A 128108-nucleotide genomic window follows, 5' to 3' on the forward strand; every position below is an offset into this window, starting at 1 on the left:
TCCACACTTGCCATTGGCTCCCTTTTTCGTACAGGTGTGTAATCGTCGCATTCCATGTCGGCACTTTGCCACCGTCTTGATCGACTTGGTATGCGGGAAAACAGGGGCAGCGGGAGACAGATAGAGGGAGAGGACGGCCGAGGACACCCGTTTGTAATGTGCGCTGGATACGGACAGGCAACGGAAAGGATGCTGAACAGCTTTATCGCTCAAGCGCTGGGTGATTAATGTGAGCAAAGTGCCCACGGGGCACATGGGGAGCCGGTTGTACGGTGGTCATTGCTAGATAGATCGTGTTAGTTGGCGTTAATGTACACAATAACGAGGAGAAGCCCGTGTGAGCGTGAGCTGCTCGTGTGGCTTAAGATTAGATATCGAATGGGCTTTGCTGCAGCAGCCAGTGCAGCAGAACCATTATCCGAATTGCTGCGCGGCGCGATGAGATTCCTCTTATGTCTTAATCAACCCGGCCATGCGCAATGTGCTGGACGGTTATGGCCACTTACCAGCACACATCAAACAAAAAACATCGTGTTCGGAGTGAACGTTGAGCAGCGTGTTTTTGGTTGTTCGGCGCTGAGATATAATTACTGTTTTCCTGCCCCTCGGTAGCCCCCCCCCCCCGGTGTTTGGTCGGAAAGAAGCTGTCAATGTGCAAACATTGCAGCTGGACATTTACTGGCTTGACACAGTGTGGTACACTGTTGCGCGGTAAGCTTCAGTGTCAGTGTTGCCAACGGAAATTCACTATTGGTAGTGTTGGTAGCGCCTCGAGCCATGGGAAATGTCGTCGTGCAGTTTCTCATCCACTTGGTAGCGATGGTAACAAAAATGAATCAATGCTATGTGACGCTATTAATCGACTAAGCAAGGGGCAGTGTTTTGCTCTGCATACAGGTTTACTACTGCGCTTAGTAAGCTAATACATCCGCTTTAAAGCAACTCTAATGCTAATAAAATGGTCCGCGCGGTACCGCTGGTAAATCAGTTAATCCTGTTTAATTTTCAGCTTCTTTTTTTCAAACTCTCAGCTCCTTACCTTCACAGTGCAGCATAATCCAAAGCGTCAAGAGCACGACTATCATCAAAAACTAGAGTACAGCTCAGCTTAATGATCAGCTTAATAATACTCTGCCAGTTTGCGATGGCTTAGAAATTAAAGTCAATAAACCTGCCTGCATCGTTTTGCGAGATAAACTCACTGCGCACGGCAGAACACTGATCGGCACACACGCCTAATTAAGGGAGCAGTGAGTGGGTAATTAACCGGGCTTACTGGTTGACCATGCGCACGGTGTGATCGGTACTCAATCATTCGGTGTTTCAGTTCATTTTCTGCTACTCGTATGGATTATGATAAATGGGTAAAAAGATGGATAATTTCAAAGACACAAAATTGTATCTATGTCGTCATCATCATGATCGTTATGATCAACATAACCACAAATATCTAGCACAGTAGATCATTCCTTCCCAAAACGATGCGGTTACTAACTTATTATGGAGTGAAGAAAAGGGATAAATCTTCCTTAAATTCGTTTATTTATTAAATAATTCCCAGAAGAAAGAGAATTGTGGAAGTACAAAATACCAAAGCACATTAAAACTAGAGGACCACATTTCGTTTTCACAACGACCCAGCCCATTCCATGATGGTGCAAAGCACACGGAACCGCTTAGAAAGCAGCAGCAGCAGTGGTAGTTTCGCCGTCGGCCGTCGACATGGACGCCATACCATCGTTTCCATCGGCCATTGTCGTGTTGACCGGAACGGTTGTACCTGCAGGAGTAGCAGCAGTAGTAGCAGTAGTAACAGTGGTAGTCGCTTCCGTTGCTGCCGTTGTTACTGCGGCCGCAGTAGTGGATGGTGCAGCCGGTGCCGGTGCAGCAGTTGGCGAGCTAGCACCATTCGGTTGCGCAGAACCGGAAGGCATCGGTGCCATCGCCATGCTGCTACAGTTGGGACAGTTGATTGTCAGTGTGCAGTTGTCGCACATTACGTTGATCGTGGCATGCTTCCCATTCACCTGGATCGGTTCTTCCGATTCACTTTCGCTGTCCGAGTCGAAGAAAATGGAGAAGATGTCGTCCTAACGAAGGAAAGGCGGGATACAGTGGGTCAGTTGTATGGGGATGGGAGCGACCGGATGGATAGTAAAACTTACCAGAAAATCTTCGAAAGCAGCAACCGGTGTCGATTGGTGGGCCACAAGCGAAAGCAGCAGTGCAAGCAACAGCAATCTCTCCGGGTGCGCCATTCCAACACGAAAGACTTCAACAGAAGCGACGAACCTTTCCGGCCAGCCAAGTCACCGAACGCTCTCTGCAGCAGCACGATAAGGTACCGTTTGCTTATATCTGCTCGCACGATTGTGCCTTACTGGAACCGTATGTTACGCAAGGCTTTTCTTATCATTATGTCGACGCATGTGTCGCCCATCCATTCGCGCAAAACGTCCTTGGCCACCTTGTCTAAAAACGACGGGTTCCCGTCTGCTTTGCATGGTGCAATGCTGGATCGGGGACGCTCATTCTAACCGACGACTAATGTAACCGATTTGAACCGATCGTTTAGACACGTTTGCCAAACCAATTGCGAAAGACTGAAGAATAACACCGGAACCTATAACCTGCACCCGATGGTGACACTGATAAGATGGTACTCGGCCACTGCACATGGTTGTTTAGAATGGCAGGTCGTAAAAAGGGAGGATGATGGCAACCGTACCGAGTGTGCAGCGTGCACCCATCTTGGATGCAGTGGGGCGTGCAGCTGCATAAACAGCCCGGAACACTGCAGCGAATGAAGCAAGGTAGCGCATTATGCAAAGTGCGCGCCCTGCGTCCGGGGAGTAGCCGGACCTGTTCAAGGTCTATCGGGTGGCAAGCGCCATCGAAAGGCTGGCCGAAGTGAACCCCCTTTGACGTAACCGGATTTACTGCCTAGTGTGATAGGATGGTAGCATGGCCTGCTTAGCCCCTCAGCATACCTTCCGTGCGTTTGTGCTATCAAAGTAAACACTTGCATTGCACAGTACTTCGGCAAGGTGTTTAGTGCAGATGATGGTACAAACAGTACAGTGCGTACCAACATTGTACCAACACTTCAATAGGTGAGTGTAGGTAAAAACATCATTTTATAAACGATAAGTAAAAATAGTTTTATTTTATCGCTACAAAACCATTGCATTAAATTCATTTATTTATTCCTTCTCGCATAGAAACTAAATACAGTTCGATCAAGCACTGTTTGATCGCTCAAAAAGGAGCCTTACAAGATGTCTTGCACATTGATCTCTCTTCTTATCAGATCGGTCGGACAAGCGGGTCGGTGCGATCGTATCGTATCTGCCGATCGGCAAACAGTGGGTGTGTCTCTGTGTATGTGTGTGAGCAGTGGACCGTGTTGAGAAGGTTGTTTTAATTTAATTACCGTACAAATTATGGTACTTAAGATGCTCGACTCGATTTATCAAATCATGCAAACCATTATCATTTGGCACCGCGTGCTAATGGCGCTGTTAGATAATGGCCGAGAGTGTAACCGAGCCGAGAGGGTTGACGACGCGGCAAGCAGTATTATTATCCGCATGTACCTTAATGCCCAACCGACACACATAATGTCGATTATGTGGAGCTGTTGTTAGGGGACGGGGCCCCCTTTCGGAGCGAGTGCAACGGCTTCCACTCGATGACGAGGCCGGTAAATAGCTATCGTTTGATTGATATGAACCATAAGTTCTTAACAAGCGCTCGTTTCCGAGCTGATGCGTTGCTGCTGCTTGCACGGCTAACTGTTTGCCTTCCGGCGAGGAATGTACTGAAATTAGGTTTTAGGAGTGTTGCAAACCTGTGTAGAGAATGGTCCGTAGGCTCAAGCGAAGAAACAAGGCCTAGTGCATGAGGCAACAGTTTGGGTTACTCAATTGGGTAAATGAAGCAATCATATCAACGTATAATATTTCAACTAAAACATAATAGCGCTATAAATATTGCGAAAGTAAAGGGCAATACCTCGCAAAACACTACACCCAATATTATTTATGTCCTTTTAAATTAAAAAAAAGGACTATCAGGCTTCATTACTCTCGTTTTCTTCGCAAACCATTCATCGACCTCTTTTATGTTTCCACACTTGCTTCGTCGCTGGAAATAGTGAGCGATCGTTTGCGAATGGCAGTCGAGTGACTACTCTTTTATGGCCGCTCCCGGTAGTCTGGTGAGGATTTATTGAGCGGACAAGAATGTGCGGAATTTCCGGCAAAAACAAAGTCGTTCAAAACAAATCGCAGCAGTTTCGCGGTGGGAGAGATGGGGCAATGGTATTACAGAAATACGAAGAGCAAAACAAGCCAGTGTTTCTTAGACCAATGAGCGTTGCTGAAGGGTATTTGTTGATAATAAAGGCTTTTTTTGTGTTTGACTGCGAATGAATTGTCCATCCGACAGCGAAAATACGTATGGTGAGTGTGCGAAAATACAATTGATCTTAAATTTGGGCATTTTGCAGAATGTTGATGAAGAACCGCTGCCTTCATAAATTGATCCATTTTGTGAGTTAATTTTCTTTTTTGGTCCTCAGGGGGCCCTTGCCCTTACACGCAGTTAACTTTGTTTTAACACTTTCAAATCCATTACCGGTGCTGATCGAGATCTGGCAGCACGAAACGATCGCTGCACACTGCTTCCGTACTGGCAGTGGTCCGTACTTGTGTTTTGGTTGGTTCTCGTTCGCCGCTTTCCACTTCCATATTCGATGTGGACAACACAGACGCACACACACACACACGTCCCGCAGGCCGGCCGCAGGATTCAAAATTGGGCGTACCGTGTCAGGTGATTTCGGACAGCAAGTTGGTGGGAAAGTTGGCACACGGTTCATCGAACTGTCTCCATCCCGCGGGGCCGCATTCTTTGGCGGGCTGATACACATTCCGCCGCAATGCAAGTGATGCACCCAACATCGAGATTTTCCCTTGTTTGCTGCTACTGCTGCTGATTGCGGTTTTCGTTCTGTTGTCTCGGGAATGTGGTTTTGAGGTCGATAATTTTTTCTTGCTTTGCTGGAACATACTTCCAGCAAGTTGCAACATATTGCGCGAGATCGTTCGTCATCAAAACCCAGTTTAATCGATCACAAATATTGGTGGTTTTGGGCTTATGATACCCGTTATAAGAACAAACAAAAATACACTCAATCAAGTACGGTCTGCTAGAATTAGGTAATTTGTTTCCTTTATTATCTTCGCGTTATCGAGCATCTCATCTACACACACACACACATATACACACATAACCGCAACACAGTAAGGGCTAATCTGCTTCAGTACAACATCCTTAGCATTTGTATGCGTTTGGTGGTGATGGTGTGCCGAGAACGATTTCGTGGTTCGCTTTCTTCTCCTTTAATGTATCTAACAACGGTGTTTTCGGTGTTCGAGAATTCAAATTACAGTCCAGTCTCACAATTGGGGCGGGGGAGGGCGCTTTCTGGCTCTCATCATGCAAAGCCCTGCACAGTCTCACATCAGTGTGTGTGTGTGTGTGTGTGGGTCTGGATCGGTGTGGATCGCACCGGTTATTGGCTGCGTAAATGCCATACAGTCGCCATAAATGGGTGTCGTTCTGTGTAGTTTCGCTTATTTCATAATATACATATCTAGCGCAATGATTACTCAAACTCCTTTCCTCACAAATCGCCCCCGAGCCTTCGAAGCGCCTCCCGTCCCGTTCGCCCATCGCTTCTTTGTATTTTACACGTTTTCGTGTTCGATTTTACTTTGGCGTATGAAAATATAGATATTTATTACGACGTACCGAGCGGTTATCCGACGAGGCATCAGTTTTAGTAGCTGCAGTTTCCGTGGTTTCGTGTGCAAACAGTAATAGTAGTGGGGGGTGTGGGGTGTATGTTTTTATCTCTTCCTATCCTATCTAACGACTGCTCAAGACACTTCACACGTCGCACGCTCCCACCAGATTGTGTGGTGTGGTTCATAAGGAAGTTTTTTTTTTGTAGCGCATTTTCAATCATGCAACTAAAACCACCAATTGCATCATTGGAACACTACTGAAAGGAGAATTGGAAAAAGGCAAAAAAAAAGGACGTATGGCCGTATACGACTGTTTGTCAGGGAAGGGCAATAACCGTCTGCAATCACATTTCAACCGAATAGCCGAACAGAAAAAAGAGCAAAGTTCGATTTGTGACGGGGGGAAACAATAACAAACAAAACACAAACCAAACTGGAAGCCAACAGTAGTAACAAGTGATAACATTGCTGCGGGCACATACGGCGAGCATAACACATACACACACACGCAAACACCCAAAGGCTCGACTCTCGTAAGCGGCATCGAAATACATCCTTCACTTCGCTTTGCACCATCAGTCAACGCGGTGGTGACGATAGACCATTGCTCACAGCAATGCTGTTATGGATCGGGCAACGTTCCACCGCCTTGGCCCTGCTGATACAGACCGGCCGTGGTCGGCGTGGGAAGATTGGAATCGAGCTCGATGGTACCGCTGGTGCTGCTGTTTCCCATACCGGGCAAGGTACTGCTGTGTCCACCACCGCCCAGCTGTGTCCCCAGACCGGCCGAATTCTGTGCAACAAGGGCGGATAGGTTGCGAATTTCCGGAATACCCTCGCTGGACGCCAGCGAGATCGACAGCGGTGATGTGTGATCGAGCGATCCGACCGCATCTGGAAAGGAAGGAGCGGTTGGTATGATCATATTCAAGGGAATTTAAGGGATTGTTTGTTTATAGCAGTGTGATAAAGCGAGACACTCTTACCAGTCCGATCAGAATCGGGAGATTTCGCAACGCAACTCTGGACGCGCAGCTCTTCGATTTGGTCCTCCATGCGGATTATGATTGCCTTTTGTGCTTCGTATTTGTTTTCCAGGGCCTAGATAAAGAGCGATAAGAACACACAATTCTCTCTACACTCTGCCAGCTCCTTGCCCGTTGAACGGTAATAGCTCTTACCTTAAACTTTTCCTGATTTTCTTCCTTCACCGTTTTCAGCGTCCGTTTCTGGTGCGTAATAGTTTCCTCCCGTTTGATCAGCTGCTGTTCCAGTTCGGCCTGCCGTTCCTTGGCCGTATCGAGCTGGGCCGATTTTTGCTGCAGTGCAAATTTAAGCTCTGTTTGAAAGGGGGCGAGAGAAGAGTTAATTCACTGAACGGATGCACACCCCGGTTCCGGTTTGGTCGCACCTTTCCATTCCTCGTGATAGTTCGCTTTCATGAGTGCAATTTCTGCTTCCCGCGCGCGCAACCGCTCCAACTCCGCCAGCTTTTCCTTAAAGCGCAACTGCACCTCGCCCATCATCAGCAGCTCCGACTGCAAACGGGTCAGCTCTTCGCGGTACTGCTGCCCCAAGTCCGCCTTGCCGACCGCTTTCCGCAGCTCGTTCCGCAAATCGAACAGCTCGCCCTGTGCGTTCTCCAGCTGCAGATTCACCTCCCGGCGCTGGGCCGTCTCGTCCTTGATCACCACCTGCAGTGCCTCGATCTTCAGCTGCCGCTCTTTGCAGAGTTCCTGCTCCTGGTGGAGCGTTTCCTTCCAGCGTACACACTCTCGCGACACCTCCGTAAGCTCGGCGTTCGTTTTACGGCGCACCGTACTGAGCTCCGCATTCAGGGAGGCGATCTCCCGCGTCAACCGGGCCACCTGATCCTTCAGCGCTTCGTTGTTCTGTTCCAGAGCGCGAATTTTGCGGCTCTTGCCCAGCAGCCGCCGGTTGCGCTCGGCGTGTATCTCCCGCCGATGACGTTCGTACTGCAGCTGCAGATGCAACAGCCGGATGTGGTCCTGATAGTACGATTCGGGCAGGTTCGCCCGGTTGCCATTCTCCGCCTGCGTAGCGCGCGTTTTCGCACACGTTTCTATGTACTGGTCGAGCAGCGCGTACGGATCGAGTCGGCCACTTTTCTGCACCTGCTGTTCGTGCTGCATCTGGGAAATGCTGTTCTTGAAGCGCAGCTCTTCCTGCAGGATGCCGTAAAATATCTGCTCGTAAGGCTGCGGCCAGCTAATGATTGTTTGCGTCGCGGTCGAGATGGTCGCATGTGACGGAACCGGCACGATCGCCGTTCCTGCACTGCTGGCCTGGTGATCGAGTCGCGATCGGGTAACACTGAACGATTCCCCCTGGAGCCGCAGCTGCTGTTGCTGCTGGTGGTGAGGGTGGTGATGTCCACGGTGGTGCTGCAGATGACTGATAGGTGTGACGACGGTCGTTAGATTGTTGCGCAGCTGGCGGAAAAGTTCCTGGTTGCGTGCGAGCTGCTCACTGGAGCGTTGTTCCTGCTTGCTGTGAAAGTGCGTCGCCGCCGAGATGGCTTCCTCCTCCGATGGGCTACTGTCTGCGTTGCTGCCGACACCTTCCGAGGACGATGCACTGTTGTTGCCAGCGCCGTTGGCCGTCTCACCCGCCCGATTCGGCTGCTGGCCCAGCTGGCGCTGTTTCACGATCGAAACCGAGTCAAGCAGCAGCTTCGGATTCACCTTCAGCGCAAAGTGCTTCAGATCTGGCAACGAATGGCGGCGCTGCTGCTGGTGCCCTGCAAACAACGACCCCGCGCCCGCACCTCCAACAACGTGATGATGATGGTGTTGATGATGCTGTTGGTGCAGATGGATGTGATGGTGACACTGATGGTGGTAATGGTGGTGTTGCTCCTGCTCGGCCACCTGTTGACGGCCGTAAATGGCCAACGGTTCTGGGATTTGCAGCTGCTGGCCAGGACCGATAACACCGCCGCCGCCTCCACCACCACCACCGCGCGACCCAAGCGAGACGAGCTGCGTCGCCATGGTAGCCCCATTGCGGAGGTAGTTCCCGCTCGTGTCCGCCGGTGACGTGCCGGTGCTGTAGTACGGATCAGACGAATCCACCAAACAGTGGCTGTGCAGCCGTCGGCGCGTATAGTTGATGACGGACTGTGAGTTTTTAAAGTGCAGCCCACCGGCGGAACAGGGTGACCCCTCGCCCTGGTCCTGATCCTCGTCCGCACACAGATCACGAATCGGAACGGCCGTACCGACCGGCAGTGACTGCGAATGGTGCATATGGGGACTGTTGATGTCGTTCACCTCCTGGTCCTCCTGACTCAAATCGCCGGGGCGTGATTGGGCCGGCTGGATCTGCACCATGGGCGACTCGTTGCGCGTGCCGGGAGCGGTCGGACCCATCATCGTCTGCTGATCGATCGGCAGTGGACTGGACGGTACGCTGTTGCTCGTGGTCGACGTGGCAGAAGCGACCGTTGTCATCGTGGTCGTGGTCGTGGTTGTGCCCGTGTCGGAAAGATGCAGCAGCGACTGGTTGCGATCGCTCACGACCTGCAGCAGCTTCTTGGAGGTGACCACCGCGAGCGGATACTCGTAGTTGAAGTGGGACTGACCCATGTCCTTCTTGATCGGCGATGCCGGTTGCGACGGCGTCCAGATGGCACGGGCCGTCTGGGGTTTCACCGACGTGGGGTAGGGCCTACTGCTGGCCGCCGGTTTCGTATCCTTCATCGGTGTTGTCTCGGGTGTTGCTTCGACCGCTGCTTCCGGTGGCGAAGCTCCATCCGCTGCCGGTGGTTGTGGAACCGGCACGGTAGGGATCGTATAGCTGGGCGTAGGAATCGGGGTGTGCGGAACGGTGCCAGTGGTGGGCGGAGGCGTTGGCTGCATAAGCGTGCTGTTGGGCGACCAGATCGAGTTCTGCGCCGCGATCGTGCACAGCTGCTGGTCGAGCGAGAGCGTGTTGAAAAAATTTACGTTGGCTTTCCACGGGAATTCGAACGCATCGGTACCACCGCCGGCCGTGTATTCGTACGGTTTTATCGGTGTCATGTAGCAGGGACACTCGTTGCCCCCGGGCCCGTTCACTGCCAGCAGCTGCGCCTGGGTGCTTTCCAGCGGCTGCGGCTCCGGATACTCGAGCGACATTCGGGCACACTCGTTCACCACGTCGTGCGGTTCCATGTTTTTCCAGCGCTGCTGACTCGTCTCGCTGTCCCGGTCGCACAGCACCAGCCGCGGGTGTATCTTCACCGTGTCCAGAAGCGGTTTGATCGTGTGCTGAAACACGGCCTGCCGCCCGGTCGACGAGTACTCCTGCTTGAGGAAGGCCACAAAATTGCACGGATACATGCCGTACAGCCGGGTGAACAGCTCGTACAGCCCGAACTGCAGATGGATCAGCTGGTACTCGGGCAGGTGCGACTCGTTCTGGTTCCACGTGGCAAGGTAGTTGAATACGTCGAACAGATCCTGCACGAAGCTCCCCATCGCCAGCGGGATCACGGGCAGCAGATCGATAATGCACAGGACCGCATTGATCAGCGAGGTAATGTCTTTCTCCACCTTGGATAGCTTCAGCACCTCCTTTACCAGCTGGTGGTTGCCCACCTTATACAGCCAGAGTGGCCGTTTCTGGATGATATGCCCGAACAGGGTGAGTGCTAGCGTTTTGGACGTACCGCTCCGAATCCACTCGGACAGTCGGTCGAATATGTGCTTATCGTGGGGCTGTTGTACCTTGACCAGTATTTCCACGATCCTTATCGAGGAGGTGTGGGCGAAGTACTCCATCATGTTGCACGCAAGCCAGGATTCTTTTGCTAAAATGAAACAATACAAATGTAAGATAGATGTACAACGGAGGAACAACATATTTGACTAGACCAGGGGCAACCTGGAGATTGAAGCTTTGTTTTAATTGTACATTGTGAAGATTACCTTAAAACCACATGCTACCAATTGGCATACTTACTGGATGAAAATATTTCCTGAAACTTGCGCTTCACTTCGTCTACCCGGTCCAGATTGTTGGACTCGAGATCGTCAAACAGCTTGGCCACATCCATCGCTGCTCGCTGCGTTACGATGCCACTGTCAAAATAGGTATGGTTCACTATTTTTTCACAGCCCACAGATTTACCGCGTAGGACAAAGAACGGTTTGCCAGCAGGAAGAAGGTTCGGTTCCGGAAAGGGAGAACGTTCCACTGTAGCTCTCGGTCCGCGGTTTGACCGTGACGGCGAATGTATGTTTCGATGTTTACAGCGCAGTAAGAGCCAATCGTTGCCCTGCTATCACATCCCAGTTCGGCCAACGTCACCGCTACGATAGGGTCGAGGAGGGGGGAAAACGCTAACCTGTCTACGCACAGCTCAAACGACACTTCGACATACACACGGCGAACAGTCGAATAATCATCCGAAGCTTTACGCCAGTTCCGACATCCGACCGGAAGATGCAAGTGGCGAACGGTGCCGCCACGGGCCTCCTAGTCCTCTTCTAATCAAACAACAACACCATCCAACTGAGGAGATAGAACAACACGCAGGAGCACCGGAACCGGTGTAAAGGTATGCAGTTAGGTATCGGGCAAGAAGGGATTGCACAAACTACGGTGAAATTTGTTACCATTCGCAACGTTCTACAACTTTTCCATGCTACAAATGTTTTTACGTTCCCCGACTACACACTATCGCGGTCCACCTTCTGTTCTTGACATGAAGCCGTGGCCACACGAAGCTAACCTTTTGACAGCGGTAAATAAATACTGGGTGGAAGCGAAAAGACGATTCAACTTGATAGCCTATTGTACGGCTTTGTTCGTTTTACTTATGCATAGCTTAACTGCTCAAAACAGTTTCGCCATTTAAGCAGACGATTAAACACTTAAGAATAATAATTCCGATGAGTTTTTTTTATGCGCCGTGGTTTCGTACAGTGTGTTCGCGGCTGCATACCGATTGAGTTGACAGCTGATAGCTTAAGGTATAATTACACGTAGCAGAGAAAACGTAAACAATAGCACGAGCTGTTGTCCCATTTCCAAATTGTGCGTTATTTTTGTGCTAAATTTCGCTTTAAATTCACCACACTCTTCAGTTGTGGTAAGCTTACCTCCTAAGTATTATAACCCCAAAAACCTGTTTGTTAAGCGAACTATCCTACTCAAACTACCCGCTAAATGTTGATTCCATCCGATGTTTACTGTTAAATTTGATGCACATCCCCATTTCCATTGCAGGCGCCAACAAAAAATAAGTTCATCGTCTCTTTGTGTTACTTTTATTGCTTTATATGCTAATAATATCCAACGCAAACACACGTAAGTCGACATAGTTTTAGCTTAATTGATTCGAACCTAACCAAGCAGAGGTATGTAATGTTACTCGATAATGATTACTGCAAGTCTTTATTTAAATGCCGCGTTGTAATGTGTACGTAGCAAAAATCGTCCCTTTTACCTTCTCGAAATCATACAATTGCATTGCGCAAAGTCAAACTGTTTGATAAAAAAAGAAAGATGAACACTACATTCAAATGTAAATCTACACAGTTGTGATGCATTGTGGGGCCTTTCGTCACATAGCACTTTACGAAAACATTTGCGACAGCTAGGGAATAAATTAACTCAATCAATCATCATATTACTGCTTGGTGACGGGGGATCGGGATCCGGCTCCGATTTGATCGGCAGGTCAGCTGCATTAAACACCGGGTCCTCTTGCACGTCGGGCTCGGGAAACATCTCCGGCCCAAACCCGAATGTCATCAAACCATCACCCTCATTTTCCTGCTGCTCGTCCGGTTCTTCATCCTCCTCCGGTTCGTTAGTAGCTTCCGCGTCGCCAGCCGGTATCACTTGATCCGCATGCACCTGCTCCTGGTGATACTTGACATCCCGCTGCCGGGTGAACACACGCGGACAAAAGTTGCACTTTGGCAGCGGCTCACGCGCAACCGAATCGTCCTGATTCTCCGGATGGTAGCGGCTCTGGTGCGTCAGCAGATCGCGATACCGGTCGTACATTACGCCGCACTCGCTGCACGGGAACCGCAGCTGCTGCTTGTGTATGCGCAGATGCGACGCCAGGTTCGGCTTGTGCTCGAACGCTTTCGGGCAGTAGGAGCAGCGGTGCACCTGCTTCCGGCTGGACGCTTTCCTGCGCCTCCGGATGCACTGCTCGCAGTGGTGCGGCCGCACGCTCGGATGGTCGTTCAGATGCTCGTGCCAGTCGTCGCGCTTCTTGTAGATGCCGCTGCAGATGCTGCAGTGGCATAGCTTGATCGGTCGACACTCCGGTTCACCATCCGAGCCCGCGTGGATGAGTGTGATGTGCCGGACGCACCGCCGATACTTCTCGAACTCCGCATCGCACACGCGGCACACGTAATCTTTGCGTTTCGTTTTCTTCGCGATTGTGAGCGCCGGCGATTTATCGATCGCATTCGCCTGATCGCGCGCGTGCACCATCAGCTGGTGCGTGGTGCGGTCCTGCTTGCGCAGGAAAATGCGCGGACAGTAGTCGCAGCTGTACCGGGCTGCCATCGTAGCGCTGTTCGCCCCATGGTACCGGTTCGTGTGATACACGAGCTGGTTGTAGCGCATAAACTGTACGCCACACTCGTCACACCGGTGCGGCAGATCGCCACTGTGGTAAAGCGCGTGCAGCCGGAGCGCTGTGCGGGTTTTGAACAGTTTCGAGCAGTGCGGACAGGGATGAAGCGTGATGCCAAACTTGGTACGCTTTCGCTTCAGTAGCTGCTTTCCCGAATCGTTCGTTTCGTCTGGCTGAAACGAATCCTCCGCGTCATTGCTAGCAGCATCTTCCTCTTCCACCTGCTCATCGTCGTAATTATTACCATCATAAACAGCGTTGTCATTGAAGCCCTCGCCCTCGCCCTCGATATCGCCGTACTGGGGATCCAACAGTTCCCGCTTGATTTCGATGACGGGTGGCATACTTGCGTAGTGCTCCAGCTGCCATCGGTACTGTTCCAGCTCCTGTGCCGGCAACCGTTCCAGCACAACGGCGAGCCGTGAGGATGCTTCCAGATCGGCGTAGTTATGCACGGAAGCGACACTGGGCGCGTCGTTGGACGCTTGATCGAAACTGTCCGACGCACGGGAAGGTAGCTCCGGTGCCAGGCTGTTGCTACTTTCGTCCAGCTGCTTCTCAACCTGCAAACTGTTGATTGCCGCCACCTCACTGCTCTCCGTGTCGTCCCCTTCCGGCAGGATGTCTCCCTTCTTGATGTGTGCGATCCGTTCGTGCACCTTTTTGTATCGCACCATGTTGAACATGCGCGGACAGTAGCTGCATTTGTGCGCGCCCGTCTCTGGCAGATTCGGATGTTTGCGCTTCCGGTGCGTGCGCAAGTACTCGTTGCGCGTAAAGATCGCAGGACAGTATTCGCACTGGTATCCTTTCTTCGCGATGTGCGTCGGCAAGTGCTGCGTCAAACTCCATTTGCGCGTGAACGTTTTCGGACAGTACGGACATTTGAACACGTTCGCATCCTGGTCCTGCTGTTCCTGCTGCTGTTGCTCCCCGAACGGGGAAGCCGACTGTAGCTGATCCATCAGCTGTTCGCCCCCGAACGGATGCTGATCGTCCAGATGCTCCGAGAACATGTCCTCCGTGTCGAACGGCATGGCACAGGAGTAGCAGTAGAACTGCAGCGTGTCCGGATTGTTCGCTACCGAATTGGAAGCCGCCGCTTCGTGCCCGTCCGGTTCCTCCTCCTTGATCACCATCATCGGCTCGTGCACGTTTGGCGGCAACATTTCCGGATCGGTCAGTCCCTCACTGTCTGCCGGGGGGCAGTCTTCGAGCAGTTGGTTAAACCCGGCCGCTGACTCTTTGCTCGCGTGCATGTCCGCGTGCATCTGCTTGATGTGGCTCGACCGGTCGCACTCGCGCAGAAACCAGCGCGAACAGTAATGGCACGGAATGGAGGTACCGTTCGTCATGGACCGGGCCGCGTTCGGGCCATGGTAGCGCTTCTTGTGCAGGGCCAGATAGCTGACGCTGTAAAAGCGACAGTTGCAGATGTCGCACCCGTACGGCAGCTGTCCGTCGTGGTTCAGCATATGCATCCGCAACGACGACCGGTGCTTAAACACGCGCGAACACTTCGGACAGGAGAAGGTGTCCTTTTGCTCCGACTTTGGGTTGCTCAGCTGGCCGTGTATCTTTCGCTCGTGCCCGGTACGTCGCAGCTGTGACGTGAAGCTGCGCGGGCAATGCCGGCAGCGGAACAGCCGCTCGTCCGGTTTGTGCCGGCGAAGATGCTGCATGTAGTACATCCGGCGGGTAAACTTGCGGGGACAGTATTCACAGCTAATTGGCCGATCGGTAGCACCGCCACCAGCGGGATGAGCAGCAGCAGGAGGAGCTTTCTGCTCAGCGGATTTCTGTTGCGCAGCTTGTTCCGATTTAATCTTTACCGCTGAGCTGCCGTTTCCATTTACGTGAGGAATTTTTTTAGTGCCCGCGCCGGCGGCGGAGGCTGCATCCGCCGCGATCCGGTCCCGATGCTTCCAGAGATGCTGATCCAAATACATTCGGTGCTTGAAGCTGCGCGGACAAAACTGGCATTTGAACTTCAACGCAGTCGACGGCCCACCATTGTTTTTCTCCGAATCGGCCACATTTGCCGCCGGCTGTTGCTTGCTGGTAATTTTTTTCTCCTTCTGCCCCGCAGTCGTCGGTGTGGCAGTGCGATGGCTCGGTTCCGATTTCACCGTCGGCAGCAAGCGCCGCACCAGTGTGTCGAATTTCAAGCAACGTTTGCGAAAGCATTGGAACTCCTCCAGCGTGAGCGTACACGACCAGCAAATGGCGCTGGGGCAGTATTCCTTCCGTGTCAGCTTGATGCCGATGCACTCTTGGATGCGTTGCAGCAGTTCGGCACTGGCCTGCGTGCCATTCGCGGCAAACAGTGGTTCTACTTCGTTCTCCGAGAAGCAAAACCGGCAGTATGTTTCGGGATTCGAGTTCGGACTGAAACGAGGTGAAATGTATTAAAATAAGATACAGAAAGTGTTCTGTTGGGTCACTTACACATCCACTGGATCATCTTCTCCGATCGGTTCGGGCTCTTGCTCTGGCTCCATGCTCGTTTGTTTTTTTACCGTCGGCGATGTGACGTTGAAGCAAAACAAACGACAGGACAGATACTATTGTTTACGGCTAAAGGAACCAAACGGGAATGATTATGTGTACGCTGAAATCAATCGATCATCGTCGGTGCAAGACGCCACTGGCGGCGATTGATGCGGACTATGCGCCTCCTTTCGCTACCTGAACAAGGCCAGGCCGGCAATCAATAACTGTCCGCAGGGCTCGGGTCGAGAAAGCACGTTGATGCAAAGCAGGGATTACCTGATCCGCCGAACCGTAGCAACACGAAACAGGAGGACGAATAACAAGCACAGAGAGCACACACACGCACAGACGACAGGCTTACTCTCAAATTACGAAAGCTAACACAAATAATGATCCTTCGTCCATCGTCCTTGAACGGTTCAATCTTGAGCTACACTTTTGGTCTGCATTTTTCGCGACGCTGCCGCTGTGTTGGTTCACGCAGCATCTTTTCTTTCACCTGTGACAGAAGACGTCGTCTCAATCCGTCCGTCTAAGCCTGTGTGTACGTGTGCGTGACGATTTGCTGCAAAAAGCGCACGCACACCTTCGCCTGTTGCCAAAATGTCAAAACGGAAGTGAGCTGGAAAATGACAGAAAACGCGCAACAAATCACAGTAAACTTGTTTTTTAAACGACTTTTTTTTTCTTTTTGGTTTGCAAATATTGTTGTTTATTTTTGGTAGCATTGACTGTGTGCCTTTAGCGCACATTGCGTCCGAGTGTTTTGCGCTGAAACTCTGCCCCATCACCTGCCGTTGCCTGCCGGTTGATCTCCTTGTGCCGGTCGCGACTCACACACTCCTCGATGATTTCCCCGTCGCCCTTGATCAGTCGCGTTCGGCCTGTTTCTGGATCGACCACCCGTCGCAGAATCGATTGCCGTGCCTCATACTCTTCGCGCGTTTCCGGTGCCATCGCTTTCCGATTCATTAGATCGAGGGGAATACCACAGTCTAGCGACGGATCCGAGGCCAACACTGATGGGCCGCTTCCCTGGTCTTTCCCTGCCGATGGTGGTGCCGTCCTACTACTACTGCTATTCGGGATGTCCCCATCTTTCGAGTGTTTTTCCTGCTTTCTCCGGCTTTTCCGCTCTTCTTTTAGTTTTCGTTTCGCGAGCTTGCTCTCCAACTTTTCCTGCTTCCTTCTGGCTTTCTTTTCCTTGCGCAGTGCCTTCTTTTTGGCTTTCGCTTCCTTCTTCTGTTGCTTGGCTAGCTTTTTCTTCAGCTCCTTTTTCCGGCGCTTTCGCTCGACGCTACTGCTCCGGCTGGAGCTGCTGGTGCTGGAGGAGTCACTATCGCTGGTGCCGCTGGTGGAACTGGCGCTACTATCTCGGCTTGAGGATGAGGATGAAGACGTACTATCGCGTCTTGATTTCCGACGCTTCCGGCTGTCCTTCATTGCGCTAGAGTTACCAAGAAAGTAATGTGGATGTTTGTTTACGTTCTGCAACTGTGAGCCGGAGAGAGCGGAAGTTTGACAGCCGTTTGTTTGCAGTCGCTCTGAGGCATTGTATGGGTGTAGTGGTGAAATCGCCACAGCACGAAGTACGCGGTGTAAGGGTAGGGGTAGCAGAAAATAAATCTTGTACCATAAAATAGATAGGTAGGTAGAAAGCATACATGCTATCGTAATAGGTAGCCGAGGAATAATATTACAAAATGGTAATAAGACCGAAAAAATTATTTCTCACTCATCCGTGACAGTGTGCGATGTGCGACACTGCCGTGACCAGGATTCGAACCTGGGTTACTACGGCCACAACGTAGGGTCCTAACCACTAGACGATCACGGCTATTGAGTGTTGATAGGAGAGGCGAGATTAGATACCCATTAGAACTCAACACCTTTTCTCAAAGCACATCTGGAACGGTTATTTGCTATTCTGCGATTTAACATTGAAACGGTTACCATTGATTAAAAGAAGTACTTTATTTCATGTTGATTTTCATATGCACGACAATCGGTCGGTCAAAAATGATTAGCTAATGGGGGTTATTTTTGTCCTAAACGGAGCCAAAACTTACACGCTAGAGGAACAATTCTGTTGATTGTTAAAAATTGTGATTTAAAGCGATGATGCTGATGTGTGTTCTTTTTCAATTACTCTCCTCGCAAATGCTCCTTAACAGCTGAATATTATATGATAATGAGATCTTCATAACGATATCCGTTACAACCCTTAGTTCATTGCAGTTTGTGGCTGTACTTATTCTAAATATGTATTCTTTTGCGTACGATTTGATGATTCTTATTTTCCCGCGCTGTGTTGGGTACTGTAATCTCTGCGAACTGTTAAAAGCATTGTTTGCATCTAAATGATTGCTCGAAATTGATTATTATTTTTTATGTTAATGGGTCCATCTTGCCTAACGTTTCAAGTTTGGATAACTAGTTCTCGGAGATCAAACGTTTCTACTTAAAGCGACATGGTGTTAAAGGTGACACGCAGCTTGTAATCTAAGTTAGATGATGGACGGATAGGTTAGACGTTAAAATGGCGTTTCGATTGGGCCACTTTCGTTTGGTTTGGTCGAAAACGACGCTCTTGCAAACGACTTTGTGTAGTCGTCGTTTGGCCATTTGCCACTAAAACGTGTGGGGGGCAGTGTATATATGTGTAATATGGGAAGTATTTCTGGTCAAGTGCTACTAACGAAACGTAGGACTAAGACTGCGATCGTACTCTCCTCTTCCTCTACCAGTAGCGGACGTAGTTGGCGGCAAGCTCATCGATACAGCGCTGTCCAGTCTGAAGGATAATACAAAAAAAAAGATAATATGCCACTTTATTGCACCATACGCACTAAACAACGGTGTAGAGAAAGCAAAGACTTCTTACCGACGTGCCTCACTTTCCAGCAAGCTCGTGTCGAGTGGATCCTGCGCCACATTGCGCAGCGAATCTCCGATGGTCTGTCGCAGTTGCTGCATCTCTCTACCAGCGCGCGAACTACGTAATATGTACTGCTGGCGTCGTTTCGCTTCTTGTGCCAGCTGTTCCCTCAACATAGCGATCTGGTTCTCTAGCCGGGTGACCTGCTGCCGGTGCGATTGTTCCCGCGCGTCTAACAATCGTTCGGCCTGTACCTGAGCGCTTCGATACCGCTCGACGTCCGCACCGACACTACCACCACCCAGACTGCTTGCCTTGCTGGGTGATTCGAGCAGTTTTGCCCGCGATCTTGCCAACTCTGCCTCCTTCTCGGCAAGCAGTGTTTCTAAGCGGCGTACCTTCATGCGTAACTCGCGACCCTCCTGCTCGAGCTGCGCATGATCCAAACCGCAGCTGTACGTCGTCGACTCGATCCGGTTTGAGTCGTACTCACCCGACTTTTTCTCCGACCGATCGTACTTGCCGACGGGACGCTGCTGATCGCGCTCCAGTGTGCGGATCTTCTCGTTCAGTGCTTCCACCTTGTTGCGCAGTTCGTTACGTTCGCGCTGTGAACTTATTAGCTGGCGAGTAAGCTCCTGATCACCGGATGTGTTGCCACCAGCACCACCAGTGCCACCGCCGAGGTTGCCTCCCGTGGCTGCTAATTGTTCGCTTGTTTCCTGATTCCATTTCGCAAGTCGCAGCTGACTCTCGAGCGTCGACTTCTGCAACTCACACTCGGCGAGCTGCTCCTGCAGCCGTGTTGTACTGTCCTGGGAGGCCTGCTGGTTACGGCGCAGCTCGTTAATTGTATGCTGGGCAGCGTCCAAACGTTCGGCCAGCACACGTCGCTCGTTCTCACTGCCGCTAAGCGTCTTCTGCAGCTGCTTCAGCTTGTCCTGGCCGAGCGCAAACGTGTGGCTCTGGTCGGCATTGTGCCGCTGCAGGCCGCTGATTTCACCGCGCAGTTCCGTTTCGGTGATGGCCGCTGCCTGTAGCCGCTCCTTCAGCTGATCGACCGTACTCTTGAGCGCTACGCAGCGATCCTCCAGCTGGGTCAGTGAGCGCTGCTGATTTTCCAACCGTTCCTGCTGATTGCGCACCGTACAATCCTTCTCCTGCATTGCCATCTGCAGCCGCTGTATGTCACCCTCCAGAGCGACTCGTTGCAGATCCAGCTTGGTGGCACGGGCTTCCGTGCGAGCCAGTTCGTCCTGCAGGTGGCGCTTGTCCGACTCGAGCCGCGCACCGGACTGACGACATTTGTCCAACCGTTCCTCCAGGTGCGTTCGCTCCTCGCTTGTGCTCGTCAGCGACTGCTCGAGCTGGGTAGCCTTTTCACGCAAAGCCGTCAGTTCGTCCGACTTTTGGCGAAGTGTCTCTTCGGTCGATTGTAAAGCGCTCGTTTTCTGCGCCAATCGAGCCTCCAGATTGGTTTTGTCCTCGTGCACTGCCCGCACGTGTTGCTGCAGTTTGTTGATCTTCGTCTCGAGACGCAGTTGTGCATCGCTACCTTCCTGAAGCTGCTTGCGGGCAGTACACAGCTGCACCTTAAAATCATCCCGCTCGCGCTCAATGTGCGCAATCTGCTGCATGAGCGAGCGGACGCCCTTGCGTACCATTTCCGGATCGACATCGATCAGCACATTCTCACCGGACAGACTGCGTGTCTCATGCCCGTGGTGATGATGATGGTGCCCGTGATGGTGACGGTCATGATGATGATGTTCACCACCTTCCGAACGACCACCGGTACCACCTCGCGCTGGACTGTAGCGACGTGACGGACTCATCAGACGGTACGGCAAACTGACGGAACCGTCCATCTGGATGCCCGCAATACGGCGCAACGTGTGCCCGATTGAGCTGAGCTTGTTTTCAACCTCCTTCTTTTGACACTCCAGCTGTACCAGCTGTTCGTCGAGTGCACGGACGCGTCCCTCGGCACCTCCGAGGCGTGCCTTCAGCTCCTGGATTTGCTGTGTCGCATCGGCCAGACACACCTCCAGGTTGTGTTTCTGGTCCTCGAGGCGTTTCTCACGCCCACGGCCCTCCTCGTTGCGAGCGCACAGTTCCTGCTCGCGCTGATGGAACCGATGCTCGTCCTGGTTCGCTTTGCAACGCGCTCGGCCAAGTTCCTGGCGTGTGGCGCACAGCGTACCCTCAAGGTCGGCCATCTGCTTCTTGATCTGGTGTAGCTCCGCCAGCACACGTTCTTTCTCCTCGCCTTCGTTTGCCAGACGGGCCTGCAGCTCTTTCTCCGAGGCATCCTTTTGGCTCGTGTCCGTCTGGAACTTTTGTATGTCCGTTTGAGCATTGGACAGCTCCTGGTTCAGTTTTGTGACATTCGTTTCGGTTTCTTTGAGTATTGTCTGCAGGCGCACCTTGTCCTGCTCCAGTCCGTTGCGCGTTTCTTCAAGAGCTACGGAAAAGGATAACAGAAAGGGTATATTTTACCATCTCCACCTGAACTACTATTACCGGGGGTATTACTTACAAGAAATTTTGGCCAGAGCATCCTCAATGGTGCGTGCCTGTTGACGACGCTGTTCCTCAACACGTTTCACGTGATCGCGCAGTTCTTTGTTGCTGTTGGCGTACTTGTCCCTTTCAATGTTGCTGTCTGCCAGTGTCCGTCTCGTGTCCGTTAGATCCTTCCTAGTAGCATCTGTGCTATTTTCAGCTGAAAACGAAAACACAGGTCCGCTTTATTGATATGGAAACCAAAAATACATCCTTAAACGTAACCCAACTAACCTTCCTTTAGTTTGCGATGTGTATCTTGCAGCTGATGGTTTAATGCATCACAACGGTCCTCGGACAGGCGCAGTTGAACCTTCAATTCCTCTGCATCCTTGAGCAGCGTTTCCTTCTCTTCGCGCAGTGATCCTGCCACCACCTCGAGTCGATTCATTTCCTCTTCCGCTCGAATGCGCGCCTCTTCGGCCTTGGTGCGCATCTTGGTGACTTCGTCCCGCAGGCACCCGATCGTTGTACGGTCCTTCTCCTGCCGCGCGGCCATCTCCCGTTTCAAGCGGTCACCGTTCTCCAACTCATTCTTGAGTTCACGCGCCGTGACTTCCAGCTTTTCGATTACTGCCTGCTTATCCCGGTGAGCAATCAGCAGTGCTTGCTGTTTTTCGTTCTCGGCCCGTAAAATCACTTCCTCGTGCTGCTGGTTCAGCGCATCCAAGTGTAGCTGCAATGTTTCAAACTGCTCTCGTAGCTGCCGAATCTCGGCATCCTTGGCGCTCTCTAGCGCTTGGAGCGACTGCTGCATACGTTTTTCCAGCGATTGACGAATCTGCTCCTTCTCATCGTTGAGCTTTTTAATGTTTTCCTCGCTAAAGGTGCGCAGATTCGAGAGCTTCTGCAGGAATTCGGCCTCCTGATTGGCGGCTGCGTTTGTCAGCTGTATCTTAATGTCCTGTGCGCGGCGTTCCGCGTTCTCGAGGTCTTTGTTGAGCCGAGCGATTAGCGCTTTGTGCGATTCCTGTTTGATGAGCAGATCTTGATTTTCGCGCTCCAGAGCATCCTTCTTGGCTTCAGCTTCTTCGAGCGATGTGTTCGTGTCGAAAAGCACGGCTTCCAAGGATTCCTTTTCGCTGCGCAGCGACGCAAGTTGTTCCTGGACGAGAGTTGCAAAGGGAGAAAAAGGAAGAAAAAGAAGGCATAGTTAACAAAAAGGGTATGGTGGCCCTCCCTTCTCAAGCGCGTCGGTGGTGTAATGGTCAGCATAGTTGCCTTCCAAGCAGTTGATCCGGGTTCGATTCCCGGCCGACGCACGAAAACTTTTTTTCTTTTGTACCGACATCTCAGACGGAGCAGCATATTTACCTGCAGTCGTTGCAGCTCCTTCTCGTGTCCTTCGATTGTGACCGTCTTTTCTTCGCTCTCCTTCACCAATTCCTCCAGGGAGCGGTTCAGCCGGCCGTTCATCTCGTTCGACTGTTCCAGCCGCTGCCGAAGACGCATCACTTCCTCGCCGATTGTTTCCTTTTTGCGTGAAATAGTTGCAAGCTGATTGCTGAGATCATTGCGCTCGCGAGCCACACAGCTTAGTTCCGCTTCAATTTTGTCCTTTTCCATCTCGAGGCACTTCAACCGTTCGCTGATGGCTAACTTTTCTGAGTCGAGATCAAGCCGTGCCTGTTCAGCACTGATGAGTTCCTTCTTGAGTGAGGCCAAATCCGCACTTTGGTCACTTGACTGGGCACGCAATTTGCCCCGCTCTTCGTCTAGTTGCGCCACGGTCGTTTTGAGCTGACGAATTTCTTGCTCCTGGTGTTCGTTAGAGTTGGTACGCTTTTCCAGGGTGCTGTGTAGCTCATTACGTTCGCCAGTTACGCGATCTAGTTCGAATTCTAACTCAAGTTTCTGCTTCTCGAGCATGTTCAACAACCCGTCCGATTCAATGCGCTGCTGTTCGAGCAAATCGCGAGAAAGGTACAGTTTGTTCAACTCTTCGCGAAGGGTTATGGTTTCCTCGCGCAGTCGGCTGCATCGTTCCTCTTCCGCTCTAGAAAGGGTAAAAGAAATGAGTAGGGAAGACAGACAAAGAGTTCAAAAGGGTGTAGGGCGAGCCCTCAGCCATCTCGTTCTCGTAGCCGTGATCGTCTAGTGGTTAGGACCCTACGTTGTGGCCGTAGTAACCCAGGTTCGAATCCTGGTCACGGCAGTGTCGCACATCGCACACTGTCACGGAGGGAAACAGAGGCAATGATATTTTTTTGCACCAAAGAAGAAAGCTAGGTCATTATTCTTGCAAGAAGCTGCTTTTTTTTAATATAACGCTTCATATAAACGGAGATTGCAAACTATTTGCAACTAGATCGAGTAAACTTGGGTAAGAAAAAGCAAATTGACCAATAAAGAGCATTGTTAAGGTGATAAATATAACCTTAATATCTAAATTTCTAAATATATCAACCATAATTTAACTAAAATAAAACTACTTAGAAAGTCCGCTTTTGTGCATATGGACACGCAAATATTATTTTACATTTAATTGAAGTTGGAAGATCTTCTGCATCTTCAATACGATGTTGAGTAAACGTAAATGTGTAGCTTGTAGTAAATGAATGAACAAAATAGGAATTAATAAATCGTCCAAAAAGTACAGTGAGAACTGTTGATTCAGTTTCATGTAGGGTATGTTCGCAAAGAAAATTACATGACACTCCAAAGAGAAAGAGGTCGCTAGAGTTTGTGTATGCGTTTAAGACGCCCTCTCCCAAGCGACCGTGTGGCCTAATGGAGAAGGCGTCGGACTTCGGATCCGAAGATTGCAGGTTCGAGTCCTGTCACGGTCGAACACCCAGGAACTTTTTGCTGCTAATATGTACAGTTCTTTTGTTTTTGGTAGCCATGATTGCATACCATCTCATTAACTTTTTTTTAATTAATTTTTGTGCATATTACTTACCTCAAATTCAGTTCCTGAATATCTTTATCTTTATGCACACGTTGCAGCTCCAGCTCAATCATCTTTTTCTCCTCCTCTAACGCATCGTACATCTTCTGCAGTTTACTATTGACGTTCTGTAGCTTCTCATAATCGGTGTTTAAACTATCGACCTGTTTTGTAAAAAATAGTGTCGTAATTTTAAAGCCCTGTATTGACCATTTACATATTCTGTTACCATAAACACAACTTACGATGGAGTTCAGTTCCGCCTTGCCCCGTTCAACCGTGTGCTTATCCGAGCGCAAACCATCCAGCGTCTTCTGCAGACTGTCCCGCTCCTTGTACAGTTCCGAGAGCTGATGGTTGGCCGAGTCGAGCTTTTCCGTTAGCTCCGAAACCTTCCCAGACAGCGTGTCCCGTGCATGCTCGCAACTGTCGTACTGCTTCCGGGTGGCCTTCAGTGCGTCGTTGTTCGTCTGCAGCTTAACCTGCAGATCGTGTATGGCTAGCTGGTACTTGTGTAGCGCTGCCTGGACCGCCGAAATCGTCCCTTCGGCAAATGCCTGCGACGCTCGCAGACTGCCGCCAGTACCGGCCATCCCGCCAGACGCACGTTTGGGCGATCGAGGAGCCACTCCGGGCGAAACGATTGGTTGCGAGAGGTGAAGATGGTGTTGCCCCCCTTCGCCGGCACTACCACCACCACAACCACCCATGTCAGCGGAAGCACTCGTTTCCGCATCCTGCACCACGGCATGGGCTATGTCGCGCAGTGCAGCCTGCAGCCGTTCCAGCTCATCGTTCATTCGATGGGCCTGGGCTGCCTGGCTATCGGCTTGGGTGTAGCGATCGTCCAGCAGCTTCAGCTCCTGTGCCATCTGCTGCAGCCGCTGATCTCGTTGGCCAATCTCTTGCTTAGCCGCCTCGAACTGCAGCCGCAGCTCGGACAGTTGCGACTTGAGTTCAATGTTTTCACGCTCAATGTGCATTTGTTGGGCCTCCTGAGTAGTAGTGTAGTGCAGGAGAGCATTAGATCAGGATGAAGGCAACAACAAACAAAACAACACAAAAACGCCGAGCTTACCTCAAATTTGGACGATTGCTTGAGATTGACGGAAACGCCACTGCAAGCGCCAGACACTTCTCGCACCGTACCGGAAAGCTCGAGATGCATCCGTCCCAGCTCCATCTTGGTGGTGGACGTCATCTCGTTGAACATCCGTCGTACCTGAACCACCTCGCGCCACATCTTGAGCAGTCGCGTGTGCTCGTTGTTGTAGTAATCGTTGAAAGCCTTGTAGTGATTGAAATGATGGAGGTTAGATATATTTCCAGCATCACAGACGATGTGAGACACATAAGTAAGTTAACGATGTGAGACACATAAGTAAGTTAATAGTTTGTTAAGAGGCACGTCAACATATTTCTATTGAAAGTGAAGGATCAGATTGTACCCATGCCGACACCTTGTCGTAACATAATTAGGTTGGTCTGCCGGTGTCAAGCATCGTTCGCTTGCGCAACACGACCATCATCATTTCCTTGCCCATACGCACCCTTTCACAACCATCTGAACTATCTACCACATGCCGTGCTAGCGATGCATAGCCCTAACGCATGTTTCTCATTGCTCATAAAAGCATGGCACACTATGTGTTCTATAAATAAAAAACGGGGTAGTTTCGCGGAATCTTGCCCTGCTCGCTCAACGTAACTGCTATCTCTTTCTGATAGAGATTGTGAGAGAGTGAGCACACTGACATGAGGGTAAAACTGTTGTACGGTTTCGCGCCTATTGAATCTCTAACGGACGAGGCCAGTAATAGAAAAAAAACAGCCACAAAACAACCTACCTGTTCTTCCTCCTTCCATTCGTCCTCCTTGCTCAACAGTTCATCACGTAAGCTTTCCCAGTCGTTGGTAAGCTTTTGGAGATCGTTCGTTAATGCTTCGTTGGTACGATGAGACTCCTCCAACTGCTGTCGCAGGCAGGAGTTCTCGACCAGTAGTTTTTCGCAACTGTACACAAAATAGACGAGTTAGCTTTTCATTGAAGGGCCAGTTGGCCACAACACATCAACACCTGACTTACCGTCGTCGTTCCTCGTCAAGCTGATGGCGGATTTCGTCGTGTGATCCCTCGGAATACTTCCGGCACGGTGACTGCGACCGGGATCGTGATCGAGCGCGTTCACGCGCTACCGGACATGCCGAGGGTAAGCTGAGCGGCCCCCCAGTCACATCGGTACAGATGGGACCGCCACCACCACCACCCCCTGCCGATGGAGGCGGTGACGGAGCATGGTGTGCATGATGCAGATGTCTTGATCCGGGCGAAGGTTCGCGACTTCCAGACCCTCCAGCATAGCGTCCACCTCCACCACCACCACCACCACCCGAACAGCTACCAGCACTCGGTGGCAATTGTTCCAGATCCGAGCAGCGCTGTTTGTACTGCAATACCTTCGCCTGTAGCCGGCTCACCAGAGCCGCCTGGTTGTTTTGCGCCTGCTTGTACGTTTCTAGCCGGCGCCGATAGTTGTTGGCCTCCTCCTGGAGCCGGTGGCGCAGCTCGTTGTTTTGACGAATGAGTGCGCTCGTGTCAGCCGCACTCGGTGGCCCACTACTGCTTCCCGTGCTGGACGGCATCCTAGCGGTTGTTGCTGGCGGGCCGCCTGTTCCACTTACACCTCCACCAGTAGTTGTTGACGACGGTTCGTGCTGCAGCCGGCTCTTGTTAAACGGTCTTGAAAACGGTTTCTTGGAGCGATCGGCTAGAGCACTACCTCCACCACCACCACCGCCTCCTTCCGAGTGCCGCAATCCTAGGCTCGGAGCACAATCTTTACCATTTAACTATAATGAAACATGACGAGAGAAGAGGAGAACATTGGATGATTTCGTTCAAACCCATGCAACACTATTTTAAATATATATAAAAAATAATAACCTGAAATGAAACTACTTTTTTCATTGCAAAAAACACAATGAACAAGATTAAAAGTAAGGCACACGCAGCACTTGCCCAGGAGACTTCATCCGCACTGACCACCATCCACGACAAGACTGCCGGTGTAAAGCTGCCCCACAAGTTGCCTGGACATTGTCCGTAATGGTTTCGTGTGTGTGTTTGGCAACTGCGGCCAACCAAAAATGTGGTTGTCTCTGTGAGAAGGGTGGTCATGTTTTGGTCAACGGGGGAAAAAATCGATATCAAAACACTCGGAATCGGAAGGACCTCTGCAAAAGGCAGGCGGCAAGAACGGCAAACAACACTACGCAGCACAGTAGCGGGGCGGTCTGTGGCATGTGGTCAGGTGAATAATTACGACGTCACGAAATACGCTTCACAAGAGGGTGGCAAATGACCACACGTTGTAAATCAGGTGTATAGGGGGCTAGAAAGACCCCTCTGCTGCATCGTGGGAGAGCAGCGCACCCGTAGTGTTAGTGCTGGTCATGGTTGGCTGCACACTTTCACTCGAGGACACGTGTCTATCCAGGGAGAGAGAAACATTTGTGTTTTTGATTTCGATCTGAACCGGCATTGTGAAGCGCAATCTATTAGAGAGTGTGTGTGTAGGATAGAGAATATACTTAAACTTCACTGTAATCAGGAGATCTATGTAATAACCCGCAGAGGATATAGTTCCATACCCTATATATGTGGGCAATATTACAAAGATAAAGTGAAGCTTAAATAATGTATTTCTAAAAACAGCAAAACTAAACGTTGGTTTGTTGTAAAATAAAAGGAATATTCAAGCATTTAGAATCATATCATATGATGTCGTCAAAGGAAGCAGAGGAATGGGAAAAGTGTCAAAAAATGTGGAACGCTTCACGATTTTGCGTGTCATCCTTGCGCAGGGGCCATGCTAATCTTCTCTGTATCGTTCCAATTTTAGTATATGTCCAGCCGAAGCTAGGACAAGCAGAGAGCAACTCCATTTCATATATATACCTACGCACGCTCGTTTCACTTCTAGCGATGGATAACGTTAGAAGCCACACGCAGCCGTATAGCTACAACTGTTGTAAGGTTCCGATAAACCCTTCAAGCGCACGCATACAAAAGGGCTAAAAGGTAGCACAGTCGTGTGTACCTGCACGATGAAAAACACAAAAGGTCGGTGGCATCGGTGGCAGGACTAACGTCCATATATCCTTCGCTATATGTGGGGTGGCATTTGCGGTGAGTAAACATTCTCAATCAGCAAATTACCACGGTTGTCATTTTAATTTCATACGATTATTATTGCTTCAATAGCGCAAAGCAAAACGAAATGGATGGAAAACTGACTAATGGATTTCTATCTCCCATTACTACACATTAATAAGCCAGCCAATTGGTTTGTTTGTTTTTTGTTAATAGTTTTGCCGAACTTTGGAACCGTCGTCGTTCGCTGTTGATGACGAGTGGGATTTTTGGCCTTGTCCATCATTGCCGGAAAGTTCTGCGGTTGTGGAGCAAGATAATGCGTGTACAAAATAGAATTGAAGGACATACATAAAGTTCTATTTGCTATTTCATACACTCTATCAGGATACGCAAAACAAAAACCCCCAAAACACAGAAATGACAGCGAAAACAAAAACAGAAAAAATAAAAAGGCGTCTTGGGGTGATTGTTTGCCACGTTGTTTTGAAAACGAATCAGTCACGGATCGTTGCGTGGTTCTGTCCGTGCGCACCGCGCACGCCAGCCAGGTACTGGTGGAGTAGTGTTCCGTTGCGCGCCGATCACATGCACAATTACGCAACCGATTGCTAATCATTATACTCTATGCTGATGAGAGAGTAACTTATTTACTGTACAAGCGCGAGCATGGGGTACAGCAGCGAAGGGGATGTTTGATTTGTGTTTGCAGTGATGGATTCTAAATGTAGAAGAGCAAATGGGGATAAATCGAGAACCCATCCATTCCCCGTGGAATTTCTTTTTACATCCATAAGATTTAAAATACAATTAATACAATTGTATTTAGTTAGAATCTTATTGTTCCCCTTGTACCCCCGAATGGTATAGTTTACCAGAAAACGTCCACAATTCATCACCACAAACGCATACTAAAGGTACACAAACATTTTTTTACCCCTTTTACCATAGGGTGGTAGTGTGTACACAGTCAATAAAATACCTTCCCTTCTACCCCTCCCCCTCACATTGCGGCTTGCTGTAAGTCCAATCAAACAAACCTTTTCGTTTTTCAATATCAATATACCGTTGATACCACCCAGCCATACTAATGTGTGGAAGGTGATGGAAAAACAAAGACTCTTTAGAACGCAAGGCCTACTAGGCGCGTCGTCAAGGGGTGCGCGTGTGTACATTGGGGGTAATAAATGGTCAACAGTATTGGGTGGTCGGTCTCATCACGGTGTACTAAATAACATATTCCGGGCACTCTAGGCGGAACAGTACGAATCGACGAATTTTGTCATCCAGATGTTGGCGGCTGCTTTTAAAAATTCAGAATATTTTGTACACAACAAGGAACGCAAGTTTGCACTCCACAGAGAGACAGACAGTCAGCAGCGCCAGTGAGTCGTTCACGTAGAGGTGGTGGAGCCAGCAGCTCCTTCCTCCCTTTTCGCACAATTTTCCACTTATTTATTTACTTGTTTACGGGCTTTATTAAAACGGGGGCTTGCCGGAGGGGGTATGCCAGATTGTTTATGATTATTTATGATAGGTCTACCCTATCTGAACAGCGGAGGCTAAATGGATCGGCTCCTCGTTGTTTTGCACGCGAAGGAACGGATCTTCATCGCTTCAGCCGGGCAAGGCAAGGCATGTATTGCAGGAAGTAATACGATTTTATTTACGTACTACGGCTGCGAACTCTAGTGCCACCACATTCGGATTGGTTTCGATGATGACTGCTGAGCAGGGGGGGGGGGGGGGGTGTTGTGCTTGTGGCTCAAAACCATTTTTTTCTCTATTTCAATATATTTTTTTTTCACCTACGAGTAAATTCGGGAAATTGTCAAAACGATATCACACACACACACACAAATCATGCGTCGCGTGTTCCATTTGGTGGGTTAATATCTATCGATGAGCAAGTTGGTTCGTGATTTTTTTGTTCACCACTATCCGGCACTACGGTGTTCAAACACGGAACCGAATCCGTTTCCCACCATGGCATAGAGACACATCTCCCTCCGCCATCCTCCCTGTGCCGTGGTTTTGATTTATGGCCAAACTACTAACCTCTCCTCATCCATCTTTAACGCGCAACTCTCTACTATTTGTTCACCCCAAACACACTTACACGCCCAATGAATGTGGTACCGGGTTTAATCCCCCCTCTCTCCCATCGTATCCCCTCTTAGCGAAGTAGTAAAAGTTTTGTGAGATCGAAATTTTTGGAGTAACCAAAACGGTCCCAGTATGTAGGACAGAAGGCTAGTGCGCGCGGTGAGAACGCAAACGAAGAAGCCGGGGAGCGGATCAGGGGGGGGGGGGGGGGGAGAGGATGCGGCCCTTTGGGGAATTAGATCGGGACAGCGGGTGCGCAAAATTTGATCGATAACGCGCCTAGGAAATGCGAAGGATCGGAAACGCAAACGTGAGCTGTATGTTTGGCAATGATTCTCGGCTGTAGGTTGGTGGTGAAGCCACCGGTGTGCTTGATAAAAGTTAAGTAAATTTCGTTGAAAACCTTACTTCCGTTAGGCAAGGTGAGCAGAGTAAATCGTTTTGTGAAGCAATTATGTTCGTCTTTAGTTTGAATAGTACTCGCTCGGAAACTCGGTTTAATTGGTTTGAGAAAGGCTATCTTTGTGATACACCGTGAATCATTCAAATTGATCATAAAAAAGCCAATCACTTTAACGTTTCTTGCTGGTGCGGTAAAAGGCTCAATGTGAAATTGCATTTGGAGATACATTCTTATTGAAATATTTTAGGATCATTAGATTCCGTAAAACACCCATTTTCCTCACTAATTTCAATACAGATTTATGATTTTTTATTAATTTACTTACATCCGATATTCGGTGGAGTGTACTAGAAATTAAACATTTTCAATTCACTCGAATTCAAACAGTTAATTTAACTGATTTAACTAATGAAATTTATATAAAATTGAGTTTACTCTATTCCTCTGGGTTCTCTTATATCCTTGAATGAATGAAGGTGCTTAAGAAGCCGCCTTATGTCCGAATGTAAATACAGTTACCTAAACGTCAACAATATTTATATTTGCACCTTTAGAACGGTTGTGCCGAATTGCTAAAATATTAACAGTTCCAACATATGAGTATCTTACAACGATTCAATTCTAACCTTTTTACCTTCAGCCCGCCTAACAAAATGCTCAAAATACTCTTCCAGTTTGTTTTCCATTGCGGAAGAGAGATTGCAAACTACTCCCGCGTTTGGCAGTGCAATAACCTGCCGCTTTACATTGCACTGCCACTGTTACTGTTACATCATCATGTCGAACTTTGCCTTGCATCGATTAGAGCCTTGGGGCGTCTGCAAAGTTTTGTACCATTGCCTTTGCCTCTGCACTTTACCGTACTATCGTAGTGCGGAAATGGGCTAATTCGGTAAATAGATTTACCCTGAAATTCACTGACACACACACATAGGCGGAGTTGCAGTGGAAGCCGTTTGTCTCAAATTTAAACCGTATCAACACTCTATCGCCTACAACGAACAGTAGTGTGTTCTGCTGGCATTAATGTCCTGAATCGTTTTTGCACCCTTTGGGACAGGACGTACGGGACAGGGGGAGGACGTGAGGATTCACAAACACACACACACACACACACACACACACACACACACACACACACACACACACACACACACACACACACACACACACACACACACACACACACGAATGATGAGCATGATGAAATAATGATTGGTTTTGCACCACTGCCCGCTAATTAGTGCACGATACACACAACATCGCGTGCCACCGTACGCGGAACGGAAAAAGCAATCATCGCGATTCTCCCTCCCCCCCGAAGCCCAAACACCGCCCACCCAACTGGGGGGGCTGAGGGGCTAACAGGAACAAAACGTGTAGAAGTAGTACAAATAGCAATGGAATTTGCGACCCCAGGTACAGGAACATTGGGTGTCCCCCATCGCACACCAAGAATGGGCCAATTCCGATTGAACGTCAGTAGCACCAAGGGAGTAGCAGGCCCGCCGGAGAGCTCCCCGTTTTCCGGACGTTCGGGGAAGGCAAGCGGATTACATTTCTGACAGTTTGCTGACAGGGGCCCTCACTTTGCATTAAGCGTGTTGAAAAATTGACGTTTTAACCCGTCCATCCGCAACAGGTGGAGTCAGCCCCGCTTTTGGTGGATCATTTTTAAACTTTGTCTTGCCCCACAATAGAGAAGAGCGGCTTTCTCGCCGGGTAGAGGATCAGGGGGGATGATTTTGTTTGTCTAATCACGCGCCTACCAACGGTAAGCGTCTACTGCTTAGGAGTATTATTGGACGTGTGTGTGTGTGTTTGTTGGTACGCGTTATCAGCAAATTGCTGGAACCACTTCGAACCGGTTCGGAAGATGCCTGAGGCTGTGGCTGATGAAACCGCCAGTCACGCACAAAATAACATCAACAAACTAAAACTCTTGGCAAAGCGCACACATCATCTCAAACGCAAGCCAAGGGACGAGCTGGACTTTGAACGTTGATGCTTGACTTTGCGAGAAACGCCACTGTTACCAATCGTAGACGGTTCGGTTCTAACAAAAGTTGTACTCCCACACGCTCTAGAGCACGTGATACACCCTCGTTGTGCTCGGCTCATCTGTCCCATCTGCACGTGCATTTGTGAAACGTGTGCTGCAGTTTCGTTGCAGAGGCTTCCTTGAGACGGGTATGGAGAGTGCTACGCAATCAGCATCAGCAGCTCAAAAGCGCCCCAGATGAATGTTCTATTTCTGGTCCTCCTACATCATCATGCCTCTAATCACCCGTGCATGGGGCCGAAAAGACGAAAATATTTGTTATAAAATATTATTCTTTTACCGGTGTCCGGAAGATGAAAGCGCGGCTTTACGTTACCATCACCTTTGGGTGACTCTGTCGGCTCGTTGTCCTGTTGCCGGCCGATGATAATAATTTCTTGCTTCTTGGTGCTTTCTTTTAGCGTACACCGTGGGCAGCTAAATCTAATTAAAAAAAAACGAGCTGCTTGTTTCAAAAGCGTGATAGATGGATGAATATTGAAAGTATAGTTCCTGTTTGGTGTTTGGACACGTCGATGTGATAATAAGTTGCCCGTACTGGTAGCCGCAAATATATGTGGTAATGTAAGGGTAGTAATTCGTTATGAAATGTGATGAAATTCGGCAACTGTTCTATTGCCCAGTACTTTAATCAATCATTACGTACTGAGAAACGCGCTCAAAACAACTCTTATGAACATTTTGAAAAATACAGTTACTGAGAGTGATTGATAAGCAACAGATTACATGGATTTGAACAACAGATCCAGGAAAACCAGCACGCAAAAGAAAAATTTAGTTGTAGAATCTATCACAAACTTCGCCTCCCAATTCTTAACCGAAAGATTTTTTATAATTATCATGGTTACAGCTTCAATCGTTCAAATCAAGTGACTTTTCAAGCAGTCTTTTATTAAGTATCTTCAAATGTACTAACTGTGCTAACTACATACTGATCAGGCGACGCTATACAGGGGGTTTCAGGGGTTCCCATAATTTTGCAACACTTTTTTGACCCCTTCTTAAGGGCAGTGAACCTTTTTGCGACGGAAATTGGACTCTACAGCAGCTTTTTTGGACTGGCACATATGAAATTCCCATTGGATTTCAAATGGGCCTGCCCAAAAAGGATGCCATAGCATTCGATTCACATGAAGTTCATTTCTCGCAAGAAAGAGTTGCCAGAAAGTTACACTAATTTATTTAAGACCCCTTATAAACCCTGTAAATTAATATGTTATACTCAAGAATGAGCCAAGGAAAGACAAATATATCAAACAATTAAGTTCATATCCCGGATCGAACGCCATGAGATATCTTCCTGTTCGTTCAATTCAGCATTTATAACATCATTAAATCTCCATATAAACGCAGGAGTATCCCATCAAGACTTGGTTCTGATCTAAGTAATATGAATCGTTGATAATCTGCCATATTGAGTTTGAGCTCATACAGAATTATCTCCTATCCGGATTTCACTGTATTCGAAATACCATTCCTTTAGAACATATGGAACTTATGGAGCAGCCACTACAAATCGATAAGTCAATGAACAACGTAATTGCACCATTTCACACGACTGCAATCTACAACCCGAAGACAGTTGACTACTGAATTGTACTTTGTTCAGCAGCAGCGGGCAGCAGCACCGCCACCACCTCCTACTCCACCAATTGCGAACCACAGAGAGAGCGCCCATTGCCCCATCGAAACGCACCAACCGATGATGCAACCGGCCGCCCATCTAAACTCATCGACAAATTATGCTGCCGCCATGTGTGCTTATCATCTGCCTTGGCCGGGCGGGCCGCAATATCAATTGGATCCACCCGGGGGCACTTCGGAGTCCGGAGATCAAAGTGTACGGAAAGGCGTACACACTGAGGACGTGCCACCCAATCGCCAACCGGACCGGACGAGCCACAAGCGAGTCCGCAAGAATCGATCGCGAAGGACGGCGACCGACTTTACAACATCGCCAAAGTACAATAAACACACATATACACACACATATACACAAACGCGCGCGCGCACCGGTTACGAAGATGTGCAAACTGGCGCGCATAGCAACCGGTTGGCGCCGGCGTTGGCTGGTTCGGCTACACGCGAGATGGGCGCGGCCTCGGCTAACCGGAAGCAACACAGAATCATCACAGCGCCGCAGTTTCTGCTGCTTATCATAGCCGCACTTCGCACCGGTGACCGGACGCCCACCGCTGTCGCCACCACCACCGCACCTAACGTTAACCCGTAGCGTGGCGTGGCGATCACGTGTGCACTGACCGGTGTCGATTAGTCGGTGCCGGTTCGTCGCTTGCAGATCGATTTTGATCGCAACGCGCACAGGGTTGTTTTGGGTAGGGTGGAAGCGGAGAACAATCGTAGAATGCTGCGTTAAGCCACTGTGTGTCGATCGATCGATCGGATGTGGGTGGTTGGTGGCGCCTGGGCTTATCTCCTGTAATCCCGGGCAAAGTGCATGATGTGTGCATATTTTTCAACAGTCTTGAATACGTCCAGCTCGATGCTTTTCAATCATTGTTTGCAAGGGAACAGGAACAACAAGGCCACGAACATAAATCATGAAATGTCTTTCACCAGTCGTGCAGGGACTGTGTGTCGTGAGGGATTATTTTCCCCGCAAGAGGTTTGATAGTAAAAATCGTGCGGTTTGCAACCATAGGACCCATTCCTCACTGAACGTTAAACAGAAGACCCGATAAAGTATGTTACAGCACGAGATATGATGCCTCTTTCACCAACAGGAACAGTTGATAAATGTACTACTCTCCCTTCCAAACTCACAGTCCCAGGGGTCCCCAAAAATAAAACTATGCACCACCACCACCACCACCACCGCCACTAACAATCAAATCAGATCGTATTCCTGCAAGACCCTTCTCACCGTTCACACACCAAACTGAGCCGTGCTGCGTCGGGTTGGCGGGAATGGTAGAATACACGGACAGGATTTATGTCTGTGACCTGTTTACCGAGGAGCTGCACACCATCGGTTATCTGCTGTGTGAACCCCTTTGCGGTCGGAGTTTCCGACAGGAAGTCTTCGAGTTGTTGGAGGTTGATAATCGATACCACAATACATGCACACACATAACACACACACATACACACATACGCAGTCACGGACGGTACAGGGGCATGTTCGCAGTTTGTCCGTAAGGCTTTCAATAAACGGCGCAAAATCTAGCCTACCGTTGGCCGATGTGGCTGGGCTGAGTATCATGTCTGCGGGTCGTTTAGTGGCACATTCGTGCTAGGATACATCGCAAGTGTATAACAGGTTCGGGTTGTAAGAGCGAACTACTGACGAATTCCGTACATAATTGCACATCAGAAAGATCGATCAATTCTAGCCAAATCCATCATCACAAAACATGGCCCAATAGTGTGTGCGTTCTGCACCTTTTTACTTACTACACCAAAAAAACTCATCACCCACAATGTGCTAAAGAACTTGCTTTTTTTGCGTTGTAAAACTTACGCGTGACATCACGCCGTCGTTGCTGCGAAACTTTGCGAAATGCTCGAACAGATACACACGGCACTTGACACAAAACTGTTCAAACTGCTGATGAGCCCCTCGACCAGCTTTCGTCGTCCGTCGGTTGATGGTACCACCGTCGTCGAAGATGAGTCTAACCGCCGGACCCGGATCGTCGTTCCGGTCGAGATTGCCGGCCCTGCTGCTCCACTGGGCGGCCACCGTTGCCGCACTATCGTCGACACTACCCGCTTCGTCGGACGCCCGTAGCCAATGTATGCCGTCCGCTAGGAACCAACTATCCACTAGCTCACCGGACCGGTTAACACTAACAGCTACTACCGCCGCACTGCAACTACTACCACCGCTACTACCACTACCACTGCTGCACGACGCTACGACTTCTGCTCGAGGCTGCCGATCCGCTCCGGCTGACAACTGACGAGGAACTGAACCGCCCGTAACCGAGCCAGGCCCTTTTCTAACATCCTGGTGGCCACTGTTCACCCCCGTTTCGGTGCACGGCCGCCGTTGCCTGGTGCAGAAGATAATTTGTTTATCGTTCACCTTGGTAGCGAAGCATAGATCGCCGATTTCAACCAACGATACGTTCACGGGGCCGTCTCCGGTCGTGCTGCCACTGGTGCCGTGTGACATGCGCCGTGTCTCGAGTGCCACGAGCTGGCCGACGAGTTCCAGGCAACGGGCACCGACGGCCGACACTGGGGTAGCGGAGTGTGTTGACAACCTGTGCACTGCTGCTGTTGCTTGGGAGGCGGATTCCACCGCGACGGTTGGGTGCGTGCTGGCAACACTGCCACTTCCGTGGTCGTGATTTTTCGCTTCCCGTGAGTGGAATTCCATTTTTCACATGTGAAAAATGGGAAGGCCAGATTATCACGTGACCCCCAAACAAATTGTTTCTTCTTCCGTGTGGATGGGTTGCTATACGGAAGCACACACAAGTGGAAGCAGAAGTTAGCACACAGGCAACGTGTTTGCAAAGTAATTTAGAAACTTTTAACCGTCACTACTGCAGCCTGAAGTGGAGGACGCAAGGACCACGTGGTTGAGGGATGTCAACTTTGGCCCGACAACTGTTACAGCCACAAATGCATTTTAAAAAGGTTTTGATATTGAAAATAAACAGAAACTGATGAGATGGCTTGAATTTGCTGAAAACTCGCTGGCTATCACTCCCTAAGGTCCGAAGATGACTGAGAAAAGACTGGTGTATCGGAATTGAACCCCCCAGGTGAACTGGGTCAAACGAGTAACACCTAGTCCTCAGCAACCGGGACTCTTTTGTCGAGCAAAGCTCCAAGGTGATGATGATGAATCAGCAGATAACAACACGGCTGGCATTCCCTACTAGATCGATGACGCTGTCGTCTGGTGGTGCCTGGTTGGTTTCACATCCGTCACGGGTGCGAGAATGTGGTCTTGTCTCTATCGCACTCTCGCCACACACAATTCCAGCGAAATGGTGTTTCTGCTCCAAAACGCGCTGTTGTGTGTTATCAACGAGCCAAACCTGCCTCCAGAATGACAAACCCCCCAAACTGTACGCAGCAGCATGATCTGTGCCAACGACTTGAGCCTACTTTCTACCGAGTCTGCGATCGACGAGGAAAAGATGGGAAAACATCCGGTGCACGGTCTCGAGATGATCGTAGGACCCCCCCTGGTCGCCGGTACCTGTAATCGTTCGGGCGTGTGTGTGTGGTTGTTCGGTACTTAACATTGTAGCGGTTGTAGCGTGATGCTGATAAGCCAAAGATCCGAGACGACGGTGTGTTTCATGCGCAAAACACAAACAGCCTAGACTCGCAAAAGCAGCAAAACAAAACGAAAAAACATAGTCCAACTCCATTGGCAAGCATAATAAAAACAAGCTGCTACGGCGGGACGTTAAAGTTTTCGGCGAGTTCGACGACTTGTCCGGTGACTTGACGGTGTAGATGTCGGTTGGTTGAACTCAATTCGGCCACAGGTCAGACGCCCCGGCAGCATTGCCCTCTTGGTGGCCGTGTCAAGAGAGAGTTCCAGACGATTAAGTACAGCTGTACATTTGAAGTGTTGTTTGCGTTACTTTGGGGAGATTGATTGTAATGTTCCATTTTTTTTTGTAATAAAAAGCACCGGTAAAAGCTTATCGGACAAGATATTGAACACTTGGTTGGAAATTTAATCGATAGGTTCGAATTTATACGATAACTTCAATCAAAGCAACACATGAGCTTGATTTAAAATGGCAGTTTGATTCGCCTCTTCCTCACATAGCTTTACAGTTCACCAACGATCGGTTCCGCCCATTTTTGGTCCATTAGGGAGACGATCGTCGTAAAATGTTTATTATTATACTAGCACATCGTTTGCAATCGGTTACCCACTGGCAGCAGCAATTGGCTTTCGCTTACGGTAACAAAGGGAGTTCGTCCTTTCGTACACGGATGGGAAGCCAACCGACTGTTTTGCGTTTACTCGATGCACGCAATAAAACCATAAAAAATCGCATAAACGTGTCAGCAGAGGAGAACACATACTCGCGCGGTACACACTTGCTACTACGCTTCCTTATGGTTGGCTTCGATGGGGACGCCTGGTGGGGCTGACGGTGGACGATACGCGCGTACCCGCGATACGGTATATGCCAGAGCTTTGTTTTGTATAGGTACGACCCACAAACATTGATATGCTGAATCGGATTTCCTTTTTTCGATTCGCTTTTTTTGTTTTTGTGTTGGAGCAAGAATGTTCTCCAACGATCGTGCTGAGGAGAGAAAGACGTCATTCTTCAATCTTCCTGTTGGTGGATGGAAGAAAATGGGACGAGACGCACGGCCATAAACGGGCTTGCGGGAGGTGGTGCAGCTTTGCAGCTATAAGAGGCACACTTGATAAGCTGGCAAGGCCGAACCCTCAGCAAAAAGTTCGAACAAGCGTATCCTGCGTGCAGGGGGATGTTTGGAATAAAGGCATGATAATAATATCGCTACTTGATGAACCCGAATGCATGATCGATCAGCCACCATAAGGTTGCGTAGTGTATGGTGATATTTCGTGCATACATTAGGTTAAAGAGTGTGGAGCAGCGAAATGTGTGATGGAAAAGCGTAAATTTTGGTTGAATAATGGTTCTGAGGAGCTGAAAGAACTGTAGTTTTTTACTTTTCGCATCACTTTAATCCCACCACAAAGTACCACAAAGTAAACGTTCATCTGACAATATATACAGTGATGTACTAAATTGATAGTACGGCGCTGCATTGGATTTGTTCATTAAGATAGTTTGTTCTATCCGTGAAATTACATTTATTCTTTATTCTTTATGTAAGTAAAAGTGTCACAGACTAAGAGAAAAAACTGTAAAACTGTAATAGAAAAGATGGATGGGTGACAGACAACGCAGCAAGATGAGCACGAAAGGTAGAAAGAGAGATATTATCATCGAAGTGAGGAAAGTACGAATTAAAGTGATGCATACATTTTTCCGAACGCAGAGAAAGCATATTTGCCACACAACAATGGGATAACGAATGCTATAGTTGCTGTAAAGAGTTATAAGTGTTTAAGATTGTCTGTGTAAATGATCTAAAGATAAATATAGATAAATGATAAAGATGATTGTCTGCAGGTAAAATCAAACTAACATCATTAAGATACAATAGGAAAAAAGAGGAATAAACACTCTACCATGATGTACTCCTGAAGATCCTAAGAATTAACCCGACGCACAGTCATTATTTTTTTCCCTATAAGTACGATTGCAAAGGTAAGACCCAAGCACGTTGACAATCACAGATGAGAACTCCAAATTTGAAAATTTAGCCAAAAACAAGGGATGTGGCAACAATCAAATGCTGCCTTAAAGCCCCAATACACGACACTACCCTTAGATCAGCTTCCATACAAGGAACCGTGGAGGACTCTAGACAGAACAGGTTAATCGTGGTAGAACGGTCAGGCATAAATCCATGTTGTTGAGGGCTTAAATACGAATGCGGAAATTGTAGCACAATTGATTCAAAAGCTTTACTGCATGCACACCGAATCGAAACCCCACGGTAATTCGAAAACAACATTCTCGGTGCTTTTTTATAGATTGGTATTAACCAAGCAGTCTTCCGAACAGTCGGAAACTGAGAAGAAGATAAAGATAATTGAAACAATTGGCACAACGGGATCGCCAAAGCCTTTCAACACTCCGAATTAACACTGAGGCCGGTAGTACATCCGGGCCAGGTGAGAAGGAAGGTTTAAGATCGCCAAGCGTACGTTCATCAAGATCAACATCAAAATTTATCGAATCGACGCTACATGGTTTTCCAGGAGTTCTCATAGCTTTGGGACACTTTATTGACTCTTTCTTACGTGAAATGAACTTAATGTAATACGAATTGGACTCTATAGCACCCTTGTTGAACAATTCTACCAGGAATTTCTAAGGATCCTGTCAGAAAAGGGTGCCATAAAGTCCAATTTCCATCATAAGATATGCACTTCCCAAAATTATGAGAATCCCTGGAAAACCCTGTAAAGACAATACTAGGAACATTAGAATTGTCAGTCTATATCGCCTCCGAATTCATTAAAGGACTAAGAAACACATCGGAAAAGTGCTTTGCAAAGAGGTTGCAAATCGCTTCCCGAGAGTCAACAACCATGTCCTGTTTGGCAAAACTATGTTGTGATTGCTTATGGTTATAAAGAATTTGTCAATATATAAATCAGGGGTCTCCAAACTTTTCAGTTCGCGGGCCGCATTGCTTCCCAATCAACCTTGTTGAGAGCCATTTTGACGCTACCTTTAGAATGAATGGAAGTTCAAATCTCGTTTTAATAAGAAAATACTATGAAATATATACGGTACGGTTTTGGATAGTCTTTCATGTTTTCCTTTAACTGTTATGTTTTATGAAATCATTATCCGTCAAAGCATCTTTAATTTTAATACATCCAGAAAAGCCCAGTGGCCCTTGTAGCACATCGAAACTAAGTTATGATCTCAATGATGATATATTCGACCATCAATTGAGTATGATTTAGATTCAAGGAGTTTTTGACCATTTTGCCTTAAATATAACCCACAAAGAACGATTATCTCCCACACCTAAGCGATGTTCAGAGAGTTTATCTATACATTAACATCAAATTCTGAAGTGTTAATAGAGAATTGGTCAAGATGTTTGCAAATTAATGCGAATTAGTGGACTGTACTACCATTTTAGTTAGCCACTGAATTCAAAGCAACGCAGTTGAAATTGTGCGATAAAGTTAATGTTACATAAATTGAATGCGAATCAATTATCTGTTTTAATTAAATCCGCAAACAGCACTCGCTCTAATCTATTGTTTTAACTGCGTGATTCAGTCCATACCACTGCGTGCAAGTGCCTTGTTGCTGCGAAATCTACGAAATGTTTTTGGTATTTTCCAATTCCGTTCACTGCATCTACTCCGTATCACTTGTGCCGTGTGCAATAAGTAGCAAAAAGTACAAAAAAATCGCGCTCAACCTGCCGGTCCCCGGCAGATTCACCAATAGCGGTTCCTGTGATTAATTCTTCCCGTCTCACCTCGATCGTTCGGCGTACATTGTGTGTTCCAGATGTTGCCGGTAAGCGGCGCCCTAGTACGTGAGCGATTGCTTTCTTGTCCGGTGGCTTTACGGTCACTGCCAAGGACACCTGGGAACGGGGGTGCAGCGGATGTGTGTTCCGGGGGAAACGGTGACGCCCAGTATCAACATAGAACGGGGTGGTGCTGCCAACCGTTTTGGCAGGAAAGAGCCCAAGTTTACCCAACTGTCCGATTAATGGTTGCAAAGGTCCCAGGGAGCAGGCTGGCATACAAATTCAACACGCCGGATCGACATGGACATGCTCGGAGAGCGTGATCCTGCCCCGTTCGCAGTGGCGGCCTATTATGTCACGCGCATTCGCGAATCGCGATCCCGAAACTGCTGCATTCGTCGTTGAAGGAAAAAAAAGGGAAAAGATCTTCGCTCGAGTGGAGGCGTAATGGCGGTGTGTGGTGATAGAAGCATCGTGAAGATAAGTACTGACGGGGTAGCGAAAGATGTAGGAGTGTTAGTCGCGATCGTGTACGAACAAGAACGTAGACAGAGAGACAGAGAGAGAGAGAGAGAGAGAGAGAGAGAGAGAGAGAGAGAGAGAGAGAGAGAGAGAGAGAGAGAGAGGGAGTATGTGTGTGTTGAGCCATCCCTACCGGTACCTGTTGCTGCTGCTGCTGCTGCTACTCGATGCCACACACTGCACCACACAGACCACCGCTGTCAAACCTGACTAATGGACATCGATCCTTATTGGGTTGGGCGCAGAACAACTGATAACAGCGCCAGGCCCGGGGCGGCCTTCGATCGGGGTTTTGCTTTGGAATGTTTTTACTTCGCCCTACACGTCCGTACGTGCGATTGCCGCTGGGGTACCAGGGGGAATCGTGCACACACACACACACATACATCCACCCGGCATGTACTATCGGGTGTCCGGGTGGCTTGTCAGGGGCACTGTTCCGCGGGGATCAGTTTTTAAATAGGCATCGCTCGCCCGGCTGCTCAGTCAGTATACGGTGGAACGTTGCGCGGTCAAAAGCTTGCTGAACACGCGCGTGTGTGGGCGTGTGCGTAACAACGATCGCGATAGGCAGATCTTGGAGTGTCCGCTCCGGCCACTGGAGCTACCACGTCCGTAACCGAAACCTGCGCCATGTGCGAATTACTCTCTCGCGTTGCGCTCTAGTTTTCTTCCCCGATTCTCTCGTTGCTTTGGTGTGTGACTCCAAAGTGACTTCTGCAGAACATTAACTGTGTGTGTGTGTGTGTGTGTGAGAGTGATCCGCGTTAAAAAGAAAAGAGTGATAGAATGCCCTCCGCAAGCAAGGACAAAATCTTCGGCCCGTGGAACCGCAGCGAAAGTACGGGCAACGTCGTGTACCTCTCGAACAACAACACGGCCGACAATTTGGCGAAAATGTTTTCCCGCACGGCTCCATCGAGTCCGCGATGGACACCGTACGGCTCGCGGCACAATTCGCCCCCGATGCCGAGCTCGCCGCTGTCCTCCTCGCCGCCGTCGACGCTGCGTCGCAACTACTCCAGCACCTTCACGCTCATCCCCGAGGATCGCGAGCTGGAGACTGTGGCGCCGTCCGCACCGCCATCAACGGCTGCATCCACGGCAAAAGCCCCGGCATCCCAGCAGCGCGTGTCGAGCGGGCGCATCTTGCTGCGGCTGGTGCTCTGGTGGCCGCTGCTGCTGATTGCCGTCGCCCAGCGGCTGCTCGGCTGCTGCATGGCGCTGGCCTGGAAGCCGTTCCTGCTGTCGGCACCGGCCTTCTGGCTGTCCGCCTGCCTGTGGATGTTCTGGAAGCTGATAGCGCTGCCGCTGGCCGGCCTGAAGTGGGCCCTGGTAGCGCTGCACACGCCCGCCCACGAGCGCAACCGCCGCAAGCGAACGATCCTGATCAGCTGCGGCAGCACGATCCAGACGCTGCATCTCGCGCGCAACTTCTACAAGTCCGGTGCGCGCGTCGTCGTGTTCGAGTTCGAGGGTCTGTTCGCGCTCGCCCGCTTCTCGACCGCCGTCAGCAAGTTCTACGCGATCCAGCGGCCCACGCCCGAGACGGTCGGCGAGTACATAGCGGCCCTGTGCGAGATCGTGGAGAAGGAGCAGCCGACCCACTACATACCGGTGTGCGCCACGAGCCCGGCGCACTACGATGCCCTCGCCAAGCCGCACCTGGAGCTGCGCGGTTGCTCCAGCTTCATCCCGGGCGCGCAGGAAACGTCCGTGCTGGACGACATCCTGCAGGTGATGCGCAAATGCGAAGCGAACGAGATACAGCTCCCGCCGCACCAGATCGTGTCGTCGAAGGAGGAACTGGCCCGCCTGTACGACGGCGGCTGGCTGGCCGGGTTCCGCAACGTGATGGTCGCTTCCGGGGCGCTAGGGCTGCTCGAGCGCAGCAAGTACGTCCTGCCGGCCAATCGGCGCGATTTGCGCCTCAACTACGAGGTGAGCGAGGCGCAAAAGTGGGTCGTCATACGGGACGTGATCGGGTCGCACTACGTCACCTGCACCACGGTGAAGGATTCGGCCGTGATCGCGAACGTGACGTGCGCGATCCAGGCGGACACGCGCAGCCTGGTGCCGGAGGAGAACGCCGCGATCGACCGGTGGCTGCAAGAGTTTTTCCGCCGCATACGGCTCCAGCGCCCGATCAACGGGCACATCAGCTTCCGGCTGGTCAAGTGCCAGTGCAGCGGGCAGATACTGCCCCTCGGCATACGGGTCGGCGTGTCGCTGCCGTACATCTGCTACACCGGCGTGCACTCGCGCGTGCTCTGCAAGCCCTGCCCGCACTTTAGCCGGCAAAACTCGGGCCCGCTGGTGCAGGAGGGCGGCCGCTACTGGATCCACGAGACGGTGCTGAACGCACTGCGAAGGCCGAGCGTGGACGCGGTCCAGCATCTGATCGGCACGGTGATCGACCAGCGGGAGGCCCTGTTCGTCTACTGGGATCCGCTGCCGTACTGTGCGTACTATCACTTCCAGCTGCCGTTCAACTCCGTCAAGCGCTTTCTGCACAAACGGCAAGCCTCACGCACCTCCGTACCTGCGATGGCCGCACCGGTCCAGTGAGTCGCCAGGTGGCGGGAGCAGCAGCAGTGTTGCTGGTGATGGTGGCTCCTCCCGGGGACTCCTTGAGATGACATCGACGAGTGATAGAGTTTAAAGCAAAAACCGCAGCGCTCTGATTGTGTTCGAAGATGTAGGCGCGCGCGGGCGCACACACGCACCAGCACGCTGATCACGATGATTAACACGTGTAAGCTGTGCTGCTGCCTGCTACCGCTGTTGCTCCTTTGCCGCAAGAGGGAGCCGGGCGAGGGAGCAACAGGTCGAACGAAATCAAAAACATCCTTGCGGCCAATCTTGCCCAATGTGCCGATGTGGCGGGCGAGGGCAAAACCAATCGAACCGGAACCACCACCTACCACTACCACGACAACGATGGCAGGGCGCAGACCAGAGCAAAAGTGATTACAAACATACATAAGCATGGAGAGAGAATCAATAGACTTTGATCGCGGTTACGGGCGGGCACGCGGTGACACGCGGGCCCGCGTGATGGGCCGGCTTTGCGGGATATATGTAACATTTGGCTCGGCGAGTCATGTGTGTGTGTGTGTGTGTGTGTGTGTGTGAGGGGGAAGTTGATAGGCTAGCGAGACAAAAGGCAACCGCCATGATCAGAATAAGTTTTTAACAGGCAAACGTTGGGCGCTAAAGTAGATTCAACACTCTCTCACACACACATGCTAGTTTCATAGCAAAAACTAATACCCCGTCTTAGCTTTGTGCATAATACTTACTGCTCAGTTGGGCCGAGCGGCAAATTAGATGCATCGTTCTAAAACCGATGAATAAGCCGCACATTCAAGCTTAAGAGGGAAAGAAGAGGGTGGCGATTGTGCAGTCCCGTCCCGTTCCTGTTGCTGGGCAACAGGCAGTGCGACGTGTGGGACGTGCCGGATGCCGCGTACTCCAAAGTACGAGAGACAACAGACAGGGTACTGGGCTGCAGTTAAAAATAACCAACCGTGCGCTGGTGCGCTTATCGCTTGGGCGCAGGTCATAGGTTAGAGCAACATGTACTGTTTCGTTTGAAACTCACCGTTTTTTGGGAGCTTTTTGTTGATTGTTGTTTGTTGTTGATCAATCTATGCGAACGCTCTTCCAGAGGTTTCAATTATCCTATCTTAATTTCGCTTCCCGCTTAGCAAAAGCGAGCGTGGGTAGCAATGTGTAGGCCGTTATCGGCCCCATGGTAGGTTAGACACATCGTGGCGCACAGCATGCAACAGAGTGCGCAAACGTTAGGGAAACGTGCATATAGAATTAAAGTGTACATATAGAAATAAAATGTAAAAATAAAATTAAAAAAAACATGTGGAATCCTACAAAACTGGTGATAAGAGCAGTGTGAATGTGCATTCTTATGAATGCTTGAGAGAGTGCGATATTGGGCCTTAAAGGTTATACGTTGTACAGCTGTCATGGCGAATCTACTCGGCTGTCCATCATTTCATCAAACAATTATCAATCGATCCACATACGGCGAACCCACCGCACGGGAGGGTCAATGATCGTTGTGTGCGAAGCATAAGCTGCGCAGAAATGAGCAACGATGGAGAATCGCGATCCTGACTGGTGGTGATATATCACATTCCTCACACCTACAGTGCCGACCAACTCACTCTTTAACGCTCTTTTGTACATCAAAAAGGAACTTCCGTTTGACATGTTTCACATCGTTTCATATTTGGCTATTTACAACAGCTAGGCGCGATCGCACGCATAAGGTGGCCAATGTGTTGTTGGTATTGTTTTTGTTTTTCGATTTTTAGCTAAAAAAATGGTACAAATACAGATTAATACATTTACACTCAACATAAAAGTTTGCACAAAGTAAGCACATATATACTTTCACTCTCTCCTCCTGCAGTTAGAAGTTTCACCCCGTGCGCTCAATAGGATCAATCCGTTAATCCCCCAAAGGATACGCCTCCTGCCTTCTATAATCGGTCGGCCATCTCCTGGCCGACAATCTTCTCGCAGTAGCTCGTCTGGTGGCGTTTCAGATCGAGAATCCGATCAAACACCTTCCCACAGTAGTTGCACCGCCGATCCTTTTTGCGCATCTCCCGGTGCACCCGGTACATGTGGTTGCGGTGCACGCTGCCGGAGGAGAACGTTATCTTACAAATGCAGCACACGAACGGCCGCTCGCCCGTGTGATAGCGCATGTGATCCTCGAGCGTGCGCTTGCTCTTGAACATGCGGCTCGGCTCGGTACAGATCGGGCACCGGTAGCTGCGCACGTTTTCGTGCACCGTCCGGATGTGGTTCTGCTGTACGTATTTGGTTTTGAACTGCGCCAAACAGATGTGGCACTGAAACGGCCGCTCGACCGTGTGCACCGCCAGATGGGCGACCCAGACGTCGCGCGACTGAAACTTTTCCCCGCACACCATGCACCGATTGTCCTCGAGGGCCGGGGCCATCGAGCCGGACTGCCGCTTCGATTGGCTGCGCGTTTGGGTGCGTATCGGTGTGACGGCGGCGGCGGCGGCAGCGACCGCTGCCAGCGCGTTCGCTTGTGCGCTGAAGATGGCACTCATGCTAAACTTTGGTTCCTGCTGCTCCTCGGTTGGTTCGTGCTGCAACGGTTGGTGATGAAGCTGTTGCAACTGGTGCTGCTGCAGAAATAGCTGCTGCTGCTGTTGCTGTTGCTGCTGCTGATGCAACTGGTGCTGCTGGTGTAGCTGCTGCAGCTGTTCAAGCACATCGATGGAGGCGTCCCGAGATTCGTCAGCTGTCAGTGTACTGCTGCTGCTGCTTTCCTTGTCTGCCTGTTCGTGATCGTCGTACGCATTTTCCAGTTCGGACGCTTCCTGCTTCACTATGATGACTTCCGGCTCTATGCGCGGCAAAATCTTTGAGCGTATGATTTTGTCGTACTCCCGGGCACGCCTTCGAAAGTGGTGAAACTCCTGCATCAGCTGCAGGCAGCCCTGACAGGCGGCGGAGGGGAAATCCATTTCGGGCTTCAGCAACACACCGATACAGTCCACGATTACCGTTATCAACTCCATGTTCAACGGTTCGCTGGTGGTAGGATGAAAGATCGGCACCAGGCTGGTTTCGCGAAAGCAGAATCGGCAATATGTGCCAGGCGTATCACTCGGACTATGCGTGGGAACGAGAACAGCGATTAGGAAATATTTTTTTAAAAAAATATTTTCACCCTCCAGATAAAACGGCCTTTTCTGTGCGTCCAAAACACTTACACATCGTTGTAGATTGTTAAATCCATTCACTGGAAGGGTTTGCGCTCGCCTTTTTACCCTAAAACTGTTTCCCACAAGCACAACGAACTGAAAACTACACAATTTTTCTGGAGTAACTGGATATCTTGCAGCAGGAACCAACAGCGGGGCAACGGTTTGTTTACATTATACACTGACAACCATTTTTTCCTCCTTTGCTGTTCTTTTCTTTCTCTACAAAAGCACGCACGCAGCCGAAAGCATGCAGCCATGCGCGGTGCTCCCCACGGAACAATTCCAGCTGATACGCAGAGAAGGCGGTCTCGTTGGAAAGGAAATCATTACAAGCTGTAGATAGCATTGTTTTAGCGTAATTTACTGATAATTTATTCTCTTTCGTCGAAAAAAAAAAATAATGTGATGCACTGTGTGTGCTTTTTTGCCCGAGAGAGACGGAAAATTGTCAGAGGTACCCAAAGTATACGCGAAGCAAAGGTTGTTTTGCTCAATCGGCGTCATTTTGTGCCACAGTTGTGTTTAATTTTTTTTTTTGTAAATAATTAGTTAATTTCTCGGCAATTGTTTATTATTTGAAAAATCTTTTATTAAATTTCACTTTCGTGATTATTATACATATCATCATCCCTTTCCTTTAGTGTAACCGTTGGCAACCGAAACCAAAACAAAACATTTACGAGCGCCGGCTGTTTGTGGAATATGGTGCTGGTAATGTGTTTCAACAAACTAATATGTTTTTCATTTTAATTAACTTCGATTAATTGAGTTAAAACCCCTTTTAGACTCTTTAAAAACATTCAAAAAAAAAATAATAGCATTTAATGACCACACATATTATTTGATTCACTTGTTTGCTATCAACACCGTTAACAACAAACTCTTGTTGTGTTTATACCCATTTTGTTAATTAGCAATACATACATATGGATATGACAATTAGAACAATATTTTGGGAAATAGTAATACTACAGAAATAAAGATATGAATCGTAAATAATGAAAAATTGACTTACACATCAGTCGAAATCCATCGGTGAAATTTAATGCTCTAACTGCCACTGCACGTCTCTAACACTGCGCACTATTCGTACATCTTTTCACAATTAATCAATACATTTCATTCCAATAGCCACTGTTGCACTTTTATACACATTTTACAGCTTATTATATTTACTAATTGTACGAGCTCTGCCACACACGTGCCATGTGCCGACCAATTCAACGAAAAGCAAAACGAACAAAACCTCTTGGCCAGAGAACAACAAATCTGCTGTCAAACCGGCACTGAAGAATGTAAACAAACAGCTGACGTTTGCTTGAGAAACCATGGCGTTATCCAACCGGCTGCTGTTCCGATATTTCTCTGCCGCAAAACATCCAAAAAACAATGCAAGGTACGATTGATATTTAGCACAAAGCTAAATTAAAATAACAGTAATTCGTTTGTTACTAACATGCACAACACATCCCCTTTTACTGATAGGACAAAATGGAAAAGCGTCGTCGGACTGGAGGTACACGCACAGCTGGAGACCAAATCGAAACTGTTTTCCGGGGCTCGGGCTACCTTTGGAGCTGCCCCGAATTCGTGTGTTGCTTTGTTCGACGCGTCAATTCCCGGAACATTACCCGTGCTAAACAAAGGTGCCGTAGAGCTCGGTGTAAAAACAGCACTCGCACTAGGATGCAACGTGAGCGCAGTATCGATGTTTGACCGCAAACACTACTTTTATGCTGATTTGCCAAACGGATATCAGATCACGCAGCAGCGAGCTCCATTGGCACGGGGCGGAAACCTATCGTTTCCGGTGTTTGTTCCCGGAGTGACAAAGACGCCTTACTACAAAACGGCAAGGCTTCATCAGCTGCAGCTCGAGCAAGACAGTGGAAAATCGCTGCACGATCCGTACGAGCGCAAAAGCTTGGTGGATTTGAATCGTGCTGGTGTGCCATTGATGGAGTTGGTGTTTGAACCGGACCTGGAAACTGGCGAGGAAGCGGCGGCGCTGGTGAAGGAATTGATCCTGATTTTGACGAGGTTGCAGAGCTGCTCTTGCAAGATGGAAGGTACGTGTGAAGGGGTGGCGATGGATGAGTGTGAGTGAAGAGACAGTATGGCATTAAGCGGCGGGAGAAGAGAGTGCGTCGGTGGTGTAATGGTCAGCATAGTTGCCTTCCAAGCAGTTGATCCGGGTTCGATTCCCGGCCGACGCACAGAAGTATTTTGTTTGTTATGAAATTTCTCGCTAGTTGATTTGTTTTATTAATCTAATCATGTTTGTGTTTTAGTAAAAGTTAGATTTAATCAGTTTTGAATGAGAATGAATCGTTGCGGCATATTATTTGGTAAATTTTGGAAATTACTATACTGCTTCGAGCAAAGCTGAAATAGTGCATAAAATGTAAAGATTTTTCTATATTATTGATATTTTTGTTGATTATCAATTGATTGAATCGTTTTTGTTTGTACAGAAAAACAGCGATAATACTCATAGTTTTGTAGGAAGTGTTAAAGTAACTAGAGTAAAAAAGTATAAACTATATTCGTTTGATATTGATTCATTATGAAACATGGCTTAAAATTCAAAATTCGATAACAAATATTTGTGAGTTGTTGTTAGTATGGTTTAGAGAGGCTTTGGCTCCTGCGGAGTTCTTTCGCCTCTTATTAAAAATATTTGTGAGCACATCATGACACACTTCGATATAGTGTAACTGTGATATTTGTAGTGCGTGAGCAAGACAGTAGAGTATGTCTCGACAGCCGTGATCGTCTAGTGGTTAGGACCCTACGTTGTGGCCGTAGTAACCCAGGTTCGAATCCTGGTCACGGCAGTGTCGCTCGTCGAACACTGTCACGGATGAGATGAAACTTTTTTTTTCTGTCCAAGCGATAGATAGTTCAAAATATTGTTCTGCTACCTCATTTTATTATTGCTTGTCTGATTTTATTGTCGTTCCATTTGCAGAGGGTGCATTACGAGTGGACGCTAACATATCGGTACATTTGGAGGGTACACCGCTTGGCACGCGAACGGAGGTGAAAAACATTGGCTCGGTGCGAGCCGTCGCTCAGGCCGTCGATTACGAAATACAGCGTCAAATCGCCGTTCTGGACGAGGGTGGAACGATACACAACGAAACTCGTGCCTGGGACTCGACGGCTAGGAAAACGGTCGCCATGCGAGACAAGGAAGTGGTGCAGGATTATCGTTTTATGCCGGAACCGAACCTTCCGCCGTTGCATTTAAAACTAAGTGAAGATTCGGCGGAATCGCCTGACGCAGACGCCGTTGGTTTGATAGACGTGCCGAAACTACACCAGACACTGCCGGAGCTGCCGGAGCAAACACGCCAAACGATTATACAGCGCCACCAGCTGACCAGTACGATCGCAATAACGCTGGTGGTAAGTGGGTTGAAAGTAGATGCAAGGTTTGGGATTTACTAAAAAATGTCGCTTCCCTTCATTTTAGAACGACGTTACACTATACGAACACTTCCGTTCCATCATCGACGAGTCGGCGACTCGATCCCCAAAGCTGGTGGCAAACTTTCTCATCAATGAGCTGCTTACGATGCTAAACCGTAACAAGCTAGAGCCGGCCGATGCGCACCTAACTACTAGCCAGCTCGCCACCATTGTGGATATGTTGCAGGAAAACCAGCTCAACATTCACTATGCTCGGCGTGTGCTGCAGGAGCTGCTGGATCAACGGGATAGGGCTGAAGGAAGTGCACCATCATCATCGTGCCCACGGGAAATCGTTACCGCTAACAATTGGTTCCTTATTACGGATGAATCGGACATCAGACGGTACTGTGAAGGCGTTATTGAGCGCAGTCCCAAGCTGGTGGATAAGTATCGCAAAGGCAAGGAGAAAATGCTGTACGCGTTGGCGGGTGAGGTGGCAAAGGCTAGTGAGGAGAAGGTTGACATGGCGAGAGCGGTGGAGATGTTGAAGGAGATGTTAAAGTAAGAGACACACCGAATAGGACGCTTTGCCAATTTTACTTAAGGTGAATAAAGTCAAAAACCAAACTAGAGAAATTGAAATGAAGCATAAAAGCAACTCTCCTATATGTTTTTTTTGTCTGTTTCGAAATTAGATGGTCGCCACAAACAGTGGTCCATAAACGTATCGACTCAGCAGTCAAAAGCGAATAACAGTAGGTGTCATCAACATTTTAGGAGAATAATAGCTGAGTTGTGTATAAGCTCAAATAAGATAAGATAATAGGTCCTTTATATTGCGTTTGTGTGTGTGTTCTGCATGTTCATTAAAAGGAATTTGCTAAACTTGTCACTTTTCCAGCATACAGCCCCGCACCGTCCAGACGCGGGATGAAGATAGAATAATAATATATACATCTTTCGTTTGACGCATTTGACTGCTTAAAAGAGTAACGGATCACCGTAGCTGTATCAGGAATCGCTCAGTATGTCCTTCAGTATCGAGCTGGAACTGCGTGGCGGCGCAAACCCGGGCTGCTGCATCATCATCATCGCCGCTTCCGGCACCAGGATCGGCTGTACGGAAGATGCTGCGGGTGGTGCAGTGATCAGATTGCTACCGACCGATGTGACCGTGGTGGTTGATGTTGCCATCGACTGCTGCTGTTGCTGCTGCTGTTGCTGTTCGCCAACGCTGGATGTCGTTCCGGTTGCGGCTGCAGGTGACGTGACTATGTTCAGTAGACTAGAGCTTGCGGTGGCACGTGGCGCAGACTCTTTCTCGAGGAACTTCACGAATGCCTCGGTGAGGGATTCTTTGTTGTAGTTAGCTGATTGGGAGACGAAGAAGAAGAGGCAGTGTTAAATTTGCAATTACAAGGATTACAGCTTTGTAGCTCAGTTTGTTGCTCGCTTTTAGTACATCGCTTGAGACATAGATGGCGCTTTTTTGAGCTATTGCATCTTAACAGCAACACGTGGGGCTCTTGTGAAGCAATGAAAATAGTTCGAAACTCTATGTTTTAGGTACGAAAAACAGCATCTTACCTCCTGCTTCTCCACTTCCACCTCCACCGAGTATACTGTTCAGCCATCCGCCCGTACCGCCCACCGTACCCCTGTGATGCAGGCCCACCTTCGTACATTCGTTCTGGTCCATCGTCAGCACGGACGAGATCAGCTTCATGATTTGCTGCCGATCGGATGCATTCGGTGCCACCGCGTACCCAATGACCAGATTTTTCACCAGCGTCTTTTCCACCTTATCCGCCTGGCTTGCTTCCGTTTCCTGGAGTCGCTGCTCGAGTGCCGCATACCGCTCGTCGCGCTTGGTCACTGTAAGGGAAGAAAGCCGGGCGGCAGAAACAAAGGGAATAGATGTTCGCAAGAAGCGAAGGTCAGAATGGTGCAGAATAGAAGGGCAATTGAAGTATTGTTTTTTTAAAGGAATTAAATATAAGCATTTGAAATGAGTGAGTTATGCTAACACCGCTCGTTTTGTTGTATGGATGGAATCTTACATCTTGTATGCTTCAACTCGATGAATGGCACATAGTAATACTAGAACTGCGCGCTCAATCACTAAATTCGCTTGCTAACACACTACTTCAGTTCACACAGTGCAGTCGAGGCGAGTCCGTTTTGTAGAATGCACATGCACAGCTGGACGGGGCACACGCTGGATTAGATCGTTGCGAGACGTATGCCGACGAGGAGAGTATAACACAAGTACTGATAGCTTGACCGGGGACAGAAGAGGAGTTGGGCAGCCCCCATGTCCGATGGTCGTTTAAATTACACACCAGTACCTGATGTAATACTCACCCCGGCGGGACGGGTGTAAGTTCTCCTCTGCACGCTATCGTTGCACGCATTCATACGATGAGATTACGTAGATCACACACTGGTATCTCTTTATCCTTTTAGTTTGAACATATTGAAATGCGATTTTTTTTTAAATTTTGCATAATGATGATTAAGTGTAAATATGAGTGTATGATTTCGCCGGGGTACATTATAAGCGAACATGACAAACGCATAAGATAACTATAGAACGATAACAATAATTATTACATGAACTGCATTCAAACACAATCAAAGGACATTCACAATTGCATTTTTAACAAAAAGTAAAAAAAAAATCACAGAAAGAACATCAAACACTTTTGCAAATTTTAACAAAAAGTAAAAACATAAAAATCACAAAAAGAAAATCAAAAACATTTGCAAATTTTACAATAAATTAAAAAAGACACAGAAATAACATCAAACACATTTGCAAATTGAAAAGAAAACGGCAAGTTAAACATATCATCAAACAAGCTAAATAAAACAAACTGAAAAAAAATAGCACAACAAATAAATCACATTGAACTTCACAACATCGAACACGAGTACACACACAAAAACACAAATGGCAGCAGGTATACACAGCGGGAGCGCGATGGGGTTGTATGTGGTGAGCGGAGCATGGACGGGGTAATCCCAATCTGTAATGTGTGTTTTTGTCGGTGGATCACGATGGCAGCACAATGGTCCAGCCGTTAACGGTGACACACTATTACAATTTGAGATTGCCGCCCATCCACGCCACAATGTGTGTGTGTGTATGTCGCAGTGGTGTTGGCAGAAGCGAGCTGTTTGGACGCGCGCCCCTGCAAGGGCAGTTTTGCTTCTCTTTGCCTACCTTTAGGCGTGTACGCCCGTTGCCTAGAAAAGAAAACAGCGCACCCAAAAACCCACTTTAACCTAGGTCGTCATGGTTTATATTCCATCACTTGTACACCGTTCGTGTAACCGCAGTGCATCCTAGATCATAAGCTTGTACTGCATGCACTTAAAGCAAAAACGTCTATCTTCAATCAAAGCAAGCGGCCTCCAACGTTAGACAGATATGTAGTTGACAAACAAAGGCATCAAGGGGATGAGGCCGATCTGTTCAGCGCGAGGCACGAAACAGTCAAAGGTACACACACATTTCATAATAAAAACAATGGCACAACAGATAAGAGGCTTTACTACTAATCCACTAATCAAATAACAGTGTGCAACAAAAGGTGGAATGGATTACGCTAAACGACACTGAATCATCAACCGTCGAGAACCTGAAGGATGGGTTTTTGGCCATTTCGTCACTAGCATTGTTGCGGTTGGAGGGGTTGATGGGACACATTTGGAAACAATGGTACCAGCTGCCCGCCGTTGTTGCCACAATCCAGTCCAGGTGAGTGTGTACTTACGTCGGTGTATTTGAACACATATACTAACACAAAGTGCCAACGCGTTTGGCAAATCTCGGGAAGCTCTGGAACTCGCGCTGGACGAGCTTTTAGTGCATGGTGCGATTCAAACACAACGACAACAGCAATGGGTGCATATAAAGCAAGCGCGTGCAGTTTAGTAGTGCAATCATCTTAGTCTCTAACCAACAACCACCAGCACAATCCACGAAAAGCTGAGCGGCACGATTGCATACCACCACTAACCACCGCGTACGGTAATTGGTTCACTTAACAACAATGGATTAGTTTTCGTCACTTAAATAAACAAGGTGTAATGAGATGTGTTTAATGAAACGACGGGGGAAGATTGAAAAACGGATTTCCGCAATTGAATTTCGACGCATTATTGTTTTGATCCATTTCTCGTACACACACACCGTTATGTTCCGTGATGTTGCTTCTGGCCAAAAAAGGGTTTCCTCGACGGAAAAGTGGATATCAGCTGAAATCCCGGGATGCACGATGGATTGATAGCCTAGAATTACCAGCTGATATTTACCTTTCGGTCGAACTAAATGTGGTCGAATGTGACGTGTGTCTGTGTGTATGGAGGTGCGAGCGTCCTTTCCGCGTTGTGCCTTCTTGTGCCGCAGGAGGAGAGCAAGGGGCACCACGTACTAGCTCTGGTTGGAAGTTTGTGTCTGATATGGCTTGCAGGAGCGTGTGCATGTGTGTGAGGGGAGGTATGTTTCCTTTTGGTATTTTTTGATCCCCAATTGGGTTTCATTTCCATTCCAATGCAGATCACACAAACACACGCGAACGCGCAAATTTTTGCAGATGCAGATGCACAGTTAGTTTTGATGGCCCTTTATCTCCCCCTGCCTTTCCCGGAGGTAGCGATGTGAATAATCCGCAACTGTTTGATGGTGCACGCATCGGTGGGGAGGGGATGAAGGAAATTTTGATTGACACTAACATATCAGTTCGCCAGGACATACTTAAAGAGAGTCTAGCAGTTGCGCGTTCCGACGAAGGACACCGACCAGAAACCGTTGGGAATGAAGGTTTTAGGCTTTTAAATTATTTGTTTTTCTAAGGTAGTACATTAGATGAGCAGTGCAGTTAGAAGTGAGCGTTAGTATTATTCCATTCTACCGAAACGAATTTAAATGGTTGCAAATTTGTAAATCATTCAATGACTTTTTACTACGCAGCAAGCAAGGGCAACAGTCCTTCTCTACTTTACGGTTTAGCAAGCAAGCCTCCAACAGTACAAAACCACCTCTTTGTAGCTTCCGCACGCGCTAGCACGCTTCTTATCGTGTTAGTGTGCAACGTTTTATCGCACGATTCCATTACCCGATTATTGGATTAGCCGTTAATTAATTGATGTAGCTGATAGTGGGACTAGCGCCGCGACGCGCCTTCCGCTGTGCGATACTTACATTCCGCTTTCAGTGACGCGACCGTCACTTGCGAGATCTCCAGCTGGTCGGAAATGCGTGCCGCTGCCAGCAGGCCCGTCTTAGCATCGGCCAGCTGCTGCTGCACCTGCTTGAGCGTGTCTTTAAGCGCCTCCTCGCGGGTTCGCGCTTGCTCCAGCTCGCTGCGAATACTGCCCGTCGCCAGCTCGATGTCACGTTCGCGATCTAAAATAAGAACAAAGGCAAAGGCAGAGGTTAGCAGACTGCGGACCAACAAAAGAGATATAAAACGCGCGTCCCCCACTCACTCATCTGGAACTGTTCCAGCGCGCACTGCAGGTTGGTGAGGGCGGCCTGATTCTTCTGGTCGCGATCGTCCGCCGCGCTCAGCCGGGCGCCCAGCTCGTCCCGCTGCTGCAGCAGCAGCTGGTACTGGGCCTGCAGCGTTTCCGCCTGCTGGTTCGCCCGGATGCTGGCGGACGTGAGCGCGTTGGTCGACTGCTTCACCTCCCGCTCGAGCGACGCCAGCTGCTGGCGGGTGTCGTCGTACCGGCGCTGCAGCTCGACCGTTTCCTGCGTGTGCGCTTCCTCTATCTCGAGCAGATGCTGCCGCAACCGCTCGAGGTCGCGCTGCAGCCCGTCCCGCTGCTCGATCAGCAACTGCTTCTCCTGCAGCGCCTGCCGCTGGTTGCTCTGCTCGGTCATCAGGTTGGCGGTAAGGATGTCGGACTTTTCGCGCAAAAACTGTATCTGATCGGTGAGCCGCTCGTGCTCGTGCAGCTTTTCGCGCAGCGCTGGACAGTCGGGGCAGGCGGGCGCTGCCCGCTCGGTTTCCGCCTGCAGCAGCTGGTTGAGCCGCTGAATTTCCGCATGATACTGCACGCTTTCGTTGTGCTTGGTGGTGACGAGCTGGACGAGGTTTTCCTTCTGCTGCGTAAGGCTTTCCAGCGCTTCCCGCTGCTGCTCCAGCTCGGCCCGATAGCGCTCGCTTTCTGCCGCTAGCTGTTGCTGCTGCTCGGCGGCTGCCGTCGATTCGCGTGCCTGCTCCAGCTCGGACTCCCTCGCCTCGAGCAGCTGGCGCATCTCGTTCAGCTTGCCCTCCCAGGTGCGAACGTTCTCGGACGAGGTGTGCTGCAGTTGCTGCAGTTTGCGCACCAGGCTGGCGTGATCCTCGTTGATCGTCGTTAGCTGGCCCTGCATGCTGGTTAGCTCGGTGCGCAGCTGTTCCGCTTCCTGTCCCCCGGCGTCCCGCAGCTGCTGCAGCCGCTCCGCCAGCTCGTCGCGTTCCTTGCGCACCTCCGCCAGGGAGCGTTCCAGGACGAGCGTTCGCGCCTTGCTCTCGCTTTCGCTGCTCTCCAGCGTCGACACGCTCGTCAGCAGCTCCTCCTTCTCTTCCAGCACTTCCTCCAGCTTGCGATGCGCCTCGCGGTACTCCTCCTCGAGCGTGCGGTTCAGCCGGTGCGCATCGTCCAGCTGCTTCTCCAGCACCACGATGCTGTCCTCCGCGTTCTCGTTGATCGTTTCCAGCTTGTTGCACTTGACGTTTTCCAGCTCCTCCAGCAGCCGGTCGTTGTTCTTCATCAGGCTGGCGCACTCCTTCTCGTACTGCATCAGGTCCGCCGTGAGCGTGTCCTTGTCGTGCTGGATGCGCGAATTTTCCGCCTTCAGGAAGTTGATCTCCTTGCCCGCGTCGATCAGTTTCCTTTCCAGCGCGGCCAGCTTCGCGTCTAGATCGCGCGTCGCCTGCAGCCGTTCGGCCAGCCGGTCCGGTTCGGTCAGGTCCAGGTCGAAGAACTGGCGTATGATTTCGCCCACCCGCCCATCCGGCCCGGGCTCACTCTGTTTGGCCGTTTGCTCGTTCGCTAACGACTCGCGCAGTGTTTGATTTTCCTGCCGCAAGGTGGCCAGCTTTTCGTCGTACTCCTTCGCCTTCCCTTCCAGCTGCACCGAGTTGTCGATGATCACGCTGCGCAGCTCGTTCTGCAGCTCGCCGATTTCGCGCTCCAGCTGGCCGATGTGCTCCGACCGATCGAGCTCCGCGGTCAGCTTCTGCAAATTGTCCCGCTCGGTGCGCACGCCCTCCAGCGCTTGGCGCAGCTGCTCCAGCTCGGCCACCAGCTCGGCGCTCGGTGCCGGTTGCTCCGGCGTCGGTACGGCCACAACGAACTCGGCCGCCTCGTCGGCGGTCCGCTGGCGCAGCTCTTCAATTTCCGCCCGCAGCGTCTGGCACAGCTCGTCCGCTGTCGCCCGTTCGTCTCGCTGCTCCTGCAGCTGCCTTTCGAGCGCTGCCACGGCTTCCACATTTTCGCACACGATTCGCTCGAGCTCCGCCGTCAGCTTGGCCGTTTCGGTGCGCAGCTTCTCGTTGTCCTGGCAGGTTTGGGCGTGCGTTTGTTCCAGCCGTTCGAAGCGTGCCTGCAACTGCTGCAGTGCGGTCTCCGATTCGGTCGCCTTTGCTTTCAGCTCCGCCTCGAGCCGGCCGCACTGGGCCTGCAGGTCGCGCTTGCTGGCGACCAGATTTTCCAGCACCACCTCGTGCTGGCGGTCGAGCTCTTCGATGTTTTCGTTCAGCTCGCGGTTTTCGCCGCTCACCTGGCCCAGCTTCTCGTTCAGCAGGGCGTTCTCGAGCTGCTGCTTCTTGAGCTGCTGTAGCTTCTCGTTCAGCTGGCGCTGCAGCCGCTCGATGATGTCGCTTTCGCTGGCGGGCGCTTCGAGCGGAATCGTCGTCAGGTCGGTCGGCCCGGAGGAGGGCGATTCGTTGTCGTCCTTCTTCGAGGAGGACGATGTGGACGAGATGTTGTTGTCCGGGTCCCAGAACCAGCTGTCCTCCAGCGTGCTGGTGACGGTCGTGGTGGTGATGCTGCTTCCCACATGCTGTTCCGGTCCGACACTCTGCAAGAGACGGTCGAGAGAAATACTGTCCATTAGTGCCACTATATTATTTTGGGCTAACGAGGGGAACAGTTTTGAACCCGCGCGCACAGGGGGACGTTAAGAATGTCAACTAGAGCTGCATGTTGTCTTGTTTTGTAACATTAAAAAGTAATGGGATATTTATTGCTACTATGTGCGTACACTACAGAAGGAGGTATTTTTTAAACAGAAGTTGAACATTTCGATGGCACCATTTGATCGAATTAAGAATTAATTAATCAATTAACAAATTAGTAAATGACAAATTAATAAAATATTATCGTAAGACACTTCCGTCTCGCTCTAACCTGTTTTTGGGGTATGCGATGAAACTCATCACCATCATCATCATTAGAGATGTTGAAATGAGTCGGAACGCGAATGTTAAATAGAGAGTCTTATCTAGAATATCTTGAGGGCAGTCCTTCCCTTCCCGAAAGCCGCATTTAAATTTAGAAATGATGCAAGCGCAACCCGTTTCGTCGTAGGTCCGCGTTTCAGCAGACGAACGATGCCGATGACACAGCGACACAGTGCACTACGTGGCAGAAGCATTCCTCAAATAAGCAAGATACCCCTCCACAACGCCATCATTCACCAGTGCACACTATGCGTGACGTGCGGTTTGGTTCCCGAAGGTGGCCAGCTCATCGCAAAACTGGGCGACACGCCTGCCAACACCCAACAGAGCACACTGCTTATCAGCTCGAATTGCCTAATGAAGGTTCCGGTTCGTGTCTCGTTGCCGGCCTCCGTCGACTGGGCTTGGGCTTTCGTAATAGCGCAACTATTTCCTGATAGATGTCACCATCATCATCGATCGGGAACAGCGCGTAGAGCACAGGCTTTGCCTAGCACAACCACGTACCCTCGTATACCCCGTAGTTAGTGGGCACCGTCTGGCGGAACACGCGCCACAAAACACAACGACGACGACGAGAAAGAAGACATGCGTGCAGAAAATTGCATGTTGCGCAGTGCGCAATGGATGACAATGATGCGCAGCACACAAACAATTGTGCAGTGCAGGACGGAGAACGTGTGGGAGGGGTGGAGGATCGGATGTCAGGCATGCGAATTAATGATAGGCATTCTTTTAATATGCGAAATTAAATAAACGTCGACGAGCCTCACACACACACACATATAGGGCGATAGGGCTCTAGTGGTTCGGCCTTCGGGTTGGTTTGGTTGGCGTGTCTAATAAAGGGTCTCTCTCTCACACTCCCTCGTGTCTGAAGGCTGTATCGCAACTGTTTTTCCGATTTAAATCATATGCTCCTCCACCGCGTCCCAACGTTGTGCGGGAAACTAACGCGACCGCATACATAAATCACTAACTGCAGCTGGGGGTAGGGGCGCGGAGAGCGTGCGGGACGACACAATGTGCAATGTGCAGCTGGGAGGTTTGCGATCATCATCAGCGATATAGCAATAATTGACGGATGGGGGATGGAGCCGATGGAGCCATTCCTTTCACAACCACACACGAAAAGGGGACATCTCCATCCCCATCAATAGTGTTTTGATCATCCGTCCTGTGCTCGATCGTCTTCAGATTCGGGAAATCGACAGTAATAAAAAATGACAAAAATGCAATGCACTTGTGTAATAATGCAATGCCGATCGGGCACAAGTATGTGGCACTTTGTCAGCGTGAGCTTTGAAACCCTTTTGTGATCGCATCATACAATGAGCAAATACAATGAGCCTGGAGAGAGGACTCAAGCGCGGATGACTTCGCATGCGCAGCGGGGAGGGCTGCAGCGACTATCAAAGCCGATGACAAAATTGATGAAAAATTATTATGCAACACGTGTGTGTGTGTGTGACGCAGGCTGCCGGCGGCTTCTGGATGGAGGTCGTGTGGACGAACAACACCGTGTACGTGAGTGTATGTGTGGGTGTACCGAGCTGATTATGCTATTCAAACGCTACCACCAGTCATTACTACCAAACAGTAAAAAACACATCCTATGCACATACAACAGCACGGCGCAACAATTCGTTCCATGCCGCGAAGACCTTGACGAGAAACGTGACACACAAGCGCGAACAGAGACTGTGCAGGGAGAGGGGGGCTGACGGTGTACTTAACGCCTCGGCGTCTTTCGACTTCGGCTTCTGGAGTTGATGAGCAGCACACACCTGGTGCGGCACAGGTTGCTACCGCAGCAGCAGCAGCAGCAGCAGCAGGCCCCATATTAAGCTACAATGAGATAGCTTTGCTTTGCTGGCAAGGAAGCAATTGAAGGCGGTGTGGAGGTCAACGTGTAATTTCGTTTAGAAGCCTTTTACTCAATTGTTTGACTGTTGGGGGCTGTTTTGTGTATGTGTGTATGTGTGTATGTCACCATTCGCCATAACCGCCGGTGTACTTATGCGTTTTGTCCTTCGTTTTCATCAACGAGGGGAACCCCCCTGGTTGGTGGGTTAAGCGTGAAAGCGTCGACTACATAAACAAACCTGTGCGTGTGCGTAGCAAGGTTTTTTTTGGTATTTTAGTACCGTTAGCAGGATGATGATGGAATGGTAATGATGTCGGCAAAAAGTGGAAAATTAATCGTTCCGAGCAAAACCATTCCGCCGTCTCCTGAACCTTGGAAGTTATGCACAAATGCAACCGTGCACCGTCGGGCAACACAGGTTTCGTGGAAAATAGGATAAACCGTACTCGCAAGAAAAAAAAATCACTCACAAATACTTGGAACCCGTGGGAAGTGTTTATTGATTCGTTGCATATTGATGCACTTGAAGCCGGCAATTAGTATTTGCAAAGATGAGTGTGGGGAAAAGCCCACCCAACTAGAAGCTAACCGGGCGATGACTGATGCATTACAGACATTGCCGTTGCTGTACACACAGTTCGTGTGTGTGTACATCAAAGCTTAAGCCCGGATTACAGTTCCAGTGAAATAGATTATAAAACATATTGAAATAACAAGTTAAATGCATTTCCTTGTCATTCCCCGCTTTTTTCACGGTTAAGATTTAATGGTCAGCGGCGAATCATAAGGAAATGGATTTAATTCATTACTTCAATAAGATTTATAGTTTAAATAGATGGGGAATTTAATATACTTTCTTTTGGTGTACGATGAGCCATATTCTGATTAAGGGCCCTTTTACCTTTTAAGGTCGCAGGCAAGGTGCCTAGATAGACTACAGGTGGGTCCTTAGCTCTGATTTTTGGTAGCCATGATAGATTGAGATTTCTATGGAGATTGGCAGATAGGCAGATAGGGTTGCTAAGGACTTTGTGTGAGTTGATAAGTAACTTTGGACTCCATAGCTGTCAAATGAAAATTTGTCAAAGTACACTGGTCGGTCGGATGTCAAACTACACTGGACATATATAATGTCAAACTACACTGGACATATATAATGTAAAGTCGGTCTCTTGGTACAGTCGTCAACTCGCACGACTTATAACAACAGGCCCGTCATGAGTTCAAGCCCCGAATGGACCATGCTGCCATACGGTAGGACTTGACTATCCTGCTATGGGGGGAAATCAATAAGTCACTGAAAGCCAAGCCCACAGGTGGTACAGATAGGCCTTGACCGACAACGGTTGTTGAGACAAAGAAGAACCACCTGGTCTACTTATACTTTGGTTCTAGATTTCATCACCTGATTAGTGCTCCTTGGGATAAATTAAAACACGGTTGTTGAAACTTGTTTGAATTTTTTTTTCAGCTGCCAACTGTCAAACTCCATATAAAAAAGCTGGGTAGCATCGTGAAAGTCCCCAGTATATTTAATAAAATACAGCAAAAAAGGGACCTTTAGGAGTTATAGCTAAAGTTCCGTTTCGACCCAGCAATATCGCACACAAACGTTCGCCAGCTGATTATGATATGGCATGCAAACCGATCCATTGCTTCACACCCATCAATTGTAGAATTTAAACAAACAACTTCCTTTCTCTCTCTCTCTCTCTCTCTCTCTATACGAATGGCAATCGCGAGATCGTACCCTCTTCATGCCAGGGATTTTGCAGTTGATTAATCGTTCGTTGTGGCGGGAAGTGAGGAACCTCTTCCGATTCGCGGGCACGTGCACGTCATTGCCAGGCCATGAATCAACGATCGTGTACGGTCGTGCCGTCCGCTAGAACGGTACGGGGGCACTTGCCTTTTTCTCTTTATTTTTAGCGCACCTGGACAGACTGCAGCAGTAGAACAGTTCTCCTCGCGCAGTACCGCAGCGCTAAACCTTGAGCCGGTCATCAGAACCGCGACCGCATTCGTGCAAAAACACACACACATACACGCACACGGAGCGTTTAGTGGTTGTGATGGTCTATCGGCCGTTTGCGCCACCAGCAACGATTAGTGACACCTTTTGAAGGGCAAACCGTTCGAAATCTGCTGGTTCGAGCAGCTTAGCGAAAAACGGTACATGACAAACCCATTGTGGAGCGGGGCACGAGCGGGAAGCAGGAATAAGGGACAGCCAGCTGTTGATTGCGTGTTGTAGTGCGATTTTAATCAGAAAGTTCCATTCACACGACCAGCAAGTGGTAGATGCAGTTGCATCGTGAGACTGATCGTGAGTAAACGTTGGATGCAACTAGATCCTAAATATTCCAATAAATGTGTAGTCTTTTTTTCCATTAAACCAATGGTTTTCTCTCTTTCTTTTACATCATTGAGCTTTAAAGCGATTTGTTTTTGTGTGCTTTTAAGGATATGGCAAAATTGAACGCGTCCCGCCAATCGCAAACGGGTTGACCAGTCAAACGCTATTTACGTCAGCGCTGTTAGATTCTTGACCTTGCCAATGCACACACACACACCGACCCAAACAGATCCACATAAGCCCATCAATGTCGTCCCGGTTATATAAGGTACGCTCACGCGTCCACCTCGACCGAAGGTACGGGGAGAAGATTTGACCGGGTTGCACGCGTTCGTCTCGGCGCGAGCGTTGAAATCTTTCGTTTTCACTGCACACACAACCGGTGCAGAAAACAAATGCGTGAATAGCGCAAAAAAAGACCAAACCAACAAGATGATACCAAGTGTGTTTGTTCTCATCAATATTGCAGTTTTTCTGCTTCTCTCTTTGTACTTCCCTCTCTCTCTCTATATCTCTTTTTTAGCCCATTAAACAGCGTTGTGAAGAACAAAGTATGTGTTTTGTAGTTAAGTGTGGAATGAAATATTAATAGCAAAAAAAGTAAAATAAAACCCTGCACTGTGGTGATGGTGGTGGTGTTCAGTCACCTATCAATGTCAACGAAGCTTACGCCAGCGTGTAGTGTGGGCAGGATGGGGAAGCATACTACTCTATGTCTCCACGTTCTTCACCGGGCCAGAGAGGAGGACGTTAGAAGCTCAAGGTTTAGAGGGTGCTGAAGCTTTGATATTTTTTTTACTAGCCAATCAATCATAATAAAAATCATTACAGTGCGCCGTTGTGTATACGGTTTGTTCGCGGTCGGTACATGCTGGCTGCTCGCGCCCATCAGCTACTAAAACTTGCCCAGCGAAAGAGAGGCGATCGGCCAAGCGCACAGACAAAATGTCAATCATTATGCAATCGCAAATGGTTGAGAAATTTTACGTGCATCGGAAGGCCCTTTTATTCGAGCACGTGCACAGATGCAAATGTGCCATCCTCCCCTACCGTCCCCACCCGTCCGTGGAGTATCCCCAGTGAGGAGGAGCATGCAATGAAACATGCAATAAAAGTATAAAATTGTTTAAACGTCGTTGTTTCTGAGAAAAAGCAAGCAAAAAAAAAAGCGACCCGAGGCCTTCTAAACACTGTTGAGCAGAGTGTGTGGTTTTGTGACTCGTGCTCACAGATCAAAGTTCTTTTCGGTCAGTCTGAGCTTCAGCATTCGTCCCCCCTCCCTCCCCCACCCCGTGCCGAGGTCATCTGTTTACGATAAGCGGTGTGTCATGCGATGGTGCGGATCATTGCGTCGCTGTGTGGCCGCACGAACGCATAAATGGGGCCCATCGTGGCGACAACGATGTCATGTGTGCAAGTGCACATTTGTCACCACCACCACTGCCACGCTGCAGCGCGGGCCCAATAATCTGCGGCTAAAGTGCAGCTCGCTGCAAGGAACACAAACGAACGAGCAGAAACGCAAAGACATGTGGGCAACAGGGCAACGGTGGGCCATTATTTAATCACTGCACTTTTTGTCCCGTCCTGCTGTACGGTCGCGTTTTGGTTTGGAGCTGGCAAGGACCGGGCGGCAGGTGGCAGATGATGTTTACGTTTTTAGGCACGACAGACCGGCCCCGTACCGTCCGTTTCCGTCCGTCCAATCCATCAGCGGCGCAAAGATCGGCGCATCGTGATGGCATACCTTTGACGGAGCGCGGCGTGCATGGCGCCTTCTTCAAACCAAGCGTGTGCAAGCGTGCTGTGGAAAAGCACCCGCAATCCCGCACAACACACCACACCACAAACTTGAGCCATCTTACAACGTGTACACAGTGCACACGAAGCTAACAAGAAGATGATGGTATCGGTTGCGCATGCGTGCGTGCGTGCGTGCGTGCGTGCCGGTCGGACAACGACGATGACGACGTGGCAAAACGGATGACCGCGGTGCGGACATTGGACGGACGCACGTTTTTCGTCATCTGGTCCGGTGTTTGTCTCCACCGGCACCACTGCGACTGTTTGCTAAAGAGATGTTAGCTAATTTTATGCAATCGACGGTTTATGCAGCTTTGAATGATGCGCGCATTCACTGCACGTTGGCGGCAATGGTTAGGAGTTTTACTGGGGCCCATGTTGGAAACACAGCCATCAGGGTGGAAATTATGCTGCTCGAGGGACATTGGCGGAATGTTGCAGGCTGAAATCCATCACCCCCCCATTGGTTGGGCGACCGTTCAGACAACATAATTCAACACGTGCGCTTCATTAGCTGAGTGACAAGATTTATCAATATGTTGCCAAAAGGATGCATGGTTTTTGCAGCATTTGCTTTTGCAAGGTGTATGCAGAAAAGGTAATAGAAATTAAAGTTGTATTACGCAATATCTCGCCTTTACAGAGGGGTTTCGTGGAAACTGAAGTTATTATTTACAAAATAATAACAGTCACTCTAACACTTTTAACGGTATTATTGGCTAACTGCATTTTAAATGTATCATAAAAATAAGGAAATAAATATTTAACTAACTTTCGCAGTTAGATAGTAGTTCTTTCGGAAATGCTTGAAGAAATAAAAATATCCTATTTTGTATTGAAGTACACAAGACATTTACAGAACATCAATTGTTTTCCATTAATAAAATTAAGGCGTACGTTTTTCATCACAAACAACAATGATTATGCTTTAAGGGGTTTCGCATTTTTTATTGTTTCTAAGAATTGTTGAATCGTTAAGCTTTTGTTTTTTTTTGTCCCACGATTTTTGTTTCTTTATTTTTATAGAGACTTTGAGCCAAATGGCCTCATTCGCCTCTTTCAATCGGTACATTAATTCTTTATTTAAAATCTAACATTGTTTTCTGGTTTAAGATTTAACGTTTAATTTGAACGTAAAATCGTTCCCTTTGATTTTAACAATAAATATGTTCAAAATTTAGGAAATTGGGATTTGAACAACTACATTTTAAAAAAATATGAATAGAAAGTTAGTATCCGGGCTCGTGGTACAGTCGTCAACTCGTACGACTTAACAACAAATTGTTGTTGTTGAGCCAAAGAAAAAGAAGAATAATTAAAAGTTATAAAAAAGCTAAAAAATACAACATTCAAAAAAAGCAAACAAACAAGAGCAGAGTAATAATACCTTACGTCACTGCAGCTCGCGGGTTACAGCTCGAGTGAAATTGAACGAGACATTTTGGGAGTTTCTGATTTATTTCATTAAATAATAATCAAAATATCGCCTTTCGTACACCAACAAAAAGGAAAATTACTTCCCCAACTATTTAGACTATGAAACATATTACAATAATTAGTTACTTTTAATTTGTTTTAATTTGTTCTGATTGATATTTAATGAAATATAGTTTAAAAAAACCCAAAATTACGTGTCCATTTTTACCCGAGCAGTAACCCAGGGTTTAAGTTGAAAAATCTATTTCCCTGTACTACATTTTCCCTTCACCTCCACATACTGGTTGCCTATACATACTTTAATCTTCAAAAAAGAAGGAATCTGCACTAAAATTGGCAATGGTCAACTAACAGTATTTTGAACGGTTTTTATCTTTATTTCCACCAATAGAATAGATGTTACAGTAAGTTATTGAACAAAACAGTTTTATTTCAACAGGTGCTTTGCTTAAAAATGATCATGGTATTTAAAAACAACACACACACATAGATGATCGTACATTTTACAGTACAATACAATTAATCTCCAATGCTGACGTATAGGTCCCTGGGGCTAGCAAGTCTGGAATGGTGAGTAGTGCCGTGAGCGTCAGTAGAACAACGGTCCCCAGCGACACTTTACCCGGCCATACAACACACAAACACACACACACGTCGAAGGTGTTAGAGTCGTAAATTAGAATTCCAAATTTACCCCTTCCCCGATTCGAACGGGGTGTGATCGACCCCCATCGTCGCTGCAGCTACCCCGCATGGAAAGGTGTCGGCAGTGAGAGATCTGTATGCGTGTGAGTGGAGTTCTCCGTTTTCGAACAGCAGCAGCAGCAGCAGTAGCAGCTGTCCCTAACTTTGAACGCTACTGAATATGCTCGCGCTACTTAACCCACATTTCGTGCAGGCGCGCTTCTCTTATTCGCGCCTTTTTGCGTCCCCCCGCCACAGAAGTGTGCGGCGAGTGTAGATGCACCCTGGCTGAATGAATTGGAGGAGCTGGACGTGACGGTTGGTTTCCGCCTTCCATCTCTCAACCCCTATTCTACTCACCCCCCCCCCCCCCCCAAACCCCCATGTTTCGATCGAGTGGGGAAGGAAAAACGGCACCACTGCTGGCTGGCTGGCAAAAGTGCAAATGTATGCTAAACCCGAAACCGAGCCGTGCGGCGTCGCGTCGGCCCCGTGCGATACGGGCCTGTGGGAGCTTTATATGCTGCCGTTTGCTTATTCCCTGTTGCGGGATCGAGTGCTGGATCGAACAACACACCGGCGGTTCGAGGGGGACGATGCTCACCGGGCAGAGGAACTATGCACACCGGCCATCAGGTAGGGAGGACGACCTGGAGTGTGTGTGTGTGGCTCCGTTCTGTTCGATGCTGACTAAACCGGGGCTAGCCGAGCACCCCGATGCTGCACCACCCCTTCCACCTGTGGTGCCGAACAACGCTCCCTCCCACCGATCCTCTCTGCGCGCTGGTTGTGATGCCCCACACTGTGTGGTTTTGTTTAGTACGTACATGTTAATTAGAATGCATCACGAGTTCGTCTAAGGGTTATATAAATTTTCATAAACATACATACATTTGCCAGCGCTGATCTAGCGCCGACTCGACACATTTGGTCGTATTTTAAATAATTCATAACACTCACCACCCGGGCGAAAGGGATGCGAACGCGCCACACTTCCTGTGCCCGTTCGGTTTCTCGGACGAGCGGCTTTCGGGCGAAGAGAAGATGGCTGTTTACCTCAGAGCAATAAGCTAAGCGCACGGTTCTGTGGCCAGAAGTTGATGTTTCTAGCAAAACAGCATCCCCCCGCATCTTAACACTAAAAAGGTTAACCCCCCCCAATACAAACAAGCGCTGCGAGCGTAGCGTAGTAGATCGTGCTACCATACTAATGTGTAAATTAACCATCTCAGAGATGCAACCGGCCGCGAGATGATTCCAAACGCACGCATTTGAAAAGGAGAACAGAACAACAGCCTAGAGAACATGCCTCTCCGAAAGGTTTGGAGCAGATTGTGAAGAGAGAAGACAAAAAAACCAAACGTACGCTAATGTACACGTCAGCTTCGTGCTACAACAATCACCCTTGCTTAGAAACAAACAGCACAAACTGCGCCGAAACGTTTTGCAAGTACCTGTACGATTATTTAGCGTAAACGACGTTTTGTCGTGCATCCCCGAGCACTGGGCATAGTTTATTGCCGTTTCCGTGGACGGAAAACTGTTTGAAAGTGACACCCATTGACGAACCCAGTGTAACTGTATCGCATTGTTGTAGATAAGATAACGATTTGCTCTGATAGTGATAGCATCGGAAGATCAATAAGAAAGAAAAAAGCAAAAATAATACATCATTTTTTACAAATTGTTTCTGCGTTTCAAATGAAACGCTTGTAGGAATTTACAAATTTTGTTTGGTAGACAATGCGGCATTTGTTGTTACATGATGATCATAGGAATGGTCCTCTAACTTGAGCTACCACTTGATCCCAATGCAGAGATTCCATAATGTAAGCATCGCTATAGTGTTGAAATTGGGTGGTTGAGAACCCCCTAAAAAACAGCCAAATTGGTCCCGATGATCACTGTTGAAAATGTTTTGTTGTGTATTTTTTTGGAAATGCGCAAAGGGAGGTTTTGGCATCAGCACACGCAAAACGAATGACTAAGCAAATGGCAACGGTTATTGTGTGTGCATTGCAAAGATAAAAAAAAAACGTTTCTTCTTTAAAGTATGCTCAAACTCACACACACACACGCATGACTGTGTAACCACATGGCCACAGGGTAGAGTAACAATCAGCAAAGAACGCTCGGAAGTGCGATAGTGAGCGAAGTGGGGCGGACGAAGACGGCAGACGGAGCTCCGAGCCGAACCGAGGTACCAATGGATTGCGCAAACAGGGGAAAGACACCGAACAGTGCTCCTTCTGGAATTGGCAGCGGTGGGCGATGGAGAGGAGTATGGAGGGGAGATGGGGTGAGGTTCGTTTGGTACGCGCGAGATGGCACGTTTCGTTACATCACGCTGACGACAGCGAAAGATACGGGACCGGTCTGTACGCATTTGTGTTCACCAACATCGCTGCCAAACGGGGCTATTCGGAACTGTCCCCGATTCGATTCAACTCCGCAACCAGGCAAAACACACAAAAATCAGTCGAAAGATTTCAGCCCCTCAGCCACAAAGGCAGCCGAAAGATAGGAAGGATCTACTTTCGGTGAGGCGACCATCTGGGATCCCAACGTGGACTGTAGTGTGTAACTGTAGCTCTGCCACGTGGAAAGCTGTGCGGCATATGTCTCACGATCCCGAGAACCTCGTGGCGCGGTAGGGAAGAAACATGTGCTTGCGCAATGGTACACCACACATAGATACGTGCGCGTCATCGGTCGTTTGATTGATATGGATGTTTACTTACGCGCGGTGGATCCCGTTCCGCTGGCTACGGACAGTACTTTCCGGCCTCCCGGATTGTCGCGAACATCGGGCACTCTCGAATCGTTGTCTGCCGTCTGGCTCTCGCAGGAGACGCACACCCAGGCGCCATTTTGAAGATCGGCAGGCTTTAACTTCCCGCTCCAGTGCGCTTTTCGTCCTGTCTTTATTACACTGGAGTTGATTCATGCACTACTGCCCGTGTTCTTGGAAAACGGAGTCCGCCATTAATTCCGCCCTTTGAGTTTGAGCCGCCTTGCGTACATCTCGCCATCAGTTGTTTGAATTGCGTAGATGGTTTATTTTTTCGTGTTCCACAAGTTCCAGGTACGCGCTAGCTGTAGCCGCTGCTGCTGCTAATGTCGCCGCAAGGCGCCTTATCTTTACGGTGTTTGTTCCGTTTTGGTGACCGTGCGGGTCTGCCACATTCGTCTGGCCGCTTCCGACGTCCGCCATGCCTGCCGTCCATTTTCTGGGGCGTTTCTCGAAGCGGCGGGCAAAGCATATCGAACGCGCCTGAGCTAGCTGTTTTAGCCATTCACAATGAACCACACACTACCATAAACATTCCCCACTTGAAGGACACTCAGCGCATCTGTTTGAAGTGCACTCGTCGAAAATGTTAGTATCTGTCCGGTGGAATGTTCTGCACACGATAACATAAAGCAGTAAAGAACGTTCTACTAATGGCCACTACTAGATGCTGCTGGGCCACGATCAGAGCCCCCGGAGAGGCGCACTGTTCGCAAGCGCGTTCACGAACCGACTAGCGAGCTTGTTGCGCTGCCGCCTGGCTCGAAGCTCGCTCGGTGCTTACTAATCGGATTTTTTTGTATGTGCACCGCGCGACAACCAACGAACGATGCCGGGGCGATATCGCGCGGCAAAGTACTGCCGAAGTACTGCTGCTCACGTACACGCACTCGATCTCCACTCTCCCCCTCTCCTTCAGAACCGATCGTAATGTTTGAGAACACACTCTAATGACACACCGAAGCCTCCCAGCCCTTCCACCTTCTGTCTAACACAGTGTGCTGCCCACCCTCTCCCGCAGCGCCGGCCAAACAATCCCCAGCGTACGCTTTACACTTTACACTGAAATTGGACGATTGTGTTGTGATAAAAACAGTACCGACTCTCACTCCCCCGCTACACCCGCCACACTATTTATGAACGGGGAGGAGAACAGGAAGGCGGTGGGCGATGGTACACAAATGCAACCGTCACACGTCATTACTATCGGCCCCAGCAGGCCTGCCACTGCCTGTCCACCCACCACAATGGGGCGCCCGTTTGGAGGCACACCAACACAGTCGCACGATCGTACCACGCCAACCCGAACTGTGGCACTTGCTCCCTAACGCTAACGTCTATTGCAAAAGGGGGATGTACCGAAAATCCGGCCGGAACACGGAACAACACTATTACGTTGGATGACTTAATGGCAGGATCTTCGAAATGGGGAACCTGCTCTGGCTAGGCAGGCTAACAGTGCAGTGCCTTGCGCAATGCACCGGCGCACCACATGACGGCTCAATGCAACTGGTCTCGCGTTTGGACAAGAACTCGGGTGAGCATCGTGGTCCGACCGGCGTTATATATGTCGGGAGTGAGTCCCGCGCGCGAACGCTTCACGCGGTGCCGCGAAAGCTCATTTACTTTTTAGCGTATGTATGTATTGGTCACAAAAAGGGAGAGACTTTGTGAGCGCGAACGTGAGAGAGAGAGAATGAGTGATAGGGATGGAGCAACCGCGGAGGGACCACCCCAGTCAACGAGGGATGATTTGCTGCGAAGGTTTCCGGCGGTTGGTGGCGGTTGTGTGCGTTCGGGCGCATATCGGCGCGACCGCGGCGTAAGCCACACGAAGAACGATGATGGACAAACATAACGCGCGCCGCAGGATCAAAAGGCGCGATCGCGAGGCAAGATGAAGCTTTGCCAACACACACACTGTCACACAGCAAGATCGTCGATGCGTCGACTTTTTTCAGTGCAATGGCTACGGGAAAAATATTAAAAATTAAATACTTCCCCCAAAATAAAATACTTTGCCCTACACTAGCAGTTGAGTAGTAGGTAGCACGATTTACTTAAAAGTTTTTATGAAGTTTTCGGAATAGTCTTATTTTTTTAAAAATAATAAAGATAACTGCCTGCTCGTATCCCATATGACGGATAAACTTTTTCTTGTGTTTATTTATTTGCCGTACTTTTATTCCCTTTCATTTGGGCGGCCAAGAATAGGCCACAGTGTTCACCGCTGTGTTTGTTGATGTTGGTGAAAGTTTAGATTACGCGGATGGAGTAAAATACTGAGGCTCGCATCAGACACATACATCAACAGATGGGAAGAACCGATGGGCTGAAGGTGCCCCCTCTGCTTCGGTAACACCGTCTCAAGGCATGCCGAGAGCTAATATGCTCTGGCCCGAAGAAACAGCTTGTGCAAATAGAACATTTTTCATGCATCATTGTTCCCGCATCGGATCGGCAAAATGAGACTTTCAGGTTGTAAGTGATGCGATCCTGTGGGTCAGGTCGAGGATGATTTAAAAATTGTACGCACTGCGTGTTGAAATGTAAATTATATTTTTATAGCATTTTGTTGGTACTATTATTAAAACGAATTCAGGGTGGTAGGATTCAATGTATAGCAGAGATGAACGACAATGCAATATTTTATCCTTTTCAATACCTTATTCTCCATAAACAAGTTCGCTTAAGCCCCATGTCCTGGGATGTACTCATCAAGTAACCAAAGTAACGTACCAATATGCCCGCCATGGGTTCAAAGCTCGCATTTACCGAGCGTCTCATACGTACTTAAATTCCCGTCAAAGCTATATTGTCAGCCATAGGTCCTATAAATTTGTTCTATTTTTATGATTTATACTACCCGAGGAAACGGGAGAAACGATTCTAGACCACACCACGCCGCACATTTGCTTACGATCTACATAGCACACGAAGAGACAAATGAAAACAGCGAATTGTTTGAACAAATGGCTCATGGAAGTGTGACGTACATCGTTTACCATCCGCTAACGTCATTTTAATGCATTGGCATTCCTTACTTGTTTGTTGTAAAACTTCCATGCCTTGTGTGATGTAACATAATAGAAAGGTTTCAAATAGTTTTCGATTGTCTCGGATAATAAATAACTAACATAACCTTATTTGTAGGTACTAATGAGTACAACATTATTTGTTTAAATTTTTTTTTAAGTTCAGCACATCAATTATATAATATTAATCAGTACTTCTGAGAAACCGTGTAAGGTAGTACAGTGTCTTGACATATTTGTTTGGTTGTTCCCTATTTTTTCCAAATAGTCTAAACGATTAATTGATCGTTTTTCGCCTATTTTGGAATTGTTATAACGATTTAATAGTATTATCCCAGAATTTATGAAATTAATGATTGAACAAAATTTAGCAAATGCTCAATAAATCGTGGGATGAATAAAAGAACATCGTTAAGTATTCAGAAATCCTTGGAAAAAAACAGAGAAAATCCTGTAATCAAATAAATTTAAAGAAAAACAGTAAAACTGTATTTGTACGATTACTCTATTTCAATAAACAATTAAAACATTATTTTCACTGTTTTGGATTTAAAGAAAACCAAATTGGCGAAGGAAATTAAAGCAAAAATTAAATTAGCATATCATAATCATGGTGGTTGCAAAAAAAAAAAAACAGAAAATGCACAAACGTCATGTAAATAGATTAATGAAAAAGCCACAGGTGCAACTACAGCAATGCAACGACACAATCAAAGTGAAACTCTCCTCCCGATCGTAACGAAATCCCTGGCATCTTTGGACAGCTAACATGAAAACAAAACCTTACCCGTGGCCCCGTGACAACCATGGCTAAGGACGACGGCAGCACCCCAGCCAAGATAAATGGTGCATTAGCTAAATGGGAAACTAATCACTGCCCGAGATTGACCCGCGCGCGATGGCGCGCTCAAATCGCACCGGACCGTCGCTTCTGTATGGGCAGGGGGTTGCGCAATTGCACAGAACCGTGGCCCGATCGTTGCAGCAGCTAATCGTTGTCATCGAATCGAGCAAGGGTCGAACGAATTAATCAATCCGTTACACCGAAGGATACCGAGACGGTGGACACTTCTTAACTCATTGGATTGATGGTACACGAATCATACATTAGGGCGACGGGGGTGCTTTTATAATGTTTTAATTGCAAAACAGCATTTTGAGGTCACTCATACTGACTTAAACTAAGCATAACGATAGCGTAAAGTTAGAACATATTCCAGATGAAATAGAAAACATGCAAGAACATGCAAGTGTCCTACGACTAATGATCAATTTCTATAACAAAGTATCATCTTTCTGACGTGGCAGTAAACCTGCGTCAAAAGCTCTCTATATTCGAACCAATCAGCCACAGAAGCTTCCGTAATAATTTGTCACGATGGGAATATTGGTGTAAGAAATGCGCAAAAAGAACACCAAACGCGTCTCAGCTATAAAGCGATACCGATCGTGCGATCGCTCAGCGTAGGGAATCGAAGTTGCAGTAAAACCGAGAACAACTATTAACACCGAGCTACCCTCCCGAGCGGTGGTGAGTGGGCATACAGTCGTGCAGTTGCAGTTTACCGTGAGACCGTCGCTGCCCCTGTGTGATTGTGCACACAAACGGTCAGATAACAAATAGATTTGCACCTGTTGCAACTGTGCAACGGCTGACACCGCGCGGTACAATGTCATCTTCCAACCCCCTTTACTAGACACAGCACTGCGTGGGGGAAATTTGAAGGTTGACCAAAAAGGGTAACAAATGAAACGGTTCTCGCCTCGTCCCCTCTCCGTCTCACTATGTCCCTTCGGCGGAGTTGTTGCCAGTTGTGATAAATGGTTCGCCATCAGTATCAATTCTAATTGCATTCCGGGGCGGGTGTGAGTGCGGGGCTCCTTAGAACTTTAATATACTTCTTTTAATGAAGCAAAGCGTGGTGGGTGCTTTTTTACCGCTACATGCACTATGCGAGCTGCTTTTCTTGGCTGCAGTACTGTGGATCGTCTACACACCATGACCGGGCGCGTTAAGAACCGCGTCTTCCACGCCACTGCTTGAGTATGTGTTTGAAAATTAATATCACCATGCTAATTTCTCATGCTCCTCCCGGCTACGCGTAAGTATTCCGACCGTCCACCGAAACACACAGCTGGCGACCGAAACGCCGGGATGATTCATACACAGAAAGCAATCCCTGGGCCGGATGGGCCTAGGAATTGCGGACACAGACATCGCTTTACTATTGGACAACACAGACACACAGACACAAACATTCCGGAAAGGGCGTGCACCCCCACACACACACTCGGCAGACAGTGATCCCTATCGGTGCCGGCGACAACACCCTAAAACTTTCATAATGTAGTGCGAGAGTGCGGCGTGACCCACCGCCGCACGAATGTCCGAAAGCGATGCCCCGGGCCGGGGTGATATACTCGCGCTGGTTGGAAAAACAAACAGAACGTACGATAAAAGTCAGCGAAATGGGAACGGAAACCCGGTTCCGCCCCGGGACGTATCGGCGGGAGGGACATGTGAGATGGGTGGAATGGCAGTCCTGTACCTACTACGCACGAGATATGGATACAGAAACGACAGTCCTTTGCTCTTCCAGCTTTGCTGGCACAGGCCGAGCAAGCTAGAAAGCGTTGTACAAATTTCCCAATATTTTTCAACAACCGAATTCCACACGTCGGTTCGAGCAGGGTGTGCTTTTCCCTACACACGCCCCGGATAATGTGCTACCGTTGACCGTGAATGTGTTGGTGTCTGTTAGCTTTTAATGTGCTTTTTTTTGTACCACTGCAGTTGATTGCGCTAGAATGTGTGGGGATACGTTGGGTATTTTGTTGATCCTAAAACTACTAGCTGAGTGGGAAGTGCTGCGAGATCGTATATCAATCCCCTTGATCGTACAGCACGAAAATAATAATTTAATTTAATTTAAGTTGAAGAGGAAAAAAACCAGATGAATTGTATAAAATATGGTTCGTTCTCATTCAAAAGCTGCATATTTTTACTTTTTACTGCTACTATGCGCCTATCCTACTACGCCTTTTTTCATTTTTTTAATATATTATAAGTACATTCATTGAAAAATAATTCATTCGGATAAATGTAAACAATGCTCCAGAAACAACTATTGACTGTAGAGAAGCAAACAACTCGCAACGGAACTGGTGCATCACAATTTCCTCTGGGGCACGGGCTATCATTCTCCTTTTCTTTGCTCCTCAACATTCCCTCACAGCTCTGTTTGCTTCTCTAATCCTCCTTCTAATAGTGTCATAATTTAAAGCATCCTGCATTCTGCTTCCAAACCGTCCAAAAAGGAAAGTAAAGAGCGATCAAAAAGCGACAGCATGCTATAGGTCAGCAAAGGTTCTATTTGCAAAAGAGCGTGTTGACAACCGGGTGGCCGCTGGTCGGAACAGGCTGGATCGAATCGCGGGACTGACGCAATGTTACATTATTTACCACCCGTGCCCCGTGGTTCCGTGGGGTTTGCTCTTATCGCGTCGGTTGCGGCAGGTAATGCACCATGAAGATGGTTTTCTGTGTGGCGGGCAGTTGGTAAGCCACAAGCGTCCACCGACCGGAAATGTTGCACCATACCGTACCGAAGCGCAATGGGAAAACACAGCAATACCAAGGCAAGCTGGTGCCCTATTATTAATGCACAGAGGAGTGCAGAAGAGCGGGAAGGGGGAGATGGACATTTTGTATAGCAAGTTGGTATGATTAAACGGTGATTAGAAAAGGTTGCGAAATGCGGGAATAAAAGGTTCTTGTTTCAGGCCAACAACAACAACACCTATCGGTTGTTAATGTATCAATCGAGCGTGAACGATAAACTGCAGTGGCGCTGCGACTACAGGTGTGTTTGCTGTTGTAGTTGTTTAAATTGAGTTGCCCACGTTGCGCATTGCTCAAAACTGTTTAACTATTCAAAAGATAAGAAATAAACGCTGTTTCGATAGTGAAGCTGATTAACCCGGGTGTAAAACATGAAATTAGTTCATGTATAACGCAATGAAGCTTACTATCGATCGTTCTATTTTTGATATTAGTTTTGAACTTACATTAAATTGATAAAGAAATAAGAACTACATTTTTATACAAATTAAAAACATTCAGGGTACATTTTACACAGTGCAGTTGTAAAGAAGGCAGACTATTTTTTCACTGCATGTTGAGGCATTTTTCGAAGAGACAGATTTTTGGAAAAAAACAACAATAAAAAAAAACACGCGTTTCCACAACAGATGCTACAATTTTGGTGTGCAGGTGTTCACACCATTTTTTTTTTGTTGAAAGTCTGCATTTTTCATAGTTTTGCACCAGCGTAGTGCACCAGCGCTCGGCTTCGCTAAGCAAAGAAGATCGTTTCTGCTCCCGTGAGATTCATGTTTTCACCGAAACCGAGTTTTGAGTCTGCACCGAAATGCATAAAAATGGTTTCTTTTCTTTCGCATTTCCGTTTCCATCGTAAAAGCAAAATGCTGCCTTGGAACAATCATAAAAAAGTGAGGAACAGCGTTTTACGTTCTTGTGCCGCCTAGGACCACCAACAAATCACACAGGATGCCGCGCGCTTGAAACAAAAGGGACATGCTGTACGATCGTGTGCGGTATGTCGTTAAACTATGGTTTGCACCCTATTGACAACGGCACCAACCGTTTCTGGAAAGATAACACGCCACTTCAACAGAACCCGGCCACCGGCGGTCGAAAATATGACGCAAATTTTGGGTGGTCTACTCGAAATTTGCTACCGACTTATTCTTGCCCTTCAACTCGGGGAATAGAAGACCTCCAACATATCTTTTGCAAGAAGTTTTGGAGGTTTTTTTTTTAAGAGAGCATCCGGTAGCTTTTCTCGTGTGAATGTTGAAGAATAACATTAAATGTTCCAATATGCTGTAGGAGCTAACTTGACTAAACCGGATGGCAGAAGAGGGATGTTTTAAAAGTGAACGGGTGATCTGTCGCCCTGTCAGTCAGAGTGATTTATGGCTTTTCTAAGAATTTTTGAAGAACCTCAACAGCAGCCAAAAATGCGTGTGAAATGACCACCCATCAACACCTGATAACGTATGTAGCTTTCCAAGAAATAGGATGTAAAGCGGATGAGATCTTTGAAGTCAAAAGGTAGAAATTCAAGACCATAGCCGTAAGTGTGATGCGTGAACTGTAAAAGGAAAACCATGAGTATATGCAGCATGCAATGAAAAGGGTAACGACCTATAAGTATCCTGTAACTACCAATGCAGAAGGTGTTATGTCTGCGGGAAATCTGAAGACAGAGAACCTTACAACTCTCTCTCTCTCTCTCTCTCTCTCTCTCTCTCTCTCTCTCTCTCTCTCTCTCTCTCTCTCTCTCTCTCCTACCAACATTAAAGATCACACTCTATCTCTATCTGAAAATTTTTCGTGATAAACATATATTTTTCTATGAGTATATACTGGATATGGTAAACTAGGCCCTCAGACGATGGTCAGACATGGTTAGGCATGGTCAAACGACTCACTTCTGAGTTGTGGTCTTGTGCGCGTGATTTAAGAGCTTTTTCTGACTGAGTTTGTTGAGTTTCGTATAGGGTAATATAGCTTAGAGTAGATTTTAAATAAGTTGTGAGTAAAGATTATGAAGCCGTCTCCAATTTTGACAGAGGAGAAAAGCATTATAAAGATAAATCCTTAACTTAAATTAAAGATAAATCCTTAATGTTCTAAGATTCAACAAACATTATTGATGGATCTTAGATTTTCTGCATCAGTGACAGGATATAATACGCTAAACTATTTCAAACAACGAAACATTGTAAAGCCCCGAAAAATACTGTATTAGAGAAGAGTAGACAATGGTCATAAAAAAGGTAGTGGAAATCATTTCTATCGAGTATTTCGTTCTATACAGGTAGTTTATATTGTTTTGTTTAGCAAACACTCGAATTATTGTTAATTATGATATGCCATCTCTTTGTTTAATAGACATTCCATAACATTGGCAATTTGAGAGAAACATACATTCGTTGGTACATAAACACATATAAACACATTTATTCTTACATATAAGTTGAACTGAGGAACATATATCAAATGTGCTGCTTCAATGCAATGAATAACTTTATCAGAATTCGCATTCACAAATCAGTAAACCCGCCATATCATGTGGTTTACGGTACATGACCGTCAAGCTAACGCAGTTTTAATAATCCCTCCGGTCAATCACAATTTTTCACGCCAGGTTTGCGGCCGCGGAATACAACTTGGTGCTCCTGTTGGGTAACCCCATTTTCACACCACTAATCACGATAATCGACAATCAAAACCCAACTGTCCGACCCTTGTGTCACATATGCCCGCCGGTTCCGGTGTGAGCAATGCGCGCTATTGTCTAGGAAAATTTTCTTTTTTTTCGCTCTCTTTCTCGCTTGCATTGCATGCTCTCTCACTTTTCAATTGCGCTTCCAGCAAACGCGTTTCGGTTCTAGCTCGAATGTGAACCTGTACTTTCTGGCTAGTGCCACCATCCTGAAATTAGAGAGCCAGGCAAGCGTGTAACGTGCTTTAACGTAACCCAATGGGTACAATGGATTGTACTGCTGCCAATGGTTGAATTCTTCTTGGCTTGGAAGCAAAACTATACGATTTTTCAAGCAAAAGAAGAATGATGACTTCAGGTGGAGCTGCGAAAGGCATGAAAACGCCAACAATGTCTTCATTTTTGATTAATAATTTCCAATAATTTCTTCATTATACATATGTATATAGCATAGCATAATAGTACACATTTAAGATAACGCAGCAATTTATTAGAAATAAAGAAGTATAATCTCATGAGAGACAATGAGAAGATAATTAAACCATTCCAAAGTATAAGACTGTAATTGGCTAACATAAGAAAAACACTGACTAACATATTACTTCAAACCCTGACCTATAAACCACGGTTCGTTCAAAACGCCTCAAAATGAATGATCGACAGCATTAGATGGTATGCAAAAAAAGCCACACGTCATTAGCTTCAAATCGATTAAAATGACACTACCCTACACCCGCGGCCAGTATGCGTATGCCGTACCTCTATGGCGTCATCCTTGCTCGTACGCATACATTAAAGTGAGCTAGGAAGTAATAGGTAGCGAAAGCATAAAAACTATCACACAGAATCATATCGGCTATGCAAACCATACCGTCAAGCCCTTACACTGCGGTTTGCGGGTGGATTGGAATGGTTGACCTCAAACGGAAATGATGAGGTACGTTGTGTGCGGTGCATGGTACTTTGTGGTGGCGAGAGATTTTGGTGAGTAGGTGACAAGACCGACAAAAACACACTTACACACACACACACACACACACACACACACACACACACACACACACACACATAAACGACGACACACCTTAGCAGGTTCCTATGTTCCATACGGGTCCCCGCTTAGCATTGGTAGCTTCAACGGGGGAGCAACGGCACCGTGGCCGGGTGACTCTGCGCGTCAAGCTCTTACGCACCCCGGCCACAGGGTATGCTTGTGGAAAAAAACAACAACAAATCAACAACGCATTTCATTCAGTGTAACAAATTGCTGACAACCCAATAACAGAAACGCGCAACAAAAAGGCAAACAAACTTACTATTCCACACGATTTGAAGGTATACTTTGACGCCTGCCCGACCGGTACAAGCGCAACGGACACCTCGTCTCGTACGCGGAGTTATGGGAGCAACAAAGTACAAGCGGGGAGGAAACAAAACGACACAGCAGTACGTTTGAGTAACCCACCGGGTGCGTAGATGCGTGTACGGGATGCCACGAAGATACTGCTGAACCGACGCTACTCTACGGTAACAATGCCGGTGCGATGTAGCTGAACCTGAAACGACCCAACCAGGCGGGACATAAATATTCGTCTAAACACGCGCTGTGCACACACTGCGAACGCTCCACTAACGCACTACTAGGCCACCGGAAGGGGCAGCGGGCCATTTTTATACAGGAAGCGAAATCCTTCGACAGCGCAGCGGGATTTGGCCCTTTATCGAGCACTATCGATTGGTTGGTGAACAGTTAACCTGTATGTTTGGGGGCGGTGGTTTTGATAACAATCCAGTACCGATACGCATGTGCAGTACAGTACACCGTGGCTGTACTGGTGCGCTGCGCAGAAAGAAAATCGATCGATCCATGACATGCAAATGGAAGCTTATCTAGAGTGTTGGGCTAACGATTATATCCGACAGTATCATAAAAGGAATAGATAGGGTAGTTTTTTGTAATGAGTAATACGGATCGAAAACATCGGTTTCGAACAAAACCAACAAATAGGCCTGTTTTCAGTTACCTTACCTTGATTTCATTTAACGTCTACATTTAATTGCATTATTATTTCCCCAACTTACACAACATTGGAGATACACGAATTTTTAATTTTGAAAGTTCATACGTCAAATTGATTCCATTTTTTCCAAGGATTGTCAAGTGCAAAATAAGTTGCGAATTTGATAAAAGTTTGAAATCATGGTAACAGAAATAACCAATTTTTTACACAAATTGTATGACATAAGTAATAATAATACTGCACAAACTGTCAACGTGCAACGTTCACGTGGTACTTCATACGAAGTGTTGATGATAATTTATACATTTTTAAAAGTGAAGTTTCATAAATGGTTCATACTGTTTACTAACTAACTGACGATGAACGGATAATTGAAAACTTGTATGCTCGCTCAGCGATCTCCAAAGAACGATCCACGGTATACGAATCATGCCTATAAAATTGTACAGCTATAAATTGTTTTTATTTTCTATTTTGTTGAATGATTCAAAAAAGTCATGCCACGGGTCAGATGATAATCTAGACTCCGACCGACACACATAGCCATGGCGTTTAGTTTTAGTCTTTGAATGGTAATTTTGCATCAATTTATTGGAATTTATTATTTTTTTCGTAATTCATACAATTGTTCAAGAGCAGCTGTTACCAGTTTTCCACGCATTGTCAAACTAAGCGGTGTTTTGTGGTGAAATATTAAGAATTGAAGGATAAATATCAGCAATAAAAGGGGTGAATGCCAAGGCAATTGGGTTAATATCGATCGAATACTCTAGTACGAATATATGTAAAAAAGAACAAAGAAGAAAAGCTTTCAAGGCGCACTCTTAGTGCTTGCCAAAAGAATTTACTAGCCCGTTTTTTCAGTTTGAACTCTAAATTTCACAATAATAATAAATAAGGGTGATAATAGATTTTTTATACCCATACCTCATACCCATAAGATCACTCGATGATAAAAATGATTTCTATATATAAGGTTTTTCAACCAATTTTCCAATATCCGGATATGTGTTCTGTTAAAATTAAGACTATAGATTTAAATATTTTGATAATGAAATATAGACAAGTAATGCAATGCACAATATTAAATATATTTCATACGAATATGCGCCATGACATCATGGGCTATCAATCAACGATGCATTCTTGTTGCAGTTTTGGTTTTGGGTTCTCTTGCTACTGCAAAAGTGTTATCAATACCATGTAACTGCGCACACAGTGATAAGCCCAGCACGAATGTAGAGCGAAAAAAGTAGCAATTTGTCAAAGATATTATGGAAAAGGTTATATAGTTTACAACCATTCACCTACCATTGCAGAACCCTTTCTTCGTCAGACACGGTCCAGACCACATAATTGATAAGTATTTCTGTTAATTGTAAGAAACTGTTAAAATGAGAGGAACATGTAGCATACGTATTACGCTGTTGTTGTGTTTAATGCTCGCCGATCGTGAGCAATACACGCAGCACAACCGCGCATATGGCGGTACGCCAAGCAAAGGTGCCAACGATACACTTACGGTTGCGCTATCAGCACCTTCTCTGCTATCACCTTCTGCGGATGCTCGTTTAGTTCCGCTGAACTTGTACTCCACATGCAGGGTGGAAAGAGAGGAACGACACGGAACTATGACGATATTAGAGTGCTACCATCACATTAAGCTCACCGTTTGAGCGGTGAAAGATCCGACCCCAGCCAGGACGTGACGGATGAAAAGCAATACACCAACACCGGTGTTACGGTCCCGAACGTTGGAGGGAAACGAATTTCCAGCATTTTTTGTTGTAAATAAATCCCGCCACACCAAACAACGTTCGTAGCATGTCGGGCGCAAAGGGTTTTATACATACCCAGTATCAACGATCACGCACCATGTAAAGGGTTTGGCCCAAGGGGTTTTGCTGTGCGTGAACCTACTAGTGCGCTGCCTCGAGCATACAAATATTTGCTCTGATAACGGGCGATAAGGGAAGAAGGTGCACGGCTACACACGATATGGGTTCGTACGTACGTGCAGGAAACATGCTCGAATAGTGTGAAGAGTGCACACAACAGCCACCAAAACGGGAACGATAAAAAGCACACGCTCATATGCAACTTCGCGGTTGCCCGTGTAATTGCGATCGATTGGGAACGCACCAGAATCGATATCGATCGGAGCGCGTGAAAAGTAGGCTGGGTGGCTCTTGGTTGGGCTGGGAGCGGTAGTTTGGAACGAACGTTAAGCGTCCCATGCTCGGTCAGAACACAAATGGTGGTTAGCGTCTCGTTGATCCTCCAGCGTTGGTGCGTTACCTCAGAACCCGGGCTCCCGAGAAGGGTTCAACTCTATTTGTTCTCAGATAAGGCGTTTGGTTTCGCCAAGTTTCCCGCGCTGATAGAGGAAACATTAACAGCCTTTGCGTTAAAAACGAATATTACGTTTCGTAGTCGTCGAAACATGTTTACGGGTCATGTCGTTGATCAACTTAAAACTATTTCATTGCGAGCCTTTTGAATCCGATCCTCATCAGCAAAATCGCGATCGCTACTTACCCCGGAAGGTTTCGACTCGCCCGAAGATGGCTTGGCTGACGGTCCCGGCTGTTGCGTCCCGGATGACGATGGCAGCTGTAACTGTTGAAACTCCACAATCTGCTTGCGAAGTGTTGCAATCTGGAACGATACAAATGAAACATTGAATAGTAGATTTGAAAAAAACGACACTGTAGTTGTCTGTTCTGTGTAGCGAAGGTTCTGAGGCTTTCCATTTGTTACCATTCCCTTTCCCCATCCACACGAGCTGGCACACAATTTGTCTTAATTACGTACCGGTGCCGGTGGTTGTCTTGTGCTGTTGTTTCGGCCAACAATGCGACACACACACACAGCGGTGTATGTGTGATATTAAAACAAAATGATTACGATGTGCCCTTCCTGCGTCGCGCCATTTGCCATTTTTTTAAACCGCCGGAAAATTGGTTAAAAAAAGCGAAAAAATGGCCAACGGAAAGTTCTACCCGACCACAATTGGACGGGAAGGAGGCACCCACGAACGGGGAAGTCCTCGGGTTTGACCCCACAAGGTACACCCGCCGACTATCTGCTCCACCCTTGCCTCACCTTTGGCCCCTCCGCTGCTCAGCGCTAGCGGGTTGAGGTTTAGCGTTCTATTGTCACAAAATGGCGCGCCACCGACAGCGCGTCAGGGACGTGGGAACGGTGCACATGCTAATCGGTTTCGGTTTCGGTACCAACCCCATTCCACACCGCTGCTCGCATGCATTTCCCGCATGGTACGTGTTGGTGCTGGTGGCAGCATAACACACCGACCGGGGAGCGCGATTCGGGCTGCCGCCAGGTGCCTATCGGTGTTACCCGGGTGCTGCTGGTGTTGCTGCCGTTGTGCCGTATGTCGTCGAAGGGGCTGTAGAAATTGTGTTATGATAAAGCCAAAGCCCGACGTAAGCCATACACGCTTGCTCGGTCGAACGGTGGTGAATTTAATATCCATTTCCCAAGCCATTATTTCACCCCGCCCCGCTTCACAGTTTGGGGGGACTGCGTCAACGGCACCTCGTCTGCGATGCATTTGCTTTGGCTGTAGTTGGGCTCACTGGAGAGTGCCATTTTTTCGTGTCGATCAAACGCACCACGCGAACAATGGCTGTGGTTGGCGGTGGCTGGTCCGCATCGGCCGCATGTGTTGCCTGCTGCTACGCATGCCCCTCGGTCGCGCATGTTCTTAGCACTGCCAGCGTCAAGTGGCCAACTGGTAGCGATAATGCGCTATCAAAACGGTGGGACAGGTATGTTCCCACTGCCAGCACTGGCGTGAAATGTACACCTTAAAGGTGAATGTGATTAACAATGCGTTTTAAGATAAAAATAAAGAAAATACAGTCAACGAACTTTCCATGTACATCTTAGCTCACTAGAACATTAATTGCTGCTAGACTGAACAGGGCTACAGATACAGATTTGGAGGACAAAATGCATCTGAAATGACGCATAGTTTTACAAACTCACAAGACACAAATCTTAATTAATATGCTAGTGTGTACATGGTAAAGTTACGATGTTTTTCAAATATATACTCCAATTTTAACTCTGATATGTTGAAAAACTTGCATTTAGATAGTTCGAGTTGTAAATTTAGGAATCTTACAATTAGTGTTTCGTAGTAATAGGATAATATTTTTCTTATTCTCAGCTAAACGATCTATGTGATTACAACGACATTATTTGGACTTTATAGACTCCTCATGCTTCATCTTGTTAGAGATTTTCTAAAAAAACATTGGAGATTTCCTAAAAAACAACACACATGTGTTGTGCAAAAGAAAAAGAGAGTCTCCTCTTAGACTGATTTAGCAAACGTTAAGCCGCTGTACCACCAGTTGATCGTGGCTGAAGCATGTGCGGTCTTCCTTCACACGCAAAAATGCAGCCGTACAGGAAACAGGAAAAGCGGCCCACGTTGCCAAATCAGTTCAAACTTATCTGAAAACGGTGTGGAGGGGGGGGGAGGTCGTAACACTTCGTTCCATATCCCCCATAACTTTCCTGATCAGATTTCACCTGTTTTTGTCCGAAAAATGGTCTGAGTTCCAAAAAACTCAAACTGGAAATCATCGAAAATAGCTGTATTTTGGTATTTAATTTTATTTCACATGAACATGTGAGTGGGGAATGAAATTATACATGCACCCTCCATGGGGGGAAAAAGCGGCAAAAAAGTTGATAACCACTGGGTAAGACCATAGATCTGTGCAAAGGGCCCAAGTTACTGTGTTGAACTTAAGAATAGAATAGAATAGAGCGACAAATGATGGGTAGACACCTATTAAGCATAATGGGTCACTTAAGACTTTTGGGTTCCTGATGATAAATCCTAACATACGATTGGCCTTTGTCGATAAGTAGCTGATAATTGTCATGAACGTTGAGCTTATAGGCCAGTAGCGTTCCAAGGTCCTGTATGACATAATTACGAGATAGACTATAAGCTAGACTATATTATATATAACCAAGATGTTCATATACAGTATATTCCCAAGTTACTGCATAAACAGTATCAAACCATTGTATCAAGTATCATCATGGCCTCTAACGAATCTAACACCAAACGCTCCCTAAATGGACTAAATCATGTTCCAACAATACAATCATTATGCTAGTTTCGACAGGCTCCAAAGTATTTTGTAACACAATAGCAGCCATATTCTTTAGCATGTTTCATGTTGTGTAACCATCCAAGCAAAATACATGTTACAATCATTTCGTTTTGAGTGAATATCGAAATTGTTTTCAGGGTACGGATAGAATGGGCAACATACGGAAGATGTAACAACATAAAAATCCTTTACCTTAATGATTTATGTCACGTTTTACAGATGTTTTACAGATAGCAGGTACTTTCCGGGTAATCTTTGCACTTGGAAAATTCTTCAACGTGTACCCGTTGGAAAAATATTGTACATGTTCAAGCTACGATCAGGATTACGCACTACTATGGGTAACATAAATATTCTGCAACTAATTACCATATAAAAAGGAAAAGTATTTCACAGAAACCATCTCAGTCACAACTAGCTGTTCCTCGCAGTAACATTGTGTTTCGAGTTGTATCGTTTAACATTTGGTAGAAGAGCACAGTCAGCCTAAAGCCATCGTATTAAGTAGCACTATGGCCTTTAACGCCTGTAACAAATATCAGTCCCTGGAAAGAGTTCCGAACATCGACGATACGGTATCGAAGCTGTACACGGGATTGTCCGCACTACAGCAACAGTCCAAGAACTTCCAGAAGAGAGACATTGAACAACTTCTGAAGGCAGCTCTAGGCTGCGCCGATAGCACCCTAAAGTATACACCCTCGTCGGATACTTCCAGTTTCCTGCACAGCGATGACAGCAACGACAGCAGCCGGCTTCTAATAGCCTCGGAGAGCGACCACAGTGACACCCAATCGAACCACAGCGAACAGTCGGAATCGAATCTCAACAACAGCCGAGGAGATACCATCATGAAGAAGCTTCACCCTTCCCGTCCACTCAGCCGATGGCATTCACTGGTTGCGGCGAACAACGAGGAAATTCCGATCGTGTACCACAAGAGCATGGCTCGACAATTCCCGATTAAGGATCGCACCCCAGAGCAGATGGAAAAGCGTCGCCGAAATACGGAAGCAGCTCGTGTCAGCAGGGCAAAGACGAAGATGGCTGAAATTATGATGGAGAAGGAGGCATCAGAGCTCAATACAGACAATACATCCATCAAGCAGATGATCGCTTCACAACTGGCCTACGCAAATGAGCTTTGCAAGCTGCTGGACATGCCAGCGGTAGAATTGAATACTTTCAAAAGAGTTGGACAAGATATCGCCAAGTAGATATCACGCGAGTATTTAGTTTTTTCTTACTTTCAATAAAAATGTTAATCTAAAATCCGTAATAGAAGTTCGTTCAATGCTTCCACATAAGAAATCTTCCTATCCTATTAAGAAATATCGTTGATACCTGTTTATTGTCATCAAGTTTACTGTTTACGCCACCAGAAGTAGAAATTCGTCACTTATTCAAATACATCCCCTAAGCATTAGTGAAAGAAGAGTTTTTGAATCCCTTTTTGTCACTAATATCCGATTCGGCTACTAGTGTCAGACTGTCCTGTAGCAGTTGTTGTTGTTGTTAGTATGGTTTAGAGAGGCTTTGGCTCCTGCGGAGTTGTATCCTGTAGCAGTAACAACTTTCCTGTAGTAGCGTTAATAGTGTAGGACAGATGTGTCAAACTCATTTGTTCAGCGGGTCATTTGTTAACCCCAATAGCCATTCGCGGGCCGCAATATTTAACTGGAATATCAATGTTAAAGGTATCTTCAAATATGAATTGGATTAATCATTACTTCATAGTGTCGCGGGTCGCATACATAATCTTCGGGGGCAGCATACGACCCGCGGGTTGCCAATTTGACATAACTGATTAAACCAATGTTGCTCGGGCACTGATAAGTTTGAAGACCCATGGCTTATTTGGACATTTATAAAAATTATATTTATTTTATTAAATTATGGTTTTTGTATTTCCCATTAGAACATTCGGCCATTCGGGTCCGAGTCCTTAATACGAATGGAAAAAAAAATGTTGCTTCCATTCGGGTTTAAGCAATGCCAACTAATGCTTCCGAAGGCTTGAAAGTAATAGGATAGTATAAAATTAGGTTTACAAAAAAAAAAACATTGTTTATGTTTAGTTACTTTGTGAATATAAAATAAATTAATTTCAGAAAACCACCCAGAAGATAAACTAATATAGTAAAAGGCAACAATATGTAGAACATAAAGCGTTTATACCTAACACACGCTCACGAACACCAGGCTTGGCCCGTATTCCCCCTGTGCAAAGGAGTACGTCGTGTACGGGGTAGTGTTGCGGTAAAGGGCCGTGCGATGGCGCGTTTTGTTTCTTCCCTCCACTGTGGTACACTTTTTACGACCATTTTTCCATTACGATCCTATCCAAACGATATATCGTGTTGCACATGCTGCTGATAAGAGGTTTGTACTGAAACCGCCACCCACCCACCGTGCAGGTAAAGTGTACGGGTATACGGCGCACGAGGAAAGCGCAACGATGGAACCGGCACCGGCAACAACGGACGCTAGTATCCGCGACGGAACACACTTGTGTCCACACACAAACAACACCGCTTCCAGTGCCCCCGCTGCCCCCAATCTGTATCATACCACACATACACAGATACACAAACACCCAGTTTTCATGAGACACTTTCCAACCATTTCGACCCAGCAGTTCGACCCGGCTGCTAAACGGAAACAACACCACGTACACGACCGACCGTCCAATAACAGTAATGTCATCGGGGGTGACGGTTGGTTGTACCGTTTCACTCAACCGCGACTCGTGAAGAACGTGAAACACAGCCTGCCTACCGGTGCAGGCCACGTCGGCAACAATCGTCGGTAACTTGTATGCTGGTACAACAGGGTAATGGTTTCGATGGGAAGCATGCAAAGACATTTCTAATGTATTCCGCACCCAGCAGATAAAACCGCCAAAACAAACACTTCCTTATGATGGGAGTGATGAGCAAAACGAACAAAAGAATGCTTGTAACACATGGTTGGGAAAATTATAAAATTACAATAATATAACATTATTCTGAAAAATAGGAGATTTGTTGTTTCAAGAAGATTTTATCTATTAATTTTATATTTTTAAACATAAAACGACCCAAACGTCCGACTAGATGTTTAAATAAATTTAATAAATAGATTTTTTAAGTAATGAACATAAAAATCAACATTTTTAGTAAAAAAAGCAATACATTTAATCTTGAACCAATTTGAAATAAAAAAATACAAACTTTTCCATAACGGCATCATTCAAAAAGTAATAAAAAAGATAAAATAAAACATGCCAATAAGACTTCTCCTCAACCTGACCCAGGAACCGAACCGTACAGTTTGGCTGGTGCGGGTGGTATATTTTCTAGTTGCTCTTCACGCACCTACCCCCTACCTCATGCCTTCCATAATAGTCCGTGGCCACACCAAACCCACATTGCACCAGCACTGAAACGTCAACCACCATCATCATCATCATCGTGCACATCCGCCGTTGACCGCGTGAGCAGAACAATATGGCGGGCTGCAGTAGCGGGAAGCCCATTCCGGTGACGATTATCGATGCTTCCGACGTGCCCGCAACGGGCCACCAACGGCCCCCGACCGCCATACTCGGTGTAGCTAGTCTGCTCGTTGCGCAACGTTGCGGGCTCCAGCGCGTGAGCTCCATCATGCCTTATTAATCATATTTACAACCGATTTGCAGCCGCGTATCACATGTGGCCCGGCGGTACACAAATGCGAGCTTCATGGGCCGTGTAATTGCCGCTGCGAAAAGTCAGGAAGGAAATGGGCACTTCGTACCCGGTGGAAAACCGCGCCCGGGTAGGGGCAGCCTAGAACGGATAGGTTAGAAACGGAGTGCGTTCGTGGTACGTTCCGTTCGAAACACTTCAACATCTAACGGCGGAGATGAACCTGATGGAGTACACCCGCGTGTACAAATACAATCGGAAGCTGGTAGGAATAGTAGAGCCGCAGTGCAGCACGCGGAGGGCCTTGAGCACTTGGCAAAAAGGCCGGCAAGCAGTGTGTGCAAGCAATTATGAAATATTGTTTGTGTTGTATTGCTGATGATGATGATGATGATGCTCATGATGTTGATGCTGCACAGCTGCAATCTGTACAACAGCTCTGTACAGCTGTAATCTGTGGTGCCAGCTTGGTGCGCTACCACCTAGCCGGTCAGTCCGTTCGATGCGCCCAGCGGACATGTGGGTGACACTTTTCACTATCCCTCGATCGTTTGCGAGGGTAATTAACTGCAAATGAACACCATTCGCTGGGGAAGTGTGTAATTATTGCCTATTTCATCGTTCTGGATGGAGTTATGGAGCTGTTTGTATGTTTGAAGGCTACGTTTGTATGAACATTTTAGTTTGCTATACAAACAAAAAGGCTATTTGAATTTGGTTTTAACCGTGTAAAATGAAACTTCTTTTAAAATACCAGACTAAACTAACTAACTTGACTTAGGCTTTGTTGTTTTTGTTGTTTAATATGTTTATTGATATCGACAGTATTGGGGCGGTTGCATCGTACAGTCGTCAACTCGAACGACTCAATTAAATGCCTGTCATGGGTTCAAGCTTAGAATGGACCGTCCCCTCCGTATGGAGGTTTTGACTTTCCGGCTGTGAAGTAATGGATTAATTTTCGAAAGCCTTTGTAGGCCGGCATGTTCGCGTAGGGACGTTACGGCAAATAGAAGAAGAAGAATGATATCGACATTTGTGTATGTAATTTTAATATCCCATTTATTCTTTAAAGACTGATCAATCCGGTAAGAAAATCTCTGATATTCTATCAATATAGCATAAACGAAATATCTAGATTCTGAAAGCTCCAAATATATTCCATATGAGCTGCAATGTGGATGATAAAGGCTGGCAGGATACGTTGGTTAGGGCATGTGTGGAAGATGCAGTAGTCATACTCACTGCAGGCAGGCTTTTATGAGCGAAACACAACCCGGCGTTAGGCGAAGGGTCGCACCGCGGTAGATAGATCAGGTTGAGAAGGACATGTTGAATATTGGGTGCAGACAAAGATGGAAGGAGGCAGCGATAGAACGAGACCATAGCCAACAAAAGAACGAGGAACGACAGGGACATGAGAATGCTTGATTTAACGGCAAAAGATCGGCGGCAGACAAAGTTGGCGAGAAGCAATCATGGATGGATCGAGCTAACTGAGTAGGAAGTTATTCATTCGAGTGCTTTTTGAGTCCTTTTAGACTCTATAAGAGAGGATACCTTCCAGACCAAGGGCACTAAGTGGCCGCTTAGTTTGCGTAATGATTGATCCGCCCCATTCTCTAGGTCCTCCAGTATAGGCAAGACCAACGATTAACATAGAATTTCAATCAAATGTGATTGGTTCTAGTCTAGTCCTGTTAAATGAATTAATTTACCCATTTGAATAGTGCTCAGGGCATTTTAGACTTATTTGATTCTAAATCGTGTAGCTACCAGAGAAAGGACGCATTTTTGGTCGAGCGTTTGATGAATTAAATGTATGAATTTGTCCCTGTTAGAATAGTGTTGCCACAGTTCTATATCATCAAGGGATAGCAGTGTCTGATTAGGAATCGACTCAATGACCTTGGGAAAACTTTAATTTTCAAAATAATGATATCAAATTGCATATGTCTAGACTATTGCTGATGCAATGCTAAACATGTGTAGTTATAGAATTATTTGCTTGTGCATTGTACAACAGCAAACAATGCAGACAGATGACGGAGGAGCTTATGAAAGGAGGAACGAGAAGATTGATTTTAAATTGCGTCTTTCAGGCAACTGCTACCTGGTTGTGTGTTGTGTGATCTACAATTATGCTAGATTGTTTCGTGTTTCTTAAATCCACTGCTTCACATCGAAATGCTCGCAACCCAAACCCGAAAGCCTTTGGCACGGACATTGTTTACGTACCTCTTGGTCTTGTGTTGCGCACAGGTCGGTAAGCTGGTCGATTTTTTCACGAGCGACACTTAGCTCTCGGGCAGGATTCTCGTCTGCCTCATCCTCGCCGATGATTCCTTCCGCAAAGACTTCCTGCGTAAAGGAGGTGATGGATCCCTTGACCTTGTTCAGGCTGTCGTTCAGCTTCAACCACGACATTCCGGTGGCTAGTAATGTTTTGTTCTTTCTCTGCGGTCACTACGAAACAAACACGTAAGCACGGTACGGGACAAATGCCGGCAGGCAGGATGGATTGGCATTACCGTTGTAACCGTATCGCGCACACTTATTGGCCAAACGCGTTCATCACACACACGGTACACAGTTTCGTTTGCACTTTGCACGATCCGTCTTTCTTTATTTTGAAGATTTGCACGAAAATTGCATGAAATTCAAACCTCCACGAAATCCAAAACAAAAACATTACACGCGATGACAGTTATGCGTTTCGCTCGGTTTTGACATATTTGACAGTTGGGGCTGGTTGAGCGGCACTGAGCTACACTGTTAATAATATCAAATAAAAAAAATTGTCTAGAAACATTGCAAAATTCAAAGTTAGGTTTTTGTAAAAGTAAATTAAAATAATGTTTTTGGCCCAATTTATGCTGCACTTTTCAAATTCTTCCTTCGTTATTAAATGCTCGTTCGCCAATATGATGTATTTGTGTCGTGAACTGTAATTAACCGTTTCGTTCGTTTACTAAAATGTTCCTTTTTGAAAGCAAAGTGAGAACATATCTTTTATTTAATTTTTAACTAACCACATTATTGATGGTCATAAAAAGACTAGGCATTTGATAAATGTTGAATCCGCAGTAATCCACCTGTTGCAAATTTCCGGTTACTATGGTGCCAGAAGCATAAACAACGGTAAACATGACGACGACCGTTGTTTTGTGCAAACGCTTTTTTCTCCACCATCTATGACGCCCGGACAAAGATGAATTTTGAAGAAAACATCATTAAAAGACAAAATTCAAGCGAATACTTCGACACTGTGATTGGCCACATCGAGGACATAGTAATCGGCGAAGAGTTTCAGGTGAGGAGAGGTGAATCTACGTGAAATAGGTTCCTTTATTTACCCTACGCTTTTAACACCAGCGGATGGTCAATCAGTTCATGGAGTGCTACTACTACGAGTTTGAACCGGGGGAAGAGAATAAAATCGTCTACACGGAGATCTACCAGAAGTATACGAACATGATCGAGGCGCACATCGTCGAGCATCTGAACCGGAAGATGAGCTGCTTCGATATGGATCTGTTTGCGATGGAGCTGGAGAACAAAAAGACGCAGCTCGACGGGGAGATCTTTGAGCTGCTGTACACGCTGACCGACTTTCTCGCCTTCAAGGATATGGTGCTGGATTACAAGGCGTTCAAGGAAGGCGCATACGACGATCTGAGCAAGGGCATCAGCGTGACGGGTCTGCAGAAATAGTACCTCCGGCACGGGTTAAGCGTCTTAGTAGGTTTGCCGATTTTTCACGCATCAGAAGGTTGTTACGAGTCACTTTATCCAACAGGTTTACGCATTTATTTTCGATTTGCATTGTAAGTGTACGAAGAACACGTTTAGCTTAAAAGATAGAAGGGGTTTAGGCAGTGGGGGCACCATCAGTGCATGAGGATTTCCGTTTGAATGAGCCTACTGTTGGTATCGCCGGGCATACGATACGGCACCATCGCGGCCATGTTGGTCAGGGCCTTTGCTTGCTCGCGCAGATAGCTTAGTTGCTGTGTGTGTATGTGTATGTATTTGTGTTAAAGAAACAGAAAATAATCATTATTAACACGTGTTGCGGTAATATGCTTTTAAAAGACACCTGGCTACTTACGTTCTTTTTGCCAAGATCGTCGAACTTGGCCACATCCTTGCCCTTCATCGTCTTGTACTTCGTGTAGGCAATGTCCATCGTAGCGAGCAGCAGGTCGGGAATGACTTTACAAACCTCACCGGACAAACGCTTAAAGTTGTTCACCGCCACGTCCAGATCGGACATGCGCAGCGGAACCAGCTTGATGCGTTCGAGAATGTCCATCGCGGATTGATGGTTTTTGCCGTGGTAGTAATCGAAGAACGCAGCCAGCTCCTTCAGCAGATTGAACGTGGACCACGTCTGCGAGTCGCAGTTCTTCTCTGCCCCGGTGTACCGTTCGGTAAACTCGTGTGCCATCCGTTGAACGCGCTCCCGCAGCGAACCTTCCTTGTTGGCGTGATGCACCACCTGGGACAGCAGTATGGAGGTATAGCGCAGGGCCTGCTCCTGCTGAGAGGCCAGATCGAACATCTTGATCGCATCCTCAAACATGCCCTTCTTGACGAACTTCTCCGCAACCATTTCGCACACGGTGCGCGCGTCGATGTGCACCGTCTCGAACTGGTCGATTAAGCCACGCGAGCGCATGCCATCGCGCTGCATGCGGCCAAACAGCAGATCAAAGTCCCGGCACTCGATGGCAAGATCGGCCACACTGACCAGGAACAGATTGCGCCCCTCGCTGTCCTTCAGATTGCGCAAAAAGTAGAAATAGTGCAACGCTTCCGGTGGGTCGGTGATTTCAAACTTTTTCACGTACAGCATTATCAGACGGGCAATGTTTAACCGGCGCATCGGGTGTGGATCCTCAAAGTCAACCGACAGCAGCGGTTCCTGCAGATTGCGCGGTCCACCGATCATGTGCAGCTCGTTCAGCGCCAGCCCGATGTGGACGGCGTGCACCCGGTACTTCTCGAAGCGGGACAAAAACTCGATGCCGGCCTCGTACTGCCCAGTGAGCGCCAGCAGCTGGAAGTACAGATGGGGCTGCTCGTTCGCGTTGTAGTGCTTCTCGCCGTACTGCTCCAGGATCATGCTCTGCAGCCCGGAGCAGGTCAGATGCTCGGCACTGTCATCGCCGTCGGTACGGATCAGCGACAGCTGGATCCACAGAAAGTCGTCCGTCGTTTTGGCAATGTCCGCGTGCGGTTCCTGGATGTCGCAGCAGCCCACGATGCAGTACACCGCCCTTTTGTACGGATCGGTCGCATTGCGTATTTGCCGCTTGTACTGCATGCGTATCTGCAGCTCCAGGCGGGGATTGGTTTTCTGCTCTGGATTGTGACACTTTTCCTCCAGCACGGCAATCAAATCCTCGTGCCCTTGTCCCGCCATCTGCATGCACTTTAGCGCGGAAGCGATGTCTCCGCAGCGCAGGCAATAGTACACCATCGGCCACAGCGGCTTGCCATCCACCTGCCCGTCCTGCAGACCGATAAAGGACGAGTTGAGGCCGTGGGTGGCCAGCTTCAGCCCGACGAACGAGCCGACCAAATTGAGCACACTCGGTATGCCGCCACGGCGTGCTTCACGCAGATGCTCCGAGATGACGGTTTGCATGAAAATCTTGTAGCGGTTCTCGAGGTAGCGTTTCGCTTGGTTGATGAACAGATGCTGCGAGCAGCGCACTTTCATCGGATCCTGGCTGCGGGGGATGGGTGTTACGTTCGTCATGTACTTCATCACCTCCCATACATCGTTCACACGCTACAAGTTGAAGAAGAAATTCAATTATCTGCTCCTGGCGGGGCGTATAGAAGCAGGAAGATGGAGATGCACTCACCGAATCGTTGAAACTTTCCGCCACCTGGGCAAAGCGTTGTATTAGCGACGGACGCATGGCCCCCTCACACACCAGCTTGTTGTACTCGTGCACTTCTCGGGCGTACGCCATCTCCTGGCTGTTCAGTGAAGATCGGCCGCCGAACGTGGTTTCGTTCAGGATGGTCTGCTCCGGTCCCTTACGGATGTCAATCCAGCTCTGCGATGGACCGATTAACGCATTCATTAGCTTGACCTTTTCCTGCTTCCAGTCGTTCATCATGTGGTCCCACTTCTGCGTTTCAGCGGACAGGTAGGACTGAAATGCGAACAGCACGTTAGCGTTTCTATACAACCCGAACTCACGTTCCACGGGTACCTACATTCTTGTGCACCTCCTCAATCACAGCGAGGATAGCATTTTCCTTCTCGTTGCGTAGAAAATTCTGTACGTCCGTCGTAGCGATGGGATCCAGCGGCTCGAAGGTTTTGCGCGAACTGAGCGTTTCCAGCTTTTGCGATATTTTCGGCAAATCAATCCCATTCGATCCTAGCAGAATGTGGCTGTTGGAAGATTGGTATAGGTCGTTAGCAGCAAATACCAACGGCAACATTCCCACTACTTACGCCTGCATGTCCTGAGCACCCGTTTGCGTTACGCGCGAGTGCAGTTCCTGCGTTGCTTGCAGCACCTGCGGCAAGGTGCGCTCGACTCGCGGCAAATCATCGGAAACTTGCGTTTCATGGGTCAGCTTTTGGGCTTGCTGCAACAGTGCGTTAAAATCCATCTTCGATCGTTTCGCTGCGCTGCTGGGTTGGGTATGAAAAACAAACTTTCCTTGCTTCCGCTTACCAATTCACCATAACCTCCAAATCCGGCACAACCATTCGACCACAAGCTGTATGGGCGTGTAAACAAATCATCTGTGAGTAACCACATCGTTTTCGAAGAGAGCACCTTTAAATGCGATAGTACAACACTTACCGTGCAGTTAAATTCTGTATTTTTAACAGTTTCAGCTCATTTGGCTTCAACGTTTAGGCGGTTTTATTTTCTATGCGGTCCGCTTCGGCTCGCAACAAAAGTGACGTTTGATGTGCGTCAAACTGCCCAAACGTCAAAGTCCTGATGTCAAACGTAAACACAAGATAAAAAAAACAACAAACTCGCCAACTAAAGGAACGGAGAAACGCAGGAGTCGTGCACAGTTTATTTTCTATTAGTATTTTTTATTATTTAATAGTAGTTTTGCAAGTATACCAATCATGTCGGACTCGGAAGAAAGCAGTACCGCCCCGACGCACACCACAGATACGGAGGAACAAACGCAGCAGGAGGGGGGCGAAAATGGAGAAAAGAAACATAGTGCGATCGTGGCCTCACATTACAACAAGCTGGAGGATCGTGGACTGGTTGCTCGGAAAAAGTCGAACATCTACTTTATGCGCAACTTCAACAACTGGATCAAAAGCGTGGTCATAGACAAGTATACCACGCTGGTGAAGGGCAGGACACCGCTCGGCTCACCGTTCCGGGTGTTGGATATGTGCTGCGGGAAAGGCGGCGATCTGATCAAATGGGCTAACGCGAACGTGACGCACCTGATCTGCACGGACATTGCGCAGGTCAGCCTGGAGCAGTGCGAGAATCGCTTCAACACAATGGACCAATGGTCGCGGGACAGTCAGCGCCGGCCGAAGGTGGAGTTTTTCGCGGCCGATGCGACCCTGCAGCAGCTCCGCACCAAGTACCGCGATCCCTCGATCAAGCTGCACCTGGTGAGCTGCCAGTTTGCGTTTCACTACTCGTTCGAGTCGTTCAAGCAGGCGGACTGTATGTTTAAGAACGCGGCCGAATGTCTGGAGGAGGGCTTCTACTTCATCGGCACGATGCCGGACGCGAACGAAATCATGAAGCGGCAGCGAAGGGCCATGTCGGACACGTTCGGCAACGATATCTACCGCATCCAGTTCCTGTGCGATACGGACAATCCGCCACTGTTCGGGGCCAAGTACAACTTTCAGCTCGATGAGGTGGTGGACTGTCCCGAGTTTCTGGTCCACTTTCCCACGTTCGAAAAGCTGGCGCTGAAGCACGGTCTGCGGCTGGTGGAGAGGAAACGGTTCGAGGAAGTGTTTGACGAAAACAGCAGCCGGAAGCAGGGACTGCTGGAGAAGATGCAGGCGCTAGAAATGTACCCACCACCGTACGGTCGGTTCAACGGGGACGACCAGCGGAAAGAGCCGGAACAGTATCAGCATGCGGAGGAGTACGGCCGGCAGATGTCCAACCGACATCAGTTTCGCGTGGGGACGCTGTCGCAGAAAGAGTGGGAAGCAGCAAGTAAGTGTTGGAACGTTGGTGCCCATCCCGAAAGGGACAGCCTTTGCTAATCGCGTATTCTTCTGTTGTCTTTTTGCAGCACTTTATCTGTTTTTTGCATTTCAAAAAATGAAGACCAGCTACGACGCGAACGGTATGCCGGTCTATTCCTGAGTACGCCAAAATGGGTGGTGCTAGATTCTAAAACAAATATACATTTGGTAAATAAAACGATATTTAAGTATCGGAGCATGTTGCAATTGGAAAACGGTACTGGTTCGGTTCAATTTGGCGAATTTCTTTCTGGGAGAATCGAGGAGCGCACGTGCATTAATCCGTTAAACCTGTTATATTGTGCTCATTGGTACCCTTTGTGTACATTTTAGTAATGATTAAGTTAAGCCGAGCGTGCGCCAGTTGCTTCGTACCTGGGCTCGGTGTGGAGAGGCTTTACAATCGCCCAAAGCAGCGCACGTCTTGCCGCGTGGTAGCCGTCCGCTCGAGCAGCTCCGGCCACTGGACCACAAACATGTCCACGATGTACAGCAGGATGCGACCGCTCAGCGAAAGGCTGCGCACGCGACAGAAGCTTTCGACGAACACTATTCGACATTTGGTGTTGAGGAAGAGGAGGCGGGCCAGAAACGCGACCAGACACACGGGCACGCAGGTGCCGGGACCGTTGGTGAGGATTAGCTCCGGACGGGCCTTCAGCACGATCGGCACGCAGCTCAGCAGGGACAGCACGGTCGTCGCCACGGAACTGAGGTAGCTCTGGTGTACAGCCCGGCTGCGCGGAATCGTGACAATTTCGTACGTTTGCTTCTGCGTGTCGGGCTGCCGCCGTACCTCGCTCTCGATCACTTTCACGACGCTGGTTTTGTCCGTACTGGCGATCACGTACTGCCGCGGAGAGTAGCGCTCCCCGTCCAGGCGCTCGACAATGCGCAACATTTCGGCCGTGTGCCCACCCGATCCCATCACAATCATCGTGCGGGCGGGTGTGGTACGGGGCGGCACGCCGGTACCACTCTGGCCACGGCGCACCGAAACGAGCAGCTGCACCAGCCGTACCAACAGCAGTCCGCCCAGGAACAGCAGTAACGATGCTAGAAACGCCATGCTACGCTGCTAACGATGATGGGGAATGATGGGAAGTAATCAACTTTCTTCCTTCCGCTGGTGGGGCTACGCGTGTTCGCTCACTTTCTTTTGCCTCGCCAAATGATAACCGCTCTAATTTGCTGTCCACCTCATCACTTGTGTTTACACATCGTTTGCACACGACGATCGATCGATTTGTTCGCTTCCAACAGGGCACACCAGTTGCGATCGCGCCCTTTTGGGGTACACGCGAGCACTCGAGGAAAGGTACGCGTTGAAGTCTGGTGTGCTCGCTACACAGATACGATGTATCGCAGAGCCCAAAGGGATGACCCGCCAACCTGCTTGATCGATGAATGGAATTCCTGTATCGGGACCGATGCTTTCTTTTTTCCTACATAGCGCACCAGTGGCGGGGGAACACACAGGTGTGCGAGTGTGCGTGGTGTGTATGCTTACGGAGAAGGACGTAGAAAGCGCACATCGCGATAGGCAAACAGTATGGGGGGGCATATTCCATCCGATTGGGAAAGATTGCTATTGGAATCTGTCAAAACAGATGAGGTGGTGTGCATCTTTGGAAGGGGAAGGGCGCGTGTCTTTGTGCATGTGTGTGTGTGTTCGCGGGGCTAAACGAGGGAAGGTATGCAAATAACGGTCTTCAACCCAACGAACGCACTGAATTTATGTTTTTGTATTTTATGATGCAAATTATGCTGTTCAACATGTGGACAAGTTGGGTTGGGTTAGGTTGAAGAATTTAGAGATTATGTTGTATGCGCTCCCAAACAACATTTTAGAACAGAAATATTCTGATTTGTAGATAAGTTATTAAATTATCTCTTCAAATTGATTGCTCGTGTTTATTTATTAATTTATTTACAAACCATACAAAATGAAATATTGGTTGTAGTAGCTGTTTTCATTAGTTTTGCAATGTTTAATTATCCTTTTTGATTCTTTTACAAGATTATTTTTCAAACCATGCGCATCGAAAGTACCTCCGAAATACAACAGATGGCGCTCGAGCCGTCACATAAGCACATGCTTCTGACGGTTAACTGACTGCGCTGTCTGGGTTTTGCTGTTTGGGTAGAGACCGCTAAAACTCAAAGCATGCATGAAGCTTGTTCTCCGAATCGGTGTTCCTCGTGAGATGCTTTCCGCTGCCCAAACAAAAAGAGCTAGCAATTAGTACTGTAAGCATTTCGTGAACACGGCAAGCGTGCAAAGGCGTGCCACGAATTTGTATCAAATTCGCGTGGAAAGTGTTTTACAGCAAGCTGCGGACAGCGTTTTGCAAAGATAGTTGTAAATAGCAGCCAAGGGGAACAATCGATTCCGGTGCTCATCGCCGAGACAGTGCCACCATTTTCCGTGTGTGCATGTGTGAATAAAAAGTCTTTGTGCGAGATAGAGCCTTGGTCGAGCCCTGCCCAGGGTAAAGTGTGTCCAGTTGGAGTGCAAAACTCACGCTTGCATAATTAAATTGTATTTCACACACCGTTTTCAAGTTGCAAAGTATGGTAAGTGCCGGGTGAAGGGAAGGGATGGGGGCAAGGGTTGAGCATATTCGTTGCCCGCGTGTTGAGGTTATGTGGGTTCACGGGGAAGAAGATTGTTGTGTCTTGTTCTGCGCTCGCTACATTTTGCGCTCTCTCTCTCTCTCTCCCTCTCTCTTTTTCGTTCCCTCCCTCGTGCGCGTTTTTGCGTGTGATCCACATTGCAGGCTAGTACGAGTACCGACGTGCCGATGGAGTCCGTGGAGTCGACCGGACCGGCAACAACGGGCGCAGCAAGCCCGAACACAGTGAACGGCAACGGGAACGACCTGGCCACCAACGCAGAGGACATGACGTCGCGTGACTACTACTTCGACTCGTACGCACACTTTGGCATCCACGAAGAGATGCTGAAGGACGAGGTGCGCACGCTGTCGTACCGGAACTCGATGTACCACAACAAGCATCTGTTCAAGGGGAAGGTCGTGCTGGACATCGGGTGCGGTACCGGCATCCTGTCGATGTTTGCGGCGAAGGCGGGCGCCGCGAAGGTGATCGCGATCGAGTGCTCGAACATCATCGACTACGCACAGAAGATCATCGAGGCGAACAACCTGCAGGAGACGATCACGCTGGTGAAGGGCAAGGTGGAGGAGGTGACACTGCCGGCCGGGTACGAGCAGGTCGATATCATCATTTCCGAGTGGATGGGCTACTGTCTGTTCTACGAGTCGATGCTGGACACGGTCATATACGCGCGCGACAAGTGGCTGAAGAAGGACACGGGCATGATGTTCCCGGACCGGTGTACGCTGTTCGTGACCGCGATCGAGGACCGGCAGTACAAGGACGAGAAGATCAACTGGTGGGACGATGTGTACGGGTTCAACATGAGCTCGATCCGCAAGGTGGCGATCAGCGAACCGCTGGTGGACGTGGTGGACCCCAAGCAGGTCGTTACGAGCTCGTACATGGTGAAGGAGATCGACCTGTACACGGTGAAGAAGGAGGACCTGGAGTTCGAGTCTCCCTTCTATCTGACGGTGCGGCGCAACGACTTCGTCCAGGCGCTGGTGACGTACTTCAACGTGGAGTTCACCAAGTGCCACAAGCGGCTCGCCTTCAGCACCGCCCCGGATGCCCCGTACACGCACTGGAAGCAGACGGTGTTTTACTTCGACGACTATCTGACGGTGAAGAAGGGCGAGGAGATTCAGGGCACGTTCAAGATGAAGCCGAACGTGCGCAACAACAGGGATCTGGACTTTACCATCGATCTGCACTTTAAGGGCGAGCTGTCCCAGGTGGACGAAAAGAATCATTATCGGATGCGCTAGAGCGGTTGGTGCGATATCCGTCAGCAGAAGTAAAAACAAAAAAGCCCACCACCATATAACCCGCAGAACTTCCCCTCACCCCAATCTTCACAGTATCCACTCTGCCGCCCGGCAAGGCGCGAACGGAGACGAGCAAAAGGGTTCGGAACGGAGGACGACTCGTATAATATCAAACCATTTTTCGCGATTTCGCCTGCGCTATCCAACAAACCTGTGGTGCCCCCATTCCACTGGCCAAGTGTTTTACCGTGTGTGATACGATAGTTTTAATACTCGTTAGCATACACCACAGTATCAGTCCGCGTGGCCCCGCGTCCCCACACGCCACTGCGTGCCGGAAGCGCTGGACTTTCGCGAGGAACGTGTTTTATGTTGTCTGAACTCCATACAGAAGACAACGGCGGCGGCGGCTCCATCACCCTACACACCTATGCGCGTTCGCAAGCAGCTGCTGCACTTACTGCAGCGGCGCGTAGTAAAATTAAGTGAAACAACCACAACACAATATTGACCATTGTATCCGAATGTGAAGTAACGCAGAATCTAGGCATGGAAAAGGAGAAGGAGGGTGCAGACACACAGTTAAAATATACCGAACGAATTGATGATAACTGGACATGTGGTTGGCGTGTTGTTGGTTCTTTCTGTGCCATTTTGGGGGAAACAACGCTTTGGGAGCATAACTTTAACAACATTATATTAGCACTTGTTTTTGTTTTCAATCACCCTAAAGCACGCTGCAGACCGTTCCGCCGTTAAGCGCTACCCAAGCGATAAGCGATCTTCCAGCAACAACCCACGCTTTAGAAGCAGCAGTGTTGGTAAAACGGTCCGAAACAGGGATAGCCCCACACCCGCATGAACCTCATCGCCTCTCCGCTATCGCTATACGCTATTTGTCATGCGTCACGCTGCTGGCCGCGGTCGTTGTCGAGGAGGATTTGCCTTCCTTGTCCTTCATCTTTAAATCGCTCATCAGATTGTTTTTCTTTTCGGTTAGCTGCTGTTTGCGGTCCTGAAAGTCTTGCTTCTTTTCCGCTATCTTCTCCTGGATGTTTTCCTTCTTGTCTTTGTACATCTGCACCAGCCGTGCCTTCGAGGGTATCGGCTTGATGTAGCCCCACTGTTCAAGGTATTTGATCGAAACGGTTGTGCCGCCTGTTGGATGGGTGAAAAGAAATAATTCGGTAAAAGAGGCTTCATTTAGCTGTGCAGCACGTGTAGTAACCCCTTACCCAGCGTAACGGTGTACCGCGCCGGGGTAGCTATTTTGTACAGCAGGTAGGCGATGGCAATGTGCCCCAGGCTGGAGTCACGCACCGGGTTGATCAGCTTCTCGGACACGCCGAGCGATTCCAGGATTGCGATCACGTCGACGCCACTGGTCGAGGCGTAATAGAAACCACCGAACCACATTACCGACGTGAGACAGTGCACCGGTACGAGCACGTACCAGTACTCCTTGTACATCTTCTTGAACCGCGCAAAAAGACCAAGCTTCTCCGGCGTGGCTGGGTCGGCCAGTGGGTCGACGCTTTCCTGCTGCTGTTCGTTCGGCGGATCTTTCTGCCGCCGCAGTGAGTCGCCATTGGTGAAGGAGCGTACCAGCAACCCGTTTGGGGGGACACACGTACTCCATATGTGACACGGTTGCTGCTGTTTCGTTCGATATCGATCGTTGTTGTGATACAATGCACCAGAGGCTGCGTATCTGCCCAATGCACCGTACGACGACGACAGGTGCCGTGGTGCAATGTTGAACAGCTTCACGGAAGTTGATTTCGGTACCTTGAGCGCATCAAGCGACGACCAGCGGGCCATACGTAGAGCTATCGCGGCCATGACGGATGTATTTGCACTGCTTTCTTTTTCGTTGGTCTGGGTCGATTCAGTCGGGAACAGCACGGTCACGTTTCAGAATTGGTCCGGATGATGCTTGACCATACTTTGCTAGCGTACGGTGCCCACAATTTACGCAGTACTGAAAAGCGCGCCCGATGCAGGAAGCACGGTGGGGATAAGGAATGTTGAAAATAGGCTGGTTTTGTAATCGGACGGATTATATTTACGCTTATGGGTGGGATGCGCTCGTCGTTGTTATCCCTTCTCCCCGAAAGCCGTGAAATCGCATGCACTTTCTTTTTGTTTGCGGGTTTGTTATGACAGCAGCAGGCCATTTTCGCCCGTTTGCATAACTGGGCGGGCGAAAACCAACGGCTGTCACGCAGCTGTCAGTGGCATCGCATAACAAAATCAGCTGTGTGCATTTTGTGCTGCACGTACTTTTCCCCGTACCCGTGGACGCTGGCTTTTTTTTTTAACGTGTTGTAATGTAAAACCATAATTTTTACAACTCCCCCAACTGCTCCCCGGTGCACTGCAGGATGAACGGAAACGGTGGGCACCGGAGCAAGTTCGGCTCGCTGATAGGCGTGCTGTACGTCGGCCACACGAGCTGCAAGTGTTTGGTAAGCTGATGTCCTTACCCCACACCCAAGCATCCTTTCTGGCGTCACCGTTCAAGGATAAGTGTGGCGTCGCGTATTGATTTTCATCTAAAACTACTTTTCCTTACGCGCAGATTTACGCAACCAGAAATGCGGAGGTGCTCACGTGCCACGAGTCGTCGCTCGAACCGTTGTCGCCCCAGGCCGGGTGGGTCGAGTTTGAACCGTTGGCCCTGTGGGCGACGGCACGCGTGTGCCTGGAGACGGCGGTACAGAATCTGATCATACTGGACATCAACCCGCACGACATTGTGGCGGTCGGGGTGTGCAATCAGCGCGAGACGACGGTGCTGTGGGACCGCACCACGGGCAAACCGCTGTGCAATGCGATCGGCTGGTGCGACACGCGCACCTCGAGCGTGGTCGGAAGCATCCTGCAGCGTGTGCGGGGCAAGAAGCACTACCTCAAGTCGGTGTGCGGGCTGACGGTGAGCAACTGCTTCAGCGCCGTCAAACTACGCTGGATGATGGAGCACGTCGACGGGGTGCAGCGGGCGATGGACGAGGGGCGGGCCGCGTTCGGCACGCTGGACAGCTGGATCATCTGGATGCTGACGGGGGGCGTCGAGGCCGGCATTCACGTGACGGACGTGACGAACGCTTCGCGGACGATGCTGATGAACCTGGAGCGCCGCGTGTGGGACGAAAGGCTGTGTCGATTCTTTCGCATTCCAAGCAACATTCTGCCGGAGATTCGAAGCTGCTCGGAGGTGTACGGATACATTAACGAGGGCCCGTTGAGCGGGACGCCGATCGCAAGTGTATGGTTTAGGAGTTTTTTGTTTGGACCATATCAGCACCGTTCCCATTTGCTCATTGCTTTTCCCTTCTTTTGCAGTGCCTGGGCGATCAGCAGGCTGCCCTGCTCGGGCAAATGTGTCTGGGCGCGGGGCAAGCCAACTGCACCATCGACGAAGGCATGTTCGTGCTGTTTAACACTGCCCGGGAGATCATCGATTCCGACCATGGGCTGCTTTCGACCGTGGCCTTTCAGCTTGGACCCCGTGCCGACCCGCACTACGCACTGGAAGGTGCGATCGCCCATGCCGGTTCTTCGATCGGTTGGTTAAAGCGTACGCTCGCCCTGGACCCGGTCGCATCCGATGCGATGAACAGCAGCGCCAGCGCACTGTTTCCCGACGGCCCTGCCAATACTCAGCTGATGGCTTCTTTCTGCTCGGCCGTCAGTTCCCCGGTTCCGCCGTACGGCGAGACGAAAACGCTCGCCGGTGGCGGCGTCGGCCAACGGGGTGGTGTCATTTTCGTACCTGCATTCAGTGGATATTACACGCCGTACTGGCGGTACAAAGCGCGGGGCATGATGTTCGGCATAACGCTGCAAACGACGCCGCAGCAGATCCTGGCCGCCGCCCACGAAGCGATCTGCCACCAGGTGCGCGAAGTGCTGGAATCGCTCGCTAAGGATTGTCCCACGTGGCCCCGGCTGGCGAAGCTTACCGTCGGGGGCGATCTCAGCGAACAGCGGGCGCTGGTGCAGCTGCTATCGGATCTGAACGGGGTGCTGGTGGAGCGGCCGCAAACATCGACACCGGCCTGCCTCGGGGCAATGCTCGCCGCCGGGCTGGCCACCGAAATACTGTCCATCGATCAGTTTCGCCAGAACTGTGTGCCACCGATCGATTTGTTCAGTACAGCGTTTAATTCTAGTCGTAAGTTCTTACATACACTGCTTAGCGTCGAGATGCAATGCGAATGAATTGTAAACGTTTCGCTCTTTTTCCCTCCCCCCACAGAAAGGGATATGAAGTTCCGCCGTTGGAAAATGGCTGTCGATCGGTGTTTAAACTTCGATTCCGTGTCGGATAGCGACCCGGTGAAGCTGATCGGCGACGGACGCGATCCGGATTCGTACGTGCGCTGCTCGATCCCCGGGTCGGTCTTTATCGTTTCGTCGTTCGTGCTTATTGTGGCCGCCCAGCTGATGAAACAGCACGGGTTCGCGTAGCTCCGTTGCGCCTGGGTGTGTCTGTGGAATGCCGTCGTGTGGATGGTCCTGCCTCGGTCCTGCCAATCGCGCAAGTTACCAGATCGAGGTAGTATTAGGCGCTGTGTAGCTTTGTTCCTGACCGGTTCGTTGTTTGTTACCGAGCACAAATTTGATGACACACTCTTTCGTGTACGCTTGCAGCAAAATATGACAAGTGAAAGTAATCGAAAAAAATCGATAAAATAAAACCCGTTTGTTGCTGAAATTTCTCCGTTTTTTTTCGCCCACAACCTCGAAAATTATTTGAAAATTAATTTGAACACTGATTTACACTAAAAAACTGCTTTGCCAGCTACAGTTCAAACACGAAAAGATGTCGACCGTTAACCTGATTAGCACCATTGGCAACGTCTAATTTAATTTCTTCTAATTCGCAGCTACGGCGCTACGGAAGAATCTTCCTCGCTGTATGCGCGTAATGATGAGCCAGGCGGACGATGAGAACCCCTCAATTGAGCATGGTGAAGAATGCAGACGGCGCGCTAGACCCACTATTTGTTCTAGTGCAACAAACGGGGTTTGTTTTTTCGCGATCGACCGATCGAACTGTGATTGATTTTGTCCGATTGCTCCGGCAGCAAGACTAATGGGCTGTTGTTCCTGGCTCATTATTCGAATGTAACATCTTGTTTCCTGTTGCCTTGTCGCTTGTCGATCAGCCCAGGTACGCTTGTTATGCTGAACGATAATCCCGCACAGCGAGATGATCTTTCCCACCTTTTGCGAGACGCGCTCACGCCCAACCCCCGCGAACGTTCCAGCGAGCCTCGATCTAATTTACCGTAACATTGTTAGATGCTGTATCCAATGGCTTGAAATCGGTAAACACTGGCCACACACACACACACACACACATAGCCATACGGTCGTTCGGTTGATCGTGCCAAGCGCCCGCTCCACGTGTAGGATCAACCCGCGCTTGGGAGAAAATGAAGAGTTTGATAGACGCATGAACAGAAAACGATGACGTTATTGTTTCTTGCTGCATTTTTTGTTTTGTTTAAAAAGCTTTGTACACTGGGCCAACGTACATGGAGTTAGAATTAAAAAAAAAAACAAAACAATTTTTTTGTGCGTGTGGCTTGAATGGTTTTTACACACCTCGTGTAAAAGGGGATGCTTTCCTTTTGCCCAGTTGAACCCCGTGCTCGTGCGGGAGTCCAGGGAGTCCAGTGGCTTACAAAAAAAAAAAAAAAAAAAAAAAAATAGGTACCGTAAAATTTGGCCCGCTTTCAATAAGCTTGTGTGGGGGGAGCAGGCTGGAACGCTCTAATGCGTGGCTGTCGTTTTCACCGGTTATACATTGTTTTTATTGCTCCCTCCCACTGGGTACGCGCAGTTATATTGGCAATAGAAATTAAAAACGGGCCGAGCGAGTGAATTACCGAACCGGTAGCCGGCCAGCCAGCCCGGGAGCTGAAGACTGAAGCCTAGAACGGGTTCGATTTTTCGCATTCGCGATTCGAGCGAAAGCGTGTGGAGCATTTGAAGCACAAAATTTCGACGATAATTATGACGGCCGGCAGGAAGGCAAAAGTAGATCCCTGCCACCAATGGATGGGTGCGCCGGGGCCTCAGGAAAGTATGTTAATTCACTTCCATCTTTGGAGCACGCGCCCGTGTGTGTGTGCGTGGCCTTTATCCCGTGCAGTGTAATAGTTCGGATACTAAGCCATGTGTCCAGCTGAGAAGAGAAGGGAAACGAGAACATAGCAAACGGACCCGAAACGGGAGTGTTATCGGAAAATTGAAAAGTAGGACACGTGCCACGCATTTGTTGATAGCGGCGATCCATTTTCCGGATGCTCTAATAATGGTAGCTACCGATTGATCTCACCACGAGGGTGACGAAGTCTGATGGACTGAACGGAATATAGCAAAGATAGCTTAAAACAAATCTTCAAAAAACTATATGATGCTGCGAATAAACATTCTAGCAGACAATCACACATCACCCACAGAATTTTGCCACAAAATCGCCTCGGTCTGTTCCTCAATTCAATCTTGCTCGCACAGAAGCTGCGATTATTGAGCGAAGAAAATCGGCTGAAAACTATTAGCCAGTTGGAGAGAACTATTAGCTTCGTCCACTTATCGTTCGGTTCGACCGATCGCTCGTTCGATCGATAGATCGTATAGAAACCGTTGTAACCATACGATACGATTACAGCGGACCGCTAGACTGCGTCCATTATCGCTTGATAACTGTACAGCGGCTTGCGGATGGACACGCTTCAGCCATTAGTATCGATTTGGAGGAATTCGGGTCCGAACCCCGCTTCGGTCGTTGCAACCAAGGTACGGCTTGGGGTGGAATTGTTTTTTTTTATTATTAAAATTGCATCCACATTCTCCTGCACCAGATTAAGCGCCAGTATCGTATATAATGGCTTCATATAAAAACGGGTTTGATGGTTGTGATAAATTCGTTAGCCCCTAAAACGAGGAAAGTAGGTTGATGAAAATGTAATAAAACTTACGCACCCAGTCTAAGCCGGTTTGTAGGGACGCGTGAACTCATTCTAGGGGAAGTAAATGTATAGCTAATTGAGTTTAAAGTGTGACTAATTTTCACTTTTCATCTCAACCATTCATCCCCCCGCGATGATTGTGGCAAACAAATAGCTGGTGGTGGTTGCTGATCCGATCTAGCACTTGATCTAGCGGTGGCGATAATCTCAATATCTAATAATGGGAATTTAATCAGACCACAGTGCCCAAGACTGGAGCGGCCGGTATGCATTTCCCCTTGGTGGTTCCTTCCTTTAAACCCAATGGTTGGCGGGAACTGGCGAGCATTATTGGAAGCAACTGGAAGGAACTTTCTCTCCCTGCCCCAGCTCCCTGCGCTTGAGGGCTAATCAGGTTGTTAATTTTACCATTGTGTGGTTTGTTTTTTCTCTCTATCTGATTTTACCTTTTCGCTTTTGTGCGTTTTTAATATCGTTTCAATTTCGTTGCTGCGGCAAATCAAAAGTGTATGAGTGATCGCTGTGCTTCCGATCTTGCAAGGAGGGCGAAAGCCTGCGCAAAAGCCTGTGGCAGTAAATTGGGTATCCATTTGCCCCTAGCGCACACACAATTTCGGTATGACAAAATCCGGCGAGGCAAGGAACGGTTCCGCCTGCCCGGCGCGAAACAAAAGTGAAACTCTTCCCGCCGCGGACTGCCGGGCTCGCTTGAGCAAACACAGCAAGAGCAGAAAACGATACCTTCCCGGTGCAATGGCACTCCGATGCTCCGGATTAGCGGTCGTGCATGAAAAAAAGTCGTTAACATAATTTGTTGTGTATGTGTGTGTGTGTCTCTCTATGTAATCACAGAATGACGCGAAATGACGGCCACGGCCAAGCCCATCAAACAGCGCCGTCGCGGTACGGCGCTAACGGGAAGCTTAGCGATACCAGTGCCCGTCCGTCCGTCGCCCAAGTGCAACGGATCTGTCGCCAAGTGTCGCACAAGATTGGGATATAAATCGAACTGTTAGTGGTGGGAACGGTGGAGGGAAATAGTAAAAGGTTACTATCAATTCTCCAAACACACTGCGTACGGTAGGTGCGCGTTGGCCGTTGAGGGGGATTTTTTTTATCGTATCGTAGAGTATGATGGTAGCGAATTAAATGCTCCATGATGGGGTTTCGTGGAAAGCGAGTTTCCACGGCATGGTTGGTTTGGTGGATATCATCAGCCGTTTGTGAACGATTTTAGTTACAGGATTTTCCAAGTCATCGAATGTGCACATTATTATTCAACGCCTTCAAGATGTTTTTCAACAGCTGTCAAATGGCTTATTTGATTCATAATGAAATTCCAGATTTTACATATGATTTTCAACACACAACAAAGAACTGTCAAACTCAATCCTGCTTGAGACGTGTTGAAAATCATGCTGAAGAAATTAAAAATTATGATGATGGAAATGAAATATCAGATTCACGTGGATTAACATCTTGCACGCGGTGAATAACAACGTTTGCATTCGAGACTGACTGGGAAAATAAATTAAAAAGCTTTATTTTATATTATTTGAAGCATTATTTGAGTTTTGTTTTCACTTTTCATTGTTTTTTTGATTGTTTTGTTTACTTTTACACTACATTTTTTGTGTTCTTTTGTTTGATTTATTTATATAGTTCAGTTCCTTTTTATCTTTTTTTCATATAATCATTAAAGTATTTATTAATTTATTCAAATCCTAGTTTTGTGTGATTATATATTTTTAAATTTCTTACAATTCTTATTCCTTATTTATTCTGGTATTTGCTTTATTCGTATTGGGCTGTATTCTTCATGTTTTAATTTAACTTCTTTGTTCACTTTTTTTAGAACTAGTTTACGTATTTGTGGAGCTGATTTTTACAATTCAGCTTCAAGCATTGCTCCTCTTTAAAAAAATAATATTCATATTATTTTTATGGATATAAATTTGAAACATGACCGAAAATGATGCAATATGGGTTCAAGTGAAACAAAATGATTTAACTTTGTTGCAAACCAAATAAGAGCATCTCCAGATAGAGAACAAGCGCCACCAATAAGTTAGCCACCAGCATTAGATATGACATGGTGTTTTCCTCAGTTTTCTGGAGTACACAGAAGGTGTGAGATGAAAATCAATTTTGGCATATCTTTCTCTCATTTTTCCCCCGGGTTCTGTGCGGTTTTTCTTGCCTGTGTTTCCGCCACGGTTCAGTATCTTTTTTTATTATCAATGGCAACCAAACCAACCGCCTTACCAAACCTCTCACGGTTGAGGTTAGCTTCCACCGACCTTCCCCCTTACCTTGTGTCCCCTTGCGCACCTCCTTCCCGTACTTCGAGTGTGTTGGTGTGATCGTTCGCTCACATAGGCTTTTCAACCTTATTGGGAAAGCATGGAAGAAAGCACAATGGAGGAAAACAAGAGCATCCGGCGCGTCAGCCACGCGGGTCCCGCGGGTTGCGGTGTGCCCGGAACGCGCGCGCTCGAGCTCGCCGGAGCTTCACAGATCACTTCCCAAAAGGTTCGTCTCATTCGCGTTCTGGCAGTCGCGCCGACGGTTGGCAAAAACGGTACCGACAAATCAGTCAAAAAAAAAAAAAAAAACAACAGCTCGCTAGAGGCCGTGTGTGTGTTGTGTGGTGTAAAGAGTTGATGCGATTTCGAGCTTTACCCTAGAAGGGAAATCTAGATGTGTGGTGACTTTTAACCCGTAAAGGAATGTGTTTTTGGGAAATGCGCACGGTTGCCAGTCGTCTGCTGTTTTGAGGTTGAATGTTGCGATTAGTGTTTGACTTGCAAAGTAATAGTTTCTCCCTGCTAGTGTGTTCAGCGAACAGCGTGAACGAAACCAGGCTACTGTAAAAGACAACGCACTGTGCACTGTGAACCCCCGAGGATCGTATCCCTTTAATCGAACACCACGCGAATGCTATGTACTCGAAGGATCGGCATCTGGTGTGGGTCCTGCTAGTGACAGCAGGCGCCCAGCTGCTGGTGCGATGCTGCAATGCTGCCGAGCACGTGCCCGGACCGAGCGGACGAAAGCTAAGCCACGGATTGGCCGCCATGCACCACAACCATCTCGGGCTGCCATCGGGGGACGGTTCGAGCGAAAGCGTAAAATTTAGCGTGCAGCAGCACGTGCCGTATGCTGTACCGGCGCCCTGGCGTAGGACGGCCACCGTCAGCACACCGCTTGCCGGTGGGCCCTGGGCGATACGGAAACCGCTGGCGAAACCGTTGGTACGGGGTGCGGCCGGTAGTAGTCGGAGCCGCATCAACAATCGGTCAATGACTCGCTTTTCCGAGGTCGAAATTCCACCGGGGCTGGAGCAGCAGCTAGACGTGCCGGAACTGCAGCGACCGTCCGAGGTCCGTGGCAGTCGGCTCGATGAGGGTACGGGTGGGCTGGTGGAGCTGTATCGCAGTGCCGAACGATCGCGCGGGATCGAGAACCTCTTCTGGAAGTACTTTGTCGATAATGGTAAGTTTCGTAATTGAATGTTGAGACGTAACGGATACGTCTGTGCGTGTGTGTTGTTTGTTGGGGTTTTGCAGGGGGCTATTCGTTTTCGGTTAAACCATTGAAGGGGTTGACCATTCGGCCAGACAGAGAGCACTTGAGGGTGAAGAAGGGGCGCCTTATGGTTGAAAGAGGAATTGTTTTGAATGAAAGGTTCAGCTGGTCAGTGAGAACGCTCAACCTGTGAGCTTTAATCGTTTGTACCGCTATTGTGCCTTGCTGTTTGCTCAGTCATGGTGATGGCATTTATCGCCCGCTTCACACCTGCTGGTTAGGAGCAGCTGGATATTGGTTACATAAGATGGGGTTCATTTAAAGGGGTGGTTATTGTTGTGCTTATTTGAGTACTAATGGAAACGGAAAGATTTGGCCCTAATGAGTATGGCTGAGTCCAAAAGTTAAACTATTTATCTTTGGTTCTTGGGAACTAATGCGTATTGTAGGATGTTATCAAGTAAACATTCCAGAGGATAACAACTTTTAATATTGTTCGACGGAGAAACGACTTTCGGAGCCACAGCCTGATGCACCATATGAGTATTACATAGCTCACTCAAAATTACAAGCGTGCTAGCTATATCAAGAAGGCGTTCCATGTACGTCCCCATTTCATCGCGGTAAGAGTATGTTGATATTTTTCAGATTGGTCGTATGGTCTTATCTTATTAATTCATCGATGCCTGTTATGGGTTCAAGCCTCGTATTGTCTAAACCAGCAATACTCAGAACCTGAAATAGGATCCTGAAAAAAGGTAGATCAATCAAGTCATTGATAGCCAAATATACCTAGTTCTACTGAGGTTGTTGCTTATAATAAGCAGAAGACGAATTAATTAATTGAAATTATTTGGTTTGCCCTCAGACTTTTAAGTTATAGCTAAATATTTCTAACCCCAGTATGTAGGATATCAAGTTTTGCATTGAAGTCTGATTTAGCAGGGGCAAACTTAGGGTGTAGTATTAAAAATAATGTATCCCCCTTATTATTAAAATTTTGGCGGTACTTGTAATCCTTGCGCCTAGAATGACGGGGTCCTCCTGCGGCCGTTTAGTCTGCTTACCATTAAAGCCGCTACTTCTATACGAGTTATTTTTAAAGTACTGTGAGGAAAGTTCATCAAAAGTTCGTTTTTCATCTCGTTGAATGAAAACATATGAATTATTTTGTAGTAAAAGTATTGATATGAAACGCACATCATTTTGTATTATGTTCAAATACGCATGTATTTACCTCATTGTTACTTTAAATGAATTAATCCTATATGTAACACTAGAAACGTGCAGCTAGAAAACATTGTAAGGAAGCATTATTTCATGGATCACATATAATTTTGATTGAACGACGCTACGTGTTTCTTCTTCTTTGGCTCAACAACCGTTTTCGGTCAAGGCCTGCCCTGTACCACTTGTGGGGCTTGGCTTTTAGTGACTTATGAATTACCCCCCATAGCAGGATAGTCAGTTCTACGTATGTCGGCACAGTCCATTTAGGGCTTGAACCTATGACGGGCATAAGTTGTTAAGTCGTACGAGTTGACGACTGTACTACGAGACCGGCCTAAACACTGCGTGTTTAGTTGCTGTTATTTTTCTTAGTGCTTAGGGTTGCTGTAAGGTTCTCTCGAATGATTGAATTTAAGTGTCTACATCCTAATTTGAAAGATTTAACTATGCGCAAGTCTGCTTTCGCTTTGTTGGTGAAGTATTCCATTTCAAGCAGGATGCTGATCATTCATAGACAACCTGAAGTATCGAACTGCTTTCCAAAACGGTTGATGAAATGACAACCAATTTATTAAAGAGCAGCTCCTTCGGTAGCGTTTTCTATTCATTTAAATTAAACTTAATCTTAGATTCACGCAACGAGTAGCATTATAGACATTGGGTGATTGATGGTATGAGAGGGACACTTAGTAACAGTGTAAACTTGATTTGAATATTTAACGAAGTCGCCGATAGGCTAGCTGGTACTCGTTCACTGTCATTGAATTGATCCACAATTAGTTTCAATATGTTTCCATAGCAAACAGACTGTACATTTAATTGCACTACAAAAATTGTTATGTGCTGCGTACCATATGCTAAACAGTATGAAAGTTGAATACTTTACAGGGAAAGAGAAATGGTTGTGAAATTAAACAAAACGCTCCCTCCTGCTCTGTTTTATAGCGAGAAAACAGATCGTTACTAAGGTGCACAGCCTACAAGCACTAACAAAGGGAAAGGACTATTGGCAAATCACTCGATGCCTAATTTATCCACCTAATCAACCTAATCAAGCTTTTCGCAAAATAAAATAACCTACTCGAAATTGATGCAATTATCGTTCAGGCACAGACGGCAAACAGCCTGAGCAAGAGCAGTGAAGTTGAAACCATCAACTTCAGCACATACCGACATATGCTTGTTTGACCAACGAACTTCGCCACCGGAAAACAGCACGCACCACGTGCAGAAGGTGCGCTCGGGGCGAATAAAACCAGATAAGCCCCAAAAAAGGCGAGCATTCGTCCAATCTGCATGTAGCGCAGTGACTAGACAACCGCGCTCAAGTTGCTTAATTACCGCGTTGGCCCCTTTCCGGCCGGTAGCTCATCCAAGTTTTTGGGAATGATGCTACTGGGAAGGTATTTCTTTGCTTCCCTTTTCTACCCCCTCTTACCCTTTTTTTGTTGGTGGATGTACGGGGTGAGACCCTTTTCTCCCCATCGGCGACCGTGGTACCATACCGTTAGTATGCGGAAAGCGAAGGAGCGAAGGGAGGATGTATGCCGAAAAGGACGGGACTGTGGGAACTTAATGACCCGCGGTTTAATTGTGTGTGGAAGGAAACCGGCCATCGATTGAGGTCAGTCACACTCGCTTGGCTGGGAAGAACGGTGCTACCGGCGCTCGGGCCAGCCAGCGCCGTTGTCACACGCAAGTACGTACCCATCCGTACCGCCGATGATGATAGGGTTAAGAATAGAAGGCAATTTTTGGGGAGAAAATCACACCCTGCATAGACGATTCGTTAATCCCGTCACAAATCCACCATCCACCAACGAGCTACCATGAGCGCGTACGGTATTTTGTATGTGTTTTGTAATTCCAGATGTTTCCGCCTCCACCGAAGACGAGGGCGATGACAACACCGGCGCTGAGGATGCTGAGCCGCCCGGTGGAATCGACAGGAACGCCATCGACACCCAGGACGGTAGCGTGTCGGCGAAGGAGGAGGAGGGCCGCAAGAAGAAGTTCCATCTGAAGAAGAAGTACAAAAAGTTTCTGATTCCGCTGCTGCTCGCGTACAAGATAAAGTTCCTTGCATTGGTTCCGGCCATCATCGGCGGGCTGATACTGTTGGTGAAGTCGGCCGGGCTGGCCGGGTTCTTCTTCGCCCTCTTTACGGCCGTGGTCAGCTTGAAGAAGTACTGATGGCGATGAAGCAGCACTGTCATCACCCAACCGGTGGGGCGTTTAGGCCGCACGGGAGGAAGGAAAGGCGTGTCGGCGATCGTCACATCGCGATCGTAGGGTAAGTGTCGCCGCGCTCCTAATGTGGGCCAAACAAAAACTCCAATCCAAACGGTACTTTCAATCAATAAAAAAAGCCAACCTTCCGAGATGAACGCACACAAAAAATAAGCATGATTTTCACCCGCAACTCTTCTCCGTTCTGTTTTCTGGTACGCTTTCTTTCCACAGGGCAGCCGAGGGAAGACTAACGCCACTTCGGGCGCCACCTGAATAAGAGCGTCACGAGCGAGAGCGGGGATGGCATGTCGCATGCATCCCTCTAATTTATTATCGATTTCTGTAGGCTTAATGGGCAGGACCGGCAAAGGGGTGACGACCCTGGACAGTCGTTGGTAACTCCCGCCCCTCCATCCAAGAAGTGATCCAGACGGCGTCAATTAGAAAATAGCAAACGCATTGCGTAGTGTGTAAGCAGAGGGTGCCGCCCGGTGGACCAGTGTAACTGATGCAAACCCGAGCCTCCCGAAATGGGGACGGTAAGGGCACTGGTAGCCACTGGTGCAAAGATTTGCATGCTATTTCGGCGATTTCCTTTTGTTCGAAAAGAAATACATTCCGGCAAAGGGTTCGTTCGTGGAAGGAAGCGTTTTAAGGGGAGGTAAAATTGTTAGGTTAGGTTAGGTACGGCTTAGAGGTCGAGGTTTTTTTTTTAATATTTATCCCGGTATACGAAGAAGCGGTAGCGTACACCCGCCCAAAGGGAAACTAGGTTGATGCGAAACGTTATGTGCGTTCCAGCACCCCGCTTTCCCCTCCCACCTCTATGTAATGTAAGCGTAAGCAAAACTGCGTGGAGCGCGAAAGAAAAGTGTAGATAATTAAAACTGAAACCAAATTGCGTCTGACATATTTATTCGTTCGGCTATTGTGTGTGAGAAAGGCACTTTTGGCTGTCAAAAATATGATGATGGCACGCGTAGAAAAGGGTAAGTAGACGAGCGCTTGTGCAGGTCCATCGCATCACAATAGGGGGCTTCTGGAGCGTCCGAAGCGGTGAGGGGTTGGATACTGGAAAGGAGGAACCATAAAAGTAGTACCAGCATGTGTGTAGCGGGGTGTAGTTCCCGCAGTGGTCTGAATACAGGGGCAGTGGTGGCGGTGGCACGAAGAGCACGTTGGTTTTAAAATCGGTTCAATCGTTCCGTTTCGTTGCATTCCGGACCGGGTGGCTAGCGGGTGGTTTAAGGTAGATCATTTCTGCGAATGATTGGCGGCCACTACACAAGCCGCTAGACAGCGCTGATAATGGGTGGGAAGGGGGTGAGCACAACATAAGACATGCTAGGGGCGCGTTAACACGTGGAACTATGTATTTTCTTTTCAGCACGTGTGTGCTTTCGTGTGGTCAGCGATGTGAGCACGAATAACGGTTGTAGTAACATGTCATACGGACGCATCAGGGCAAGTGGGATGTAAAAAATATTGATTTACTCATTTTCGATGGTTATTGGATAAGAATTGAAATGTATTTGATAACGATTTTAAATAAATATTGACAATTGAACTTGAACTTCACACTGGGTACATAACTTTATTTCTTATCTTTCATCTAATTAGTACACAGTACACTTTATGAAATCGTGTAACCGTTCATAGAGCGTCTTTTGCTTTCAATGACTTATTGATTTCCCCCATAGTAGGATGGTCAGTCAGTCACGGTCCATTCGGGGCTTAAACCCATGACGGGCATGTTGTTAAGTCGTACGAGTTGACGATCGCTGACGACGACTGTAACATCGTGACATGAGAGTAAGTAATAAGTATAACTTGTTCTAAGAACAAGTCAAATTAAAAATTCCACGTATTGCCGAATCCTCGGAGATCAGGTACCGCTTATCGCGGGAACTACCGGTACTTATTTAGCCGATGTCGACCACGAAGGCTATCTGCAAATGAAAAAGCGGGATGGTAAGCAGAACGTAATATTCTTCGGGATATCATGTCGGTTGATATATCGTCATCCAAATCCTAGAAATGGTTCTATTAATTATGATTCAGTACATGTTTAATGTTTCGAAGTTTTCGAAAAATATATAACAGTGGCCTCTGAATGTTAATCAATATAAAAATAAGTTAAATTTTTTAAAGTTAGTTGAATCATTATCCTACCCTAAAACATGTTTGAGATGGACGGAAGTATATTTACGATAATATTACTCAAAGTTTTTGAAAAAATTAAAAATTTACGAGTAAGAGGTGGTATTGAAAGACTTTCAAAAGAATCTACCGAGTTATACACACACACACTCAAAACGACCAACACCATTCGATCATGAAAAACCCGTCTAACTCCGTCCAATACAATCAGGACACATTTGCTACATGTATTTGGCCAGTTCCTCTGGTACCAACGATGGTTACAGGGTTCTAATTTCCGAAGGAGACGAACCTAATGTTTCTGGAAATGGCCCCTTACAATCATCAATGCCTGTATCTCGTTATGACCTGCCAGACTGCGTGCAACAGCGCAATCTCCAGCACTAAATCTGATTGTCCAATTTTACGCGGGCGTATATCAAACTCAAATGTTGTCTCTTATATATTTTTCTAATTTGTCTAATATATCAAGAATAATATTATCATCATCATCAAGAACATGATGACATGTGCAGTTATACATCATATAGTGACATAGGACTTCTACACAGATATAATATTACACAGTTTGTTTAACATATGTCGCACACCTACGTTTGAGGTCTGTCAAGTTACTCAAGAACAAAGAGTTTCATAAGCATAAAACAAAAATGTGAATTTCTAATTAATTTGGATTAGATTAGTAAGCCTCGAATTAAGTCTGGAAAGCCTGTATAGGCCGGCATGTCCGCGTAGGACGTTTACGTCAAATAGAACAAGAAGATGTGTAAGCCCTTTGTTATTTTGTTTTATTTTTATTTACGGAGAGCGCGATTCAACTCTGTCAAATAGGCTAACCACTTCTACACCTTATTCTCAGCGTCTCTTTCCGATTTGCTGTTAGTATCTATTTAGTTTAGAACAGTGCTCTCCAACCTTTTTAGGACCGCGGACTACCTGGATTTGAAAATTCATTAGCCGCGGCTCACACCTGTTGAGGGCAAACATTTTGTAGACTTAGTTCAAAGTTATTGATCAAATGTTATTGTACACATGTCTGTTGAAAATTAATTCTTGGTTATGAGAAAAAGCTCCATATGTATAGTAATAAGCTTTTCTCATTCAAGAAAAAATCTTTCACAGACAACGCCACGGACTACAAGTGGCTTTAGCTCTCGTCCATAATCAATCAGAGGCTTGTGGTTGTATATCATAATAGTAGACTAGTAGCCAAGGGCCCAGGGATCTAGACTTCAATATCGAACTGCAAATAAACCTCCAGAAAGAAGAAGAAAAATAAGAAGAAGCAAATATATTTATCTTAGTACAAGCATACTATAAATGTGTTCTATGTATGCCAATAATACGGCCTCGAGCAAACATCGACAATACCAATGCGGCCTTTACGACCGTTGTTGTTTAAACAAAAACAAATAGTGTATTTACTTGCCGGTTTCGTAGTACAGTCGTCAACTTGTACGACTTAACAACATGCCCGTCATGGGTTCAATCCCCAAATAGACCGCGCCGCCATACGTAGGACTGACTATCCTGCTATGGGGGGAATCAATTAGTCACTGAAAGCCAAGCCCACAAGTGGGTACAGGCAGGCCTTGACCGACATCGGTTGTTGAGCCAAAGAAGAAGAAGTGTTTACTTGCGATGTTTGAAGATTGTTTGCCTTAACTGCAAATTTTATTCTCTGAACTAAATTATCCAATACATACAATTGATGAGTTTTAACTCTTTGCAGCTAGTACTCTTACTAAATTAATTAATTAATTTATAAGGCGTGCTCCTTTATGTCATAAGAATCAACAAGAGTAAGTCTCGTGATTGTTTAGAAAAATACATCACGTTTTGTTTAAATATTTCGTCAATGAGGAGAAATAAAAAAATGTCCATGATCCTTTCAATGTGAAACCATAGGCGACGATCATTTCGATGTTTATGGGGTGCCCCTGAAACGTATGCAATCCTCGTGCAGCACATATTGCCTACCTGTTGCGTTTGAACAAGCTGAGTTTTCTATTCCCACAATTTCAGAACTATTTCTATTACCACATCTTCTTTTTGGCGTAACGACCTAAGCGGTTAGGTCTGCATATACAGACCTTCGAGCCTTATAAAGCACCACGCAGCCGGATAGTTAGTTCTTGCTACGGGAGACGATCCAAACGATGCTTGAATCCAAAACTTCCACGATTCCACTTTAAAAAATATTATCTATATTTAAGAAGACATTGAAGCTATAAACTGTGTCTTACTGAAACGAATGTTTCTAAAATATTCTCTATTCATTTAGGCCGAGTTTAGCGCAAGGGTTTGCGATTTTGGGTATTTATTTATTTTATTAGGCTTGTTGAAATTGGCCGATCCCGTGGTACAGTCGTAAATTTGCACGACTTGATAACAACATTCACTAGTGGGTACAGGCAGGCCTTGACCGACAGCGGTTGTTGTGCCAAAAAAGAAGAAGATAACAACATGCCCTTCGTGGGATCAATGCCTTTATGATCCAAGACCCCATATGAGTAGGACTGACTATCCTGCTATGACTAGACCAACAAGATACAGAACGCCAAGTTCATTAGAGGCTTAGACAGGCTTAGACCGACTAAGGTTGTTGCGCAAAGAATAAGACTTAATGAAAGAAATTAAAAAGCAACGAAATAGAACTGTTCATCAGAATCAAGAAAACGCATGGAGCATTTTATTATTGTTCTATAACTGTACATCTATACCGAGCAAAAACAAGATATAACAACTTTCAATTCAAACGGCAAAACTATATCAATACATTAATTCATAAGCCCAACTATTGCATTGCAGCAATGTACCCACGGCAGCATGAACTTTCTCTGGTAAAGCTCCGCGTGCACTACTCCGGATCCTGCATTGATTTTCTCCTGTTTGTTAAAACACAGCTTCAAAGTAACGGAAGTATGGTCAGAACACTGCTCGCCAATTACGTGAAACAATGTCTTCCGTTGTGATGAGTGATCATTCGTGGCATGTTCTTCATTTCTCTTCATTTGCACAGCGAGTGTGCAGACACGTGCCGGGTTGTGGCTGTGGATAATGGCACGCAACGATGGCGCTGTGTACGCCCGTTTCTCTATCTCTCTTTCTCGTCTTATCAGCGCAGAAAAATGGGCTTCCAATTAACGATTGCACAATTGCGTAACAGAGAGCCCATCCTGTGCGTTTGCGTGTTGTATGGAATGGGCGTTCCGATGCATAACTGGGCGAGGGTCCGTAGGGTGGTTGGTCCGCGTCTGCTTTTGCTGAGAAAACTGCGTGGCAGATGCAATCTAGTGCGCGAAAAATGGGGGACCGCAACGAGCTGCTTTTTGCAGAGCGATAGGTTTTATTGATTGTTGCAGTTTTGCGATTTTAGTTCACCTCCGATTGCTAACCAGTGCGGACCGGGATACCAGCCCGTTCCGATCGAAACCGAGGGCTTGTGGTATTTGCAGCAAAAGGGCCACAAAAAATACCGAAAAGGGATTCAATTGAATTGTTCTAGTGCCAACGGGAGAGCCTAAAACGATGGGTCGGTGTTCGTTGCTGGCGGTGATAGTGTTGCTATCGAGTGTGGTCGTGCTAGTGGCCGGTTCGGGGAACGGGACGAACGTCAAGAGTGATGTGGGCAGTGCGACATACTTGGATGTGTTGCGAAGGATAACGAGCCTGCAGGGTGCGTATATGCGCAACAATCTACGATCACTACGTCAACTTGCCATACAGCATGGACTGATCAAAAGGAGCGATATGGCCGGAGATGCCGCTGCTGCTAGCGACGAGGAGCAGTCGGCGGAGGGAGAAGAATCATCGCTGGAAACAGAACCGGGTCAGGATATAACGGCCATTGCTGAAGGTGAATGCGATGGTTTGTTTGATTTAGTCCTTAAGATGTAGTAAAAAGAGGCGAACGGATGTCTATTCAAAGTGAAGATTCCATTTTAGATAATGAAATACGGGAACTTAAAGTGATATTTCCAATCACTTGAGAGTTTATATCAGAGTGGAGCCAGTAAACAACGATCCCAGTAGTGTGCTTTTCCAAACAATGATCTTATGAAATACTTAGTTTGGATTAAGATTTTAAAAATGAAAAACTATCTTTGCGTAAATTTGATCTTATTTTTTAACATGTTGATCAAAGCTTTTTAAATGATTTTTATGCGTTTATATATCCAAACAAATTTAATTCATTTTTTGTACATCATGTTTTGATAAAACATAACTTCACTATACACCGTATTGTGAGTTGAGTATATTGGTTGATTTAAATACTAATTTGAAAAAATCCTTAATAGAAAAAATGAACAAAAGAAATATCATGCATAGAAATAAGGGTTCATACTTACCCATTCTTTACCTAAAATCTACTCAAATTGATGTTATAAAGTATGAATTAGAAAGGAAAAATCTATGAACCATATGTTAAAATAGCTAACTTTTCACACACCAACCGCACGATACGGTATCGCCCGTTATTTGCAGTGCATTTAAAAGCATGCAGAATTTCTCTGTGAACCGAAGAATCTACTAACTCGAAATAGTAAACATAATTGCTATTATCATCGCTCCCTCGCAACGGCTGCAACGCTTGACGCTTTCTGAACACACAAAAACATTCACATGCAAGCGCAGCACGCACCGGACTTTTGTCACGCGTGATTGCCTGGCAGTGGGCATGGAAGTGAGAAACGAAGGCCGCAGCAGCAAAAAAAGAATGCGATCCATGCACGATCAGTTCGCTAAACGTTCATGCCGCCGGGCGGAGGGGAGCCCGCTACACTCACAATGCTTTGAGTGAGATGCACCGAAGCATAAGCGAATCCTGCTCGCCGTTTGATATGTCCGTTGCGAGGCTAACAGGAGCGTAACTGCAGGCATAGTCAGTCCGATGGTCTCGAATAGGAAATTAGGTGGAAATCATGACGCCTGCATGGCCCGGTTAAGATTAATGTTTGCTCTCCGTGCACTTGTTAAGTGATTGAATTGCACACACAAAAAAAAAAGATATGTTTAACACATGGCTCATCGGTTCGGTTCGTTGCTGATCAATCGTTGATGTCTTTCGTTCGCAGTGTGTAATGTAATGTAATGAAGCAATTTTTTCACTCGTAATTTACCCGTTTAAATGGGATTTAATTTCACGTTTACTCGGACAGGGGGCTTTTTTTCTTATTGTACTGTTTGTTTTGACCACTCTCTTCCACAGGTCGTAAGAAGGGTGGTGGAGGAGGCAGCAACAACAACATTGTGGTGACGGGCGGAGGTGGCGGCCATGACGACGGATCGTACTCGATCAGCATCGAGGAAGGTGGTAACAAGAAGGGCAAAAAGGGCAAAAAGAGTAAAAAGGGCAAGAAGCATCGCAAGCAGAAGCGAAAGGGATGGAAAAAGCACATGAAAAAGGCGGTCCCAATTGGGATGGGCATTCTGGCACTGAAAGCATTACTCCTGCACTTCGTTCTGAAGAAGCTGGTAATGGCAACGGCCCTATCTTTGTTGCTGAGCAAGAAGTCGCTGCTTGTGTCGTCGCTGATTGCTTTGAAGCTGCTGCTACAACAGCCGCACAGTAGCGACAAGAGCGAAAGCAGCAAGCTGGAGGTGGTTCACATTCCGATCCGCAAGGATGCCGGTTTCCACAAGAAGCACCAGCAGCAACAGGTACCATCCGGCAAGATGAAGCTACCTCCGATCGGTACGTCGGCCACGAGCACGACCAAGGCACCGATCGCGCCCAGTCTGTCGCTGTTCGATTCGTACGCCGGCTCGTCACCGCACCAGATCCAGCATACACACCAGCAGATGGCTGACTTCGGTGGCAAGTACATCCCGCTCGGGTACGAAAGCAACCATTTCCATTTTGATGCGACACCGTCGATGGCTGCGTACGGAGATGGGCTCAACTCGGTGCAGAACGTGGAACAGTTCTTTGATGATGCGGACGAGCTGCAGTTCGATCGGCAGGACAACGGGTGGGACGGTTGGAGCGGTTGGAATCGGGGCGAGCGGTTCGAGCAGACGGGAGCATCGGCCCCGGTCAGCGGTGTTGTAGCCAGCGGCAGTGATGACGGTGCGGCTGGCACTAACAACGACGCCACTGCTTACGCCGGCTGGGGTGGAACGGAATATGGGGTAGCACCAGAGCAGCAGCAGACGAGTTACGGCCCACCGAACCGCAGCCGGTACGGGGAAGTGTACGGTGGCTATCGGCGGCCAATGCAAGCCAACAACCCGCCCCGGCTACAGCAGCTGATGGGCAGGAGAAAGCGAAAGTTCTAGTGTACGGGAGCAAAAGCAACCCGGAAAAAGCGAAGAAGCACAAGCGACGAACCTTCGATAGAAGAATCAAACAGACAGGGTGGAGAAGTTGGTTGAAAGATAGGAGATTGCACCGCGTTGGGGATAAAAGATAAAAAAAAAACCACGAAGAAGCTGAAAATGATGCAGCATTTACGAGCGTTAAGCTTCAGAACTTTGAGAATGAAAGAACGAAAAGAGAAGCAGAGACAATAAAAATCCAGAAAAAGGCGAATGAATGATGAACGCGACAGGCAGGGGAAAAACTACATTTCATCATGCTTTCGAAAACGTAGCAGTACAACAGATCGACACCAGAAACATAACTATTTTCGTTTAGTTTATCTTTAGAGATCCTTAATCTGCGCTGAGTAACTTTGTATTAACATTAAAATATTTGATTGAAATGTTTCCTTTCTGTAGGAAAATTGATTTGCTTAAATTTAGCTTATTTGGATAGGAAACACATGACTCCTATCGCAGTTTGGCACCGAAGACTCTCACGATCGCAGTTTGGCACCGAAAACAAATGGGCGGATAGAAAATGGAAACTCTGAAGAATTGCGCCACCACAGTAACCCACCGTAATTTATGATTATTTATTTATTTATACCATTATAAGCTAGTAGCATGCTTTGCAAGGCAGGTGCAGGTCAAGTTCGCGGGACCGGACATAGGGGAAAGGGCTTGTGCAATTCAATACGAATCTCGTAAGCGCGACACCAACTGTGTGTGTGCTCGTGTGTGTATTAGGAAGGTTAGAGCATCGTTAATTATGCTGTAGAGTGTGTCGAATAAATACATTTGCTTACAGTTGCTCCAGCACGGAGGCAACTAACCGTTGGTAGTATGGTTTGATGTATGGTGTGAAATTAGATAAAGCAACCAAAGAAGGAAAGAAACTTTAATAAAGAGAAAGAAACTGGAATGATACAATATTGGTGTGATAATGATGATCGATTGAGCATTGACAGCAATTGTTTGGATGCTGATGTAATATGAACCAATGTTTTCGCTAATAGTTGACGGTTGTCGTGCAATATAATATTTGTCTTTGAACTATTTGCAGTTGAATCGACGGAATGACTCTGAGCCAATGCACTTAGAATATACAGTGGCGGTCACTTAAAGTCGGACACCTTATATTTCCTCATATCTGAATTTGGAGACTAGATTGATTGATGGATTGATTAAATGATTTTAGAACCATATTGGCCAATGCTACGTGGTTATTTTGCTAAGAATTCGAGACTGTCATACCTCAATACTCATACCCATTTCATTTATTATATTTATGAATATGTTTTATAGATATTTCAAAATATCGGTCAGATTTTTTGCCTGAGCATATTTGAAGAGTGTTCTCAAAGAAGTATTAATATTTTTTTTCCGAAAAGTGGTCTAAAGAACTGTTCAGGGTGCCTCAAAGTCAGATAATATGGGAAAACATAAGGAGTCCGACATTAGGTAGTCGCCACTGCATACTTCTTCAATAACAATATGCACCTTTTAAACGTATCGTGAAGATGAAAAATGTTTCTTTTAGTTTACAAAACTCCTGGTTTATGTACTGAAAGGGTGTGCATATGTGTTTGATGTGTGTGAATTCCATCATTTCAATGTTTAAGTGCCAAAGCATGGCACCAACGCGGGTGCTTATTCTACGTCTATTAAATCTCTTTGCGCCCGTCTGTTTTGGTCTCACCATACTTCCTTATGCTGGCCTATTTGTCTGCTTCGATGCTCAAGCCCGCGCATTGAATTATTTTTCTTAAACGCACTAGAGATTTTTTTTGACAATCGCGCTTGGAGTTGGCTACTGCGAGGTTTCAATTTCCCCCTTATGCACATACATGTCGCTTCAAACCCAGCGGTATGTTGTCCATTTGATATTCACACGTTGTATGCACCTACTCTATGCTGGTTTGAATGTGCTGCGCTCATCCAAGAAGTCATTCAAACAAATGTCTGTTTATTTTGACCTGAGACCACGGTATAATAAAATGAGGTGATGCCTCAAGTGAGGTTTCGCTGTAGCTTTGATTAATTGTTTCAGGCACGTTCAACATTCTGTGTTTTATTGCACTATAAATTGTTTTGTACTTTTAAAATGGTATGGATTTATTATCTACAATGTAATATAATATATAAATTAACCTTTTACATGTTAATTATGTTACTTAAGACTAAGCGTGACAAATGAATGACCG

The 128108-nt window shown here is 47.6% G+C and overlaps 18 protein-coding genes and 7 non-coding genes across 32 annotated transcripts; 13 read left to right on the forward strand and 12 right to left on the reverse strand.

Moving 5' to 3' along the window:
• Positions 1-1523: 1523 nt before the first annotated feature.
• Positions 1524-3093, reverse strand: LOC120950069 (uncharacterized). Its single transcript, XM_040367807.2, has 2 exons — positions 2166-3093; positions 1524-2090 (listed from the first exon to the last, which is right to left on the reverse strand). The coding sequence occupies exons 1-2, from the start codon at positions 2256-2258 to the stop codon at positions 1677-1679; spliced, it is 507 nt and encodes a 168-aa protein (XP_040223741.2). The 5' UTR covers positions 2259-3093; the 3' UTR covers positions 1524-1676.
• Positions 3094-5203: 2110 nt separating this feature from the next.
• Positions 5204-11552, reverse strand: LOC120948747 (hamartin). 3 transcript variants are annotated; one of them, XM_040365437.2, is made up of 6 exons: positions 11438-11552; positions 10782-11333; positions 7228-10629; positions 6998-7155; positions 6803-6917; positions 5204-6710 (listed from the first exon to the last, which is right to left on the reverse strand). In XM_040365437.2, exons 2-6 carry the CDS (start codon positions 10873-10875, stop codon positions 6436-6438), a joined length of 4044 nt encoding a protein of 1347 aa, XP_040221371.2. In that variant the 5' UTR covers positions 10876-11333; positions 11438-11552; the 3' UTR covers positions 5204-6435. The 3 variants fall into 3 exon arrangements, with proteins under 3 accessions (XP_040221371.2, XP_040221373.2, XP_040221374.2); XM_040365439.2 differs by having other exon boundaries at positions 10782-10900; positions 11167-11549; XM_040365440.2 differs by having other exon boundaries at positions 10782-10900; positions 11438-11546.
• A 523-nt stretch (positions 11553-12075) lies between these two features.
• LOC120948796 (zinc finger protein 91) lies at positions 12076-16462 on the reverse strand. 3 transcript variants are annotated; one of them, XM_040365507.2, is made up of 3 exons: positions 16195-16462; positions 15874-16002; positions 12076-15813 (listed from the first exon to the last, which is right to left on the reverse strand). In XM_040365507.2, the coding sequence occupies exons 2-3, from the start codon at positions 15924-15926 to the stop codon at positions 12438-12440; spliced, it is 3429 nt and encodes a 1142-aa protein (XP_040221441.2). In that variant the 5' UTR covers positions 15927-16002; positions 16195-16462; the 3' UTR covers positions 12076-12437. The 3 variants fall into 3 exon arrangements, with proteins under 3 accessions (XP_040221441.2, XP_049461651.1, XP_049461650.1); XM_049605694.1 differs by having other exon boundaries at positions 16114-16462; XM_049605693.1 differs by having other exon boundaries at positions 15874-16462.
• Positions 16463-16558: 96 nt separating this feature from the next.
• LOC125906385 (ADP-ribosylation factor-like protein 6-interacting protein 4) lies at positions 16559-17450 on the reverse strand. Its single transcript, XM_049605749.1, has one exon. The coding sequence runs from the start codon at positions 17359-17361 to the stop codon at positions 16660-16662; it is 702 nt and encodes a 233-aa protein (XP_049461706.1). The 5' UTR covers positions 17362-17450; the 3' UTR covers positions 16559-16659.
• A 161-nt stretch (positions 17451-17611) lies between these two features.
• On the reverse strand, positions 17612-38294 carry LOC120948790 (rootletin). Of its 2 annotated transcripts, none has more exons than XM_049605691.1 (11): positions 36457-38294; positions 26338-27101; positions 26099-26264; positions 25330-25539; positions 24497-25246; positions 24264-24415; positions 22676-23357; positions 21596-22466; positions 21336-21521; positions 18803-21260; positions 17612-18712 (listed from the first exon to the last, which is right to left on the reverse strand). In XM_049605691.1, the coding sequence occupies exons 1-11, from the start codon at positions 37318-37320 to the stop codon at positions 18613-18615; spliced, it is 7203 nt and encodes a 2400-aa protein (XP_049461648.1). In that variant the 5' UTR covers positions 37321-38294; the 3' UTR covers positions 17612-18612. The 2 variants fall into 2 exon arrangements, with proteins under 2 accessions (XP_049461648.1, XP_040221436.2); XM_040365502.2 differs by lacking the exon at positions 36457-38294 and adding an exon at positions 27196-27409.
• Positions 17684-17755, reverse strand: Trnah-gug (transfer RNA histidin (anticodon GUG)). Its single transcript has one exon. It is a non-coding gene; the product is annotated as a tRNA-His (tRNA).
• Positions 22552-22623, forward strand: Trnag-ucc (transfer RNA glycine (anticodon UCC)). Its single transcript has one exon. It is a non-coding gene; the product is annotated as a tRNA-Gly (tRNA).
• On the forward strand, positions 23445-23516 carry Trnah-gug (transfer RNA histidin (anticodon GUG)). Its single transcript has one exon. It is a non-coding gene; the product is annotated as a tRNA-His (tRNA).
• On the forward strand, positions 24078-24150 carry Trnar-ucg (transfer RNA arginine (anticodon UCG)). Its single transcript has one exon. It is a non-coding gene; the product is annotated as a tRNA-Arg (tRNA).
• LOC120954301 (U6 spliceosomal RNA) lies at positions 28071-28177 on the reverse strand. The gene has a single exon (XR_005751674.1). It is a non-coding gene; the product is annotated as a U6 spliceosomal RNA (small nuclear RNA).
• Positions 38295-42892: 4598 nt separating the features above from the next.
• LOC120948792 (uncharacterized) lies at positions 42893-46449 on the forward strand. Its single transcript, XM_040365504.2, has one exon. The coding sequence runs from the start codon at positions 43344-43346 to the stop codon at positions 45120-45122; it is 1779 nt and encodes a 592-aa protein (XP_040221438.2). The 5' UTR covers positions 42893-43343; the 3' UTR covers positions 45123-46449.
• A 330-nt stretch (positions 46450-46779) lies between these two features.
• LOC120948795 (zinc finger protein 235-like) lies at positions 46780-48812 on the reverse strand. 2 transcript variants are annotated; one of them, XR_005750977.2, is made up of 3 exons: positions 48335-48812; positions 46969-48233; positions 46780-46891 (listed from the first exon to the last, which is right to left on the reverse strand). XR_005750977.2 is itself a non-coding variant. In XM_040365506.2 (2 exons), the coding sequence occupies exons 1-2, from the start codon at positions 48358-48360 to the stop codon at positions 47060-47062; spliced, it is 1200 nt and encodes a 399-aa protein (XP_040221440.2). In that variant the 5' UTR covers positions 48361-48812; the 3' UTR covers positions 46780-47059. The 2 variants fall into 2 exon arrangements, 1 of the variants encoding a protein (XP_040221440.2); XM_040365506.2 differs by having other exon boundaries at positions 46780-48233.
• A 570-nt stretch (positions 48813-49382) lies between these two features.
• Positions 49383-52398, forward strand: LOC120948793 (glutamyl-tRNA(Gln) amidotransferase subunit B, mitochondrial). The gene is made up of 4 exons (XM_040365505.2): positions 49383-49724; positions 49814-50397; positions 51300-51739; positions 51807-52398. Exons 1-4 carry the CDS (start codon positions 49657-49659, stop codon positions 52308-52310), a joined length of 1596 nt encoding a protein of 531 aa, XP_040221439.2. The 5' UTR covers positions 49383-49656; the 3' UTR covers positions 52311-52398.
• On the forward strand, positions 50473-50544 carry Trnag-ucc (transfer RNA glycine (anticodon UCC)). The gene has a single exon. It is a non-coding gene; the product is annotated as a tRNA-Gly (tRNA).
• Positions 51094-51165, forward strand: Trnah-gug (transfer RNA histidin (anticodon GUG)). The gene has a single exon. It is a non-coding gene; the product is annotated as a tRNA-His (tRNA).
• A 157-nt stretch (positions 52399-52555) lies between the features above and the next one.
• On the reverse strand, positions 52556-94041 carry LOC120948791 (rootletin). Its single transcript, XM_040365503.2, has 6 exons — positions 93581-94041; positions 85054-85173; positions 57242-59825; positions 56955-57158; positions 53333-53620; positions 52556-53115 (listed from the first exon to the last, which is right to left on the reverse strand). Exons 1-6 carry the CDS (start codon positions 93767-93769, stop codon positions 52757-52759), a joined length of 3744 nt encoding a protein of 1247 aa, XP_040221437.2. The 5' UTR covers positions 93770-94041; the 3' UTR covers positions 52556-52756.
• A 363-nt stretch (positions 94042-94404) lies between these two features.
• On the forward strand, positions 94405-95067 carry LOC120949038 (ADP-ribosylation factor-like protein 2-binding protein). Its single transcript, XM_040365993.2, has 2 exons — positions 94405-94655; positions 94718-95067. The coding sequence occupies exons 1-2, from the start codon at positions 94554-94556 to the stop codon at positions 95054-95056; spliced, it is 441 nt and encodes a 146-aa protein (XP_040221927.1). The 5' UTR covers positions 94405-94553; the 3' UTR covers positions 95057-95067.
• Positions 95068-95129: 62 nt separating this feature from the next.
• On the reverse strand, positions 95130-98274 carry LOC120949036 (nuclear pore complex protein Nup93-1). Its single transcript, XM_040365990.2, has 6 exons — positions 98182-98274; positions 97824-98095; positions 97580-97760; positions 97219-97515; positions 95454-97142; positions 95130-95352 (listed from the first exon to the last, which is right to left on the reverse strand). Exons 2-6 carry the CDS (start codon positions 97982-97984, stop codon positions 95233-95235), a joined length of 2448 nt encoding a protein of 815 aa, XP_040221924.2. The 5' UTR covers positions 97985-98095; positions 98182-98274; the 3' UTR covers positions 95130-95232.
• An 82-nt stretch (positions 98275-98356) lies between these two features.
• LOC120953290 (mRNA cap guanine-N7 methyltransferase) lies at positions 98357-99792 on the forward strand. The gene is made up of 2 exons (XM_040373093.2): positions 98357-99540; positions 99620-99792. The coding sequence occupies exons 1-2, from the start codon at positions 98463-98465 to the stop codon at positions 99691-99693; spliced, it is 1152 nt and encodes a 383-aa protein (XP_040229027.2). The 5' UTR covers positions 98357-98462; the 3' UTR covers positions 99694-99792.
• Positions 99793-99849: 57 nt separating this feature from the next.
• LOC120949037 (UDP-N-acetylglucosamine transferase subunit ALG14 homolog) lies at positions 99850-101234 on the reverse strand. The gene has a single exon (XM_040365991.2). The coding sequence runs from the start codon at positions 100639-100641 to the stop codon at positions 99970-99972; it is 672 nt and encodes a 223-aa protein (XP_040221925.1). The 5' UTR covers positions 100642-101234; the 3' UTR covers positions 99850-99969.
• Positions 101235-101733: 499 nt separating this feature from the next.
• On the forward strand, positions 101734-104078 carry LOC120948330 (protein arginine N-methyltransferase 1). Its single transcript, XM_040364546.2, has 2 exons — positions 101734-102149; positions 102353-104078. Exons 1-2 carry the CDS (start codon positions 102147-102149, stop codon positions 103460-103462), a joined length of 1113 nt encoding a protein of 370 aa, XP_040220480.1. The 5' UTR covers positions 101734-102146; the 3' UTR covers positions 103463-104078.
• Positions 104079-104142: 64 nt separating this feature from the next.
• LOC120948331 (uncharacterized protein C18orf19 homolog A) lies at positions 104143-105636 on the reverse strand. Its single transcript, XM_040364547.2, has 3 exons — positions 105532-105636; positions 104698-105443; positions 104143-104620 (listed from the first exon to the last, which is right to left on the reverse strand). Exons 2-3 carry the CDS (start codon positions 105302-105304, stop codon positions 104355-104357), a joined length of 873 nt encoding a protein of 290 aa, XP_040220481.2. The 5' UTR covers positions 105305-105443; positions 105532-105636; the 3' UTR covers positions 104143-104354.
• A 76-nt stretch (positions 105637-105712) lies between these two features.
• On the forward strand, positions 105713-108182 carry LOC120948329 (glycerol kinase 3). The gene is made up of 4 exons (XM_040364545.2): positions 105713-105930; positions 106044-106730; positions 106808-107639; positions 107724-108182. Exons 1-4 carry the CDS (start codon positions 105847-105849, stop codon positions 107933-107935), a joined length of 1815 nt encoding a protein of 604 aa, XP_040220479.2. The 5' UTR covers positions 105713-105846; the 3' UTR covers positions 107936-108182.
• A 4742-nt stretch (positions 108183-112924) lies between these two features.
• LOC120952822 (uncharacterized) lies at positions 112925-118944 on the forward strand. The gene is made up of 3 exons (XM_040372342.2): positions 112925-113943; positions 117077-117499; positions 117670-118944. The coding sequence occupies exons 1-2, from the start codon at positions 113391-113393 to the stop codon at positions 117397-117399; spliced, it is 876 nt and encodes a 291-aa protein (XP_040228276.2). The 5' UTR covers positions 112925-113390; the 3' UTR covers positions 117400-117499; positions 117670-118944.
• Positions 118945-122869: 3925 nt separating this feature from the next.
• Positions 122870-126741, forward strand: LOC120953097 (uncharacterized). 2 transcript variants are annotated; one of them, XM_040372778.2, is made up of 2 exons: positions 122870-123430; positions 124811-126741. In XM_040372778.2, the coding sequence occupies exons 1-2, from the start codon at positions 123130-123132 to the stop codon at positions 125878-125880; spliced, it is 1371 nt and encodes a 456-aa protein (XP_040228712.2). In that variant the 5' UTR covers positions 122870-123129; the 3' UTR covers positions 125881-126741. The 2 variants fall into 2 exon arrangements, with proteins under 2 accessions (XP_040228712.2, XP_040228710.2); XM_040372776.2 differs by having other exon boundaries at positions 122874-123457.
• Positions 126742-128108: the final 1367 nt, after the last annotated feature.

The sequence above is a fragment of the Anopheles coluzzii genome, chromosome 2, assembly GCF_943734685.1.
Source record: "Anopheles coluzzii chromosome 2, AcolN3, whole genome shotgun sequence".
NCBI classification, from domain to species: Eukaryota; Metazoa; Arthropoda; class Insecta; order Diptera; family Culicidae; genus Anopheles; species Anopheles coluzzii.

Bases quoted from the DNA above. Each gene is read 5' to 3' on its own strand.
- LOC120950069 (XM_040367807.2), bottom strand. From the start codon at position 2,258: ATGGCGCACCCGGAGAGATTGCTGTTGCTTGCACTGCTGCTTTCGCTT. The intron at 2,091-2,165 runs GTAAGTTTTACT...TTCCTTCGTTAG, and splicing joins CTGCTTTCGAAGATTTTCTG to GACGACATCTTCTCCATTTT.
- LOC120948747 (XM_040365437.2), bottom strand. From the start codon at position 10,875: ATGGATGTGGCCAAGCTGTTTGACGATCTCGAGTCCAACAATCTGGAC. The intron at 6,918-6,997 runs GTAAGAGCTATT...CTCTTTATCTAG, and splicing joins AAAATCAGGAAAAGTTTAAG to GCCCTGGAAAACAAATACGA. The intron at 6,711-6,802 runs GTAAGAGTGTCT...CTTCCTTTCCAG, and splicing joins TCCCGATTCTGATCGGACTG to ATGCGGTCGGATCGCTCGAT.
- LOC120948796 (XM_040365507.2), bottom strand. From the start codon at position 15,926: ATGGAGCCAGAGCAAGAGCCCGAACCGATCGGAGAAGATGATCCAGTG. The intron at 15,814-15,873 runs GTAAGTGACCCA...ACCTCGTTTCAG, and splicing joins GAAGATGATCCAGTGGATGT to TCCGAACTCGAATCCCGAAA.
- LOC125906385 (XM_049605749.1), bottom strand. From the start codon at position 17,361: ATGAAGGACAGCCGGAAGCGTCGGAAATCAAGACGCGATAGTACGTCT.
- LOC120948790 (XM_049605691.1), bottom strand. From the start codon at position 37,320: ATGGAATTCCACTCACGGGAAGCGAAAAATCACGACCACGGAAGTGGC. The intron at 22,467-22,675 runs GTAAATATGCTG...ACTCTCGTCCAG, and splicing joins AGGAGCTGCAACGACTGCAG to GAACAACTTGCGTCGCTGCG. The intron at 21,522-21,595 runs GTTAGTTGGGTT...TTTCGTTTTCAG, and splicing joins ACATCGCAAACTAAAGGAAG to CTGAAAATAGCACAGATGCT.
- LOC120948792 (XM_040365504.2), top strand. From the start codon at position 43,344: ATGCCCTCCGCAAGCAAGGACAAAATCTTCGGCCCGTGGAACCGCAGC.
- LOC120948795 (XM_040365506.2), bottom strand. From the start codon at position 48,360: ATGGATTTAACAATCTACAACGATGT. The intron at 48,234-48,334 runs GTAAGTGTTTTG...TCCCACGCATAG, and splicing joins TTAACAATCTACAACGATGT to TCCGAGTGATACGCCTGGCA.
- LOC120948793 (XM_040365505.2), top strand. From the start codon at position 49,657: ATGGCGTTATCCAACCGGCTGCTGTTCCGATATTTCTCTGCCGCAAAA. The intron at 49,725-49,813 runs GTACGATTGATA...TTTTACTGATAG, and splicing joins CATCCAAAAAACAATGCAAG to GACAAAATGGAAAAGCGTCG. The intron at 50,398-51,299 runs GTACGTGTGAAG...TTCCATTTGCAG, and splicing joins CTGCTCTTGCAAGATGGAAG to AGGGTGCATTACGAGTGGAC.
- LOC120948791 (XM_040365503.2), bottom strand. From the start codon at position 93,769: ATGTCGTGGTTGAAGCTGAACGACAGCCTGAACAAGGTCAAGGGATCC. The intron at 57,159-57,241 runs GTGAGTGGGGGA...TTCTTATTTTAG, and splicing joins GCTGGAACAGTTCCAGATGA to ATCGCGAACGTGACATCGAG. The intron at 53,621-56,954 runs GTAAGTATCGCA...CTTCCCTTACAG, and splicing joins CGCGTCACTGAAAGCGGAAT to TGACCAAGCGCGACGAGCGG.
- LOC120949038 (XM_040365993.2), top strand. From the start codon at position 94,554: ATGAATTTTGAAGAAAACATCATTAAAAGACAAAATTCAAGCGAATAC. The intron at 94,656-94,717 runs GTGAGGAGAGGT...TTTTAACACCAG, and splicing joins TAATCGGCGAAGAGTTTCAG to CGGATGGTCAATCAGTTCAT.
- LOC120949036 (XM_040365990.2), bottom strand. From the start codon at position 97,984: ATGGATTTTAACGCACTGTTGCAGCAAGCCCAAAAGCTGACCCATGAA. The intron at 97,761-97,823 runs GTAAGTAGTGGG...ATCTTCCAACAG, and splicing joins GGTGCTCAGGACATGCAGGC to CCACATTCTGCTAGGATCGA. The intron at 95,353-95,453 runs GTAAGTAGCCAG...ATACACACACAG, and splicing joins ACGATCTTGGCAAAAAGAAC to CAACTAAGCTATCTGCGCGA.
- LOC120953290 (XM_040373093.2), top strand. From the start codon at position 98,463: ATGTCGGACTCGGAAGAAAGCAGTACCGCCCCGACGCACACCACAGAT. The intron at 99,541-99,619 runs GTAAGTGTTGGA...GTCTTTTTGCAG, and splicing joins GAAAGAGTGGGAAGCAGCAA to CACTTTATCTGTTTTTTGCA.
- LOC120949037 (XM_040365991.2), bottom strand. From the start codon at position 100,641: ATGGCGTTTCTAGCATCGTTACTGCTGTTCCTGGGCGGACTGCTGTTG.
- LOC120948331 (XM_040364547.2), bottom strand. From the start codon at position 105,304: ATGGCCGCGATAGCTCTACGTATGGCCCGCTGGTCGTCGCTTGATGCG. The intron at 104,621-104,697 runs GTAAGGGGTTAC...CCCATCCAACAG, and splicing joins GCGGTACACCGTTACGCTGG to GCGGCACAACCGTTTCGATC.
- LOC120948329 (XM_040364545.2), top strand. From the start codon at position 105,847: ATGAACGGAAACGGTGGGCACCGGAGCAAGTTCGGCTCGCTGATAGGC. The intron at 106,731-106,807 runs GTATGGTTTAGG...CTTCTTTTGCAG, and splicing joins GCGGGACGCCGATCGCAAGT to TGCCTGGGCGATCAGCAGGC. The intron at 107,640-107,723 runs GTAAGTTCTTAC...CTCCCCCCACAG, and splicing joins TACAGCGTTTAATTCTAGTC to AAAGGGATATGAAGTTCCGC.
- LOC120952822 (XM_040372342.2), top strand. From the start codon at position 113,391: ATGTACTCGAAGGATCGGCATCTGGTGTGGGTCCTGCTAGTGACAGCA. The intron at 113,944-117,076 runs GTAAGTTTCGTA...TTGTAATTCCAG, and splicing joins GAAGTACTTTGTCGATAATG to ATGTTTCCGCCTCCACCGAA.
- LOC120953097 (XM_040372776.2), top strand. From the start codon at position 123,130: ATGGGTCGGTGTTCGTTGCTGGCGGTGATAGTGTTGCTATCGAGTGTG. The intron at 123,458-124,810 runs GTGAATGCGATG...TCTCTTCCACAG, and splicing joins TATAACGGCCATTGCTGAAG to GTCGTAAGAAGGGTGGTGGA.